The following is a 144179-nucleotide window of genomic DNA, read 5'->3' as shown; positions in this document are numbered from 1 at the left end:
CAATCATTTCCATATATCTTAGATTTTTCTTCTCTCTCCCCCTCTTTCCCCCTTCCTTTCCCTCTCTCTCTCCAAGACAGCATGTAGTCTTATATAGGTTCTATACATACATTCTTATTAAATACATTTTCGCCTTAGTCATGTTGCATAGAAGAATTAAAATGAATGGGAGAAACCATAAAACAAAACAAAACATAACACAAGAGAAAATGGTCTGCTTCATTCTGCGATCCAGTTCCACAGTTCTTTCTCTGGATGTGGAAAGCGTTTTGCCTCAAGAGTCCACTGGGAATTTTTTAGGTCCTTGCATTGCACACTGTGGTTGTTGCTATGTACAGAGTTTTCCTGGTTCTACTCCTTTCACTCGGCATCAGTTCATGTAAGTTCTTCCAGGCCTCTCTGAAGTCTTCCTTTTCATCATTTCTTATAGTACAATAGTATTCCATTACATTTATATCCCATAACTTGTTCAGCAAATGTTGCATATGGTATCAGAGGAAGTTTTTTATAATCAGTTTTATTTAACTACTTTTTTTTACAAGGATGAGTTCAGTTTTGCTAAGGTGAAAGTCTGGAGTGCTGTACAATGAAAGGCATTAATTAAATTTCAAAAGAAATAACATTGGCCGGTGAGCCAAGAGGTATGTATAATTCCTCCCAGGTCTGATCTAGCTTGCTGATTAGACCACTCTGGAGTCCTGTAATTGGTAGCTGGTAGTTTAGTGGATAAAGTGATAAATCTGAAAGATCTGAGTTCAAATCTGGACTCTGACACTTATTGGCTATGTAACCTTGGGCAAATTGCTTAACCTCTGTTTACTTCAATTTCCTCAACTATAAAATGGGGATAATAATAGCACCTACCCAACAGGGTTGTTATGAGGATCAGATGAGATCAAAAGTACATAGCACAGTGCCTGGCATAGAGTAGGTACTATATAAATGCTTGTTTGCCTTTTTTATGCATAGTCCTACTAATTTTTCTAAATATATAATTGTTCAACTTAATTAAATTAATCTAAAGCAACTTTTGTAAAAAAAAAAAAGTTTTAAAAAAGTGTTTCTTGCTTTGGGTCCCATGATGGTCTAGTTTGACTATTACAGATAGGACCCCAATCCATCAGATAATTCCCAACCTGCCATTTCATAAAATGACTCCTGGAGTGGAATTGGTGGAGCCAAAATGATTGGAGAAAAGGCAGGAACTTGCTTGAGCTCTCTCAAAATTCCCTTCCAAGCAACTTTAAAATAAACTTTGAAATGCTTTTCCATTTCAAGGTAACTTAGAAGATGAGCAGGAAAGGTCTGTCAAACCAGGGTGAATGGAGCACAGTATAGTACATGCAACACCCCAGCAAGCCAGAAGGAGGTTTTGGGGACAAATGAATTGGTAGCAGCATCTTCCAGAGTTCTCATGCCATAGATAGTAAGAGAATTGGACAGTTGGTCGAAAGGAGATAACAGGGGTTCCTTGAGTGACACTGGGTGCAGAATTCTGTTGTATCACCCCTACTCAGATCTAGATTGCAATTCTAGGTTATAGTCCCAGGGTGAGGAGAAGAACTAGCACATTAGAACTTGCTGCCAAAGGGGAGTGGGGATCCTGGTCAGAGTTCCAAGATGGAAAAGAGTGCTTATGGGGTGCTCATAGACCAGAGCACAGGCCAGGAGAGTAGAAAACACAACTCTCTTTAGATCACACTACCTTGGAAGAACTGAAAACTTACAGACATTCCCCCCTCCCCAACCATGAACTAACTCTAAAAACAGTTGTACAAAAAAATTGAAGCTTGGGACAGTGTCCCCTCCAAATGAGGAGTGGAGCCCAATTTTAACGTAAAGTTAAAAATGAAGAAATAGGTTGGAAAAATGACCAAACAATAACAACAAAGAATACAACCATAAAAGTTACTAAAGTGACAGGGAAGATCAAATCACAAACTCTGAAGAAGACAACAAAATCAAAACTGCTACATTCCAACTTCAAAGAAGGATATGAATTGATCTTGAGCTCCCAAAAAGAATTCCTGGAAGAGTTCAAAAAAGATTTTAAAACTCAAATAACAGAGGCAGAGGAAAATAAGGAAAAGAAATGAGAATGATGCAAAAAGAGTCAGCAGCTTTGTAAAGGAGGCACACATACACACACACACACATACACACACACAACCTGAAGAAAAATAACATCTTAAAAAACTGAATAGACCAAATAGCAAAAAGAGGCACAAAAATCAAATGGAGAAATGCTTAAAAACCAGAATTGGACGTATAGAAAAAGATATGTAAAAAATTGCTGATAAAAAAAAGAACTTCTTAAAAAGTAGAACTGGCCAAATGGAAAAGGAGGTACAAAAATTCACTGAAGAAAATAATTCATTAAAAATTGGAATTGAATAAGTAGAAGTTAATGGACATCAAGAAACAATAAAACAAAATCAAAAGAATGAAAAAAAAGAACATGCGAAATATCTCATTGGAGGAACAACTGACCTGGAAAATAGATTGAGGAGAAATCATTTAAGAATTACTGGACTATCTGAAAGCCACGATCAAGATACCATCTTTCAAGAAATTATCAAGGAAACCTGCCCTGATATCCTAGAACCAGAAGTAAAATAGGAATTGAAAGAATCCACCGATCATCTCCTGAAAGAAATCTCAAAATGAAAACTTCCAGAATATTACAGTCAAATTCCAGAGCTCACAGGTCAAGGAGAAAATATTGCAAGCAGTGAGAGGAAAAACAGTTCAAATATTGTGGAACTACAATAAGGATAACATAAGATTTAGCAGCTTTTACAATAAAGGATCAGAGGGTTTGGAATATGATATTCTAGAAGGCAAAGGAACTAGGATTACAATAAAGAAAAATTGCAATCAGCAAAACTGAGCATAATACTTCAGGGAGAAAATGGATATTTAATGGAATAGAGAACTTTCAAGTATTCCTGATAAAAAAGATCAGAACTGAATAGAAAATTTTGACTTTCAAATATAAGACTCAAGAGAAACATTAAAAAGGTAAGCAGGAAAGAGCAAAAATAGAGCAAAAATAAGGTTATTCTCTTTACATTCTTAAATGGGAAGACACATAACTCCTAAGAGCATTGTCATATTAGGGCAGTTAAAAGGAGTATATATAGACAAAGGGCACAGGTATGAGTTAAGTATGATGGAATGATATCTTTAAAAAAATAAAATTAAAGGAGGAGAAAGAGAAATGCCATGGTTGGTGGAGCTGTGAGCTGATCCAACCATTCTGGAGAGCAATTTGGAACTATGTCCAAAGGGCTATAAAAATGTGTATATCCTTTGACCCAGAAATATTGCTTCTAGGTCAGTATCCCAAAGAGATCATAAAAATGGTAAAAGGTCCTACATGTAAAAAAATATTTATAGTAGCTCTTTTAGTGGTGACCAAGAACTGGAAATCTAGGGAATACCTATCAATTGGGGAATGGCTGAACAAGTTGTGGCATATGAATGTAATGGAATACTATTGTGCTATAAGAAATGATGAACAGGTGGACTTCAGAAAAACCTGGAAAGGCTTATGTAAACTGATGTTGAGTGAAATGAGCAGAACCAGGAGTACATTATATACAATAATGGCCACAGTGTGTGAGGACTGTTTCTGATAGATTTAGCCCTTCACAGCAATGCAAGGACCTAAAACATTCCCAAAGGACTCTTGCTGTAAAATGCCATTCACATCCAGAGGAAGAACTATGGAATCGGAACACGGAATGAAGCAGTCTATTTTCTCTCATGTTATGTTTTATTTTTTCTCATGATTTCTCCCATTTGTTTTAATTCTTCTATGCAACATGACTAATGTGAAAATGTGTTTAATAAGAATGTATGTGTAGAACTCATATAAGATTGCAAGCTGTCTTAGAGAGGGAGGAGGAAGGAAGGGGGAGAAAATTTAAAACTTAGGGAAGTGATTATTGAAAACAGAAAACAAATAAATTGATTAAATTTTTTAAAAAAGAAAAAAGGAAAGGAATGCAAATAAAAGCTATTTAGTCATATAAAAATGCTCTAAATCACTACTGATTAGAGAAATAAAAATTAAAACAACTTGGAGGCACTACTCTACTTCTATCAGATTGGCTATTATGACAGAAAAAAATGACAAATGTTGGTGAGAATGTGGGAAAATTGAGACACTAATGAACTGTTGGTAGAAGTGTGAACTGATTCAACCACTCTGGAGAACAATTTGGACTTATGCCTACAGGGTTATGAAACCCTTTGACACAGCAATACCACTAGTTGGTCTGTATCTCAAAGAGATAAAAAACAAAAAGGAAAAGAATCTATAAGTACAAAAATATTTATAGCAAAGATTTTGAAAGTGAGGGGATGCTCATCAATTGGGGAATGACTGCACAAGTTGTGGTATGATGTCATGGAATGCTACTGTGCTATAAGAAATGAAGAGCAGGTTGTTCTCAGAAAAACTTGGAAAGACTTAAATGAACTATGGTACAGTGAAATGAGCAAAACCAGTTGAACACTGTACACAGTAAAAGTAGCATTGTACAACGATCAATTGTGAATGACTTACCTATTCTCAGCCATACAAACATCCAAGACAATTCCAAAGAACTTATAGTGAAAATTTTATCCATCTTGAGAGGAAGAACTGATAAAGTCTGAATACAGATCAAAGCATACTTTTCTAACTTTATGTTTCTTGTTTGTTTCTCTGTTTGTTTTGGTCAGTGTTTTGTTTCACAATTTGGAAATATGGTTTGTATGACTGTGAATATATGTAATTTATATCAAATTGCTTGTCTTCTCAATGAGGAAACAGGAGAAGGAGAGAGAGGATTTGAAACTCAAAATTGAAAAAAAAATTAATGTTAAAAATTGTTTTTTTCCATGTAATTGCGAAAAAATAAAATATCAAACAAAAAGTCATTAAAAATTAATAAAGTGGCTTCCAATGTACTATATGGTTGCTTTTCAAAGTTTGGTTGTAAACTAGCTCTTTGGAACTTAGAGAACATTGTTTCCCCATAGATTCACTGTTGTGGATCTAAGTTAAGTTCCTAGACTAGTGCATGAAAGCCTATTTAATCCACAAGGCAGTTGAACTCTAGTAGTGATTATAGTGTTGTATCTAAAGCTTCCTTGGGGCCTGAGTCCTAGGTCTACTGAATCTCTTTGAAGCCTGAAAATCTCAGCATGCTGATACACCTTGAGCTCAGTGGAAAGGAGTACAGTAGATGGGGATCCAATGAATGACTTCTTATGAAGACCTTTAGCGATAGCAGGCTGAGGCAATAGCTCAGTTCTATGGACTGGTGCTCTGAGGTTGACATGCTTAGATGGAGGACTGCCTCTAAATGATGGTTATTGTTGTGTATGGTAGATACTGTACATTCAATCTACAATTGTGGTTTAGAATCAAAGGCTAAGATGAGAACTCTACATTTCTACCCACAATTCTGACTTTTTCTTTAAGAGCTTGATAGATGGAGTCATCCCTCTCTGGTGCCCCAGTTTCTCTAGTTTGGAACCTTTTGTAGTACAATGGGAATGGAGTGAGGAAGAAGACTTGTCTTCCTGGGTTCAAATCTGGTCTCAGACACTTACTAACTGAGTGATTTTGGGCAAGTCATTTTATCCTGTTTGCCTCAGTTTTATCATTTGTAAAAAGAGCCAGGGAAGGAAAAGGCAAACCAATCCAGTATCTTTGCCAAGAAAACTCCAAATTGGATCATTAAGAGTCAGACACAACTGAAAAAAAAAAGATGACCCTCCGAAGAGAGAGGCAGGAGGATTAGCTAATTTCATGCTTATTGAGTATTTTTAACATTCCAGGAAGAAAAACACCTTACAAGGGCAAAATATTTGAGTGTTCCTCTGGTCTAGGGGATTGTTTTTAGAGACTCTTCAGTGGGCTCCCTGAAATCATTTTTAGTGTTGGCAAGATTGGTGAGAGGTATGAAGAATAGTTTTATGGTTTTGAACAGTTAACATTGTTCTTATGATATATGAGAAACAAGACCCATTTTTAGAGATATCTAGCACAATTTAAAGAAACTTTTACCAGGTCACCTGAAATTCAAAGACGTCACTGGAACACTATGTTCCCTTTCTGAATCTTTTGGAAGAAAATGCTTGACAAAGCCAAATACTGAAAATTCCTAAAGGGATCATTGGAAGCCATATTTAAATCCTCATAGTAACATGGTAGGACTATTTACCAGTTTAGTAAGGGGCCAGGGAGAAAAGAGACAGAGATAGAGACATGGAATGAGACAGAGAGATAGAGAGAAGGGAAGGAAGGAAGGAAAGAAGGAAGGAAAGAAAAAAGGAAGGAAGGAAAAAGGGAAGAAAGTTAGAAGGGAGAGGAGAGGAAGAAAGAAAGAAGGAAGGAAGGAAAGTTATTGTGTCCTCCTGTCAGTGAAGGCTTATTTCCAAGTTCTCCTTGTATTCACTGGTAGGGGTGGAGGATGTGACTCTCATTTCTTTTGAAAAAAGAAGTCTATGTGTCATCTTTGAGAAGTGAATGCCATATAGTACAACAATTGTCAATCTTTTTTCTTTTTTGCCAGGGATTGCAAAAGAATAGGAAATGTGCTATTGGAAGACAGTACTAAGGAATCAAAAATATTTTTTAAGTGTCCACTAAGTACCCTTGGATTGGTCTTCTGAAAGACAACAAACTTAATTGTCCCCTGAGTTTACAAAATCAAACTTTATCTGAGGTGTGTAAGAGTGAGGCTGATATTTTCTATTAGTAGAAAGTAAAGAGTCAAATTAGATAACCCCTATGGTCTTTTCTAGCTATAAATTTATGCTTTTATGACTCCCCCCTAATTTTCTAGTTGCCTTTTATGAAAAATACCTCAAATTCCAGAAATTTAAGTTTTATATCTTCTCTATAAGATAGACTCATTCTTTGTTTATGTCCACAAATCCATTCATTTTTCATTCACATATTACTTCTATTCTATTTTAAAGTTCAATTCAATTGGAGGGAGATGTTTGCTTCGTGTCATAGTGCCTGAAGTTGAAGTGGCAGATTTGCCAGCTATGAATAACAGTGTAGTTTGTCCTCAAAAATCTTCAGGGACAGATCATTGGAACAACCTGGATAAACAAGAATCAGAAACAATCAAACTCAATAACAGTATTTGATAAACAACAGAATATAAACTTCTTAGGGACAGACCAATTATTTGATGAGAACTGCTGAGATAACAGGGAAGCAGTTAAAAAATTAAAAAACTGCTTTGATCAGCAATTTACATCATATACTTCTGGCTGCCATTTAAAAAAAAAAATAGGGAACGCTTCACAAATTAGTGTGTTGTGTTTGTGCAAGGGCCATGTTAATCTTCTCTATATTGTTCTAATTTAGTATATGTACTACTAAAGCAAGTTCATGGCTGTCATTTCTAAACCATTCAGTTTGGCCATCATCCTTATCTTCCCCTCATCCCCCCCAGATTCTTAGACTCTGCCATTGGACCTAGCTTGGACTCTGATTTATTCCCTTTTGACTTATCTTGGCCAGGATCAATTGTTCCCATTGCCAAGCCATCTCACATGCAGCCCTCCTCTTTCTAGCTCTCCTTCTAATAGAATGTAATTTCCTTGAGAGACTATTTTGTTAACTCATATTTGTACCCCCCAGTGCTTAGCCCACCACTTGACACAGAGTAAAAGCTTAATATATTCTTTTTCTCTTCTCTTCTCTTCTCTTCTCTTCTCTTCTCTTCTCTTCTCTTCTCTTCTCTTTTCTTCTCTTCTCCTCTCCTTTCTCACTTTGCCTCCATCTTACCTTTTTCCTCTCTGTCTCTGTCTTTGCATCCCTCTTTCTCTGTCTTCCCCATAATAAATTCAGGGGATATTTGATGGATAGGGATAAAATTTTTCATCAAATGTCATGAATAAGGATTTGATATCCAAGGTAACAGAAATGTTTAAGATCAATAGCTATGTCCTAATGGATAAGCAAAGGATTTGAACAAGCATTTCTCATCAGAATTGAAAGCTGTTAAGAGAAAGTGAAAGATTTCTTTCAAATTACTGCTAATATAAGAGAAATTAAACTTCAAGGCCAACACAGAGCTAGGGAAGCTGAGCTCAGCTAAATTAATTCTGTGACCTTACTGAGTATCTTTCCCATGCTATGACAAAGTAAACTTTTGATTAACTGTTAGATGGTCTTTGAGTGTCTCATTTCATTCCAACATTAAATGTGAAGCACCAGAGACTAGCCTGTATCAAGCATGGCCTCATTCATTTAGGGTCAATAAATTAGAGATGGCAGAGATATACAGAGAGAGTGGGTGGAGATGATAAAACTGAGCCCTAGGTGGCTCTAAGACATCTTCTCAAGTATGAGTCATGGAGGACAAAAGAAATGATGACTCCTATCAACCATATCCCAGTGAAGAAAGTTGGAACAATACTCCTAGAGGACAGACTCACATGCAAAGACAATCCAGAGGTTGACTCATTAGGGGTTAGAGATTATAGGCAGAAATGGTACTTTAGGTCACTGGGGCTGACTATATCCACATGCTCACAGTAAGTACCAAGATATTGGTTACAGAAATACAGCAAGTCACAGCAGAAATACCAGGAATGAAAAATTATTTATCAAATGCTTACTATGAGCGTTATCCATCCAGGTACCAGGTGGACATATTATATTCCTAAGATAATGGAGAAAGAACTTACATATGTTACCAGATGATGTCCACTGATGGAGTGTAGTCCAACATGTGAGATTGCTTTTTCTATTTCCATGTGATCTTTATGCTTTGAATACTGTTTGCAGTTATTATGAAGCCTGATGAAGATTCCCTGGACTGAAATACCATAAGATGCGTACCTGAACAGAGGGGAATTTTGTCAAGATATGTGATCTCTGATGGTGGAGCAGGAAACTGATAGAAAGGAGAAAAGCCTTGCTAGTCAGTCGGTAAGCTTCTCACTTTGGAGCTCAGTAGTCTTAGTTTATTCTTGAGACCTCTGGGCAAGGAGATAAGTCATGAGCTCCTGGGTCAGGAAGCAGACACAGAGTAACCTATTGTCCTAGGACCCTATTTTCTATATGGGGATTCCCTGATCAGCTGTATGTGGAGAAAGAAAGCAATGCCTTTTGCTGGGCATCAGCTTTTGTTTTGACCATCAAATTGAACCAAGAGGCACTGCTGAAAGCCTGGATCTTACCTACACGAATAAAGTTTGATGACTTTAGAACTTCCCAGTTTATTTGGGCTTGAGGACTGAGCCAATAGATATGCTCTTATTTCCAAAATACCCCACACTGAACCCAGTAACCTATAGGAACTCCAGAGTAGATTATTTTCTGGTTGTTTTTCAGTCATTTCAGTCATGTCCAAATCTTCGTGACCTCACTTGGGATATTCTTGGCAAAAATACTGGAGTGGTTTGTCATTTTCTTCTCCGAGTCATTTTATGGATGAGGAAATTGAGGTAAACAGGATTAGGTGACTTGCCTAGGGTCACACAAGTAGTAAGAGTCTGAGGCCAGATTTGAATTCAAGAAGAGGAGTTTTCCTGATTCTAGGCCTGGCACCCTATTCACTGTGCCCATTTTCTACAGTTGTCCATTTTCTGATTAGATAGATTCAAGTTTTCTCAGTTGTTCTAGAGCTGTATCTACTAGTCAATTAGTATTTACTACCTACCAGTGCAGAAATCTTTGTGTGTATGTTCGTCCTTCATTGCCGAAGAAGACCATGCCATCAGAGAAATGATGACATGATGTGCACTTGACTTTGTTTTGAGCGAGGGAAGGCAGTGCAGGTTACCAGCAGGTCTCCTCCAGAGCCATCTGAATCCAGTGACCAGATATTCATCAGGATGACTGGAGATGACCCAGGATGAGTCAGTTTGGGTTAAGTGACTTGCCCAAGGTCACACAACTAGTGAGTGTCAAGTATCTGAGGTGAGATTTGAACTCAGGTCCTCCTGACTCCTGCATTGGTGCTCTATCCACTGCACCTCACTCACCTCAGACACTTCAGTGCAGAATACAATACTAGTGGGGATATGCAAAATAATTAGCAGTCACTGTCCTTGCCCTCAAGATGTTTATAATCTAGTTGGGAGGACACATGGAACAACTGAAGAAAACATTTATAGCCTGAGTTAATTAGCATAGTGCAATTTGAGGACATACAAGCTAACCAGTAGAAGAGTGACCAAGAAATAGTTGTTGCATTCTTATTTCAAAGGTAAACATGGTTGTACTGGGTTTAAATTGTTGCCCCATCCATTATATTCAGGAGACCTAGTTAGATCAGAGCACCATGCTACATTTTGGGATCCAAGATTTGGTGCCTAGGAACATGCACAGGGTCCAGAGGAGAGCCACAAAGATGATTAAGAACTAGAGCATAAAATCTGTAAGAGAAGGTTTAAAGGAATAAGATTTAGGGCACTATTTAATGTTAGTCTTATACTATGGAATGTGCATTCATATACACTCTTCTTTTTCTATTTCACTTTATACATGAAAGCACTTATTTTATTTTGTGTTTGTTAAGTTCAAAAATTTTTTTTAAAGGTATGAAACAGAATAGCGACTAGCAATTATCCATCTTAACTAAGAATTGTACTGACTTTGTACATACTTTGTATTTGCTTTTCTCTCTATTTGCTGGCCTCCCTTCTCCCCCACCTCAATTAGGATGTATACTCTTTGATAGCAACTGTTTTTATTTTTATATTTCATGGTCTCTCCCCCTCACTGTTCTCATTCCCCACCTAGTGCAATGCCTGGGACATAGTAGGTATCCAATACATGCCCATCGAACGATGGAGTGAATGAATGAATAGTATAAGAGATATAGGTGAATGTAGAGATATAGTTTTGATGAATATCAGCATGAGAAAAAAGAATTTCCTAATAGGACAGCAACATATTTGACTGGGAGACTGTGGAATCTCTTTCCCCGGAGACGTTAAACAGGAGAGACAACATCTGCCTGGTATGGTTTATATGTGGTACATCTGAAAACAAGATGGGGAGAGGATGAACTAGAGACCCTCTCTGGGTTCCAGGAACTGTGAGATCCTCTGATTTCCTTAGACTTCAAAGAATACCTCCTCTTAGTTCTTGACCCATGCTTACAGCTGTGAGCGTTGGTGAACTCATCCAAAGTTTTGTCCCTCTTTTGACCTCTGGTTGGAGCATTCAAACAAGTTTCCTCATTTCAGTTTAAAAAGCAGCAGTAAAACAGACCAAAGATCACAGTTTTTGCCTTCCTTATGCTGCATTATTAATAATAATGGTAATAGTGATGATGGTGATGATGTAATTTTTTTAAAGAGTAAAAGACAACTGTAACAAATAAAAACAAATGACTGTTGGAAGAGAAAGATGAAAGCTCCAGAGCCCTCCGGGGAAAAGAGAACGTGTGATGGGCAAACTACTAAAAGTCCCTAAGGAATGTCAGTGGGCATGAAATGTAAAACAATGCAAATGACTTCAGGCATCTGTTACTAGGTAACTCTGGCTTCCCATGAATGGGGAAGGAGCACCAGACCAGCCTGTAGCAGAACAGTCGCAACTATTGAGACGGGGAGTCATGTGACAGCATTTGGGCTTTAGGACCCAAATCTTTGATCAATATGTCCTTTTGTTCCTATGTACAATGATTACAATGGGAATGATTCTTCCTTCAGTCGTGCTCTGGATAGGACACTCCTATATTGAACATATCCAGTGCTTGAAATGGGGGGAGGAGGGAAGGGGAAGAGAAGTGAGGGGAAGAGAGAGAAATGCAGGATGCCTGGGCAAAACGCCACTGTTTGTGGCTAACAGTATAAAAATCTTCTTGTGGTGGGTCTCAGGAATAATGTTTTCTATGAATGTTTTGGAAGATACTGTTCCCTTGCCTCTAGCCTACTTTTCCTGTCCCCACTGTTGATATTTATTATCTCTGCACAGGAGAAAATAGATTCGTAACTTGGAAAAAGAAGAAGTTAGTTATCGGAATGACCTGGAGCTAGAAGATAGGGATTTGGGTCCCCTAACCACGGGACCTTAGGCAGGTCACTAGCTTCATTGAGTCTCAGTTTCGGGATAAGTTAATTGAGAATAATAATTCCTATTGGGCCAGACTCACTGGGCTGTGATGAAAAACAAAAGAGATAATGAGTGAGAGTGGTTTATATCCCTAAGGGGCTATACAAATCTCAGCTCATAGAACTGATGGCTAGTCTTGGCTCTAGCACTGACTACCTATGTGGCCATGATGGGTTACTTGAGCCTCAGTTTTTTGTCTTTAGAGCGAAGTAGCAGTACCTATACGGCCTTCCTTTCTGGGTTGTTGTGAGACAAATGAGATAATGTGGATCAAGCATTTTGCAAACTTGAAAGCATTAGATACATATCAAGATTTTTAAAAAAAATATTAAGAATTTAGGAAGGATAGGAGTTCTTCAGCTAGTATCTTAGAATTTGAAATTTGGCTCTATAAAAACTTGATTGTGAATTCACTGTATATTATTGTGAAATCCTTGTTATACTTTCTCCTATTTCATTGGGTTCTGTTTCCTGGCTCAGATGGGAATCAAATGATGACAGAACTTTATTCCCTTTACTCTTAGTTCCAATAGGTATTCTCCCTGTTAGACAAGTTCCTTTCTAGATGATTCTTCGCTTAGATGATTCTTTTCTCTTTCATGAAATCTCAGTAGCCCTTTCCCAGAAGACTGGTATTTTTGCCCATCATAGAAACTATATTTTCTTGGCATTCACATTTACTCAGCAGAGAGAGAGCAGATAATGGGGGATATGGAAAGATTATACTAGATTGTGTGTATGGAACTAATGTGTGTATGGAACACCTCTCAAAAGTGGGATAGGCATCGTTATTACTAATGATGCCTCTCATGCTTTTGAGGAGCGTTCCATACTTTCCTTTAATGGGCTCTTTAGTCCCATTGCTATGAACACACTTTTTCTCCATTTTCTATCACATACTCCTTTCATCTATGAAAAACATGGGATACAGGGGACATATTCTTCATGTGAAGAAGTAGTCTTCTCAGTCAGATTCAAGATGCAGGAAATGCCCTTGCAAGCAAAAAGCATCACACTCCTCAGACAAGTAATAGCTCTGTGACCTCCGGCAAGTCATTTAACCCTGCTTGCCTCAGTTTCCTTATCTGTAAAATGAACTGGAGAAGGAAAGAGCAAACCACTCCAGTGTTTTTGCCAAGAAAACTCCAAATAGGGTCATAGTCAGATAAAGCTAAAAAAGACTGAATGACAAAAAAAAAAGGTATGCAAAGAACTTTACGGATATTATCTAATTTTTCCTTGATGCAATTTTTATCTTCATTTTACAGATGAGGAAACTGAAGTAGACAGCGATCTGGAAGGTAGGTGCTATTATTAGTCTCACTTTGCAAATGACAAAACTGAAGCAGACAGAAGTCTGGGAGGGAGGTGTTGTTATATCCATTTTATAGATGAGGAAACTAAAGCAGACAGAGGTTAAGTGACTTGCCCAGGGTCACACAGCTAGCAAGTGTCCAAGGTCAACTGCGAACTCAGGTCTTCTTGAATCTAGGTCTAGCACTCTATACACTGCTCCAGAGGAACAATAACTACTTTTATATGGTACTCACAAGATTGTTGTGAAGGAAGTACTTGGAAAAGCTTAAAGAATGAGTTATTAAAACATTTGTAGAGCTAAAAGTAGAAAGCTGCAAATATGAATTGTAATTATTTCCTGAGGCAGCCAATTCTACTTCTTTTTTAGTTTATCCTCACATTTAGTCCAAATTATCCTCTCCTGTCACTCAGAGCCAGCCCCCAGACTACACGGAGGCAGAATGACTTTTGGGATTTGAGAGATACCATGAGATCCCACCTAACCCCTGAGATGTTCCCTGCCAGTTCAACACCATATCATAAACAACAACCATTAGGAACATTCTTTTGGAATAGACATATTACAGATGTTATTGTGGACAAAGAAACCTAACTGTACATCTATGTCAGTCAGTCGCAATGTATACTCCAATGGCCTGTTGGACACCTCTCCTCTTGCAAAACAGAAATCACTAACTTCCCATTAATGTGTCTTTCCATTCAACTTTCCTCTCACTTTGGATGGCACCATTATTCCCTCTGTCACCCAGGCTCAAAGTCTCTAAATAGTCTTGGTGACTTACTTTTTGCTTGCACCCTCTTAAACAGTTGTCAAATCCTATTACAGTATCTCTTGCGACTGACTATTCCCTTTTCTACTCCTACTATGACCCTAATTCAGGTCTTCGTCACTTCTTTGCTGGAATATTTTAAGAATGTCTCCTGTGATTCCCCACCCCCCAGGCTTTCTCTTCTTCAGCCTAACCTATACACAGCAGACCAATAGAAGCTTCTGACTCTGACCAATCATTTACATGCTCACAAACCTTTGCTGGTTCCATCTTTCCGCTCTAAGAACAAATAGGAACCACTCAGCCTGGCATTTAGGGCCTTGTACAATGTCCCTCCATCTATAGTCTTATTTCACAGTTGTTTTTTTTCCCACGTTTGATGCTTTGGCAAATTCTACCTGTACTTTCATGCCTCTGAAATCACAAAGGCTATTTCTTGGTCCTGGAGCACACTTCCTCCTCATCTCTGCCTGTTGAAATACTTCTCTTCCATCAAGGCTCAGTCTCAACTCTACCTCTTTGGAAATTCTTGTTTGATATATCTCCACCTCTGCCTCTGGTCCTCTCCTCCCACCCCAGCTCAAAGTCATATGTTTCCCCTTACTTTCCAAATATACTTTATCTACATCTCTCCATTGCTCTTATAATCCTATATCATGTTTATTTGTGTGCTTGTCATAGCCACCCAATTAGAATATCAGCCCCTTTAGAGCAGCAGGGGTTATGCACCAGCACCTAGCACAGGGTCTTGTATGTAGAAGGTACTTAATAATGTTGAATTGAAATGAGAACTATCAGGGATCACTTGAAACAGAGCTTGTGACTAGAAAGTTGGCTTTCATTGGCCAGAATCAGTCACTGATAATAAGCCTAACCATGTACAATCCACTGACTTTGTCTGCCTCAATGAAATGAATAAAAATATCTCCATATATTTTATTTTTAAACTGTTTTTAACCATGAATATTTTTGTGTGTGTGCCAATAATCATTATGGACAGTTGAGTAAAATGGTAAAGTCTGCCAGAAGGCAGTTGTATTAATAGTAGCCAAGGCTCTGAGCATGAACCAGGCATTCACAACCCTAATTCCAATATCAAATCCCAAATAGATAGGACCATAAAATGGCAGGATTTAGCGCTAAAAGGGATCTTAGAGATGAGCTAGTCCAATCTGCTCATTTTATAGATGAGAAAATGGAGGTACAAAGGAGAGATGACTTGCCATCTTCTAGTAATTCTGGCATTATAAGGTGTGTACTGTCCATCCATTAATAAACTAGTATTTACTATATATGTCTACTAATTGCCAACCACTGTGGGAGGCTGTTCCATTCATACAGTGAATGGAGCAATTTCTACTCAAAAGTAGATTGCATTCTAACGTGAGAGACAAGGATATATATGAAGTGTATACAGTATACATATGAAGCAAATAAATACAAATACATAAAATAATTAAATGCAAAATAGTTTGAGAAGGAAGGTACTAGCAGTTGAGGAAAAAGACCTAATTTAGGAGATGATGTTTGTGTTGCCTCTTGAAAGAAGAGTGGGATTCCATGAAATGGATGCACTCCAGGATCTACAGACAGCTAGTGCAAGGACCAGAGAGAGGAGATGGAGTGTTTTGTGTGAAGGACTGTTTGACTAGATCAAGAAATGTGGGAGGGGGTATAATGTCCAATGAGGCTGGATTTTAAAAGCCCAACAAAGGACTTTGTATTTGATTTTAGATGTAATAGGGGACCACTAAACTTTATTGAGTGGGGACAGACATAGTCTGGCCTGTTTGCTTAAGGAAAATTGTTTTGGCAGTGGTATGTAGGATGAACAATCATGGGAAGAGATTGGAGGTAGGGAGACCAATTAGGAGGCTAATGTAATAATCCAGGTGAGAGATGATGATGGCCTCCACTAAGATGGTAGCTATGTGAGTAGAGAGAATGGGTTAAATGTTATTTTGCTAAACCAGAAACAAAACAGGTTTCATGGTTCCAGCAAAATAAAGGCATTTACAAATAAAGCTGCAGCAAAGTTTTATTTATTTAATTTTATTATTTTCAATGAACAAAAATTTATTTTTGGAAGGAAATATGCATTTATTAAACACTGAGCTAAGTGCTTTACAAATATCTAATTTCATAATAGTTACTATAATAATAAGCACATAGTACTTGCCATGTGCCAGACACTATTCTAAGCACCTTACCATCATTATCTCATTTATTTATTTATTTTTTGCACTTAATATTTTTCCCCAATTACATGGAAGAATAGTTTTAAACATTCATTTTTGTAAGATTTTGAGTTCAAAATATTTCTCCTTCTTTTTCTTCCCTCCACCCTTCCCAAGACAGCAAGCAATCTGATATAGGTTATACATCCATTGAACAAACATTTATCTTCTCTCTTCATCTCCCTCCCATCATCCTTGCACAGAAAAAAAAGAGAAACAAAATTCTTATAAGAAATATAGTACATAGTGTAAGTACATAGAATAAATGTATAGTAAAGCAAAACAAATCCCCACACTGGCCATGTAAAAATCTGCATCTTGGGTCCATTACCTCTCAGGCAGGAGTTGGGTAACATTCTTCATTATTGTTCCTCAGTAATCATGGTGTGTCATTACATTCTTTCACAGTTGTTTGTTTTTGCCATGTAGCTATTTTTGTTCACCATCATTTCCTGGTTCTGCTTGCTTCACTTTGCATTCTGTTCATATTAGCTTTCCCAGGTTTCTCCAAAACCAACCTTTCATAATTTCTCATGATACCTTGATGCTCATTTACATTCATCTAACACAATTTGTTTAGGTTTCCCCAACTGATGAACATTCCCTCTTAGTTTTCAGTTCTTTGCCATTACAAAAACAGCTTCTATAAATATTGTTGTACATGTAGGTCCTTTTTCTCTTTGTTGGATCTCTTTGGGATATAGGTCTAGTAGTAAATGAAGCAAATTATAACCAAGGACTGTTTCTCACACTATACTGAGATAAAGAGAGGCCATTCTCTCAAACCTCTCTCCCTTTTCCTACATTATGTTTCAGTAATCCATGATATTGTCCCCTATTATTTCTTCTCATATTAAAGTCTCTGATGAAGTGGTCCTTCACCCCAAGGCTAGTCCTTTAATAAGATTGTTAATTCTTTTCTCTCTAGTTTCCTCTGTAAAGTCAAGCAAAGTAGAATCTTTTGCTGTTTTTGTTTTACTAAAAGTGCCTCTGATTGAGTAATGTGATTAAAGATCTTCCCCACAAATTAATGAGCCTACTCATTGAGGGAAGCCTGATTAGGGGAGTATTTCTATAGAAGGATCCCAAGTACCTTTTGTTCTTTTCTATTGAGTCACTGAGTCAGAGGGTCATGCCATCTGGCTCTGAAAAGTGTATAAATACTTTGAGGGTGATGGTTCACCTTGGTTCTTACTGACTGGAAGTTTTTGTTTGGACAGACAGGGACTCTGGGAAGCTGCTAAGGAACTGCCCCCACCCTCCCCTCCCCAGCTTTGAAAACCCAGATGGTGGTGCTTCCTTCTCTGGTAACTATGGTCAGACAGCTGGGCCTGTCTGTTGAATTGTGGTGTATGTATTGATTATGGTCAGACAGAAGAAGCCAGGTCTGGTGATCTTTGATTTCTCTGTATTTTCTCTGAAGTTCAGGGTACTGACTTTTCCTCTGAACTAACTGAATGATACATGTGCTTGATTAAAGTGATTGTCAATCCCTCAAAAATTACTTTTCCTTTTATGAATGCATATCTAAGAATCTGTGGTAGCAGTCCCACCTGTGTATGTTGGGGTGCTTACTGATACATTCTCTAACAAATTAATCCTACAATTGCCGTCCTCTAATCTTAAATCCCTCCCTTTCAATGAGTTCATTTCCTCTTCCCTGCAAAAATGTCCAGGTCTTCCCTATATCCATGACGTTTTAAAAAATTGTTCCTTGACTCTACCACCCTTTGAAGCTATGATTCTATAAGTTTCTTCCCTTTCACATTCCTAGAATTCCTGGAAAAAACTATTTATCCTCTGCCTTCCACTCCCTGTTCTCTCACTCCGCAACTCTCTACAATTTGTTCTGATTCCATCATTCAACATAAACTGCTTTCTCCAAAGTCATGAACAATTTCTTAACAGTCCGATTCAGTGGCCTTTTCTTAATCCTCAGTCTTTTTGATTTCTCTGCTACACATGGCACTATTGACTGCCTTCTTTTCCTACATATTCTCTCCTTTCTCATTTTTCATGACACTCATGCTAGTCTTTCCAGGTTTCTCTGAAACCATCTTTCATAATTTCTTATGGCATATTGATGTTCTTATGACTGGACTCTCTTAACTGTATGAATGATCTTTCTTTACCACCTTTTTTGACTCATCATCCATATCATGCCCCCTAACTGTGGGGGGCAGCCTGAGGCTCTATTCTGGTCTCTCTTCTCTCCTTTTTCTAAATTTTTTTGGTCACCTTATCAGCTTGCATGGATTTGATTACCATTATAATGCTAATGATGCCTAGATTGATACATTAAGCCTTGGTCTGTCTCTTGAGTTCCAGTGTGAACCAAAAACCTTGTATTAGATATTTTGAAATGGATACATAATGGCATCTCAAACTCAATATGTTCAAAACCAAATTCATCACCTCCCAGTAATCCCCTCTTCCAAAATTTCCTATTATTTTCAAAGTTATCACCAGCCTTGTAGATACGCAGAGTCATCCTTGACTCCTCACTGTCTCTCACCCCTATCTTATCAGTCATCAAGTCTTTCCATTTCTATATCCACATCATCTCTTGCATCTATCTCCTTTTCTCCACTCACAGAGCTTCAATCTAAACTCAACCCTTCCTTCTCTCTTGCCTGCATTATTGTGGTAGCCTTGTGGTAGGAGCACCATTTACCAAGGATCCCTGTCATGTAAGTTGGGTTACTTCATTGCTCCAGGGGACAAGAACTTGAGCTGCTGGTGTGCCATCCAGAGCTCCTAGGGCATAAAGAGGTCAGCTTATGAGAAGTCAGTGCTCCTCAGATTTGACAGATGTCTTATGCCAATCAACATCTTCTTCTGACCAGACATCGTGGCCATCACCTAGCTAGGTGGGAAGAGGGCACTCTGTTTTAAAAGGAGCTTTGGACATGGCTCCTGAAATATGACATTGATAAGGAAGTGTTTGATGGCTTATGGGGGGATGCTAATAAAACTGTATCATAACATTCATAGTAGGGCGGTAAAGGCCCTTAAGCCCTGTCCAAGCCTAACAATCCCTTGCCCCACTTGGTTATAAGAGGATGTTAGACACTGGCAGCCAGGTTCCTGATATGTTAGAGGACCTTTAATGGGTCCATTGGAACATCCCAGTTTCCATGGGGAAGTTTTGGGGAGCAGACAATCAAAGGAAGAAACATCATGAGGTCTTGGGAGTTGGTGCCTGTATGGGGGCTTATAGCAACATCTATGACAGTTATTGTGAGGATTGACAAATACTAATCCTTGGCCTTGCCCAAGTCATCCTATGTCATTAACACCAAAAAATACGGAATCTTGCAATGTGTGAAAGAGGTTTTCTTTCTAGTAAAGCTAGAGTACTTTGTTGTGACAGTTCATCTGACAACAACCCTTTGTGGCTAGTGAGGAGACAGATGATGCCTGGTAGTTTACAATAATTATGGAGAATTGAACAAAATTCTCATGTCAATCACTGAGATTGTTCATGACTTCTTCGATATGGTGGACTGGACATCCCAGGTGAGTGGGATGGGGTTGTTGATTTCCCTAGTGCCTTTTAAAAAAAGATTCCTATGGTTGAGATTAGTCAAGAACAGTTTGTTTTCCCCTAGAAAGGGTCTAAACTATATATCTTCGCTATCCTTCCTAAAGGCTACATGAACTAGACCAAGAGTCCTTGTTTCATGAGAATGTTGATGTTCACTGCCACAGTGATGATAAAATATTGATCATTGAAGAGGCAGCCATGCAGGTAGAGGATCATATGAGAGACAGGAGATAAGAGATCAACCTCAAGAAAATATAGTCCAGTATGCTTAGTCAAGTACTGGGGAATACAGTAAATGGTGAGAACCTAGATGATGCCCAGTGCTGTCTAGAACAAGCCAATACTGCTCACCAGTGCACTAGGTATCACCACCAGCAGCTACAGTTCAGGTTCCAGTAGGATAGGCGGTGTCATGATTACTGGTAGTTGGGTTGCTGCCAGAATTCATGAATTGATTGTGAATCTGCTGTAGTCTCAGGCTTTCAGTACCAACCACAATACCCTCCCTCTTCTGTTAATCCAATGGATCAGGTGGATAAGACACTTGTGTACACTAATTACTGGGCAGCGATCATGGGTCTAGCCAAATAGCTTGGGGTCTAGAGCAAACAAGTTTGAACAGTTACAGATCCTTGGGATTTTGACCTTGGAGGAATTTTATCATTGCTTCCTCCTCCATACAGATTTTTCTGTGGTGTATGTCAGCACTCATCAGAGATATTATGTGCCCTGTATTTGGCTGAACATCCAAGGTGAAGACCTCATAGGAGCAGTGTAGGTCAGGGAGTTGGTCCCTTGCCAATTTGGAAATGGGAACCTTGATGTCATGTTGTTGATATGGACATGGGATCATATTATCTTCCTAACAGGGAGGCACATAATTCTGCCCAGTGGGTTCCTTGTGCTATTTGGAGCATGGATTGCTGGAAGAACAGTATGGTATGATTTTGAAAGTTTATCATCATGCTCCTGAATACTGGGGCCAGGTTTCCAATATCCCATAAACTATGTCTCTGACAAATAATACCAACCTGGGAAGGGGCTTTGTCTGGCCTAGTGGGTCTTGTATTCTGCTTCCAAGAAAGACTTACCCAATAATGACAAAAGTGCTTTTGGACATAGTTCTGACTGACCATGTCTGTCCTGTTATTATTCTGTCCTCCTCTGAGTCATCTTGTCCCTAAGATCTCTATTTCTCCCATAATGCTCCATGAGCCCCTGAGAAATGATTCAGGTACCCCTTAACTGGAAGATCACCTTTCCTCTAATACAGTTCAAACAGCTTTTTTTAAAAAAAATTATTTATTTTTGGTTTTCAACATTTATTTTCACAAGATTTTGAGGTGCAAATTTTCTCCTTATCTCTCCCCTCCCCCACCCCAAGAACACTGGGCATTCTGATTACTCCTTCCCCCAATCTGCCCTCCCTTCTATCACACCTCTCCTTTCTCTTATCCCTATCTTCTCTCTTTTTTTGTAGGGCAAGATAGATCTCTATATCTCATTATCTTGCATTTCTTATTTCCCAGTTGCATGCAAAAACAATTCTCAACATTCGATCCTAAAACTTTGAGTTCAAACTTCTCTTTCTTCCTCCCTCCCCACCCATCCCCACTTTGAGAAGGCAAGCAACTCAATATAGGCTATATATGTGTATCTATGCAAAAGACTTCCATAATAGTCATATTGTGAAAGACTAACTACATTTCCCTCCATCCTATCCTGCCCCCCCATTTATTCTATTCTCTCTTTTGACCTTGTCCCTCCCCAAAAGTGTTTACTTCTAATTGCTCTCTCCTCCCATTTGCCCTCCCTTCTACCATCTCCCCCACACCTCACTTATCCCCTTCTCCCCTACTTTCCTGTATTGTAATACAGATTTTCATACCAAATTGAGTGTGCATGTTATTCCCTCCTTAAGTCAAATGTGATATGAGTAAGTTTCACTTTTTCCTTCTCACCTTCCCCCTTTTCCCCTCTATTGAAAAAGCTTTTTCTTGCCTCTTTTGTGAGAGATAATTTGCCCCATTCCATTTCTCCCTTTCTTCTCCCAATATATTCCTCTCTCTCCCCTTAATTTTATTTTTTTTAGATATCATCCCTTCCTATTCAACTCACCCTGTGCCCTCTGTCTATATGTATATAATCCCTCCAATTATCCAAATACTGAGAAAAGTCTCAAGAGTTACAAATATTATGTTTCCACGTAGGAATGTAAACAGTTCAACTTTAGCAAGTCCCTTATGATTTCTCTTTCCTGTTTACCTTTTCATGCTTCTCTTGCTTCTTGTGTTTGAAAGTCGAATTTTGTATTCAGCTCTGGTCTTTTCATCAAGAATCTTTGAAAGTCCTCTATTTCATTGAATGACAATTTTTTCCCCTGAAGTATTATACTCAGTTTTGCTGGGTAGGTGATTCTTGATTTTAATCCTAGTTCCTTGGACTTCTGGAATACCATATTCCAAGCCCTTCAATCCATTAATGTAGAAACTGCTAGATCTTGTGTTATCCTGATTGTATTTCCACAATACTCAAGTTGTTTCTTTCTAGCTGCTTGTAGTATTTTCTCCTTGACCTGGTAACTCTGGAATTTGGCTACAATGTTCCTAGGAGTTTCTCTTTTCAGATTTCTTTCAGGAGGTGATTAGTGGATTCTTTCAATGTTTATTTTAACCTCTGGCTCTAGAATATCAGGGCAGTTTTCCTCGATGATTTCATGAAAGATGATATCTAGGCTCTTTTTTTGATCATGGCTTCAGGTAGTCCCATAATTTTTCAGTTGTCTCTCCTTGATCTATTTTCCAGGTCAGTTGTTTTTCCAATGAGATATTTCACATTATCTTCCATTTTTTCATTCTTTTGGTTTTGTATTGTGATTTCTGGGTTTCTCATAAAGTCATTAGCTGCCGTCTGTTCCATTCTAATTTTTAAAGAACCATTTTCTTCAGTGAGCTTTTGAACCTCCTTTGCCATTTGACTAATTCTGCTTTTTAAAGCAGTTTTCTCCTTGTTGGCTTTTTGGACCTCTTTTGTCATTTGAGTTAGTTTATTTTTAAAGGTGTTATTTTCTTCGGCATTTTTTTGGGTCTCCTTTAGCAAGCTGTTGACCTGCTTTTCATGCTTTTCTTTCATCTCTCTCATTTCTCTTCCCAATTTTTCCTCCAGCTCTCTTATTTGATTTTCAAAATCTTTTTTGAGCTCTTCCATGGCCTGAGAACATTGTATATTTATTTTGGAGGTTTCGGATGCAGAAGCCTTGACTTTGGTGTCTTCCTCTAATGGTATCCTTTGTTCTTCCTTGTCCAAAAGGATGGAGGAAAATACCTGTTTACCAAGAAAGTAACCTTCTATAGTCTTATTTTTTTTTCCTTTTTTAGGCATTTTCCCAGCCTGTTACTTGATCTTTGAGTCTTTTATCAAATGAAGTATATACTCTAGGGATCTGTAAGTTTTCAGTTCCTCCAAGGTGGCACAATCAAGTTTACTCCTCTCCTGGCCTGCTCTCTGGTCTTGGAGCAACTTCAAGCTTTTCTGCCCAGGATCTGTGAGTAGGGTTCCCTCTCCACAACTGCCTTCAGCTTTACTATGCCAGTACTCCTCCTCACCCCAGGACTGCCACTCAAGACTGAGATCAAGGTCAGCTGCTTGATTCTCCCAGGGGCTTTAGGCCTAAAATGGATGCTGCTGCCCCAGTGACCACCACTCCTGCCCTGGCCCCAGGGCTAGACTACATTCCCTTCTCACCCAGGTGAAAGTGCTTTCTCACTGACCTTTGAAGCTGTCTCTGGCAAGTGTGTTGAGAAATTTGGGAATGGCAGCTGCTATCTGGGATTCTGTGCCCTGAAGCCTGCTCCAGTCCTGTCCCTGCCGCACCTGTGGCCAAGGCTGGGCTGTGTTCCACTCTGAGCTCAGTGTGATAGACCTTTCCTGTCAGCCTTCCAGGCTGCCTTGGGCTGGAAATCCCTTTCACTCTGTTGTTTTGTGGCTTCTGCTGCTCTAGAATTTGTTTAGAGTCATATTTTACAAGTATTTTATGGGCTTTGGGGGGAGAATTAGCATAGGTTCATCTTTCTACTCTGCCATCTTGGCTCTGCCCCCCTGAAACAGATTTTTTCCAGAAAAGATTTGATGTGTCACTAGGTGAACTATTAGAAAGTGAATTACTTTCTAATGGCAAAGAATAAGTGAAATTGTTTCTCTATAACTAAGACAAATGTATATTTCCCTGCTGAAAGGAAATCCTTAGCAGACTTTGGTGAGAATAATGGGTAAAAGAGGGGGGCAACATTAAATAACTCTGGGGAAGTGGCACAGATTGGGGACAGAAAGGCAGAGAGAAAGAGGATTAAATTCTACTTCATAAACTCTACTGTGTGTCTGGTACAAATGTAAGAGATTTGTGGAACTACCTGTCAGTAACAATTTCTTAAGCAAATACTATGTGGGGAGCACTATGGTAGGTGTGGAGGGAAGATAAAAGCTTATATAAGACCTAGTCTCAGCCCTGAAGGAGCTTAGATGATTCCTTTGAAAATAGCTGTAATATGTAAGAATAATATCTCCTTACTGCATTGTAAGATCTCTTAGGGCTGAAATTGGGTCTGGTGGAAACTTTATCTCCCCTCAACACCTTATAAGTAAACACTTTACAATGTGGTAGGGAGATATGATTCATTTGAAGATGCTTATAATAGATAACTCAGGATGACTCAGGTTATAATATATAACTGAGGTGGAGAAGTGGATGGCCTGCCCAACCTGAAGCCAGGAAGACTCCTCTTCCAGAGTTCAAATCTGGCCTCACACACTTACAAACTGTGTGATCCTGGGCAAGTTACTTAACCCTGTTTGCCTCAGTTTCCTCATCTGTAAAATAAGTTGGAGAAGGAATTGGCAAATTACTCCAGTATCTTTGCCGAGAAAACCCCAAATGGGGTCACAAAGAGTTGGGCATGACTGAAATGACTAAACATTCCTTCACATAATATATAACATCACTTTGGGGGAAGTAAGTCTCGTAGGAGCTGAAAGGTTCTAGTATTGATGCCAGTTTTCCATGGCTGAAATCTGAAATTTTATTTCTGTATTGAATGCTTTTATAAAGACAGAGAGCCTATAGACATAGTTGTGCTTGACCTGTTATGTTCTGCCCTTTTCTGTCCCCCTCAAAAGTCCCAGCTCCTCCCACAGTCTTCCATAATCCCTTGGGAAATGATTCAGTTCCACCTCAATTGGTAGGTGTCCTTTCCTCTAGAAAAGATTGATATTCCACCTTTTACATGGAGACTAGATTGGTTTCTCTCTAACCTAGGATGCTCATCTGACTCTCAGGCTATTTCCAGTTATCAAAGCCACTGACTTTCATTCTGTCAGTATTTCTGTGATCTCCCCTGCAATATTTCATAAATGGTTGGGATTTTGGAAAAAAAATAGGTTATCACTAAACATTTAACAGGATGAGATTTGAAGCAAAAGTCACAACAGGGTGACATGAATGCTCTTCTCTCCCACCCCACCACTTTCACAATTACCATTTACTTTAAAAAAATTATTTAAAACAATTTTAAACTGAGTAACTAATACTTTAGTCATGTAGATTCACATTTTCTAGAATTGACTGATGGAGTTCAGCTCCTAAAGAGTTATCCTTAAAGTTGCCCTCATTACAAGACAAATATTTTGTCCTTTTGCATTGAGCACTTAGATGGTTAATGATGCATGGCCCTTCATTTGGTTGGGGAGGGGGCTAGGGAAGGGAAAAGAGGGAGGGAGGCTAGAACAAGGGTGGGCCTGTGAGGGAAGTCTGCATATCCTTAACTCGGCCCACATTCCTGTTTTCTGAATAGAGGAAGTGGCCTGATTGCTATGGGGTGATTTTACTCAACAAGATGCAACCTTCCCACAGACCTGGTCCCGCCCCCTTCTCAGGGAACCCGCCATGTGCTTTGCAGTAACTTACATTCCACTCCATTCACAGGGACTTGGAGACTCACAAAGAGAGGCATTAGGAATTCTGTGGTCATCAAATCTACAGAAAGTGGGTTGGGCTTGGTAGAAGGGCTGCTTGGCTTTCACAGTCTCTTGGACTTAGTCTTGGGGGCTTACTCCTCAGAGCAAGGGCCTCGAGGGGAGCTCTTTCTGTTCTGAAAAATGCAGCGAAAAGCATTTTCCGGAGAGGAATGGGTGTTTCCACCTCTGTTTCAGAGGCCAAGTGGGGTCGGTCTTGCCCATTTGCTTTAAGACGTGTTTTTGCCTCCTTATACGTGAGCCAAATTGTAGGAAATAGACAATATTACTGCAACCCTAAATTTGAGGTCTACTAAACCCTAAATGAATACATGTCTTCACAGGCAAACTCTTCAGATCTTGGCATAGACTGAGAAATTGACAACTGTTGTGTGCAATGAAATCTGGCCAAAATCATATTTTAAAAACTACCCATAGGTCCTTCCTGCCCCCCAAATAATGCAGCAATTATAAAGATCAACCATACCAACTTGCATAGCTAACTGCTTTCTTGCTAAATGCAATTGAAATGTCCAAATCCAAAGTCACAGTTTGGCTTAGATCAATTGGATTTTTGAGTTCAGGGGAGGGAGAAGGAAACCCTTCTTTTCTTTTCAAAACATAGGCTATTTGGCTTTAGATTGTTGTGTCTTTTCTAATGACTAGCTGAAAACCATTCTGAAGGCAGATGGGAATATCCAATATTAAGGGTTAAAAATTTACTGTGGTATGGAGCCCAATAAGGAGATAGCATAAAGGAACTTAAAATGTCAGTTTGGAAAAAAAAAAAAAAGATGAAATAAGAAGTTTCCTCAAAGAAATAGGAAAGAACCCTAGATGAAGAATCTGGAGACTGATGTTTTAGTTCCAGCTCTGCTCTGGACAAATAACTTTTCTTTTTGGGCCTCAGTTTCCCTATCTGTAAAAACTTTAATTTTTTGGGGGGGAGGGTGGGAGGAGAGGAAGGTATTATAAGACCAGCTCATATTTATCCAGAGCTTTAAAGTTTGCAATTCAGTTTGCTTACAACAACCTTGTGAAGTAAGTAGCATTATCACCCCCCTTTTTATAGATGAGGAAACTGAGATTCAGAGGTGAAGTCAATTCACAGAGAACAATATAACTTTAAAAGTATGCCAGGATCAGGGTTCTAAAGGTTCCAAGTCTGGCATTTTTTTCATTATGAATCCTTGACTAGGTAAACCCTAAAGTTCTTTCCAATTCTCAAATTCAAAATTCACACTCATTTCCTTCTACAGAGTGCAGTAGTTATAATGAAATGGTGAAAGGAAAAATAGTTTTATCCACAGGCTCTTCTTTCTTGATCTTGTGGGCAAAGCCGCTGTTAAAATTATGGATGAGTTTATCACAAGTGGGCAGGGGGAGCATACCAAGAAGGGCACACAGGGGAATGTTCCTTCATATTGGGGGAGGGGTGGGGAAGGAGAGAGACAGGGCAGGGAAGGGAAAAGAGAGAAAGAGACACCCACAGAATCAGAGAGACAGACAGAGACACAAAGACAGACAGAGACACAGAGACAGACAGAGAGACTGACAGACAGACAGAGACAGAGAGAAGAGGAGCTGGGAGTATTGAGAACTAATCTTTTGCTTCCACCAAGGGACAAACAAAATATAAATTATATGCATGTTTCTCTCAGAAGCTCAAAGGCCTCTAACTAAGGGTTAATAGCTCTTTGAGATTCTTCTCTCTAATATGTACCTTGGCATGAAATGGTCTCTAGCGATTCATCTCCCTTTTTAAATAGTAGCTCTAAGACTACAAGCATTTCAAAGGGGGTGGTGGGGGTAGGGGTGGGAGAATCTTTTTTAACCTTGGATAAAGCAGACTGTGTTTCCATTGGACCAGAGACCACATAATGCGAACTGCCCTCCCCCCAACTAGGGCTATTCTCTGACAGCCCCCAGCGCCCATTTAGACACACAGCAGAGCTGCCTGAACAGAGGACATGATGTCATGCCACCCATGGAGGGGCCAGTGAGGACACTACTCCAGATCACGGGGAAAAGAAATGTACACGTTGTCTCCAGTTTAACAACTTCTAGGGACGTTCCAATCTCTCAGGAAGAAAGTGGAAAGCAAAGCTGAATGCTTTTGTTCTCCTGAGTCTAGCCTGTGCCTAGACTGGGACCCTCTGGTCTGTTGGACACCAAGGCACTGGGTCCACAGCGATTAACAGGGGACGACATGCTCCCTTTCAGACTCTTGTCTCTGAAGGCTCCCCTAAATCCTTGGACTTTCGGAGGAATGGGAAGTTGATTGGTTGAATTTTGTAGGAAGAGATCATCTAATTAGGCACGCGCGTGCACACACACACACAAAATCAAGGAAAAACTTGAATTGCTGAAACAAGGCAAAGTTGGTCAGTGTAACACCTTGGAAAGCAGAAATCAGCTCTAAGATGAGGGCATTGGAAAGAGGGTAAAGTGTATTTGAAAGGAAGACTACAATAGACCAACAGGGAGTCTCCTGTGTACACATTGTAAGAAACCTGGAGCTATTTTGTGTTGTGCCCTAAAAATATCTCTTGAGAATGATTTGATCAGTTTTCCATATGTTTCTTCTTTGGAATAGTTTGAGATACACACACACATACGCACACACACACACACACATAACCTACACCATACCACACACCACCTGTATACACACAGATTTCACAGTTACAAAAGTCCATTTAAAAAATACAATTCTTTTATTTTGAGCTTAAATAACCCCACTTACATAACTCTACTCTTGGGTTCAGGGGCCAGTCTTGACTATGGATGGAGGGGGTAGATGCCTGGCGAATATGAGTTTAGGGAATGCCACATACCAAGAAAGATCTACCTAATTAATCTTCACCCTAATGGTGAAAATCTCACCATTAGAACTATTTCTTTGGGAAAAAGCCAAAGTATACACACATACATATATACATACACATACATGTATGTATGTATACACATACATATATACATACACACATATACAATTCAAGAGGATCCATATCATGGTACAATGAAAATGAATGCTGGATATTTGAACTGGGATTAACTGCAAATGACCAATTATGGTTCCAGAGAAGAGATGATAAAGTACATTTCCTTTCTCTTGGTAAAGAGTGGGTATGGAATGTTTTATATGATGTTGGATGTAGTTGTGTTGCTTTGTTAAAAGGGAAGGTTCAATTGTGGTGTTATATTGGGGAAGACCATGTTATACAAAACAAAAGACAATATAACAATTTTTTCAAAAGAAAAAGGAAACTTCCTTTATACACACACACACACACACACATATAGTTTTCAACATCCACTTTTGCAAGATTTTGAGTTAAAAAAAAAGAAACTTTTGACTTGGGATCAGCACACCTAGGTTTCAAGGGTGACATTTATTAGCTATGTTACAATGGGCTTAATCTCCCTGGGCTTCATTTTCCTCATCTGTAGAATGGAGTCAGAGATAAAAAACTTGGTACACCATAGGGTTTTAGCCAGGATCAGAGGAAACAATGTATTGGGAAAGAAATTTGTAGACTCTGAAGCATGATACAAATGTAAGTTAACTATTCATACATACATTCAGTCTATAGGTCCAACTAGCCTTGATCATGCAGGTTATGAAATCACCCCCACCCAGGCCACAGAGGGACAGGTAGCTTGCTAGTGAAGCATATGGCCTGAAGAAGCAGTGGGGGATGGGTGCTGAGGCTCTTCTTTTTTTTTGCTCCCCTCCCCCAATTCCTTGTTTGAAATCCAAGGAAGGGAAAACACTAGAAACAAGTACCTAGGCAAGGGGATCCCCCAGAAGGAAAAAAAAAATAGAAGAAATTATTCCACAGCTCATTCTTTTAAAGACCAAAGAGAGATTGATTTCTTTTAGCAAGAGCCTCCTGAGTCAGTCAACCCTCTTCAGCATAACCCATGTTACCACAGTCTAATCAACAGTGCATTTCCTTAAGCAAGGGACCATGGTGGATCCCCAGTTCCATGAGGGCGCCCTTTTCTGACAAAGGTCCACACCGGCTGCACTCAGTCCTCAATTCAGCTGCCAAAATGCTTTTCTAAAAGTGCTAATCTAACCCCACCACTCAACAAACTCTGATGGCTTCCTGCTTCTTTCAGAATCAAATATGAGATCCTCAGCTGATTTTTAAAGCCTATCACAATCACCAACATGTCATTCCTACACTTGACTCCTGATTATATGGTCTTTGCTTAGCAACACTGGTCTTCTTTAGTTGTTCCTTGCACATGTCTACCAACTCATTACATTCTCACTGACTGATTTCCACTCCTGGAATGCTCTTTCTCATTCATCTCTATTTCCTTGAGAGCAGGGACTGTCTTTTGCCTTTTTTTTCTTTTGTTCTCCAGTGCTTAGCATTAGTGGCTGGCATATAGTAGGTGATTAATAAATGTTGGTTAACAGACTTCCATCAAGACTTGGTTCTGACCCTACCCTCTGCAAGAGGCCTTTCCCAGCTCCCCTTACCTACCATTTTAACAGTATATATCTTGCATGTACAGTTTATGTGCCTGTGTTCTCCATTAGGATGTTAGCTTCTTGAGGGCATGAACTGTTATTTTTGTTTTTCTTTGTAACCCTAGTGTTTAGCACAATATCCTGCACATAGTAAGTGCTTAATAAATGCTTGTTAACTATTGTTACTCCAAGGTCACACAGCTAGTTAATGGTGGGGCTGAAGCTACAGAATGTCACATAGTTTATTCGCAAGTCTGCCTACCTTACCTGATTAGGAGGTGGCCACTTTTCTGGTCAGACCCATAACTAGGGTAGTGGCAATCAGGATTTTGTACCAGGATGCTGAATTTAGAAGGCACTGACTGCACCTGTAGTCATTCAGCAATGTGGAAACAATAACACTTAACATCTAGTTAGGAAAAAAAATTAGTTACAACCAAAAGTTATCAGATGGTACACTGGGGTGAGTTCCTTTCCTGATGAGCTCCCCTTCTCTCGCTCTTTAGTGGCTTCTCCAGCAGCGACTTTGTGCTAGAGGCTTTGAGTGCCTCCTAATGGGGTGGTGTTCTGAATTTTCTTCCGTACTCCTACCCCTCAACACTCTGGTCTTGGAACAATTTGTGGTACTTTCTCTAGGTGCAGCAGTTGCTAGTTATGTCTCTGCTTCTGAAGTTTCATGGTCAGATACTTATCAGTTTCCCTTACAGCTGCTCCTCATCCTAAGCAGCAACATATACAAAAACTGCACCTTTTCATTTACATACAATATGTATTACTATATATAAGACATATATTCTCATTTGCATAGATATATTATTAATAAACACACAATTTTAAAGTTGGAGATCCCGATGACGGCCATTTGAAGTTCTGAACATTTTCTTGTTTGTAAGTAAAAAAAAAGGAGGTATGAGGGGGAAGCTCTGTGCAAGGATACTGGGAGCATTTGGAGATAAAATGGGAATGTAGTGCCCCTTGAGGCTCTGTTCATCTTCTTCTTTCCTCTCAACAGTCTTTCCTTAGGTGACCTTATTCACTCCCATGGACCCAAATGTCTGCATGCTATTCACAAATCTATATCTTCACCTTCAGTCTCTCTCCAGAACTCATTTCATATTGTTATCTATTGGACCTCTCCACTTGGATGTCCCTGTGACACCTAAAACTCAACATTTTGAAAAACCAAACTAATCATCTTTCCCCCATCCCACTCCTCTACCACAAATCTATCAGTTCTCTGATCTTCATTATTTCTTTGGATGGCACTTGTCACCTAGGACAGCCTGAAACTTCTAAGTCATTTTTGTTCTTCCTCCCAAATTTCCCACATACAATCAACTGAAAGAACTTATACTTCCCCTCCTCTCTACTGTCACTTAAACCACCCTGGTTCTTGTCAATCAGCAAGTATTTATGAAATGGCTACTATGAGCCAGGCACTGGGGATGGACATACAAAGAATTAAACAATCCATTCTTTGCAAGTAACTAACATTCTAAGGAGGGAGATAGATTCCACATGAAAATACACACAGTATAAATACAAAGTTAATAAAAGTATATGGTTATTAGATAGTTAATTAAAAGTAATTTTGTGGAGGAGTGTACTAGTAATTGGGGGGATCAGGAATGACTTGATGCTAAAGATTAAACTTCATCTTAAAGCAAGAGAGAGGAACTGTATGAAATAGAGGGAGTACAGAAGGTAGAACTTTCCAGGTATATGATAGGGTCAGCAAAAAGGAACAGAGATGTGAAGTGTTAATGTGTAAGGAACAAAAAAAGTCAATTTGGTTGGATTTGAGGGGGGCACAATAAGGCTGGGAAGATAGGTTCTGGTCAGGTTCTGTACATCTTTATTTTATTTTATTTGGAAGGGGGTTGAATTTATTTAGGAAGAAAATGAGTTCTTTTTTGGATACATTAAGTTAAGGATTCCTATAGTTCATCCTGTTTGAAATATTTAATAAGCAGGTGGAGAGTCACAATTGAAATTCAGGAGAAAGAATTGATCTTAATCTAATATATCCCTTTACAAATCATTTCATCAACTGTGAGACTTTTGAAATTCCCCCTTTTTGTAAATTCATTTGTTTTCAGTTTTCAACAATCACTTCTATAAATTTAACATTTTCTCTCCCTTCCTCTCTCCTCCCTCCTCAAGGTGGCATGCAATCTTATATGGGTTCTACAGATACATTCTTATTAGACACATTTTCACAGTAGTCATGTTGCATAGAAGAATTAAAACAAATGGAAGAAATCATGAGAAAAATGAAATTCCCCTTCTTGACATCTGAAAGTCTGACATTTGGTTGTATAATAGGTTTTTTTTGGCACATCTTTAAAATCTAAACAGAAGCTATTTTATCTTTGAGGCAATAGAAAACTATTGGAGTTGGCTAAAGAGAAGAATCTGTTTTAGGAAAATTACCGATAAAAGTTATATATAAAAAAAAATTACTTTGACATCAGTGATTAGGATAGATTTGAGTGGGGGTGTGTTAGAGGCAGGATTTGAATTCAGATCTTCCAGACTCTGAGGTCAGCTCTTTATTTACTACCCAATACTATCTATCTTTCATATGACATAATACCATAGCTATTAGAATATAATTTTCTGGAGGTCAGGACATGTTCTTTATTGTATTGATGTAATAATAGTGCTTTACATAAGGCCTTTGGTTTAGTAGGTACTTAGTAAGTAATTATGTGTGAATTATGTGTGTTAAATTGAATGGAATTACAATACATAATACACTGTATATGCTAGGTCCATAAGCAAATTGGCTTGAAAGAAACTTGATTAAATTCCAGTAGCTTTTATTAGAAAAATGAATGGTTGAAACAATACTCATGGTTATTAATGGTTTCTAAAATGAATGGTGGATTCAATTAATTTTCTCATTTGTAAAATAGGATTGACCCAAATGACCTCTACGGTCCTTTCTAGCTTAGATAATCTATGATTCTGTGAATTAATTTGGAAAAACAAAACAAAAAACCTCTCTTGAACTGGTTTGTAGATCTTCTATTCAAATTTATTTCATTTATGGAAGACACCCCAAATGCAGAAAGATTTCCCCTCTCCTCCAGTCACCTCATTCTTCACTGGGGTAGGGCTGTTTTCTGGACATTCAAGATGTGTTCAAGCTTGGCACATGGTGCAGCTTGAAGGTCATCCTAGTTTGGGTAGAGCAATTTACAGTAGTCACATCCCAAATAATGATAATCCAAAGAAGCAAGAGGTGGGTTGTTTGAGGCAATCAGGTCCATAATAAGAGCAGCTAACACGAGGGGTCACTAGAAATCAGGGACCAGAGGCAGAAATCCAAAATCTAAAAGTGTTGGTCAGCAATGTGGCAGACTCAATTATATCAAAAGGAAAAAACAGGAAAATACAGTCTAAATCCAGGTAAAAGTTCAAGAGACAGGGTGTCCAAACAGGTTTGAACTCATATAATAAGGTATTATTTCGATTTGACTGACCTTTTTGAGTTCCAGCATTTGGGGATAATCCTATCCAACTTCTTGCTCTGAATGCCTTTCAGAACAAAGCAACTGTCCCTGCATTTGATTTGACAAAAAAGTGCTCATAATAACGAAAGCAATAGTGGGTCTAAAGATAACCTTTAGGCATGGTAATATGAGATAGTTCTGCTGTCTCAAAGAACAAAGGTAAGGAAACCTGTCACCTTAGCAGTGGGAAAAGGACCTTTCAGACAATACAGATAATTCTCAGATGCCAAAGTAAACTTCTAAAATCTAAATCTCTAATATAAAATCATTAGCATTCTATAGTAAAATAAACTTCCATTTTCAAATAAACTTTAAAATTTGAAAATGAAAATGTCCAAATTGTTTTCCATTGAGGAAAGGAGTCTCTAAACTTTTAGAAGAGAGGTTCTTAAACTTTTTTTGTTACAGCCTTTTTTGGGCAGTCTGGTGATGCTTATAGATCAACTCCTCAGAATAAAATTTTTTAAATGCATAAAATACATAGGATTACAAGGAAAACAAACTACAATTAGTCTCTTCACATCACAGGCTTAGGGGTACTGCGCCCCCATCATCCCCAGATCTGCAAAATCTATGTAAAATCTTTTGACTAACTCTTTGTAACAGAGAAGTCTTGAGTTTTTATTTTCTTTTACGGGGTGTCTACAGTACCTTATCGTAAAATTTGGGTTAAGTATTTGGTCATAGGTTCTGTGTCCTCTGCTTGCCTTGGAGTGTTGGATGAAGTTTCTGAAAAACTCCCTAAAATTTCCAATTTAATTTCTTATGACCCTAAATATATCAAAACCTCAACAGGGAAAGTTGTGATGTGGAAGAGATAACTGTACATTGAAATAGCTATTATAGTTTTTTTTTTTTAAAGTTCATAGATCCCAGGCTAAGAACTCCTATAGGACAGCTAATTAGAATTTTAAAGGTAAGAACATTCTGATTTTCATTTCCAAAGTAAATAGTAGGACTTAATAGCAGTTTCTTCTAGACTAATACATACCTCAAAGCCTACTAAAGGGTAACAAATTATTTTCAGGTCTCAAGTATACAGAAATACTAAAATGAATCTCTGTGCTGTGTTGGACTCAGAAAAACACAAAGGAATTATTTTATATTTGCTGAAGCACTAATATTGGCAAGTGGACTCATAGGTTCATGGCTGGAAGAATAGGGTTTTGCCAAGACAGGGGATCTGAGGATTTGGCATTTTTGAATTTGGTTCCACTAAAGGCCTACTTTGCTGTCTCATCATGTCATCAAGGTGACCCCAGGAGCTCTTGAAGTCTATGTCTCACAGGTATCACCAAATTGGAAAGGCTTCAGTTTGGGCTTGGTGATATTCTACCCATTGGTTTTCCAGGGACCAGACATCACTGGGTCAGTCACATGATGAAGAAACTCAGAGAAATGATGGACCCTGATGAAGGTTATAAGGTAAAATAATGACAGATCTGGGACTGTAATAGCTAATGATAATATCTAGCATTTATACAGTGCTTGAAGTTTTAGAAGCACTTTACATGCATTATCCCATTTGAATCTCACAACAGACCTCCTCCCAGAGCTCATCTCAGAGACTCTGTTTAAAGTGGGTCCCCAAGACAGTCATTTCATTATTTCCTACCCAGCTAATTAAAAACATCTTTTGTGCTTAGAATTCAGGAGGGGGATAATGGTACTATTAGTTTATCAGGTGGTTTTTCATTCCACCAAGTTCTTTTTTCTTTTAGGGCAAGATGTAGCTGCACCTTTATCAATTTTGTACCTCTGGAGGTACTTCATTTAGTTCCCCATCCCAGAAAATCTTGGGAGATGAAGATTCCTTGTTTAAGGAGCTCACCCAGCCCAGAAACTTTTTTTTTATTCTCAGCTGGGGCTTTTATCTCCATATATATCTCCATATTTTTCATTAATGTGTCTCACAATTGAGGACTGTCAAAGTACAACAGTTCTTGTCTGCCCTGAAAACTGCTTCTCCAAAGTCTACTGTAGGATGCTTACTCCTGAAAGCTTATTTAAACTTCCTCTGCTGTCCTACTGCAGAGTTTTCATAAGAAACCATCAAGTAGAGGATAACATTATTGATGAGAGGACAGTGATACTTTTTAAACTACCACCAACATGGAAAAAACTAGTATGTCCCCCCACCCTTTACCCCCTCAGTTCCCAGGAAGCCAACAAGAGGAGCTGTGAAACCACAACACAAATGTGATGTGTCAGGGCAATATGCAAATGCGTGCATGGCTCCCAAGCCCTAATCCCATCAAGAATGCAGAAGATGTTAATTTGACCATCTTTCACAGCTCATAAATCTACCCGCTCCACAGCCAGGCTACGAGATGCCATGAAGTAGACCCTCTGTCAGGCTGGCAGCCCCAGTCTAGCAGCCTTGGCTTCTGCCTCAGCAAAGACTAATAAAGAGCTTTGTACTGTGGGGCTCCAGAGAGGCTTCTCACATTTGGATACAATGGAACAAAACAGTATGCAATGGGAACGTCTGATTATCTGAACTGGTGGTCTCCCCTGGGCTGCATTCTGTACACTGAGCGATGGATTTCACATTCATTTGCCAGTCTTCCCATGCTGATGGACCGATCTTGCTTTGGAACAATCACCCCAAAGACTCCTGAAGGATTAGTTTATTGAGTCCCTGCCTATAAATACAAATTGAGCAAAGTTCCTTTTGGATGACAAAGCTAGCCTTTTTGTATGAAAACTTCAGCTATATTTATTTCTAGCCACATGAACTCTGACTTTCTTCTGGGGTAAGAGCATAAACACTTTCTTCATTTGGAATCAAGGATTTTTTTCATTCACCCTGAATCACTTACATTGGTTTCCCTCATATGTACATGGGTTGAATGAGTAAATACTGACATAGCTTCAACTTCTGATTGCTGTCTAACGCAGAATTTGAGTCCCTAAAATCTCTTCAAAATGCATTCTGATTAGGAATTTTAAGTACAAGCATCATGCATGCACAGAATTCAGGAGGGGAAATCTGGAACAACTAGTTGATTAAGTGGCTTTTGAACCCTCCTCCCCTACTCCACGGTTCTTAGCAACTTCAGGGCAAGATGAAGACTGAGATTTGAGGAGGGAGCCTGCTGCGTGTGCTCGTGAAGGAACTTTTCCCAGTAGTTAATACCTTGGTAGAGGAAGAACTTCACCACAGGAATGCTCTTTACACAGATGAGATCATAAGTCCAATCAACAAATCACACTTTCTGCAAATTGAGTTCTAGAACATCAAAGCTGTAAAACACCTTAAAGACCCTCTGGTTCAACCTCCTTTCCTCATCCTTCTGCATTTACAAGAGGAAGGATCAGGACATAAGTGACATGCTCAATCAGTCTGTAGCAGAGTAGGGACAAGGACCTGGTTCCTTTGCTTTCCTAGCTATTTCTTTCCATTTGAACTTTTTTGCTTTTCAACTTTTTTTAGAAGCAGCCAATTTTACTTAAATTTTAGACTTACTTCATTCAGAGATTGATTTACATTTTCTAACTCATTTTCAGGTGTACATGGTACAAGCTGGGTGAAGCCTACAAGTTGGGATCTCAGTAACAGGGATTGTGCTGCATGATGTAGTTTCTAAGTATAGTTCCAAGTACTGATCAGAGAGTTAAAGGAAACACTCTTTGACACTTCATTGATTTATGGATCAAAGAATGCAAGTTCATTTGTATTTTCAAACAGCAGAACGGTGTGATGGGTGCAAAATCCAGAGAAGCTTTAGGCTCCATGTAAGGAAAAAAGTCTCTCGACAGTAGTCACAGCTGCCCAATGAGAACTGCTGGCATTCCTGGTAGCTAGATGCCTCAGGAAGTAGTGGACTGCCTATCACTAAGGCTCTTCAAAGCAACGGTTGAATGTCCACTTCCTACAAACATTAAAGGAAGGCTGCTTTAAAAGTATGGATTGGACTATGTGATATCTCTGTTGCTAATAACAATTCTTTAGCATTTTACTATTACAGTGTCTCTCTGGGGCTCAAGTAATCAATAAAGTAACAAAAATTTATTAAATACCCATTGCCCTAAGTGCGGGGATACAAATAAAAAATATGAAACGATTGTTACTTTGATTGGTTGTTGTCCTTTGTTCTTGAAGAGGACCAAACATGATCAAGGGACAGTGTGCCCGACTGTGGCTGATCAATTCAATGACTTTGGAAGACTCTATCACAGGTCGGGCACAAACAGTTCATATGAACATCTGGAGTGGAGCTGCCTCTAAATCTGTGCACCTCATGTTTCTTTTGAGCTTCTTCAATTCTGTTGGAGGGTCCTGTGCCAGTGTCTCCCATGTCTCCAAATTCCAAAGTGCTCCAGAGAGGTCTTGAGAGTATCCTTGTTTTGCTTCTCCTGACCTCTCTGTGAGCACTTCCCTTGTGTTGAGTTCTCTGTAATAAAACAGTCTTTCAAGCAAACATATTTCTGCCATTCCATCATTGGTGTTGCACTTTGTGCAGTAGAATTTGAATGCTTGGCAGTTCAGCTACCTAGTGCACACAGGGGATAAACAGGTGGGTGTCACATAAGGGCTTACTGAAAGAATGGGGTGGGTAATTGCAGATGACCATTTCTTGGATATGATAAAGGGATAGGTTGGGCCAGATTATTTCCAAAGTCCCTTTCAACTCTGAGATACTGGAATTGAACTTACAGCTTTACAGGAATTTCCTCTACAACCTGCTTGACAGATTCTGTTTGAAGACCTCCAGGAATTGGCAGTTTGTTACATTTCAGGGCAGTTCATTCCATTTTGAAAAAGTTCTAATTTCTACAAAGTTTGTTTCCAGAAAGCTTAAATTTGCCTCTAGAATTCTCTTATTCTGCCCTCTGGGGTAAGGCAGTACAAACTTCCCCATGATACCTTCACTTAGAAGACAGTGCTCATGTCTTGTGTTTCAACCAATTCATCTATCTGTTCATCTCCAATACCCTGACTCTCTTGTGTACCCTTCTTGGCCAAAGCCCTGAACTGAACACAACCAGATGTGGTCTAACGAGGTTAGAGCATGGTGAAGTTATCCTCTTCTTGTTCTGGAGAGCACATCTCTCAGAGCATATTAACTCATAATGAATTTCTAGTCATGAAGACTCCCAAATATTTTACCTCATGGTATTTAGCCATACCTTCTCCCATTTTATACTTGTGCAGGTAATACCTTAAACCCATTGTAGGTCTTTATATTTATTCCTTATCAAAAGTTTATCATATTAGATTAGGCCCTATGTTCTAGCCTGTTGAGTTTTGCATCCTGTCATCTGTTTTAGGCACAAAACTTCATGCTATTTATAATTTCAATAAGTATGTTATCCATGATAGAAATGTTGGATGTTATAAGGCAAAGCCTTTGTACAGTCCACTTGAGACCTAGATCCATAGATAATGACTGCTGGGGTCCAGTCCTCAGTTCTAAATTCTATCATATTACTGAAATGGAAAAAAAAAATAACACTGATTATAAGCTACATTCAGGTTTTATACCTAACAGGTTTGTCTATATTTAGAAAAATACAAGGTATTCTCTTGTTCTAATGATGCAGGGCACAGAGGTGGAGGGTGTGGTTAGTAGGTATAGGTCTCAATCAATATTATCTACAAACTTGATTAAATGTTTGAAATGCATAATCTTTGTGGAAGTAATTTTGAAAATAGTCATTTATAAACGTGTCCAAAAATTAGAAAGATTCTGACAAGTGCTGTCAAGGAAAGAAAAAATTGAAACACAGTGCTTGTTATAATTTTCATTTGGCAACTGGTTAAGTTATATATGTATACACACATATATTAAAAGTATAGGTATATGTATGTATAAGCAATTATTTGCACAAAGAATTAAGATTTTCTACAGTGATATGCAATACAACAACATAACTGTATAAAGGTTGCCTTTGATTTAGCTTCTATATAGATGAACTTTGAGATTTACTGTTTTTTGCTTCACATTCGTACAGCATTTTAAGTGTACGTATCTTTTCCCTAACTTTTGAAGTAGGGGGTAAAAAATTTTTTGCAGATGAAGAAACTGAGATGCAGAGTGGTTAAGTGTCCCAAGATGAACAGCTTGTACACAGAAGGTGAAGATTTGAGCCCAGGCCTCCTAGCTCTGTACTATACCATTGTGAACATTAGTTTTCTGAGAGTAACTAAATTGGCGTGATTAAAATATTCAAAATTCCATCACTTTAGCTTATAGAAAGAGCCCTGGATTTAGTGGTACGAAACAGATTCAAATATTGGCCCTACTAACTGCTGTATGTCTTTAGTTAATTAACTTCTTCTGGGTTCAATTTCTTCATCTGTAAAATGAGGTTAGACTAGAATTCAAACTTCACAGAACAAATCTCCTTGACAAAAAGATTTGTTCTATAAAACTTGGACTTAATCAAAAGGTTGAATCCAAGGACCTAGAAAGCCACACGTGACCTCAAGGCCACAGGTTCCCCCCATCCCTGGACTAGGTCCCTTTCATCTTTAAGTTCTAAAAGCCCTAAATAAGTTTTGGGATGCATCATTCCTCTCTGGCAGATTTAGAACCATGCTACATTACTCTGAAAGTGTAGTTGAATGTAATTTTCATCCATCTTCTCGAGGATGATTTGATATACCATTCTGACAATTACTCAAAAATACCAGTGAACAAAATTGTTTATTTCATGTTAAATGGGGTACGGAATGTGAGACAGTACATGTAAAACACCTTAGGGATGAGTTAGGTAGCACTAACTGCACAAGAGGTTTAAATTCACCTCGGAAAGAGTCACCAAACAATGATAAAATCCCACGTTCAGAACATAAGGCATGTCATGCATAAACCTAAAACAAAAACTATTTGAAAAAAATGTTTCCATGCTAAAATATTGAACAAGATACAATTATTCATGGGAAATGACACATCAGAATTAAGTAATATAACATTACTGTAAACCTGGCATGACAATCAATTCCAGAATCACTCAGGGTGAGTAATACGGGACAAATGTTGGCAGAAAAAGTACCTAAATATAAGCCTCTTTTAACTCATCTCAATATACCTAATCAGAAAATTGGGAAGAATTGGTAGACAGTTTTCTTTCTGACCCTGAAAGACTATACAAAATTGGCACACTTACTGGTATTCAAAAGAGTAATTTTAGGATTATATCTGCAATTATTAGAGTGCCATCTAAAAATATTTCAAAAATCACAACTTGCCTTCTTAAATAAAGCCAATAATATCAAGCAATTAAAAAACACCCCAGACATATCTGGACTCCATTTTTCTCAGGAGAGTATCCATGATTTTCTATAACTATTTACAGTAATTCACTGCAAACAATGAATTCAGAAATTAATACAGAATCAAGGTAAACTGGAACAGAGGGTACAAAATCAGAAATGCCCTCAAGTAGCAAACACCTTTAATGGGCAAACTTTCTTCCTTCATATCTGAGGGACAGAAAGATTTAAAAAAGTGATTGGAGATGGGCACACAATGTAATGCAACACTTCTGTACCAAGATTCTTAAGCACGCTTCAATGAACAGACAGCCCATCATTTTCTGCAATAGCTGCCAACATGAAGGAAGACCATGTTAACTCATGGTGTTCTACCTGGGCTTTACCCTGCTAAGTCTGGCTCCAGCCAGGCAGCTGTTCTTCCCCGTGGAGCTGTATGGGAAGCAGAAGTACCAGTTTCACTGCATTTAGGACAGAAATGACAGCAGAGAACTGGGACTACTGTAGGGCCTGTAAAGAATTTACTTGTTATGCATGTAGACCGCCACGATGATAATGGAGAGGCAGACAAAAAAAGGTAATTAAAAAACACAGAACAAACAAAATATCAAAACTAAAAATCTAATGGCCCACCTAAAATATACTTTGTGGTCGTTTGCTATACTACCACACTGTATGTTTACTGAACCCTGCCAGACTGACTGTAAGGTCCATGCATGCAGAGACAATATCTTACTTAGCTTTGTGTCTCTCCTGGTGCCTAACAAAGTATTTTGCACATAATAGGCACTTAACAGACTGTTGCTAAATGAAGGAGGGGTTTCCAATGGACTCAAGGTATATAGAAAAGTTTGGGATTCACCCAGTGGAAAAAATCCTCCAGAAATTCACTATTTACAATCAAAGAAGAAATTAACTATATAGACAGATTTTAGTTACTAAAAATTATGAGCAAGTTGCTCTAGATTTCCACATAATGATGTAAAAAAAATTTCTACCGTGAAACCAAGGTTGCCCCATTAGCAAACTGGTACCTATTGCAGCCACAGCTCTTTGGAATATGTGTTTGATATACACAAAGTAACCATTAAACAAAAACCTCTCTTGGATATTTAGTAATTCCTTTAATTGGAAAGATTTTCAAAGTGTGCTGGATACTTCCATAATTAAAAAACTGAATCTGGCAAATAAATCATCCCCAACTGACTGAAGTTACTGTTAATAAATTCAGCTATCTTGCCAACAAAGCCTCTGGAATTGAGTGAAAAGTCTCTCTATTGTACAAGATCAAATACAGATGAGCAATACATTTGAAAAACACTTTGTACAAGGTTGCAATTCTGAAACAGTAGATTTATATTACAAAGCAATGTAAATAAATACAAGGCTAGTACAAAAGCTCTTATTTACAGTTTTACAAATGACATTGTATTCAGTGTAAATGTTGTGTCTGAAAGAACACAGTATTAGTAAGACAAGTTCCTGTTGAGGACATTACACAGTTTCTGCTAAATTCAATGCATAATGTAAAAAGGTTCAAGTTACCTGTTTATAATTTAGTACAGACAAACCCAGTTTTACCTGGAATGGCATCTGTTAAAGTGCTGAAAAACAGGAAGTATTTAGAAAACACTGTACATTATTAAAGCTTTATCAAGTCAGAATGTTAAACTTCATTCACATTTTTTTATACCACATCTGTGGCCAACAGAATTTTTCAGCAAAGAGTAAAACTGAGAGGTCACCAGCTGCTTAGATGAGGTCATGCTGAGCATAGCTGTCTTCATAAAAACCAAACCAAAACAGCCCTTCACTTATCTATCCCTCAGCTATCGCTTCAGGCTTCACAATCTGGTAAGTAATCAAATACTCTGGATAAGCCTGAAAAAAAGAGAAAGAGAAATATTTAACAGTAAAACTTATTTTTTCTCTCTAAACATCCAGATCATATTTATTAAGATTTCTGATCCTACTGGAGACATCACTGTCACAGGGACTAAGCAGCATGACACTATACTTTGATGAGTTCACTAAATACAGACATAAGCTAAATTTTATTAAAGTTTAGAAAATATCATAATTTTAAAAAATACAGTTTGTCAATAAGACATCACAATGGACTTTAAAAAGTCTACTTCTCAAATACTTTTTGAAGATGTGATAAAGAATTGTTACCTGTTCTCCTCTATAAATAACATATTCTGCTAATGCCAGGCCATTAACACTAGGTCGACCTGTGACTGAATGGTGTCCAGGAGGAGAATGAGCCATCTTCATTGCACTGAACTGCAGGAAAGACTTCCCTAATGTTACCCGGCAAAACAGTAATTGCCTGTGTTGGAAAGGAAAGAAGAAAAAATTCAAAAGAGCAAGTCTTTTAGGAATAACTCATACCTTCTACTTTTATAACATTTTGTGCTTGTCAAAAGAATGGCTCTAATCTGTTATTTCATTTCAGTCTCAAGACAATTCTCATGAGGTAAGCACGGCATTAATGACAATCTTTCAAACACAAAAGGGAAATAGAATTTCTCCTCCCAAAATAATGTGTCACTTTTCCTAGCTATATCTGCAGCAGTCAAATAGTTTTTCAGAGATGAATCTTGTCACCTCCTTTTTATCCCTGCAAAAGCTTTATAGAACAGGGACTATTGGGGAGCTATTTTCCTTTTGTACAGGAGGGTTTGACAACTAATCTGTCTCTTCTATTACACTAGTGTAAACTTCAGACCCTCTGCTCATAGCCATAGGCTTAAAAGCTCTCTGCTTAAGCTTCCCACCTGGGATCCTGCTACTTACTACTCAATCCTTTATAAATTCTACTCCTTGAAAAATCATACCCATTTGGCTACTCCATGAATTCAAGTACCAACTTCTGCAAGCATTTATTAATCACTCAAGTAACACCAAACAGAATGAATGAAGGTATAGTAGAAAGAATAGTGGGTCTGGAGTCAGAGGTTCTGGCTATGATATGTATATGATCTTGGGTGAATTGCTTACTCTTAACTTTACAGTTTCTTCATTTATAAAATAAGAAGTTTAAAACTAAATGATCTCTATGATCTATGATCCTATAAAGGATGGCTCTTCCCCCTGCTGGGACTGTTTTGCCTATTTATTTTGCTAAGCAAAAGTTCTAGTATTTTTTGTAACCTATTGGATTGACTGCTAGAATTTTTTCTTTTAGCAAGGCACTTAATACATGACTATTTTTTTTAGGAGAAAAATAGATTTTAACTCATATAAGCAATGAGGGGAAAAGGCAGATGAGTTCTCAGGATGTCTTTCTTATGGTTATCTAAATCTACCCTCCTACTTAAATGGCTTTCTACTAAGCAAAACCCATACATGTTATTCAAGACACTCCTAATCTAGAAAACCCTCTCCATATACTAGAAACTATGCTAATGCTTTTTTTGGGAATATTTTTTCCAAAACAGAACCAAGCAGATGGGTGTAAATAAATGACTTACCTGTGGCAAACGTAACAAGATCTATCTTTGTGAACCGGACACCCGGTGCCACCTCCAATTCCATATACATACTGATTGCTTTTGGAAGAGTTCTCAGCAAAGTAAATTCCAGCTCCAAACATCCCACCTATATAGGCATGTCTTTCATCAAAACCTTTATGAATAATTGCATTCACAAATGGAGAACCTAAAATAAAGTTTTTGATATGGATGAGGCACAGTCACAAGTCTAATTCATCTCTCTGATATTACTGAATCCAATCAATCTTTTCTGTGACTCCATGGACTTATTGGCAGAACAGGCAATATACATAGCAATTTTTCTTATGCCCTGATCTTTTTTTATTCTGTTTCTCTTGGTTTGTTCTACCTTTCCATCCCAGATCCACACTATCAATGTGGTACATTTTCTTTAAACCCTGAATACCACCTTTTCCCTCCTGTGGCCTCTCACTTGCTTCACAGGGCCAACCAGTGTAGGCCCTAAGCCAAAAGGGAAGTAGGTAGTGGATCAGGGCCAGGGAGTGGGGTGATAGGGTGGGCAGAACAACTACAGCAGCTGCACAGCTAATTGATTCATCAACAAACTGTGTCTATCTTCATATGGAGAGGTAAAGAGAATGCTGTGGATTCCACTTTAGAGAATTACTGATGAACAGAACCAACTATTTATTTGAATTAGTAAGAGAAAACCAAGACCATCTGTGCATTTTTACATGTAAATATCACTCAATATGATCAGTAAATCAAGTCAATAAATATTCTGCTTGAGTTCTGTGTTAGGTACTAGGCCTAGTGATGATATAAAATAGGACTCTGAGTTTTGGCAACTGAATGCCATTTAGATTTCAGTTTCTTTGCTTATTTATATAACTCTCTGTAGCATTTTGAGCCCTAGATCTATGTTCCATCTCTGTTTAGGGTAGTACTATAATAAAAAGCCGTGTTTTGTATTGGTATTGAAAAATCTCACAACTTCCTGAAATTATTTCTGGCCAAATGAAACCAGTAGTTATACTATATCCTCCCTCTTTTTCTACCCAAGTTCTGGCCCCAACAGATTCTAAGGCAGACCTCTAAAGTTCCATAAAATGCTAAATTTATAGGTAATACTTAACATGATTGATGTAAAACTGAAAGGCCAAGTAAAACGTATGTGTTCCTAAAAGACTGAGGCTGCAAGAGTTAACTGAGCTTGTACCATTAACTCAAAGAAGGATTAACTGTAGAAAGCCTCCGTACATAAAACTTCCACTTCAGTTAAATCCTTACTTTGTTCAGAACTTTTGAAATTAAATTTGAAAAGAATGTAGGTATTTTCCTACTTCTTCTTTTAACTCAGTCGGTGAATTAACTGAATTATACTGTCACTTTCTAAAATATTCTAACAAACAAAGTCTGTTGAATTAGAAAAATAAAATAGAAATAGCCTAGAAGACTGTCATCAACCATATTTATTCTATTTTGGGATTCACCCTTGGTATAACCATTACAAAGCACACATTTGAATAAGCCACATGTTAATTATTAGATCAGGATAAAATTTATTCAAAGCTAATATTAGAAACCATTTGCATCCTTGGAAAACAAATTCTACAATCAAAGAGTATGAAAATTAATGCAATTTAAAAATTAATACTGCTAAAATTGAATTTACATCAAGAATAGAAAAGAAATTATCTTTTAAAACAGATGGCTTATCTAGCCATGCAATTTTCTCAGAATGAAGAACAGAGAATAAAGTTATTCAAATTGCTTGGGGATCTTACCATGAAACAGCATTCTTTCATTTGCATGGTTATGATTTTCTTCAGAAACCTCTTTCCTTCTGTGAGTGTATCTTTCCCAGAGTTTTTTGTTACAAACTTTCTGAATCTGCAAAAATAAAACCAGAATTCAAGCCTCTAGTTTGGTATTATAGCTATCTTGTTCATCTTAGCCAAACATTTCCATATTTTTTAATTGGAAGGGATGCAAAAGTGATTTTCTCCTAATAAAATGTTTCATTTGTTTGAGTCAAGTTAAAAATACTTCAAGTCACAAAAATTACACACACAACAAAAGTTTGGAATTTAAAGTCTGTAAAGGAAAATAAGGATTTTAAAAACTAAAGTTCGAACTTTAGTAAAGAAATAAAAATTATATTAATAATAATAGTTAACATTTGTCAATCACTTTTGGTTTGCAAAATAATTTAAATACATTTTTATTTAATCCTAACAAGGTATATGTATACTGCTCTATTGTACAAGAGGAAAATGGTTGACCATGACCACCAAGTTATTAGAAGTGGGATATAACTACAGATCTCCTGAATTCAAAATTCAGCACTTTCCCCACTAGAAATACACAGATTTTGAGACAGTTTGACTACCATACTCATAAGATAAACTGATTCTAATTTACAGCTTTTTTTCCTCACTGAGGTAACCAGTGTAACTAAAGTAATTTAAAGTCTAATGTTTATGTATATAATAAACACTGTTAAAAGTGCTTAGAATTTTACCTTTTTATGAAACTAAGAACATAGTTGAGACATCAAAAATATCTTAATTTCCTTTAAGAATTGTTTAAAGTCATCACTCAAAAAAGAAGAACCAGCCCTCCCACCAAGACACCTAAACATTCTTCTGTCTGGCTAAGTAGCTGAAAGGAACCAATGTGAATGTTGCCAGCTGTGTTCTCAAGATTTAGCAGTCCTAGAGCAAGACCATTTTTCCATGCTCCTTTTCTGAGTGTGCTAGAGCCCCCTGCTGGTCTTCAGGTACTGGGTGAAATTCAGAAGCTTGAGGGGATGACGTGGAATGAAGTACATGTCATGTGCTGGTGGTAAATAGGTTATTTTAATTAAACTACCCAAGATACCATTATGGACGTCAAAGAGCACAAATCACGGGCATGAAAATAAAGATAATTTAAAAATGATTTTTTGAAGGACTACCAAATGACTGAAAACATTAATTCAAATAAATGCTTTCATTTGTAGTGCACTATTACAACCTACCTCCAACAAACTTGCATGTATATAAAATTTTGTTCTGTAGTGAATTTTCACCACTTTGTGAAGTATTGCAAATTTTATTATGGCCAACTCATCTTAATTCTAGTGCCTTCCCTCTGTTATTTTCTATATATCTCATACATAATCCATTTGTACATATTTGCTTATTGTCTCCTCCGTTAGAGTGTGAGTTCCTTAAGGGCAGTATCTGTATTTTGCTTCTTCTTGTATTGCCAAAGCTTACTACAGTGCCTAATACATATCAGGGATTTAATAAATGTTTACTGACTGCCTGAAGAAACTGAGTCCCAGAGAGTTTAAGACTTGTATAGGGTTACAAGGCTGTGATCTAGCCAAACTAGCCACTTTAAGCACTAACCTACTATGCCTTTTATCCAATCATCTCCTTGTCTAGATGAACACACTCTGCCTTTACCCCCACCTTAAGATGCAGCTCAAGTATCATTTTCTGCATAATCCTTCTTGACTCCTCCAACTACCAAGTGTCTTCTTCCCTAAACTATTTTGTATTTAATTATTCTATACACATTTGTATTTACTAATTTTATAGTTGTTATATATTTATGTTTGTACTTATCTCCCTCATTAGAATATAAGCTTCTTCCCAGTACAGACTTTTATTCTTTAACTTTATATCCCTAATACCTAGCACAGTAGCTGGACATACTGACTGAGGTACAGACCAACTCAGTCCAGTCCTTAAGTCCAAGTCCATCGTTCTTTACACTAGATGACCCTGCTTCTCCACTGATGTTAAAGAAGGGTAATCAAAGTCTCTTGTTTATTTGTGGATAATCTAGGGTATCTTATCTCTACTGTATAGTAAAGAAAGGCCTATATTAGGACATATGTAATAAAGTATTGACTGGTAACAATGACTAATTTCCACAAGTGACCATGTTTAATAAAATTAGAGACCATCTGAACTAGAAGGAATATTAGAGCTCTATCTCACTTCTTTATAGTGACAGCATATGATACTTTAAATAGGAAGTAGTAAACAAATTGACTCATTATTTCAAGAGAAAATATAGGTTAAAAAAAAAGTTTAACACAGTTGCCCTCAAGCTTCTAGATAAATTAATGAGTTGTTAAGGAAAGGTAGGAATACTTATAGTCCATTCCTAAGCTTATGAGGTGATATCCCTATATAAAAATATTGAACTGAATGGGCCATTAGTCTGCTCCAAGTAAACAATTTGTATTCTTAAGTGAAAATTGATTACAGCCAAGAGGGCATTAAGAATATTAATTTTAACTGACAATTCTACACTGCTTTGAAATTTACAAAGTTCTATTTCACAATAGCTCTGTGAGGCAGGTTTCACAGGTGTTAATAACATCATTTAAAGAAGAATAAACAGCCTCAGAGATGCTAGGTGCCTTGTCTAGTCAACACAGCTAGTAAGTGTCATATGATATTTTAACTCAGGTTTGGTCAGCACTCATTTATGACACAAATCATCTCCCCAATTTTTTTTGATCCTGCATTCCATCAATAAAATTCTTTTGACTACTCCTCCCAATATGTATACATATTAATAATTATATAAATGCACAGATATACTAATAACTATGTACTTTCTAGAAATTAAACTGAAGACTGAAAAAGGATGAGCTAAATATGTTCACTGCTTTAAGAAAATCACTTACAGCTGTGTGGAGGATGGATTGGAGAAGGGAGAAGTAATTGTAACAGTCCAGGTAAGAAAGATATGATGAGGGTAAAGACCTGAACTGTGGTGGTGAGCATTAGGAGAATGAAAGAGGACAGAGGTGAGTGATGTCACGAAGGTTGAAGAGACAAGTTCTAGCAATTGACTAGACAAGCAAGGCTAGGAAAAGTGAGGAGGTAAGGATCTCATACAACTGGAAGGTAGTTTTTTGGCGAAAGATAATGCAATGAAATCTGTGATGCAGATCACCACCTTCCACACCTGCTTGTTCTGGGCCACTAAATATAAAAAGTGGGTTCTTGTGGTGAAGTCGGGACTCTCACTGGGTGCTACTCTGGAGTACAGGGCTGATCAAAGACATGAGTAAATTTGGGAATAGGATTTGGAGATGTGAAGGGAGAGGGCTGTAATTTTACCTGCAAAACTGCTGCAGGTGCCTGAGTCACTTCAGCCCCAGGCTTATTTTCAGCCACAAATGGAGGGAAGTGGGAGAGCAAGGGACGGATGAGTGAAGATGAGCAAACAGGGTAGTGTAGTTGTGTTGGAGTTAAGCCTGTGATTAAGTATTGTGGAGGGGTTAGTGTGTGACTCACCCACCCACCTTATGGACTTATGACACCACCACCCTGGAATTATACCAAAGTTCTCATTTTAGAGACCAGTGAAACATTTAACCATCATAGTTAATTAAAAAAATACCTTAAGAATATTATATCTATTAAAGATTCCACCAGCATGACCTCCATCTCTGTGTTCTCGCACTGTACTCTGCATCTGAAGAAACCACAACTTCAAGATTAATGTAAATTATTAAAAATTATTTATCTAATGCTTTACAATTTATAAAATAGTTCTCTCATAACCACGTTGTGAAATAAATAGTACAGATATTATTATTCTTCGTGTTTTACAAATCAGAGAAAAAAACCTCAGAGGTTTAATAGACTTCTTCATAGTTAAATCATTTAACAAGATTAAAAACAATCTCACTTCTGATTCTACAAATACAATGCATGAATCATTTTTATCCATCTTCAGAATATAAAACTTTATGAAAAACACTTTTAGCCATATTCTCCAAACAGTCGATTTTTTTAGGTGAGAATGAGGATGTAAAGGTAGATTAAATTTAATAACTGCATCATTTGTGACATAAATCAAACATGCAGCAAATGACTTCTTTGTTCCAGTTCCTTCTGCTTTAATAAGGAGGTAGGCCAAAGATTTCAGTCAGTTATGATCTAGATAGATATTTCTAGGACCACTGTTTAGCCCCAGACATTGGGAGGCACTGCTGATGAATACTTTTCTTGGATTGGAGGTTCTGCTGTTCCCTCTTCCCTCCATCCTGCCACCTCCTACCAGACAATCTATTCTTTAACAAAATTCTATACTGATTTTACTCAGTTCTAGGACTCTGTTAATAAAATGAAGGTATGAATTGTAAATATATCTGAAATGCTGATTTTTAAACCTATATAGTTAGTAAGGTGCTGGGAAATGTGACATACCTTTATTACAAGTTATGTCTAATAATCTAGAATCCTTCAGAAAGCGAATAGAATGTTAAATCTGTAGTAGTTGTAACTAGAAACTTTTAACTGAGTCAGCCTTGAATGATGCCGGTCTATCCTTTTCAAACACAAGTTATGTGAAATCATACCTCTTCTTCCACAGATTGAAATTCTTTATCTTCAGGAGATAGATCTATGAGAATTGTTCCACTACCAGAAGTATTCAGAGTCAAGTATGGGTTGAGACCTACAAAAAACATTTTAAAATTATTATAAAATGCTTTTCAAAAAACAATTTTATCATTTGTAACCAAAAATAATTGCTTGCATCCAGGAGCAACAAGTGTAAAAACAGATTTAATTGATCCTTGTTGGCAGAATGTGTTGGCCTTGTAAGTGGGTAAAGACAATAGATACATTCACAGAAGAAACGATCCAGAGGTTGCAGAACTGAATGAGACGATTTGTGATAAGAATCAATGACAAGCACTGGACAAAGAGTTGTATGATTTGGGTTTTAATCTAAGTTCTACCACCTATGTCTATGTGACTTTGGATAAGACTGCTAACTTTGCTGGGCCTCAATTTCCTCAATTCTAAAACAATGGGATTGTGAACTAGATGATCTCAACGTTTCCATTCAGCTCTAAAATGTCTATGACTCTAGGTAGCTACAAACTATCAATCATTATTTCATTGATTCTGCTTAAAAAAAAATCATTAGAAGTAATATGAGAATGTAGTAAAAGTGTGGCACATGAGGCTAAGTAAAAAATTACTTCCTTTTACATTTTGCTTCAATTGTATATTTACATTATGGCTAATTCTGTTTTTCATACTTTTAAAAAAGTTATAGAGAAACTAAAGAGAGACACATAGGAGAGGAATACAAAAAATAGTTCCTTTCAGGTAAGACACAGATTATACAGTCCAGAGATGACTGACAGATAACTTGGTATTTAATTTTGAATAAATTCTCAATAATTTTTCATGTCTACTGAATATGGCACAACAAAAAAATCTGCTTATCGTAGGAGATAGTTTAACTGAGCACAGAGCTTTCTGATATCAGGTTAATAAAATAATAGAAAAGACAATTGATTGAGACTAGGGTCACCATCCTGGAGCTTTCAAGATCTTAAGACACAGCTGAGGCACAGTAGAAAAAGTGTTAGGCCTGGAGTTAGGATGACCTGAGTTTAATCCTGCCTTAGTTATTTACTAGCTCTGTGACCCTCAAAGCCTATTTCTTCATCTGTAAAATGGTACTTCACAGGGTTGTTGTGAGGCTCAAATGAGAATATAATGCAAAGTGCTTTGTAAATTTTAGATGACCCAATAAACACTGTCTTACTGTTGTTATTATTGTTATTTAGGAGAAACAGAGACAATTATTTGCTCTTAGCTGGCTTAGACATTCACTTATTTAAAGGTAAATAATGAAGCTTTCCTGGCTTCCTTATTGACTTCATCATTCCTCACTTGATAACCTTCCTTTCTTGTGGGAAGAACAATCCAGCTGTCTCAGGTGGAGAACACCTGAGACGTGGACCTGCCTTTCATTATTTCTTTCCTCTCTGGCAATGTTCACATGTCAACTGCCCAGGGGTTTTTTGGTCTTTTGCTACTCAACGCTCCATTCTACCTCAGAAAACTATTTCTTATACACATACCCACCCTCTTTAGTTCTCTTCCTCCTTTCCTTTTTACCTCTAGTTTCTGTCCACTTACATCAAGAAAATCTTCCTTCTGAGACAGGATTAAAACCAAGAATCACCTACCCAGCAAAACGAAGTATAATATTTCAGGGGAAAAGATAGAATTTCAATGAAATAAAGGACTCCCAAGCATTCTTGTTGAAAAGACCAGAGCTGAATAGAAAATCTTACCTTCAAATACAAGAATCAAGAGAAATATGAAAAGGTAAACAGGAAAGAGAAGTCTTAAAGAACTCATTGAAATGGAACTGTTTACATTCCTACATGGAAAAATGTTATTTGTCATAAATTTGTCATAAACTCTTTTTCAGTATTAGGATAGTTAGAGGGAATATAGGTGTGTATAGGTAGGTATATATGTGTATATTATATATGTGTAGGTATGTATATGTACATGTGTGTATGTATGTATGTATACACACACATAGACAGAAGGCATAGGGTGAGTAGATTATGAAAGGAGAATACCTAAAAAAATAAAATTTATTGTGGAATGGCATGTACTAGGAGTAAGAGAAAGGGAGAGGTAGAATGTAACAAATCATCTCACATAAAAGAGGGAAGAAAGAGCTTTTACAATGGAGGGGAAGAAGGGGGAGATGAAAGGAAATAATTGAGCCTTACTCTCATGGGATTTGGCTTAAGGAGGGAGTAACACACCCTCAATTGGATATGGAAATCTATTTTACCCTGTAGGAAGGCAAGGGGGAAGGAGATAGGGGAGGGAAGATAACAGAAGGGATAGTTAACTGGGGAAAGGGATAATCAGAAGCAAACACTATTGTGGGAGGACAGGTCAAGGGAGAGAATGGAATAAATGAAGAGTAGAACAGGACAGAGGAAAATGTGGTTAGTGTTTTACAACATAACTATTATGGAAGTGTTTTGCATTGTTACACATGTACGATCCACATTGAATTGGGTGTTTTCTCAATGAAGGTGGGTAGGGAGGGAGGGAGAGAATATGGAACCCAAAGCTTAAAGAATGAATGTTAAAAACTGTTTTAGTATGTAACTGGAAATTAAGCTATACAGGCAATGAGGTATAGAAATCTATTTTGCCCTTCAGGAAAATACAGAGGAAGGGGGAGGGAAGAAGGGTGGGTAATAGAAGGGAGGATAGATTGGAGGAAGGGGTGGATGGGATGCATGCTGTCCTGAGGTGGGAGGTGGAGAGAGATAGGGAGAAAATTTTGAATTCAAATTCTTGTGGAAGTGAATGTTAATAACTGAAAAATAAAAAATTATATATTAAGAAAATCTTCCTTCCACTATCTTCCTTACATTTGTGAGACCAAAATAAAATATAGTAAAATAAAAGGAGATAACCATGACTGAGTGGTGCTACTGAGAAAAAGGAAAGTCAAAAGTTTTAAAGTGAAATTAAACCTAAAGGATCAGGGCCATCAATCCCTTCCTCAAATCTGAAAGTACCAAAAAATTCCATTTAGTACCTTCATAAAGCATTTAATTCCTTATGTTCCTCTAGTGAACCCTCCTTTTTCCTTTGAGCACCAGAATTCTAGGTAAATAAAATAATTCATGTATCATGTATTTTTTTTGGGTTTCATGACCAGAATACTGCAACAATACTATTTCCTATGTTATTTTATATTACAAATATACAGCACTTCAACTACAATATGAATTAAATATAGCCTTTTGTGGGCCAGTCTAAGAACCTAGTCACCATTTGTAGCATTAATTCTATGAGAAAATATGTTCAAAGTTCAAACATCTTAAAGTTACAGGATTTTTTTTAGCACTGGCAGGGATTTTGGGGAAATCATTTAGATCAATCTTATCATTTTAGAGGGAAGAAAAGTAAGAAGAGAGATCATATTGGCTAATAACAGCATTTCTATAGCACTTGAGATTGGCCAACCGCTTCATATATGTTATGTCATTTAGTTCTCACAACAAACTTGTGAAGTAGATGCTATTATCCTCACTTTACAGATGAGGAAACATGCAGAAACAGATTAAGTGACTTGCCTAGAATCACACTATTGCTAAGTGTCTAAGGCAGGATTTGAATTTGGGTTTTCCTGACTCCAAATTCACATACGTCACTTAGCTGCTTTCTCAACTTGTCGAAGATAACACAGTAGCACAACTGGGACTGGAATAGCACCTAACAGTTAGAAACTGCCTCAGAAGTAGCCAGAAAGATCTGAGTTCAAATCCAGTCTCAGAAGTTTTCTAGTTATATGTCATTATAGAAGAAACTAAAAACTTCTCAGCTGGCTTCCCCATCTGTAAAATGGAAGAATAGCAACTAATTCACAGGATTCTTCAATATTCAGTTAAAACTGCAGCTAAGAATTTACAATATTGGTGACCAATGGTTGTCCAGCTCTTTATTTAGAAAGTTTATTCTTATACTGAACCTAAATCTGTCTTTTGGTACCTTCTATGCATTGTTTCCAGTTTGACTTCTGGGACCAAGTGGAACCCCTTTTCCACAGAGAGGCCTTTCAAATTTCTGAAGACAGTCATTAGGTTCCTCCTTACAGTGTGTCTTCTCTAGGGCAAACATTCCCAGACCTCAAATTCTAGGAACTGAGCTTTAGCCATAATGACATGCTGCCTTTCCAGAAAACAAACTTTTGGAACACAAATATTTTTAAAACTTGGAAATGTCTATAACCAGATAATAAAGTAATGAGAACAATTATTTTAAAAGAAATGGTACCTTGTTGTCCAGAGATAAGTCTTTCAACTCCTTTAATGATTTTATGCCTATGCCCATAAGCATTGATCCCAATCTCCTTTAACTCCTTATGTCCCATTTCAACTAAAATATCCAATGTGATCTTGTTAAAAAAAAAAAAAAGCACAACATTTAGTTAAGAACGGAAATACATCTGATGGTATGTCATTATAAAGAATATTTAGACACATGTATACAATCATTCTGAAATATTTTCAATACTTCAAAAATGGAAGTGATCTAATATTCATACTTTAGTATTGACTGTGAAGTTAAGAGAAATTAAAGAACTGAGAAATAAAATACCTAAAATCTAAAATTAATTTAAGTACAAGAACTTACTTCAAAATCAAATAGCAAAACAAAAATGTGTTTTCAACTCATTGTGAGAAGTCAGAATTAAGCATACTATTTTATTAGGGACTAAAACCTGGAAGGCTAGAAATGACCAACTCCACTGTTTATATTCGATTTCTCTCAGATTTACTACTTTCTCCCCACTTCAGCCATACCTGATGCATCCCCTTAATATAGACCTTAAGCCCAACCCTGACTTGGTCTTCCTTATTCTGGTCTCTCCATTCTGATGGTGACAGTAATTTTCAAAAAGGGACATTGATCACAGGACCAGAGTTTTCAAGTTGGAAGAGACCTTATAAATCATCTAATCTGACCCTTTCAATTTTAAAGATAATAAAATAGAAACCCAAAGAGATGACATGATGCTGTTGAGATAATACAGACAGGAAACGCATGAGCTGAGATGTGAACTTAGATTGTCTGACTTCAAATCCAGTTTTGAGAAAGAACATCCCTCTATTTTACCCACCTCGTCATTACTGTCAGAAACTTCTTTAAGGCAATAAAGATCTGGGGAAAGGGATGGAAGTTGGGTGGAAGAAGGGAAAACGCCATAGAGAAAAGGAATCAGAAAGAAGAGGTTAGAGACATTATAGATCTGCTTTAGGCCTTTGTTTCTATTCTAGATTTGTTCCTGACTGATAACTGTGAAGTACTTCACATAGTGGTTGGAAGGACTAGAGTTCTTTCAAGGGAACTCCAGGTGGGATCCAAGTGGCTTCATCCCTAGTCTACTGCTTCTTTCATGTCACCATTACCAAATTTAGATATTTAAGTGGTTTTAAAACAATGCTGCATCACACCCCTTCACCTAGTAAAAAACCTGTCTTACTGCCTTTTACCTACCCCTAATGCAAGTAACCACATAAATATAAATTATGATGATTCCTTTACAAAGTCTGAGTTTCTCTGATTGGCTTTTAAGAGCCTCAGTAATCTGGTCCTATAATCTGACAAGTGTGGGACATTGGAAAGAGCACTGGATTTGAGGACCTGGGATTCAATTCCAGCTCTGTTGCTTACTCTATTGACAAGTAACATCATCTCTCTGGATTTCAGTCTATAAAACAGGAGGTTTGGATTAGGCTAGATAATTTGAGGTTCCTTCCAACTCCAAATTCACTAAGGAAATAATGTTTCCTCTAACCACTTCTCCACAAACTAATTCCCATCTCTTAGCTTTTGAGGATCTTTTCATCAGAAATATTTTTCCTCTGCTCAACAAATCCCCATCCTGTGAGGTTCAATTCAAGGCTTGCTTCTTCCAAAGAGCTTTTCCCTGAACACTACAGACTAAATTGACCTTTTCCTTCTCTGAATATCTGTAATATAACTTTACACTTACATATTCCTTTCTAATTGTTAGTCGTTAGTCCTATCTCCCTAAGGCAGAGACTTTGTTGTAATACTTCTTTCACAGCACCTAGCAGAGTTAAAGCACAGAACAGATGCTCAATAAATATCTGCTAATTGGTTACAACAAAAATGAACAAATGGTAAATCCAAGAATATCTTTAAAAACTAAAGACCCATAAGAGATGACTCATTCAATTTTAATACATGTATAACAGTATTAAGGAAATAATCCATACTCCAACAAAATGGTTGTAAACCCTAAAATCAGAGAAAGTAGAAACTATGAGAACTGCCTATGAAATTTAAAAAAGAAAACCTTGAGCACCAAATGTACTGTTTCCTTCTCAAAGTAGATTTAATATTGTTCTACAGATTGACTCAAGTGACAAACTCATTTAGGGGAAAAAAACCTAGGAACAAAAATGCAATACTACGCCAAACCTAGTTATAAAATACAGCTACTTACCTGTTCTCTATCAAATACATCGATTAAATGTTCAAGTCCAAGATTTCTTACAAACTGATTTATACTAAAATCTACTCCTGAAACTGGAAAAGAAGAAAAATACATTAAATCTCATGTAAAGCAGCATTTTGCAATCTGTGTATTTTTAAAAATTTCACAGCATTTAATTATTTTCACAAGATCAATACAGACATAAGAAAGAACATTAAGAAAAATGCTTAATAATCACTTAGATGAACAATACTGACTTGCATTGCTTCTTAATGACAAAAAAAGTGCTAAGATTTCAAAATCCTTAAAAATTAGTTGTGATGAAAGAAGCTTTGTGGTTAAAAAAAAAAAAAGACATCTTTTAGCTACACACTCTAAAAAAGCAGTTTTGCCTTATGGCATATTTATGTTTGCTGCACTGAGTTCTAAATATATTCTTAAGTATAGTTACATCATGTACAAACTATTCTTCTGAACATTGTTAGATATTTTTGAAAATATGTGAACTAAAAATATCACACTATAGTGCATGACATGATCTGACTAGTTAATTTCCAAATGACTTACAGAAGAAACTCATAATTGTACTGAATTCAGTTGTCCCCATAGACCTCCAATTTTACATGTAGATTGGGGTGTACTAGCATAGGTAGAAAACATTGTCTTTGCTCATCTAAAGAGTGCTAGGCTTGGTGTCAGCAAGATTTAATGTAGTTCTATCTCAGCAATGTGATCTTGGATAAGTTACTTAACCTCTCTTTAGTCCTCAGTTTCCTTACCTGTAAAGTGGGGATAATAATAGCACTTACTTTACAGGATCATCATAAGGATCATTTGGGTTAAACATTAAATGCTTTTCAAATTTTAAAGTACTATATAACTGCTAGCTATTATCATGATTAGCCATAGATACTCTAAACACAATGAGGGGGTGGGGAAGTGTTCTGTCTTACCAGGTGGAGGAGAGAGGAGTCCAGACATTTTTTTGTTTACATGCTTTGCTTTCTTTAGAGTCAAAATTACCTGGGGTGGGGGTAGAGGGTGTTTCAGGAGATAGTGCTATTGATATCCTATACTGGCCCCTATACTATGTTATCTTGAGTAGCTTATGTGTTTTCAAAAATATCTAATAATATTCAAAGTAAGGTTAAATAAGACTTCAGAATATATTTAGAACTTGGAGCTTAAAGCATAAAAATGAGTGTCCTATTTTTAAATGGAGACAACCATAATGTAAAACTTTTATGCTTCTGTAACAGTGCATGGAACATAACTATTTACTGGCAAAACTATCTGTCTAACAAGTGTTGCTAACCTTCAGAAAGAATATTTATACTTAGAAAACATTATTGAAATGGTAGTGTCTAGTTTATTAATTCTTGCTTGGAAGGAAGGATATATAATAAAATGATGACTATTAATTCATTCATCATAACGAAAAGAAAAGCAAAAGTTCAATGTTCTGATAGCTGAATTAGGTAGTGATTTCTGCACTTCTAATTTGAAACATTTTTTTCCAACACTCATGCAAAATACTGATGTGAAACAATAATCTTCATTTAAAGCTTTTCACTGGAAAATTGTCTCACCTTCCTTTTTTTCCAGACCAGAAGCACCCTCTGTTCCACTTGAATTAACAACTGAAGAGAGTTCAGAAAAACTACCAGATAAATTGTCAAGACTGCTGGCTGCAGAGAGGGTGGAAGGGCTGGAGGGAACTGACAGAGCATCTGATGTAGCGCCGGTGCCTCTCAGACCATTGATGACTTGTGGTTTGTAACAACATGGCAAGGCAGAAGGTGGCATGGCTGCTGTCAAAAGAGCGCTGACATCATCTGCCTAGGGGTCAGAACGGAAAATCACAGATGCGATGAACAGTCATCTCTATTATACATCTCTAAAATACACTAGAAACAGACATATTCTTTTTAAAAAAGGCTATTTTGTAATATTTAAAGATGAAGGCAAACAAGTCAACATTCAGGAAAACCAAATATGCTTTGGAAAAATCAAGATAAATTTGGCAAATGTAGCTCATCATGAGTAAAATCTTCACTTTGACTATGACTAAAGTGTATGGAGAATGGCATAAAAAAAGATGAAGAAAAGGCTGACTTAACTGTATTGGCATTGCATCAATGCAACCTCTTCAATCTATACTTTAACCAAAGTGAAGGACAATGTAACATTTTCAGGAAAAGGTTCAATGCAATGTTACCATGTTTGTCTCCAGAAGCAATGCAATTTTTAAAGTAAACAACATTCTTTTCTAGAGAAAATCTCTTTGGCTGGCCAAATGTCCTCAAATCTGGAAGCACAATAATTTCAATTTTTTAAAAAAACTGATATTTATTTCCTTTTCAAAATTCAATTAAAACATTAAGTTGCTTTAATATTTACCTCTTTATCTGCTGTAAACATTACCTCTTATAAGACAAAGAGATCTATTTGTTACTGATTATGCTACTATGGCTACTCATTTTTCTCCTCTGAGTTTCTAAAGTTCTACGTCACACAATTCATCATTTAGTTAATACAAATAGTAATTTCTGACCTACAAAAATAGTATGTTTTTCAAATATTGCTTCTAAGGAGACTGTCTGGAATTTGGAACTCATTTTCCTACAGAAGCATTCATAAATCTTCAATTGCTCACAGGAACCTACTTAATTCTTAATTTGGTAATTTATAGTATTTAAACTGCTACAGTTGTCATTATTTCCAGGGGGAGAAGTACTCCAAGCACCAGCTAGGTTTTCTAACCTTTACTCCAAATGAGGAAGGACCTTTATCAGGGGAGCTGGGAGTTGAGAAGAAGGGCAAAGAATATGCGCTTTGGTGGGAGTACTTGTTGGGGTAGATGACAGAAGCTCCATTGGTGGGAAAGGGGGTAAGAAGTTCCTGACAACTGGTGGCAGGGGAGGGATGGGAAAAGGAAGGAAAGATAGAAGGGAAATTCACCTGGAAAAGTAACAGCCAAGAAGGAAGAGAAATGAGTGGGACTCATTTTATACGTTTTGTTTTGTCTTCACAAATACAGTAAACTGTTGAGCTCCTTGAGAATAAGGACCTACTTTTTCTATATTTTAAAAAATGAATCTGGCATAGTGCCAGGCAGAGAGTAACTATTCAGTAAAAACTTACCTGACTGAATATATCTATTTTTTTTTAACATTAAAAAACCATTTTATTTTTCCCCAATTACATGTAAAAACAATTTTTGGCATTTGCTGGTTTTTTTTTTTTTTTAAGTTTTAAGTTCCATATTCTATCCCTTCCTTCCCTCTCTGAGGAAGTAATGAGATATCGGTTAGACATGTGTAATCATGAAAAACATTTCCATGTTTGTCATTTTGTGCAAGAAGACTCAAATAAAAAAAGTGGAAAATAGTATGCTTCAGTCATATGTATTAGTTTTTATCAATTAATTTTTAGTATCTGGAAAATAAAAACTTAACACTGAACTGACAGACTTAGCCCACGACACTTTAGGGCAGAATCCTAAACTCGGAGTAAGGTGATCTCCCCTAAACTCCTTGTCACAACAGTCACTAGCTGTGTGAAAGTTAGTTAATTTCTCCGAGTCTCAGTTTCAAAAGAGATACTACAATTGCACGACCTCCCTCAGGTTTGCTGCAGAGAAATGCTTTCTAACCCTCAAAGCGTTCTGCAAACATAAGTTATTCTTAGAAATCCAGCTGATGTCAGGAACAAATAATCCACGGCTTACAGTAACCAAGTCCAATGGGGTTTGTCCTTCCTGGTTTTTCAGAGTAGGGTCAGCTCCATGCGCCAACAACAAGGCACAAAGTTGGGTTCTTCCCTTCTGGGCTGCTTCATGCAGAGGGGTGAAAGCCCATTTATCAGTGGCGTTTACACAAGCATTATACTTGATCAGTAATGCTGCTACGTCAACATGCTGTGAATGAGAATATATGTGGCATTTAAGATACCGGTTTTTTCTATCACACTAGCTTCTCAAGAAAGAAACTACAGTTATATGCCATCTTTATTTCTTAAATGTACTCTGAAATTTTAAAAAAGGGTTGTACTCTTTTTTAACATTATAAATACTTAGTTATCATCATAATAAATTTTGGTAACTTGAGAAAACCAGTTAAAAGAATTATATTGCTTTAATCATTTTCTAATTTTGTACAAGGACAGCTACTGAATATAAGAGTTGCGCCTAATTATTCATACTATTCTACTGAAGGAGTTCAATATAATTTGAATTTAAGAAATCGGGAGTTGTACAAGTTAGTACTCTATTACAGGCAGGTCTCTATGACCTCTATAGATCTTCTAAGCTATTGCAGCAAGATAGTTTACAAATAAAAGGGGGGGGGGGGGGGGGGGGGTGAGGAGGGGGGAAAGAGAAGATGATGCCAAGGTAGACCTGGGAAAAAGTTTACCAGCAGGCTACTATATTAAAACTTACTTTGAAATTCCCATAGACTTATTTAGGTGTCAAAGGACAGCTTACCCCATATGATGCTGCATTATGTAATGGAATTAGACCACCTTTGTCCTGGGCATTCACATCAGCTCCATGTTGCAACAGATATTCTGCAACTTCTAAATTGTTGTAACCAGCTAATAGAGAAAAAGAAGGGGGAAAAGTTAAATAAAAAAGTCAAATACAGTTATACTTTCAGATACATAAATGAAAAATTATGTGTAAAGAGATTTCATAACGAAAATACCATTCTGTATAGTGCCAGAAATTACTGACAGCCAAAAATATTTGAGAAGAGAGAAAACACATTTCACTGGAAAAATATAGTGAGAGTATTAAAAACAAAACATTCCAAACTTCCTTATAATGCTCCATTAGCTGTATCTTACAGGCATTCTTCCAGGCCTCTTTAACATAGTTTAAATCATATATTTAGAGATGGAAAGGACCTCAAAAGTCATCTACTGCAAAACTCTCTTTTTTATAGATGAGAACACAGATTTGGAGATGTTAAGTGATTTATCCATAGTCACACAAGTTCTCTGACCCCAAATCTATTGTACTACTCTGTTGGTAAAGCTATAGTGAAAATATAATACTTTATACATGTACTAGTAGAGATAGGCAGTTAAAAAAAAAACAGACTTGGAATATGAAAGCTTTAAGTGGATTAATGTATTTCTTGTGAGCCTTAGGTCCCAATTTATTCCAAAAGATCTTTACCTGTCACTATAATGAATTTGGGAAATTTATTCATTTACCTGCTAAATGCAATGGGGTTGAATGTCGGCCCTGAGTATCCCGGCAATTTACATTATCAGGTGAGGATAACTTCTTTACTCTGGCTAAGCAGCCCTTCTTGGCTGCATCTAGCAAAGCTGCATCTCCCCTAAGAAGATCCTGGATGTCTGTATCTCCATCTTTAACCAGGTCCAAGGGAGTATTTCCATCTCGATTTTTCTTTGTAGGATCTGCTCCATGCTAAGCACATGAAAATCAGAAAGGTATGAAAACTGATTTTTGTCAGTAGAAAAATCAATTTAATTATGCCAAAGAAAAGTATCTTGCTTATTCTCTGAATATATGCTTTTAAGGCTAATTTTATTTTTACTATTTAATTTACATGAAAAAATAAGAATAAGAAACCAAATCAAATCTGCAGACTGTTTTAAAAGACAATGATTAATATTTGTAAACACACTCTGCAAACTTCCATTCATTTTTCATTAAGAATTACGTATGAACTTGATGCTTTATTTTGGATGCAGGTTTAATGCCAGTTATAGTCTACTTGAGACCTAAATCAGGGCAAGGGCTACTCCACACTAAGAAAATTGCAGAGCTGTGAAGTAATTAAGTATATAAATACGTTAATAGTACTTCTAGACAATTCTAAGGTTAAAAGCCTTAGGAAAAAAATTTAAACAGTTACAGTGAACCACTAACTCCGTAGGTGTGAATAAAGCTAAATTATAAAACTGACTCTAGGAAAAATGTCGATAGACTGTTTTAGGATGACAGACTGTATTAGCGTCTTAAAAATGATAACCAGAGAACCACCCCAAAAGGTACAGTAGAAAACACACTGAATTTGGAGTCAAAATGACTGAGCTTCAGATTTTAGCTGTTCTCCTTACTATCCATGGTGACCTCAGGCAAGTCCCTTAAACTCTGATCTTCAGTTTCATTTATAGGATGAGAAGATTGGAAGAAAGGACTTCTAATGCTCCTTTCTGGCTCTGAATCTTATGAGTACCTCAAAGGATGAACTATTCTGTGTGATTCCAAAATTAATGATTCAAAGGAAGTAAAAATTTCTTATAGAATTATACCATTTAGAGATGGAAGAGGTATTAGAGATCATTCGTCCAATGATTCCCAACATTTCTGACTATGAACATCATTTGATTAAAAAAAGTCACAGAAGATTTAGTAGTATCAGACCTTAAACTCTAAAGTAAGAGCATTGTTGAAGTGTAAAATAGATAACTTTGATTATTTTAAATTAAAATTTTCTTGTACAAATAAAGCCTATGCAGCCAAGAAGAGAAGGAATGCAGAAAATTACGAAAAAAAAACTTTCATAGACAGTCTCTCAGACAGAATTGGGTTGGGATACTGCTGTGGTGTAGGAAATGATTAGCTAGTTTGTTTAGAAAAACATGGAAAGACTGGGGACTTATGAAGGAAGATGCTATTCACCTTCGAAGAAACAGATAAGAAGCAGAAATAAGCATAGTGGTCTCATGCATGTGTGACCACATATGTGTATGTTTATAGACATCTATGTGTATATATATGTATGTGCATACACACATGTGTATATGGGGAGAGAGGGAAGCAGAGAAGGACAGAGAGGGGGCGGGGAGAGAGGAGAGGGGAGGAGGAGGGGGAGACAGGGGAGAGAGGGAGGGGGAGGGAGGGAGGGAAAGAAGGAGAGAGAGAGAGAGAGATCCACACTTAATTATAGCCTTCTTTGGGAGGTGTTGAGGGAGGGGAAGAAAATAAAGTAAAAAGTGCACAGCCAAGAACAAAAGAAAACCTACAAGGAAGAAAAGCTGAACAGCTTTGAAAACAATGTGAAGAATTTATCATATAGATTTTCTTGAAATGGAAATTTATCACTTTATACTGAATCCTCTTTTATGTTCTGCTGTATACACAACAATGTTTTTTTCTTTTCTTATTTTGTATTTAAGCTTAAAATAAACTTTAAAGCTTACAAAAAATGTTGTGTGATTTCACTGAGATATTAGTTATCTATTGATTTTTCAACAATTTCCTTTGAAAGATGAGGAAACTGGGGCCCGTGGTGGTGGTGGTAGCAATAATCATAGTAATAACTCATAATTTTATATTATTTCAAGGCTTGTGAAGCTTTTCTCCCATAAGAACTCTGTGAGAAAGGTAAAATGCCATTCTCATTTTACAGAAAAATCGATTGTCTGAGAGGTTAAAAGTCCGTCACACAGTTATCAAGGAATAGTACATAAATTTGAACCCAATACGGGAAATTTGAAATAGTATGCCTCCCTAGACAGAATTAGATAATGAAGCTGGTTCTTTTTCTTAGGCAGTTTAAGTTTATTATTGTTACTGGAAATATCATAGGCTTACAGGATCATGAAAGGGAAGAGAAGGGGAAAGGAAAAAGCATTCATATAGTACCTACTAAGTGGAAGGTACTGTGCTATAAACACTTTACAAGTATTAACTCATTTAATCCTCATGACAACCCTGAGAGGTAGGTGCTATAATTACTCCATTTTACATTGAGGAAAACTAAGGCAATCAATGGTTAAATGACTTGCCCAGAGTCACATAGTTACTAAGTGTATGAGGTCAAATTTGAACTCAGGTCTTCCCAATTCCAGGCCTAGTTCTCTATCCAATTTGCCACAGGAACTCTGGGATTAGTCTCATCTCCTTGTTTGACAGATGAGAAAAAAGAGGCCCAGAGTAGAAGTGCCTCATCCAAAGTCATATCATATCATTAAACATGGTTCATAAATTACATGCATTATATATAATTCAAATATCTGACTCTATACCTGTAGAAGAAGTTTACAAATCTCATATTTTCCTTTTGCTGCAGCTTCATGGAGAGGTGTGAATTTCCATAAATCAGCTACATTAACCACTGCTCCATGTTTAACAAGTAATTCTGCAACTTCATAATGCCCGTAAGAACATGCATTGTGCAAAGGCACCAGGCCACTAGAAAAAAATTAAACAGTCAGGGGAACAGATGGTTGCTTTTCAAGATTTTTTCCCAAGTAATTTGTTTACAAAGTTACTGACATACAACTAGGTATAAACAGCACTAAATTTCCCAACAACTTTAATTCTATGATTAGTACTAAAACAGAATATCAGATGTCTTTCCTTACAGAGAAAAAATGCTTCTAACAGAAAATAGAAATTGTTTTCCTCTACGATTCCAAAAAACTGTAATGCTCTGCACATAAACCTTTATAAATGCTAGGAAGCAGTTGAACTGAAATGTGAACTCTACATCCGTATCAAGAGACAAAATTCTTGGAAAGTAAAAGAGCCATACAATTCTCATGAATCAACTTCTACTAAATTTAGGGGATAAAAAAGAAAACAAGGTCATGCTTAATTACCCTTTATCTTTAGCATGCACATCAGCTCCATGTTGTAGCAGGTATTCAACCACAGACACTCTGTTGTATCCTGCTGCAAAATGAAGTGGCGTGGACTGTCGCCCTTCAATGTCTCGGCAGTTGACGCTCTGGGCAGTACACAGTTTCTGTAGAATGTACCAAGAATGTTAGCTGGCACATTATCTGAAGAAAATAAGCAGTGAATTTCTTTGTTGTTTTACTAATCTGTGAAATGTTCAACTAAGTTTCTGATGACTTTGCTTTGTTCTTACTTTTATAATCTCCCCTTCAGTACCATAAAGCTTTTATCAAAATCCTTACCTTCAAATGCTAGGATTTATTAAAGCTGATACATTACAGAATTACTACTATTTTATACAAATAATCTAATGAAGACATATGAAATTTCCCATGATATTTCAAAAATAATTTGTATTTTTTAAAAAAGATGTTATAAACATGTGGCATGCCAGTATTGGGGACAGAGAACTGATCTAGAAGTCAGAAGACCTCAGTTTAAGTCTTGCCCCAGAAACAGAGACTGTCTGACCCTGGGCAAGTTACTTAACCTCACTGTGCCCTCAGGCAGCTCTTTAAGACTAGGTTGCTGAGAAGGTGCTCACTTGTTCCAGGAGAGGAGGTTTTTTTGTCCACTAGCAGTTCCAATTAAATCACAGGTCCAGTCTCTAACCCTAACCCACATACATACATACATACATACATACTATAACCTAGCACTCCTCACTGTTCCTCTTATTTGAAAGTATACTCTTTGTGAGTAGGGATCATTTATCGTTATATCCCTAGTATCTAGCACATAGCAGACAAATTCTTATTGATTGATTGCTATATATCGACAACAGAACTGGTCCAGAATTAAAAAGGATAGGCTTGACTGCACTTGGTAACCTGGAAAAGTGCTACACAAATCCTCCAGACCTGAACTGGTATGGAAGATAACATGTAAGAAAAAGCATTATCAGAAAAGAAAGAGGGCTAGTTGTGTAGTGAAGCCTAATAGATGGATAACTGCATTAAGACCTAAAGGAAGTCCTCCAGAAAACTGGATAGCTGCATTGTGGGGAAACTGGCAGAAGAATATGGAATAGAATCCTTTAGGTGTAGAATGTGTGCACAGGCTAGAACTGGAACATTTGGAGGGAGCATGCTGTTCAATAACGGATCCTCTGAAGTACTGACAAACTGGAACTTGTTCAGGGAAGGGGAAGACTGTCTCCCACAAGGATCTGCAAGAACTGGGGGAAATTTAGTCTGAGGGGAAAACTATGGGGGGCTATGGTAGTTGACTTTATGTTTTCATGGAAGTTGTAAGAGATAGATTTAGGGTTAGTGGATGGAGAAAAACTCCTCAATAAAAAAAGTTCTCCCAAAGTGGGTGCCTTGAGAGGAAGTGGGTTTCCCATTAATGAAGGTGTTTCTAAGTGGAAATAATCTCAGTTAAGGGTGTTGTAGACAGGATACCTATTTAGCTTCAGGCTGGATAAGAAAATCTAGGATCCTTTCCAACACATTCTGTAAATATTCTCCTGAGGACTGACTCAATATACTCAAACCATGCCAAGTGAATCCCCAAAAACCTCTTTAGACAAAACATTTGGTTAAAAACCTCCAGAATTTATTATACATTTAATTAATAGTAGTAAAGTAGGAAAGGAGTAGAAAATATAGGATCTAGCTGGGCCTTGTTTAGGGGAAAATATTTATTACACCTTTAAAGATCTTCTTAGGTATACTGATACAAATGTCAAATTGAGGGTAAATCTTTTTCTTATATTACTCAAAAACTCTTACTTAATAGAAGAAAGAGATGATGAGACACACAGACACATACTAGCAAAGAACAGAAGGGAACTTAAAAATTTATTTAAGAATTTCGAAGTAATATGACACATCATATTCTCTAGAGGGAAAATCCAGATATTCTGAACCACAAATTTTAAAAATGTATGAAGAAAAACGAGTTTATATCTTACTTTTACAGTTTCTACATCTCCAGCCTTTGCAGCTTCCAGCAACTGTCTATCTGCATCTGAATTACTCAATGGAAGTCCCTCTAAAAAGAAGAAAACATACTTAATTCCTATGTGGAACATAAGAAGTATCGATCTGTTTCTCTGTTTGAGTTGTTTTTTCTTTTTTTGCCTTTTCCCTGACTTTCTTCTAGCATATAGTTAGAGGGGACCGTGCCAGATGAAAACTTGAACAGTTTTATTTTAAATCCTCTACACATCTAGATATAATATGGTTATGTGAGAATAAGTGATCACGTATAATTCAAATACCAACTAGCCACAAATTATATGGTAAATGGAGGCCTACTGTATAACTTTGTTGGGTTAATCTAATTTATCATTACAAATAATTTGAAATCTCAGTCAAAAGTGAGACTAGTACTTTCAGGTATGACTTCTTTCCTTCCTTCCCTATGAACAATACTGTGTTACCCCTACGTCACAAAACTTTGGCAGCTGAGTAAGTTTCATATATGATACATAGTTAAGTTAAACAGGTCATTCTAAGCCATCTCACAGTTTAAAAATCGGTCAGTCCACAATTAAATATTATACAATCTCCTTACATTTATTTAGATATTATGCAAGGGGAATTAGGTGGACAGACCACGGGTACTTTTCATACTGATGAAAGGGTCTGGCATCCAGGTACAAGCATCATAGGGCCCACAGTATATTAAGAGCAGGTATGACTGAGAAGAACCTGTTCATCATCTTTTATCAAGCTGTTTCAAATGAACAAAGGGGGTACAACTAAAATCCTGGCAAGGCTCCCTAGCAGTAATAGAGAGGCAGGAACAGTACAATGAGTTTCTAAAAGGGTAAAAGACTCTCTGTAAAGTGCATCCCATGTGAACTAAACCAAAGACAATGCATGTGCTTCTTGTACGCAGATCCTAAAAATGTGGAGGGTAGTATTTTTTTGCTTATCTTAAATCCCCTTAGGAAACCTTTAAAAATTCATGGCAGCGATAAGTAATCTCGCCCTAGCTGACTACTTTTCTGTCAGATATTCTAGGTGAATAGATACCTGATCTAACTATTTAATAGTTAATATAAATCTATTTGGTAGTCAAATATTTACTGAATGTTAACTAAATGGCAAGGCATTGTGCTAAGCACAACATGCCTCTTATATATAAGTATATACAACAGAAATAAAAGAGAATAAAAAAAGATGTGCCACTGTTTAGAGTATAATACTCATCAGAATTGTTGCTCCACTCAGAGATCCTAATAAACTTTTAAGATATGAATTAAAAACTGATTATTCACCTAAGCAACCAACTTTAAGAGAACAGACAATAACAATCCAAATTACGATTAGCACCTAAGAAGATATGGTCACTAAATAAACTGATCTGGCTAGAAAAGAAATGAAAAACAAATTCAGGAATTGTCTTCTTTGCCTATTTCTACATTTATCAGCTAAAAGACTAGATAGACTTTCTTTTTAAAGGTCCTAATGATAAAACTATTTCATACCCTGAAGAAGTTGCTGTACATTTTCATTTCCCATTTGTAAAGCTGTGAAGCCTTGAAGAGAAACGATTGAAGGATCACATCCATAGCTCAAGAGAAGTCGGCAAGTCTGCAAATGACCACAGTGTGCAGCTCTATGGAGTGAAGTCTGACCAAGATTATCTAAAGCATTAACCTTAAAAAAGCAGAAGAAATGTCACTGAGATTGCAGAGTATATTAAATGTCAAGAAAGAGAAGTTAGTTTATTTATTCATAATTAATTCTAAGCTGCTTCTTTAGGAAACAGTCTTATATAACCTTTAGTTACAGCAATTTTAAAAGTAATATACAGCAAGATTTCATCAATGTACAAACGTTAATTACAAATATAGAAATAGTTCTCTATTTAGCATTAAGATTTTTTTCTTTAACAACAATATTTTAAACTTTGTACTGGCTTATTTCAGTGGTACTATCTGATTATATAAAGTAATATCACTAATTATATGATTTGTACTTTTGGAGGGAGATGATGTAAAAGAAACAATTAAAGCTCTTGAGTGAGTTGAGGTCACTAGGACATTTTGAGAAGTCAGTCAACTAATTTATGTAATAGGGTGGTCAATTTGTTGCTGGTCACAACAAGCATGTCTCAATGATCTTTAAATGACGTTACAAAATAGGTTACTTTTTATTTCTACTGGAAACTGAAAAGGAAATGGATAAACTAAAATTTCTTTGAACAGTAAACATAATTCAGGGCAATTATTACAACTCTTTAAATAATATTCAAATACAAATTTCCATTAAATCATTCCCAAATGAAAACTTGAATTGGCTACCATTTCATTCTGTGTCTTCCATCAATTTTAAGCATCAAATATTTTGATACTTTAGTAAGTCAAATACATTAAAAGTGACCACAAAAAAAAATTGGACAAGATAAAATAAATATAACTTCATTTAGTCTGTTATAGCAAAAGAAATGTAGAGTGGACATTAGTAAGTACTTTCACAAAATAATTTGTGGGACTTTGGAAGGCATGGCAGAGGGGAATAAAACACTTATTTCTTTGAGAATATCTTAATATTAGAGTAGGCAGATTTCAAGGGAAGATTTTAATACATCATCCTTATTTGGGAACAGAGGGAAGTTCTAGATGGTGGTCTATTATCCCTTTTAATATGAAATGGTACACTGCAATTTATCTTTTACCAATTATTTTAAAAGGTTATTGGGATATAAATGATTATTTTAGGTCTTAAAAGGACAAGAATATAGCCATTTGTACACCACATGTCTATCATGTTTCCTCCAAATGGTTAGCTAATTTAAAGTTACTAATAACAATCCTACTGCAACCACCTTCATACCTTCTCATTTAATTTAGGCCTCCGTATCTTGCCTCTTATACTACTATAATAGACTTCTCGCCTTTGTCTCTATGACTTTGCCTGGATAACATTTCCTGAACAATTTTCTTAAGCACTGTGGGATAACGGGGGAAAAAACTTCTGGAATTGGAGTCAGGAGAGCTCAGATCAAAGTCCCATCTCTAGACTTTTAAAAGCTTCTTCCAAAGCTCGGCTCAGGTGTCCTCTCCTTAACGAGGCCTTGTTTGATGCTCCTTGTTGTCTGAACTCTGCTTCCACCCTTGAAATGACTGTGCTAATTTATCTGTGTGTATGCTGTATCCCTCAAGTACAAATGTAAGCTCCTAGGAGGTAGGGACTATGTATTTTCAGCACTGAGCATGGCACCTAGCATGTAGAAGGTCCCTTAATAAATGCTTTTTGAAATCAATTTGATTGAAAGAGATACCTTTGCTTCATGCTTCACCACTACTTCAACAACATCATTATGAGCTTTTTCAGATGCCACATGCAGAGGAGTCAAGAATCTTTAGAGAAAAAATAAAAAGTCAGTGAACGTACTTGCCAGAAAACACCACTTGACTTATTTCTGAAAACAGACTTACTCTTTTGTTTTTTCATTGATGTTTGCTCCTTTTCTTAGTAACAGTTCACAGACTTGTTTTCTCTTGGGATATGGAGATGCAGCAGCACAGTGCTAAGTAATTTAAATTGTGATATAATCAAGGATCATAATTAACTACATTATTACTTAAAAATGTGTTTTTAATCAATGTTAAAGGAGTTCTTTGACCTACTGTGTTCAGTATTTGACTTAATACTGGTCTCAAAATTTCACTCTCCATATTCTATTTAGTAGAACTGAATATGAATAACAGTTCTAAAAAAAACCTTAAAAATTAGACTAGGCTGGCATTAGCTACTTGATATTCTGGCCTGCTTTTCCTATTTCCTTCCTATCTGTGGAGAATTATGATAGAGATTGCTAACACATATGGGGATGAATAAATGAGGAATATGGCCAACAGTCCTTTTCAGATTGTTATAATATGGTAGATAAAAAAGGCAAAAGAAACTAAAAACTTTCTCCCAAGTTTGGGATGACCTCTATGCTAGGTATAATAATTGCTTTTACAGGAGATAAGCTTTGCAGAATTCCTGGCTCTCCCTAAAAGTGGCTACAGACTGGGAATCTCAGAACAGGTGCCTGGCTAGACACATCCTAGATGGTGCTAGAAATATCCTGTTCCTTGGGGTTGCGAGCCAAAAGAAAGAAAGGATTATAGGAGTACAGGTTTTCTGTCAGTTAAAGATTTTTGTAGCTATAAAACCCTAGGTTTTTATAAGAGGAAATTTAGAGTCAATTTATACACTAGGCATCATGACCTGTGCCCTGAAATAGGTGGTACTTATATTGGTCTAAATATTACAAACAACTGATTTCATGGAATTTTAATGCAAGCCAATGGCTAGAAATCCAATTAACAACAAAAAGGTATAAAAATAACTTTACAAGTCATTTACAGTATATGTTTATAAAACATGGCCAAGAGAAAATTTTTAACAAAATGACAATATGTTGAGCACAAATGAAAAACAACTGTTAAAAGTATAAAGCTTCAAAATGGCTTCAGAGCCAATAAAAGCCATACTGCATTAGATTTAGTTTAGTATTATAAGTCACTGTTCTTAAAAACAAAACCATAATATCTAAATTATTACCAATGCTGTTTCATGAGTTTGAGGATGCTTGAAATTCACTATCTCTAGTGAGAGATGTTTTTTGATTCGGGCAACATCAGCTTCTCTTGCAGCCTGCAGCAATGAATGTCCTTTGAACTCATCTAGAAGAAAACCACGTTAGTTTGAAAGAAAACCTATGAAACATTGTGTTTTTTTAAGTGAAAGCATATATTTATTATTTCCCTCAAAATTACTTTCTATGCCACAACACCTGGAAGAAGGCTCTAAGAAATATCCCAATCCAAGAAAATAGAAGAATGATAATTTTCTCATGAATACTCTCTTTTTTCAGGGGCCAGTTTAGACTGAATCCAGCTGTATGGAAAGTTTTCTGCTTTCAGCAGGCTTGGATAACTTTAAAACATGCACAGTCCAGAGAATCCTGACGAAACTCTTTAAAGTATTTTTGATTAAAGAGAATACATCAATAACGTTTGACCTCTTCATCAATAGGTGTAGAAAAATGGAAAAAATACCTTTGTACTTTTTAATCAGTGGGTGACTTTTATAGGAATCAGTCAACTTGTCCAGGCTCTTGTTCTGTGCTACCACAGGAATGAACAAAATTGATAATGTGTAAGTAGTACTCGACTTCTTTATTAACAGGTGAAGTATTCACTTTCTAGTATTCACCTATAGGTGAAAAGAGCAAGGCTTACTAGTAGCTGTCAGTTTTGTTAATTCCTATGGGAGAAAAGGATTTTGACAAGTTGAGTTTCTCCCAGAAGTTACCAGCTGATTAAAAAGTAGCATTTTCTCAAGGTTCACCACAATTCTACTTCAATATTGTAAAATTTCAGCTTGGTAAATTTTAACTTGTGAAATCACTATCTTCTATTATTTCCAGAGCCTTAGGGGATATGAGAACATTCCAAACATGCTATCTAATTTATCACCTACCTGTACTTAAAAGTGAACATATACTTCAGTGATGAGCAATGGAAAATGAGACTTCAGAACCATTTTTACTACCACAGAAATGTTAAAACAATATTATAAAAGTAGTTCAAAGAATGATAAAGATTTAGAGTTGGAAGAGACTTTAGAAATCTAGTCCAATTCTCTCATTTTACAGATGAGGAAACTGAGGCCCAGAAAGTTTAAATGGCTTGCCAAAGGTCACAAAGGTATTAAGAAGAGCCACAATTCAAACCTAGGTCCTCTAACTCCAATGTTACATTCAGAATAAAATAACTCAGAAGTCTTATTTAAAACAAATTGAGGAAATTATTTTAATCACAAAAATCCCATCATCTTTAACATAGATACATGATTCATAAAGCTCATTTGAAAAGAAAGTGAATATATTGAAATATTTTCATCAACTGAGTAGGAAAAGCATCTTCCCTTCAAAATATTTTAGCTTTTTTGTTTAAAGGAGATGTTCCCAAGTTTTAAGAGGAGCTATTCAGTAAAAAAAAAAATCTCTATGTTAAATATATTTTAGGAGTGAACAATTTTAGCAAAACCACAAGCATCCTAGTTTAACATTCATCAATATATACTCACAAGCTAATCTTTCTTTTAGCTGAGGTGTGGGAGCCAAATCAATGGCACTTTTATTGTGACAGTTTAGCAGGGTTGGATCTGCACCATAACTTAACAGGAGAGAACACACTTCAACTCTATTCTTAGACGCAGCTTCATGTAAAGGTGTGAACTGCCACAGATCCATTGCATTCACACAAGCACCATGCTAGAAATAAAGCACACATTTTAACATTTATTTTTAAACAGAAGTTGTGGTTATTAGTACTATAAAATATTTTTACGTACAAGTAGTTAAATGGGCAATTTCAAAGAACTTTTAAGTTGATTATTCGGAACTGGAAATACCTTTTCCATAAAAATGACATTATATAGATTTCCATTAACTCATAAATGCTGATTTAACTCAGAAAATAACTTACATATGTGTATATGTGATATTTAAAATCAGCAAATCTCAGAAGTCAGAGAAGACCTTAAGAGGCCACCCAATCCAACCTTCCACCTAATGCAGCACTGCCATCCACAGCACCTGACTTGATACTCTGCTTAAGTAGCTCCATCTAACAACAATCTGCCTTCTTTTCAATTTCCACTCATTGTTTCTTTTGCTCTCTGGAGTAAAAAGGATCAAGTCTACTTCCCCTTTGGTATGAGAAATCCCTGAGATGGATAATACACCTCCCCTAATTCCAGGCTATAAGCCTCATAATATCAGTACCTTCAACCACTCCTCCTGACATCATCTGAATGCCCTTCTTTTGACAGGTGTTAGTATATCACTTAAATAAATGTGGTATCTTTAATATGGCTGAGGAAGTGAGGGAAGGGACTAAAGTAATTAAGTGGGAGGAAGGGATATGTAAGAATCAGGGCAGGGAAGAGGTATGTGGAAACCATGAGGCAAGCCCTTTAACCTTCGAAAGGTGGGAACAATTACCTGAATGCCTGCAACAGATTCTAGTCTGGCAAATACAATCATAGGATTTAGAACTGGAAAAATTCTTAGTTATCATCTAATTCAACAACTCGATTTCACAGATGAGACTGACAGCCTGAGAAGTTATGTAAGTTTCCCAAGGCCACAAAGGCAGACAGCAGCAAAGCCATGATCTGAATCTAGATCCTGATTCTCAACCAGTGCTCTGGTCATTTTCCCACAGTTGCTCTACATACAGGATAGCTATAAGTCATGGATTTAGTTCATAACAGTCTGGATAATTAAGGTAATAAAAACAAAAGATACTGAAAATATCAAACAAATTTTTCAATGATTTTTAAAAAGTCACTGATTTTCTTAATGGTTATGGACTTCAATAAGGATTGCCTTTTAAATATTATGTTTTAGGAGTTCTGAAACTTGAACTACTATCACAAATTATACAACCCTTTAATTTGTTGATTACATGACGGCAATTTTGTCTTTGTATTAAATTGTAAAGTTTATATATCATATGTATGTGCACAAATGCGTATAACAAATTGTAAACTTGAAAACTCACAATATGGTCAGATGTGTATATACATATAGGAATGAATTTGGTTAGCTCTTCTCTGTTTCATATCAAGGTACCACTATCTTAAATGTAATTATAAAAAGTTTTACAACTTGTGACTATAGGACAAGTAGTGGGGCACAGTAGATAACCTCAGGGATAAGAAGATCTGGATTTAAGTCTTGTCTCTGACATACTGTCTGTGAATCACTTAACTTCTCAGTAATTCAGGCAAGAGACAGGTAAGACACAGGCCTGGGCACACAAAATACAAGAAATGAATTTTAGAGAGATACAAAGGAACTAACCTTCACCAGAAGTTCTGTTACTTCATAATGACCATAGGAACAGGCATTGTGTAGTGGCACCAGATCTCTAAGATTTAACAGAAATACCTGTTGTTACATATGCGCTTTTCCACACATTGATGTTAACCATATAAATTTCTACATTATGGCATATTCTAAGTACTATCTGTGGAAAACTGCAGAAGCAACACTATTTTTTAATAACTAGAGACAAAACTAATTCATTTTGAAAGAGGGTTTACATAAAATAAGCATCAAATCTACGTTAACTTAAGCTAAACAGCATAATCAAAAGAATAAACTTAAAAAAAATATTTAAAGCCATTCAGGCTTTTCCTTGGTGGTCTGAAAAAAATAAAACAATTTTCTCTCTTGATATGAGTTTCCTTATTCTGATTAGCTTAAACCATAACTAATTATTGAGCGACTCCAATTGATCCTTTCTGGTTGGGCAGGGTCTATCTGGCCTACTACAGGCATGCCCTCATCTGCTGCTTCCTGACCTGAATTAATAAAATTTCATGTCTATCATTAAAGAGTAAAGTTTCAGACACTGGACCCTTCCAACTTATGTGAATACTGTTAGGTGAAAAGAGACTTAACTGTTACAGGACAAGATAGATTAGGGTTGTTTTTATCTTTTATCAACAATGGGAATACATAAGACAACTAGCAGAAAATATACATACGTCTAGACAAATAGATTATGAAATTCTAGCCCATTTCTACCAAAATAAGTTAACATATGTAAAAGCACTTTATAAACCTTAAAGCATTATGTAAATGTTAACAATAACCGTTAGTACTCCTTCTACCATTGCCATCACCTCCTTGGCTGAGGAATAAAGTACAATAGGATTCTGTGGAATATATAAGAAAGAAAAATATCTACAAGTCAAGCATAAAAGGATAACATATACTAATCTAAAGGTATTTTCTTATCCCTCTGTCTCTGTTGGCTCTTTTTCCTCTTTCATTTCCTAATATGGGCAAACTCAAAGATTTGGTCCTATCACTGGCACTCAAAGCTTTGTATACCTGGCTTCAATTTATCTCAAGTTTTATTTTGCACCACTCACAGATCTCCTAACATTTCTGTCTTTGAACCTCTGCTTATGCTATCTTTTTCCCAAGAAATACTGTCACCTTCTCCTTGTTGCTGTTCTAAGACCTAAGACCCTCCCCAAGGTCAAATTCAAAATTCAACTGTTGGTTTTTAGTGACTACTGATTGAACTATAGCACATCTGCTTATACTATTTCATCTGGCACGAAGCGTACGCCACCTTACATTGATTATGTACCTTTTACCTTATATAGTCTAGCTCCTGAACTATATTATAAGCCCCTTAGGGGAAAATAATCTCATTGTAAATCTACTACAGTCAGCACAATGCCTCATGTACAGTAGACAACTTTTCATATTAAAAAAAAATCTTAATAAATATAAAACTTTTCATTCATGGAACAAGCTCAACAAATAAAATAAACTGCAACTAACTTTCAATTTCATTAATGTTGAAACTTAATAGCAAAATCACATACTGAAAAACTAAAAACAGTCCAGTGTAACAATGGGTAAATAGCACAAATTTATATAATATGATGGAATAGTATAACATAATCAAGAATAAAGACACAAAACATTATAGAGTGAAGAAAACTGAACCAGAAAATCAGAAGAGTAGATCAATATGCACATCCTTGTTCAAAGAAAAACAAATATAATATTACAGTGTGGAAGTATCTATAGGCAATGTAAGGCTCAGAAGGAGGGAATAACTAAAAAAGCATTATAAATATTAAGATATTGAAGCTTATTTTTAAAAGTACAAATTGCTGCAATTGGATTTATTTTTAAAAATAATGATTTAAAAAATATTCTCTATATAAAACATTTAAAAATGTCTTCATTCTTATAATGCATAAAATTAACATAATCTTACCCTTTGTCTTTAGCATGTACATCAGCTCCATGTTGTAATAACAACTGCACAATCTTAACTCTGTTGTATCCTGCTGCTAAATGTAGTGGAGTTGACTGAAATAGTAAATTAGATTAATTATTACTAATCTACCAAAATAATATCGGGTAAATCAGGTACATGTAAAGTGTAAGGAATTAAATATCAATAAAGACAAAGCAGAAGTTTCCAGAACTGCAGTTAAATTAAATAAGATATACTAAAGCCATAAGTTAAGATACAAGATTCAAAGGTATACAATACTTAAGAAGTCCAATAAAGTAAAGAATCTTATCAAGTCAGTTTTACAAATTAGGCTTTAAAAGTCCATTAGAAATACTGTAGGCACTAAGCAAGTTTGCTATTAACTTTTCTGTTCATGTAAAGTAGACAAGTAAATGCCAAATACTAATAGTATCACCAATTTTGTTAGAATTTTATACTTGGCCTTGGCATTTTATTTAAATAAAAATTTCTGTTCTGCTAAAACTGGTTAAAAATTTTAACCATAACAGGAACACATTTACCAAAAACAACCCATTTATTGCAAATGAATAAACAAGTGATTTGTATGTGGAGATACCTTTCTGCCATCACTTGCATGACAATTGACATTTAATGGTGTAAGCAGGGCCATCATTTTTTCCTCATTGCCACTCCTATAACAGAAAATACTTTAGTAATTTATATATTTTGTGAAATATTAACTTCATATATACACAAAAAAATCTATTTTTCGAAGTTGTACTTTTAAGAAATTCTAAAAATGCTTTATCACATACATTTAACTTTATCTTACCTAGCACTTTCCAAGAGTTCATCTTTCTTATATTCACCTGCAAAAAATGAAGAAGTTACTAATTATCTGGTAGATGGCTTTTTATTGAGATAAAGTCATTAAACAGTGAAAAAAGAATTATAATTGGCTACATTAATACCTCATTTATTGACAGGTCACTTATGTAGCAGTCTTAGCTCTTTAATGCTACCTCTAAGAAGTAGCAATTAAGAGAATGAGTTGTCTAAGGATATATCACAAAGGAAAAATTTTATTTAAAGGAGATCTTTTCTAGGTTTACTCTTAATTTAAATATAATTTTAATAAATTTGACTATCAAAAGGTGACAGAGGTGGGATAAAGGGTTACTATTAGAGGATGACACATTAACAAGGAGAGATAGCTGACAACTAAGGAAGGAATAAAAGTGATAAAAGCAGATCCCAAAAGCAGAGCAGTTTAGGACTACTCAGTAGAAGGATAAATAGCACTATACATCTCAATAGTCCCCAAGGACATCAATAAATTATAGCAAGCAGAAGAAGTAACTTCTATTCACTATAAAGGGTCCATAAGTCATCTCCCTGCTCACACCACCATCCCCAAACCCACACCATTAGATACTGTTCGACATGTAACATATTTTAGAAAGAAATTCATTAAAATGGCTTTTTAAAAAGGTCCTTAAAAGAGTAGGTTTCAGTTGTTGGAAAAAGTAACTTAACTGGACCAGCTTATTTCCTGGCTGTGCTACCAAAAATGAGATTTTTTTTTTGTAATTAAAAAAAACCTTGAGTAAGAGTAATACTTGGAGAATAATTTTTTGCATAAGGTGGCAATGATATAATATATGTAGTAACTATTTTTTTTTTAAAAAGATGTTTTTGCCCCTTTCAGAAAAGAATTACATATTTCAACTGCCAGTATAATACACTGTTATTTAAGATAGTACAGTTATTATACTATCTTAAAAGTGTAGATAAGCTCATTAACACCTGGTGGAGGGAGTGTGAGGACCAGCATTGTGGAAAAGCACTGACTGGGCTTGGAAGTCAGAAGATATGGCTTTTAGCTCTGGCCTCATAATAACTAGACTGGCCATCTTGGACAAGATGCTTAACTACATTAAACCTTAATTTATTCATTTAAACAATGTGGTTAATGATACTTGTTTTATAGATTTCCTAGGGCTGTTGTGAAATGAGACCATAGTACTTTATAATACATTCATGCATCAGGTATCATCATTAAGGGAGGAAAAAGCCTATTTACTCAAGACTTTGTTCTTTATGTTCATTCCAAAATATTGGAAGAGATCAATGCCTTACCAGTTAATACTGCTTTTGCAGATGGGTCTGCCAAATCCAATGCTGTCCTTCCATCTGTGTTACGGATGGTTGGTTCAGCTCCATGCTGCAAGAGGACTGCAAAATAGCACATATGTTTTTCTAATGAGAAGAACTTGATGATGGTGCATTCAGAAATTAGTATTTTCAAAAGGTCTGGACCAGACAAAGTCCTGAAGATGCTCAAAGACTCTTTGTCTTAACGACATTACTATAAATTCTATACTTGTTTATTATGCCTGACATATTAAATATGTATTCACAGACATTTAGTCCATTTATCTATTAAATATCCTAATAAAATGTATAATCATATAAGGCAAGAGCTCTAAAAATCAAATTATCATTTCTACTCAGGATTCAAATATTACCATATAAACCAGATGCAACAAGTAAAATTTGCTTATAAAATAAATTTCTCTAAGTGATCCTAATTCCATAATAAAACTGGAAATGTATTTTGCCAGAAAAAAACTGTTGGCCTTCTAGATAGACTCTTATTTTGTTATGCAGTACTTATATATTTTCATTAGCTGAAAATCTATATGTTGTCAAATATTCTTTAAGGTATTCAGGGTGGTATAGCTAATGAAGAAAAGGAGAGATCAGCTCTGTTAGCCAAAGTCTCCTTAATAGTCTTTATAAACAAACTAAAGGATTTCACTATACTTTCTAAATTAACTTATATAAACTAGTCTGAAGCCCTTAGGACATAATGTTCACAAAAGATAGAAATATGGGATGCTTTTCGGTATTATTTAACTGGGTGCCTGATCCCAACAAACTGGTTTTACCTTCTAGTCCCAAAGGTTTCAGTTATTTGCATTATTTGAACATTTTCTTCTAGATCCAACTTCCCTGGTATTTCTCTCTTGTCACCAGAGTCACTTAGTTTAAACAGGTTCAGTGAAACAAAACGCAAACTGAGAGAAGCTCTCAAGTAGAGAGCAAGAGCAACAGAGAGACCATTTACAAAAAGAAATTTCTATTACTTACCACAGACCATATGCACAGTCCTGTCAATTATTCTTTTGAAATATCTCATCTTTTTTACTTTTGGTCTCTGTATCTCCATAGAGCCAGGAATGCAGAAGGCATTTAATAAATGCTTGTAGACTGGTTATCTTTTCTTCATTTTTAAAATCTTTACCTAGGCTTTCAGCATCTCATATTACTTTTATTAAGATTCAGTCTAACAAAATTTGAACATGACAAATAAATCCTAAATGAGGCCTCTTTAAGGAAGTAAAGAATTACCTATGCAAACATCAATCTTTCCTTTAATGGCAGCTTCATGCAGGGGAGTATAATTCCAGTTATCCCGAGCATTTGGATCTGCACCATGTCGCAAAAGGAGATTGACAACTTCAGCGTGACCAAAGGAGCAGGCATTATGGAGAGGAATAAGACCCCCATCATCACGAGCTTGGACATTAGCGCCATTTTGTAACAAATATTCAACTACATCTTTTCGACCAAAACCTAGGAGAAAAGCACATGTTATATGTAAACCTTCAGATGCTGCATCCAAAAGCAAATTCTCAAAATGCTAATTCGAAAACTTATTTTTAACACTTATGTCAATATACTTTTAAAAATATTCACTTCTGACTTCTTGCCAAGCTACCTAGTTCCCATAGACTTACTTTAGCAACATCCTGAAATTCCTACCAAACAGAATAATAATCAAGAAATCCAATGAGAAAATACAGTAAGTAATTTCTCCCACCCCTGAAATGCCTAAGAGGTGAACAGGAAAGGGATAGTAGCCCTAACCATCTCTCCCCTTTCCCCCCTCCAAAAGCTAGCACCAGCCCAACCCAACCTCTCAGCATGTGACCAGAGACAGCCAGGGAAACTTATATGGAGCCTGCAAGGCTCTCTACAGGCAGCATGAAAAGAAAGCTGCTCTTAAATAGGCTCAAGATAATACTGTGATAGAAATGTTGAAAGGATCTTAGAGGAGAGCAGGTTCATATTAGGATATACCAGGCCAAAGGGTTATCAGATCTCTAACACTCTGTCCTGAGTCAGAGAAGGCCCTGAAGATCTAGCACTTTGAAACTAAAAGATGCAAGAAGTTCTAACTTCAGGAGGTGGAGGTCAGTTCAGGAACCCAGGGTAAGACCAAGCCTTGGCTAACTACTCCATCCAAAATCTCAGCAAGGAGTGGAGCCCGGCCTTATTGCAAAGCCTCAATTCAGGAATTAAAGCTGGATAGATGAATAAATAAAAAAAACAGTATAAAAATTATTGCAAATCTAGATAGCCCTCAAGAAGAAAGTAACTCCATGACAACATCAAGTAGAATAAAAAAAAGGAAGAAGTACATGAGAAGAGAAAGTCAATCAATAAATGTTAAGTATCTACTATGTACCAGGCAGAGTGCTAAACACTAAAGCTACAAAGGAAAAAAAAAAAAAGAAAAACATTCTCTGCCCCCAAGGAACTCAGTCTACTGGGGGAGAGACAACATGCAAATGACTATGCACAAACAAGATGTACACAGGATAAATTGGAGATAAATCAGAGGGAAGGTACTAATAGTATGGGGCATGAGGAAAGGTTTTGGTAGAAAGTGGGATTTTAGCTGGGAGGCAAAGATAAGAAAGAAGAGTATTCCAGAAATGGGGCCCAACCAATGAAAATGCCTTAAGTCAGAAGATGGAATGTCTTGTAGGAGGAACAAACAACAAAGTTCGTGTCACTATACTGCAAAGTCCATTGTGGGATGGGAACAGGAGGGAAAGTATGTGAACACTGGAAAGGTATGAAGTAAAAGACCAAACAGTAGATTTTATATTTCATCATGGAGGTGGACAAAGATTACCAGAAAGTGACTGAGTAAGAAGTAACAGTCAGACCTGTATTTTAGGAAGATCATTTTGACAACGAAATAAAGGATAGACCTGTGGCAGGGAGACCAATCAGTAGGCTACTGCAATAGTCCAGGTATAAGGTCATAAAGGATTGCATCAGGATTAGTGTCAGAGGACAGAAGGGGCATATGCTAGATGTTATGAAAGTAACAGTGACAGGTTTTGACAACAAACTGGATATGGGATGTGAGAGACAATGGTGAGTCAAGGATGATTCCTAGGTTTTGAGCCTGAGGGATGGAGAGGAAGGCAGTGCCTTCAATAATAACATGGAAGTTAGGAAGAGGTAATGGATTTGGGGAAAGATAATTAGTTTTGGACAATTCTGAATTTAAGATGTCCAATAGGCAGCTGAAGGCACTAGCTTGGAAAGTAACAGAGGTTAGGGCTTGATAAGCATATTTAAGGAGCATCAACACAGAGATGAACTGATTACATGGGAACTTATGAGATCAACAAGCTATATAGTATAATGGGAGAAGAGAAGAGAGTACCCACAGTTAACAGACTTGACCTGGATGAAAGTCTTGCTTGCAAGGAAGACAAAGAAGGAGCAGGTCAGGTAGAAAGAGATCCAGGAGAGAGTAGTGTCATGAAAATCTAGAAAGAAGAGTGTATCAAGAAGATCAACAGTGTCAAAGGTTAGAGAGAGGTCAAGAATAAAGAGAATTGAGAAAAGTTCACTAGAGGAGATCAGTAATTTTGGAGAGTGCAGTTTCAATTGAATGCTGTTAGGAAACCAGACTAGAGAGTGATAAGAGGAAAGGAAGAGGAGGCACTTATTGTAGATGGCATTCTCAGGCAGTTTAGTCAACAAAAAAGAAGAAGAGATATAGAACAATAGCTAATGGGAAATGGATGAATCAAGAGAGGTTTTTTGAGAACAGGAAAGATACAGGCATGTTTGTAGGCAGTAAGGAAACATCCAGTAGACAGGGAAAAAGTGATCATAGAGGAGGCAATGTGATAGAGAAAATGGGATAAAAAAGGTTCACTTGTGTATGTAGAGGGATTTGCCTTGGCTTATTACATGAGATGGGTGAAGAAAGTGGCAGAGGAAGTGGCAAGACTTACTGAAGTAATGGACTCCCTGAAAGCTAGAAAATTTAAAACAGAAATCAATGATTCCATATGACAGTTAGAAATATTAGAATAAAATCAAGGTGGAAAAAAATAAAATGTAAGATATCAGATACCAAAACAATTGACTTGGTCAATAGGAGACAGATTTTGAAAAAAGCATAGATACTATATTCCAAGAAATCATAAAGAAAATTGCTTAGATTTATCAGAAGCAGAGGGCAAAAGTGAAAATAGAAAGAATTTCACTAATCACTTCCTGGGGGGTGGGAGGAAGAGAAAAACTCTTAAAAGGAAAAATGCCAGAAATATCACAGTCAAAATCCAGAGCTCTGGGTAAAAGAAAGAAAAACAATAACCATACAACAAAATAAAACCCAAGTGTCTAGAAAAAAACAATTTAGGTACCAAGGGACCAGTCTGGATAATATATGTGAAAACCACTACTAAAAATGAGAGATATACATATTGGTATACAATATTACAAAAGGCAAAAGATAAAAAGTTTTAGAACGAAGAATAATTTATATGGAAGGATGTGCATTCCAATAGAGGAAAAAAAATCTATCTCTAGCATAATCCAAAACTTTTAAGCATTTCTAATTAAAACATTAAAGGTGTGTAGGAACTTTGAGATACAGACACAAGAGTCTGAAGATAAATTTATTTGAGCAAGTGGAAGGAATATGATATAGTGCTAACATTCTAATAAGAAGAGTGTCCTATTAGAACCTTAATGTTTTTGAAGGGTACTGAAGGAGTTAAATGAAAAACTAGTATTCCTGAAGGTGAGATGAACTTCACTTACCTGAAACGGGCAAATGAGAGTGGAACAGCACATACAAAGAGTTTGATATAGAAATATATCAAACTCAACAGGAAAATAACAAGGGAGGGAAAATAACCAGGAAGGAAAACACAGGCTTCCTGATCCTGAAGGGAAGAGAAAACAGGGAGGGGAGCAAAGAACTACAACCTAAGGTACTGCCACGGAATGTCTCTTAGACAACAGGGGAATGGCTGAACAAACTGTGGCATGTGAACATTACGGTATTATTGCACTGTAAGAAATGAGATAAGTGTAAAGAATCTTAGGCAATATGAACTGCCAGACTGAAGTAAGTAGAACTGGGAGAGCAATTTACACAGGGACAACAACATTGTAGAGACAAACACTAAAAGATTTAACAAGTCTGATCAATATAATGACCAACCACGTCTCTCTGGAGAACCTATGATGATGCAGAGTGGTGAAGGATATAAGATATAAAGTTATACATTTTGGAGAGGGCCGCTATTCTAATTGTTTTACTTGACCACACTAAATAGATTTCTTTCTCTCTTCTTTTGCAATGGGGATGCGGGGGAGGGGAGGAGATGACAATAAAGGAGGAAGAGTTAACAATAATGATGTTAAAGATGAGACCACCGAAAGTTTTAAAAAATTGAATGAAAGCAAACAGAAATTCTGAAAGAAGCATAGATAAGCCAGGCAACTTGAAAGTAATATGCACAATTTTACACATATAATAAATGGTATGAAATTTGAGATTCATGGTTTTATTAAGAATCCACTTTTTAAACTGTGAACATGGAAACTCTTTTTGGTGTTTAGAGTTCAGAATAAAAACATTTAAAAAACATTTACTTCTGCCTCTTTAACAAATCAGATTTTGTCCTTTGAAGTCCTTGTGGTTATCATGCTGCCAACTTTATGAGCAAACCACCCATAATACTGAATGTGTGTGTGGCTGACTAGTTTCAACTATCTCTAGCTCAAAGAACATCTGGACTCAGGGGGCAGTTGGTCACCTTGTTAAAAGTGCCTTTGTGAGGCTAATGGTTATCAGAAGTCTCAATCCTAATTAGGCTCAGGAGGAACACTGTATCGCCAAGTACATCTAGTCCAAGCCATACCTGAATAAATTTGCTTTATATCTGATAAATGATCCTCCTCCCTGAAGAAGCAGTCCATTTCATTTTTGGACTATTTTAATTCTTTGGGAGTTTTTCCTTACACTGAATTTAGGTTTTTTTTTTTTTTTTAAAATTCTACCTATTCCTCCTTCTTGTCTTTTGAGGTCAAGCATAACAGTCTACTCTCTCTTCTACATTTAAAATAAATTAATTTCTCCTCTTATTTATAGGATCATATGATTTTTGTTAATATACCTTCACTTAAAAACATCTACCACCTGTTATAAGATCCTATGTATCTTTTAATGTGTGAAGGTTGCATAACGGGTACATTGTACCAGGGAAAACTGTCAATATTTATTTAAAATTATCAATACTAATGTTGGATTACAGATACTGGAGGAAAATAGTTCACATTATAGTATTTTATGGATCTTTTTTTCTCTCTCCCTAGGTGAAAAGAGGAGCTAACATTTCATAGTGCTTCAAGGTTTGCAAACTATTTTACGTAGATTGCCTCTTAATTTTACCATTTTAAAGATGAGCAAACTGATGCTCCAAGAGACTGAGTGACGTGACCATGACACACAGCTTGAGTTAGAGGTAGCATTTGAATTCAGGTCTTGCAGACTCCAAATTCAGCACTTTAGTCACTAGAACATGCTGTACCTCTGATACTATCTAATCCAACTGATTAAATTCTCTCCATAAATAGGTGTCTCAAATACATTTATTAGTTTTCTCCTGAATTCCATTTCTGCACTGCCCATGGTGGTTATTTCCACCTGGAAGTCCCACTGTCATCTCAAACTCAACATGTCAAAATTAAACTTATTTTCTTTCCTGTATTTATTTTATCTGAAGACATGACTTGTTATACCAGTAAGCTTGTTAAAAATAAGGAGTATTTAACTTTCATCTTTGTCTCTGCAATGCCCAGCACAATGCCTGGTACAGAATTGGAACATAATACCTTCCAATCAACAAGCATTTATTAAGCAGCTAGGTGGAGCAGTGAGTGGAGGAGTGGAGTCAGAAAGACCTGAGTTCAAATTTAGCCTCAGACATTTACTACCTGAGTGACTCTAGGTAAGTCATTTAATCTGTCTGCTTGAGCATCCCATCTGTAAAATGGAGATAATAACAGTACCTATCTCCTAGGTTTCTTGTTAGGATAAATGTGACAAAATTTGCAAAGTACTCTTTAAACTTTAAAGTGCCAAGCTATCAGGATACAAAGATAGGCAAAAAATAGTTCCTACCCTCAAGGAATTCACATTCTAATGGTGGAGAAAAGATGTAAATAACTATGTATAATTCAGTCAGCCAAGAAGCATTTATTTATGCACCTATGTGCCAGGCACTGATAAGCACTGGGGATATAAGGAATGGCAAAAGACAATTCCTACTCTCACTGGGAGAGACCACATGCAAACAATTATGTACACAAAAGGTATTTATATCTGTGTGTACTTGTGTGTGTCTGTATATGTACACAGACACACACACATATATATTCATAAATAAATAAATGAGATGATCAACAGAAGTCACTAGCATTAAGACTATTCAAAGCCAAGTTCCCTGACTACATTTTTATATGTGATGCCTGAATTTCAGAAAGGCATATGAAAAAGAATTATGCTACCGTGGATAAGATGGAGAAATGTGGGCTAAATGATAGTAGTTTGATGAATCTGAAGCTGCTTAAATGAGAAGAGGTCAACCTGGAGGGAATTCTTTAATAGAATGACATAGGAATGCCATTTATCTGACTGTTTTGGTAGAGTAGATGGAAGTTAATCTTAGAGAGAAGGCCCTAATGGTTTGTGGGACTTGGACAAGACTTCTGTACAAGGTAGGATTTGGACTGAGTCTTGAAGGAATCAAGGAAAACTAAGAGGTAGAGATGAGGATGATGAACATTCCAGGTATAAGTGACAGCCAGCCACTGTAAAGATAAAGAGATGGGAATCTCAAATGGGGAACAGAGTGAGGAATAGTAAGTAGGCCAATGTAGATGGATCATAGAGTATATGGAAGGGAATAAAATATAAAATTTTCTTACTAGAAAAGTAAGAAAGGGTCAGGTTGTGAAAAGATTTAAAGGTCAAACAGAAGACTTTAAATCTGATCTTGGAGATGGACAATGAGCCACTGGAATTTACTAGGGGTATTTGTTTTTGAATTGGGTTTTTTTTTAGACATAGACTTATGCTTCAGGAAAATCATTGACAGATAAGTAGAAGACGGACTGGAGTAGAGAAAGACTTGGAACAGGGAGACTAATTAGAAGGCTATTGTAATAGTCCATATGAGTGGTGATGAGGCACTGTACAAGGTGGGTAGAGTGGATAGAAGGGGTCATATATGAAAGATAGAAATGTCAAGATCTGGTAAGGATAGGATATGTGGGGGTAGGAATGAAGAATCAAGGATGACATTGAGTAACTGGAATGATGGTGTTCTAGATCAGGCTGATATAACCTGCCAACTGCCAAAGGATTTTGGGTGACCCACAAAAAATGTAGAGGAAAACATCCTCTACATTTTTCACAGGCTGCCCAAAATTCTTTGGTGTGCCACAAGTGAGCCCAAGGGTCATAGGCCGGGCAGGCTGTCCTAGATAGTAATAAGGAGAGTTCAAAAGGGTTGGAGGGAGTTGGTAGAAGATTAAGAGTTCTATTTTGGATATGTAGAATTTGAGATGCCTATAAAACATCCAGTATGAAATATTCAAAAGACAGTTTGACAGTAACTCAGGAGAGACATTTATTTAATTTCCCTTTATAATGACCTTCCCCTTCCCCACTCCTGCTGATGGCACTACTATCTTCTCACTTGCTCATGCTGATTAACCTGTCATGCTTGACTAATTCTCTCGTTTTAATGATCTTAACAGTTTGCCAAATCTTGTTGATTTTATCTCCAAATATTTTGGTATCTGTTCATTTTTCTCTATTTCTTATGATATGAAAGTATATCAGGGCCTTTCTCAGGACTTGCCTGGATCCAACTTTACAAGCCCCACCATGTGTTAGGAATTGCAGATACAAAAACAAATATTATACAGTTTCTGATCTATTGGAAAGAAAGCAACATATACACAGGTTAAGTAAAATCATAATGACAGCAAAATAAACTACAGCATAATATGACCATGTTACTTCCATGTTTCATTCTTCAGTAGCTCCTTATGGCCTCTAGTATAAAATAAAATTTCAGCCTGGCACTTACAGTCCTACACAATTGTGTTCTGACCTGCCTTTTTGGTCTTATTTCAGTCTTTTTACCAAATTGGCCAAACTGAATTACCAGATAATTTTTTAAACTCAGCCTTTCATTTATATGAAACACATCCCTAAGTGTTCACCCAAGCAGCCAGTCCCCCGTGTCTTAAAAGTGCTCCTTCTTTAGCTCCCGGAATTCTTATTTTCCTTCAAGAGTTGTTTCAGTTGCCACCTACTTTTTGAAGCCTTCCCCTATCCCCCATCTGTAACATTCTTCTTCCTCCCCAAATTGCTATGTATGTGTGTATATGTAGACACACACATGTAAGGGATACATACATGAGTATATGTATCCTAGCACAGCACCTTTCATACTGCACGAATGAATAAAAGAAAGGCATTTATTAAGCACTTGCAAAGCACTGAACTTTAGAAATAGAAAACTGAAACAACTCTTTAAGGTGCCAGGTTAATTACTCTTCCTGTAACCTTGGGCAAATCATTTAGCTTCTTGGAAGCCTCATTTGTAAAACTGAGACAACATCTCCTTCACCTGCCCCCAAAGAATTGTTACACAATAAAGTAGGATATAAGTATCAGATATTTTTCTTATATCTGTAATCAACATTAATACTATCAGTAACTGATTATAGATATGGAGGGTTAACAAGAAAAATTAAGATTTTGTTCGGTTAAATTATTTCAATGACTTGCCATTTATTGATATAACATTACCTCGGGTAATTCTGAATATTCTAAATAACCTTCAGAATAGCAAAAATAAAAATCTCTTAAGAAAATATATCTAAAGCTTCACTTGGTCCAACAATTTTTAAAGAGGAAAATGATTACTTATTTTGGGAAAATATGATCACAAAAATTTTTCATTTACCTTTGAAAATCACAAGTATAAACAACCCAAACACACGGGGAAAAACACACCAGTTTTTGTTGTTACTAATGAACTTTATTAGAGATGCAAATTTGGAAACATTTAAATCTCACACATAATATGAGGCCCAATGGAGAGGTGCATGCCTACTAAATTTACTTGCTAGATATTATAAAAATACAATGTTGAGGGTTTCAATTCAACAAACATTTATGAAATATCTATGTGCAAAAAAAGAAACGGTTTTGACCCTCAAGAAACTTATGCTACATTAGGGCTGGGAGGTAGAAAGGGGATGAGACATGTCTTGTACATAAATAATTTCAAGCTGATACAAAATAATACAAAACAATTTTGATCTGTATGTAGCCTAGGTTTACCATTAGTTCGGAATTTCTGTCCCCTCAATTTATTTTTTTAGGCTTCCTAGTGCAGACATGAAATTGGTTAACTGAGAAAAATGTCAAAGGTTAGTACAGCATGGAAATAACTATTACTGATTCAGAAGGGTAAGTAGGAGAGAGATGATGGTGCTACTCTGAAAAGAAACATTTATTGAGAGCATATTATGTACCCGGCATCGTGCTAAGCACAAATGAAAGAGTTCCTGCCCTTGAGTACATTATAGTTTAGTAGTCCTTTTAGGAGGAAGACACTAGTAACTGGTGGAATCCAGAAAGGTTAAATGTAAAAGGTGGCTGCTAGACCTGAGTCTTGAAGGCAGCCAGGGATTCTATGACATGGACCTGGGTGAATTCCAAAAGCAGGAGACAGCCGGTGAAAATGCAAAGAAAAAAGACAATGTTTTATGTGAGCAAGGATAAGAAAGCTGGGTCTCAGAGTGAGGGAGAGGGAGTAATGTGTAATAAGGCTGGGAATGTGAGCTAGGGTCAATTTGTGAAGGCTTTCAAATGTCAAAAATAGAGGTTTATATTTGATCCTAGAAATAATGGAGAGGCAGTGGAGTTTGTTGAGCAAGGATGTCTGACCTATGCTTTAGTAAAATCATTTTCATAGCTATATGGAGGACAGATTGAAGTGGGGAGAGATTTGAATAATTAGTTAGAACAATTAAGAAGCTACTGTAATAGTCAAGACAAGAGGTGTTGTGGGTTTGAACATGAAGTGGCCACGTGAGTAGAGAAAAGGGGACAGATATGACAGCTATTATGTCAGTAGAAATGAGATCTGCAAAATGGCTGGATATGTGGAATGACAGTAAGGAGTCAAGGATTACACTGAAGCTGAGAACTTGAATTACTGGAAAGATGGTGGTGCCCTCAACAGAAATGTTAGTCTGGAAGAGGGTAGGTCTATGATAAAATATAATGCACTCTGTTTTGGACTCTGAGGGGGAGAGACCATTTTAAAAAAATTCTGCTTCCTCAGCACTTAGTGTATGAAAAGTCTTCTGTAAGTGCTTGTTGAGTTCAAGAAGACATTCCCAAGCACCTCTGAAACTTGTTTATGGGCAGTGAAAATTACGTTTTTCCAAAATGATTGCTGCTCCTTTTATCAAAGTTCCAACCTTGGGAGTAGAAACCTATATATTATGGGAGCCAAAGGATTAAAGAAAAAACTAGGAAGTGGCAGAAGCTAGGAGGTGGGAAGTGTACTAAGCAATAACCTGTTCAGGTGCAAGAATGGATCTCTACAGGACTTAGAAATTGACCCTGACAGCTCTAGTTTTGAGAAAGAGTATGGTGTAGTGAATAGGGGGCTGGCTTTGGAGTTAGAAGGGTCTGAGTTCAAGTCCTGTCTGATACATAATCGCTATGTGACTATGGTATATCACAAACCTTAGTGCCTTTAGTAACTCTCTCAGTTTCTAAGTTAGATGATTTGCACAATTCCATCAGTGAGGAAAGGCATTCCTCACACCACAGATCCTCCTCCAGCTCTAGCTTCTCTAGAATTTCACAGGCCCAGACACCCTATTCTACCTGCCTCAAAGTAAAGCAATAAAAATCTCAAGTTTAATCTTTAGAATTGTCTAGTCAGATTATTTTTATAAACACTATATGAATAACTATAGGTTCAAATACAGGAACAGTACTTGAGGCACAGATTCAAATCGGATTCCCTAGACACTGAAAGAAAGGGACTGCCATCCTCCATCAGGCTACAGAAACAATAAACTAGCAAGAACTAGGTTGTAGTAACCAGGTGAGTTTATTTCATGAAATTTGGACAAGATACGTGTGCAAGACTATGCCAATAATGTTATAATAAGGATAAAGAATAACAGAAGTGGAACAGCCTATCTGAATATATTTGGGTAGAAAAAAGGAAGGTTGTTAACACTTATCAGCAGAATAGGGAAGGCAAGATAAAAGAATATAAAGCTCTTCATTTCTGAGAGATGTGGAAATTTAATGTTTATTCTGCGCGCTGAAGATATGTGGATTAATAAAGTATTTTGACAAGTCTAAATTTCCTCTACCTTACACCTGAGCGTTGAGTCATGACAGGGGGATGCCTGGGGAGCAACAATGGTCAAGGCATATATATGCATGTTGACAAAATAATGACTGAGAATTCACCAGAAGGAGTGCATCAGGATATGATGTGTACACATTTTAAAAGACAGTAAAAAGCAAAACTAACAATAAGTGATGTAGTAGGAAGGGTGTTGAATTTGGGGTCAGACCACTAAGGTTCAGATTTGAGTCCCATCTCTCCCTCCCCATGTGACCTTCGGCAAATCCCTTCACTGTTCAGCTTCCTCACTTACAAAACAAGGAGGCCAGGTTGGAGGTCTTCTGAGGCCCCTCTCATCCTAAATAAGATCATAAAATAAATGACACCATCTAGGCTGGTATCCCGAAAGTACAGCAACTCAGATATGTGCTAGCTGCTGCACAAAATAATAAAGAATGCAGAGAAAGCAAAATCTATGGACTTTGCTGGAAAAGGGACAGGATTTAAATGCAGACCACCATACCACAACAGAAATAATTTCGACTTTTGGGAATACGCATTTTTCTGATGACTTACAAAGGGTAGCTAAAATCAGTTTAGAGATTACAAAGGGAAGGACTGATACCCCTTAGGGGGCATCAATATAGGAGGGCTTATAATATGCAATCTTGGAACATAGACTCTGTCCTGAGACTGTAGCTAAAGGTTCTCGGCAGTTCTGACAGTTTTTATCTTTTATCAATTTAGGAAATAAAAATCAGTGAACAGGGTCCAGTAGAAAGTGAAAGGATGTATTTTGGAAATTAGAATAATCAAGAATAAGATCCAAATCTCTAGATCCAATCCTCCCTCCCCCTCTGAAATATGAAGTAAAACCAAGGCAACTTGGTGTTTTCTTTGATGATTATGTTCATATATATCTTTGGAAGAGATTCAGCAGTATTTTATCTTAAGATCATTTATATAAGAAGGCTGAGTATTTGCTCAGATGGTATCTTTATTTGCCATGTGGACTAATAGTGAATAGAGGAAAACCCCTAGAGATTTTGAACCACTAACCAATAAGCAGTACTCCTAGTCAGATTCTAGAGAAATATAATGACAAAAGTGAAAAAGCCTCTGCCCTCTATGAGTTTATATACTATGGGAAAATCATGTACATACTTATATAGGAATAGATAAAAGGTGAGAGGTGGGATACGAAGAATTGGGAACTCAGGAAAGGCTTCATGTAGAAGCTGGCACTTGAACTAAGTCTTAAAGGAAACTAGGGGTTCTAAGAAATGAAGGTGAGGGGAAAGTGCATGGCAGATATGGGAGACAGCCAGCACCAAGAATGGAGATGGTAAATGGAGTGCTATGTACGTGGAAGGCCACGTTGGACCATTCAGTACATAAAGAGGAATAGTATGTTAATAAGGCTGGGGAGGTTAGATTGGAGCTTTCCTCCACCAAATTTCCTATGTCTGTGATTTGGGTACAGTAAAAACAGGCTACTGCCCTTAAGTTCAGAAAGCTGTTCCAGTGTTTATTTTCTTTTACAGGGCTCTATTGTTCATTTCATCTCCCCTTGTTGCCCCCCTTCCATTTGTAATTTTCACAACTCTAACACTGCTACCTCTTCTCTCTTGAGGGATTAGGTAGCATTTATCTAGGTAATGAATCATTCAAGTGGAAGATGGTACTCTGCAGGGCAACTGAGGCACCAGAGTTAGGTAAGTGAGAAAACCCTCTATTTTCTCCTTTATAAAGAGTGACAAAATCTTTCATGTCTGAGAACTTCCTCATCCAGGTCAACACCATACAACAGAATAGTATGTTGCAGTCCATGATTCACTGAATTTATAGAAAGAGCAGCAAGGTTTCTTGAGTGAGAAATGGGAACATCATGTGCTAGGTGAATCAAATCACTGCCACCATCTTCCCTGAGATCCAATGGAAAAGACTCTAACACTATATGCCAAGAGCTGGGAAAGTAACACCACACTCCTTCCCCCCAACCCCACACCACTGGCCCTCTGCCACCACGAAAAAGGAATAACCCTTGAAGGCATGACCCTTGGGTGCTATAGTACACGAAGACTTCTTCCACTCCTTCCCTTTAATCACAGCTACTGAAGACTCATCTAGGAAAGTTCTCATCACCAAAGTCCTTGACACTTTCAAACTGTTCAACTAACAAACAAATATTGTTTTAAAAATGGAAGTAATGCAAAAGAAGATGAATTCTAAGAACTAGTGGGCCTTTCCATCTGATATTCAGCCGAAGACTCCTATATGTGTTGTCTTCCCCTATTAGAAAGTGTACTGCTAGTGCTTTACACACAATAAAGGCTTAATAAATGCTCTTGCATTCAGTTTTCCTTTTCCTTCTGTCTGTACTTCTTTCTTGTCTCTTCTGTCTCTGTTCACTCTGGGGTTACTTGAAAAGACTGGCTCTTGAATTGGAGCTCTTCCCTTCCCTTTTGGTCAATCAATCAGAATACATTTATGTGCCTGTTGAGTCTCGGGCACTGTGCTAAGTGCTGGAGATACAGAAAAAGGCAAAAGAAAGTCCTTGCCCTCAAGAAGCTTTACAATCTAATGGAGCTAATGGTCAGAAAACTAAAGAGTCACAGCCTATCAGTTGTGTGAATCTTCTTCAGTTCTTTAGATAATTTCAAAAAGGTCCTGTATTTTTCTTTCTTAATTCCAGGTTTGGAACTATTCTGGATATTCAAATGTCCGAAGACTGGTTCCCTTAGTGTACTCCAAAAGAAAACCATGGCTTATTAATATTTATTATTATTATTGTTAGAATCAACTTTTTCTTTTTAAAGAAGAATTAAATGTATTTGGTCCTAATGTATACAATCATATTCCTCTAGTTCACATTATAGGTTACAAAAAGTCTGAACAGAAAAGATTTTGATTTCTAGATCAAGACTTAAGATGCAGGGATGCCAGACTCCTGATCAAGAACAGAGCACAACTAACAAATGCTAGTAAGAATGTATTTTCTCAGTGCCTTAAAAATTTAATAAAAAAAGTTTAAAACTAAAATGTGTTGGGGAGGAAGAAAACTGCCGAAGTACATATACCAAGCTAGATATAGGGAGTAGCTACAATTTATGAAAAAAAGAGACTAGCAAATGAGACATCCGAAAATTCTCAAAAAGCAAAATCCAAGAAGTCTCCAGTGGTAAAACCCAGCATTTCAAATGTCTATACATAAATGCCCCAAGTTTACATAAAAAGCAAGTCGAACTAGAGGTCTAAACATAAGGAAGCAAATTTGACTACACTGGTATTGTTGAGGCTCAGTGGGATAAAATCTGCCTGGAATATAGTTCTGAAAAAATATAAATTACTCAAAAGAAAAAGGTTAGGTAAAAGGAGGGGAGCATTAAGAAGGAATACTCAGGTTAAGAGTATTTAGGAAGCAGAGCATGGAAGACAGCATCTTAGCAAAGGTCAATGAAAAGAGTTAAGAGAAGTGTAGACTACATATGTTATCACTGGAACATACTAGAGAGTTTCTGGACAGAAAAGAAGAAACAGTTCAGGAAACATCACAAGCCTGGCATAGAGGCATAAAATAGTGATGTGGGATTTCAAACATTCAATCATTTGCTGGAGCAATACCTCCACCAAAAGCAATGCATTTGTCCTAAAGACAATTTCAGCTTTCAAAAGGTGAAGGAACCAACAAAGACACATTTTATACTGAATCTTATTCTAACAGAGAAAAGCTAGTTTCTGGAGGAGAACCTTGCTCCTTATTCCCCTCCCCCCCTTTTAAGTGACCTTGGTCTCCTTAATATTCCTTGAACTGGACACTATATGTCCCAAGTCTGGGCATCTTCACTTTCTTTCCCTTACGCTCAGAACCCTTTCCCCCTCCATCTTCCTCTCCTATTTCCCTCTGGCTTCCTTCACATGTCAGCTTAAATCCTACCATCTGCAAGAAACCTTTCCTGATTTCCCCTGAATGTCAGGGCCTTTCCTCAGTTGCTTATTTCCAATTTATTCTGTACATAGCTTCTTTCTACATAGTTGTCTGCATGTTTTCTTCTCTATTAGACCGTGTGTTCTTTACTTTTTCTTTTGATCCCTAGCACTTAGCACAGTGCCTAGCTTAATAAATGCTTGTTAATGAACCTTGAAGAGAAGTGAGCACTACCTCTTAGAGTTTGTGATGGAGAAAGAGAGGAATCACTGGGAATGACATTCTGGGAGTTACAGGTTCTGGGAGAACAGGATTCAAAGGGTTCAGTGGAAGGCTAGTTAGGAACCCATGAACCCATTCTACAAAGGAAGCTATAAACCCAAGAGCGAAGACTTTCAAGAATTCAAAGGGAAACAATTTTAGTAATGAATAAAAATGGTAGTTGCCTGAAGATATAAATGTAGAAGCAAAGAATAACTCAACCAACAACTTTTTTTTAAAAGGTATATTCAGAAATGGAAGGGCAGGTAACAGAGGGTATGGTTCTCTAAGAGTTGTCAACTAGCTGAACCATTCTGTGAATCAACGTGGAATTATTTGAAGAGAAGTACTGAAATGTCTGGACCTCGGACCTAAAAACTGTACCTCTAGGCATAATCCCCTAGAAAATCAGTAACAAAAAGAAAGGTCTCATATGTACCAAAGTATTTAAACAGAATTTTGGGGGGTTTGAGAATGAAGTGAACACCATATCATGTCAGAGTTTTTGGACATACTGGTTGTTTTTGCAGAACTCCCCCACCTATAATAATATATAGCATTTATTTAGTGCTTTTAGGTTTGCAAAGCACTCTGCAAACACCTCATTTTATCTAATTCTTGGGAGATTGTTAGAAGAGACAGAGTTCAAACTGAGCTGATGCTCATGCAAACTGAAGTATTCTAGGGAAAATGATCTGTAGGAATAAGCAAAATAATACATGCACAAAATGAGAATCTGATACCTAATCAGAAAATTCAATTCCATTGGTATGTTTTTCCCTTAAGAACTCAACCCTCGATAAAAGTATGGGATGTAATTCTATAGTGAAAAGTATCTAAGACTCTGAAGAGTTTCCTGTTTTTTAAAAAAGTCAACAAAGTAAATATTTAGACAAAAACTCTTGCAAAACTTAGTTGATATTTCTTCCCACTTTTTGGAACTAGAATTTTTCTAAAAATTTCTTGGCTGTACATACTACTTATTAAGGCTCCTTTTCTGCAGTATGTGGCCCTCATGCTACCACTACCACTTTGGGGGTGGGAAATCCATGACTTTTTAAAATGTAATTATTTGACTAGGAATCCAAGGAAAATGAAATTCTCTCACTCTCAATATTGTCTCTTTTAGTGATCATCAGTGTCCATGGGTTTAACTATTATCTCTATGTGATGAGTCTATGTATCAAGACCTACACATATCCAGCTATAGTCTCTCTTCTGAGTACCAAAACTACATCACCAACTGGATCTCATAGCTCCAAATGTCTTAAACAGGACTCATCTTTCTCTCCAATCCCATCTCTTCTCAGAAATTCCCTATTTCTGTTAAGGGGGATTACTATCCTTCTAGTTAACCAGATTTATAATCTTGAAGTCCTCAACCCTGAACTCTCTTATCCCACATATTAAGTCGGCATATCTCTCAAGTTTATTCCCTTATCTTTGTTCTCACAGACACTACTCTTATCACCTCTATATGAAGGACTACAAAGGCTTCTAATTGATATCTCCTACTCCAGGCTTTCCCCTTCTAATCCATCCTCCACATAGATGCTGAATAGATCTTATTCAAAAGACAGCTGGTTTAGCAGCAGGTCACTATCCCGCTAAAAAAAAAAGCTCCAGTAGCTCCCTATAGCCCTTAGGACAAAATATATACTCTGTTTAGCATTTAAAGATCTTCAGTCTGGCTCCAGCCCACTTCTAAAACTTAATATACACTCTTAAGTTTAGCCAAAATGGCTTATTTGCTGCTCCTCACAGAGGTCACCCTCAATCAAAACACATTTATTAAGCACTTACTGTATATTATGATAAGTGCTAGAGATACAAAGGTCAAAAATTGTACCTGTGCTTTCAACTTCCATACCTTTGCATAGGCTGTCCCCCATGCCTGTAATGGGCCCCACTCCTCACCTCCAACTCTTAGAATATCAATCTTCTAATGTCAATTCAAGTTCCTTCTTCTATAAGAAGTATTTCCTGACCCACCCCTCATTACTGCTTCTCTCACAAATTACCTTGTATTTACTTATAGTGTACTGTTGTCTCCTACAGAATGCAAGATACTTGAGGACAGAAACTGCTGCTTTTCTTAATCTCCCCAGTGCTACGTACAGTACTAGGCACATGGTGGACACTTAATAAATGTTGTCTGATACAGAAAAATGAAAAGTCAGCTTTTCCATGTAAAGTGGAACTACCTTACAGATGATAAGCAAGTTATTCAAAATCCTTATTACAAAATACAAGCAAAAACATTATAAGTGTATGTATGTATGTATGTGTGTGTGTATATCCATACACATATGCTTATTAGTCATAGAGAACCACCCAACATAGATATTTACAAAATATCACTGTATCAACATTACATAGTTTATAAAATGGAGGTTACAGAATTACTCTTCTGAATGGAAAGAAAAAAATGTACAAGTTCTATTCACTATTTTAAAACTAAGGAGTTCTCATTTAGATTGAATTTACAAAATTTAAATTAAAAAAAAACTTGCATTAACCTTTACTTTTACAGACTTTTCCCAGTTCTTGTCTCCCTCCCCTTTAAATTCTTATAATCAGTAATTGGAGGGCAAATTTAGGTGTAGGGGGTTGTTGAAAGGTAACATGAGGTCTCTGGATAAAGGTGGGGGAGGAGAAACCAACATAACTACAGACATCTAGATTATATTTTTTACCCATCTTCAAAGGCTTTTTCTACTAAATGCTTTCCTATCCCACAGACTGAGTGGACTCTAAATAATCTTATTTTCATATTATTAAATCAATTTGCTACATTCCCTCAAGTCAGGAAGCAGTTGTTTTACTGTAACCTACATTGCCTAACAGAAGTTCCGGAATGCTGGGCATGCCAAAAACAGAATCCATTAAAAAAAAGCCTTAGACACAATTGTATAAAATAGGAACATCAAGTCTTTGGTGATTTCCCATTTTGATTTTCCCATACTGCCCTTTCTCTCCCATGTTTTAGCAAGAGGATTTTTAAAAAAAGGGTGGGAGTGAGAGTCAAATTTGGTTTTTGTTCAAGAAAAAGGGAAACAAGGAAACAAAAAATTAGCACAAACTTTAAATGAAACAATACATGTGAACTTTGCAAACTGTAAAGTGATACACAAATGTCAGACTTTATTACTTCTTAGCAAAGATGGGATGGGACAGGACACCTTCCCCCCCCTCCAATGAAAAGTTTAGGTAGGGCTAGTCCCAAACAAATTCTCAAGTAGACGTACTAGGGGCCCACAATTTGTCCGGAATCCTTTTGTCCCACCCACTTATCAAGCTGGGCCCTTTTCTGACTACCCCCCTTCCCCCATTCCAAATCAAAATTTCCAAGTCCAGTGTAAAAGGAGACAAGTCCAAAGGTATGCCAGCCAATCTGCTGATCTTATTGTGTATTCCCTCTGTCACTCCCCCTCCCCCCTTAAAGTAATTTCACCCTCGATTTTCTAATAGCTCCAACTGGTCCTTTCCTTTCAGTTTGCAAAATTTTTTTATTATACCTATTTTTGTAATAAATACTCCTTGAATTGAATTATTCAAGTCTTACCCCCCGTAACTACTACATGAACGCTGCTGGTTATTACCCCCATTCTCCCCGTATTATAGCGTTTGCATTAGAACTAAGGCCTTTAGTGCCTTAACCCCACAATTTAATAGTAGAAATTTCTGGTAGGACACGAGTGAACATATAGGTCGGAGGGGGGGTGGGGGTGGCCAAGAGCCTCTCTAGCCTTCAAATCACCCCAAGAGTGAGTAGGGCAGCTCGTGGTCCCCGACCCAGTCGCTTTATCAGGACAGGAAATCCCGGTGACGAATTCGGGAGGTGAAAAACAAACAAACAAAACGCCACCTACATGGTGGGTGGTGTCAAGGGCCCGCAGCTTCCCCCATCCCCCTTCTCGGGGAACCTGGGCCCAGGGTTCTGCCGAGGAGTTCCGCCTGGGGCCCGGGCGCTGGGGGTGGGGTGTGGGGCTGCAACATCCCAGACCGCCCCAGGCCCGGGGCGTGGGGGGGAGCTGTGCGCTCCACTTCCGGCCGGCGGCGGTCCCCTAAGTTAGTTACCTGCGGCGAAGTGGAGGGGGGTGGACTTCCTGCCCGCCGTGTCGCGGCTGTTCACCTTCTCCGGGGTCACCAACTTTTTGACGCGCTCCACGTCCCCGTTCCGACAAGCCTCGAACAACTCCCGGGCCGCGGGCTCTACGGCCTCCCCCGCCGAGGCCGCGCCCGCGCCGGGTCCTCCCCCGCCGGCGCAACGGCGGCCGGACATAATCGCGGCCAGCGGCGGCGGCGACGGCAGGAGGAGGAGGGCGAGGCTCCCGGGGAGAGACGTACTCAGAGTCCCAGGCTGCTCCGTTCCGCTCCGCCCCGCCGTCACCGGCCCTGGCGCAGGACCATGGTCCCCCCCCTCCCCGCAGCGATCCCTGTGCCCAGGCCCCGGACGCCTCGAGCTCCCTCGGCTGCCCAGCCGCTCAGGCAGCGCGAGTCCCTCCCGCCCCGCCCCCCGCTCCCTGAGCGGCCGCGGCGACGGTGGCTGCAAAGGCCACTCCGGCTGGCTCTGGGGACTCCGGGAGGCTCACGGGACGGCCACGGATGCGCGTGCGCAGAAGCGACTGACGCGTCAGGCAGGTTTTGCTCAGAGGGGGGAGGGGCCTACAGGGAACTAGACTAGAGGAAGGAGGCCGTTGAGGCGCAGGCGGAGAAGGTCCAGGGCCTGGCTGCCATGTTGGCTGCTGGGGCCCCTTCCGCCCACAGTGCTCGGTTAACTACTTCTGCGCATGTTCTCTAAGGGGAGATTCATTTTTAAGCCTTTTGGCCTGCCGAGAGCGCTTGGGGACCTCGGCGCGGCGCGGAGGCCTGAAGCACCTTGGGGACCCTTCCTGAGGGAAATTTCCGGTTGTTTGCCTCCCCTCCTGTCGGCCCTGCCCCCTGCCTCCCCATTTTCTTTGCTTTTAGTAGCCGATTTCTAGAAAAAAGAGAGGCCCAGCCTGATTCCCGCCGTCGTGAAGGCCCGCCCCCCTTATTACTTTGTGTTCGCTTTCTACCTGGGAGAGGGATCCCCTAAGCAGCCCGCGCTCGGCAAGCCTTAGATCTCGATTCAAGGGCGGGCCTCGGGGATTCGCTCCTCTTTTTACACGCTTTGAGTGTAAACATCCCGAGGGCTAGGACTGTCTAGTTTTTGCTTCCCAGCCCGGGGCGGTGTAATTGTGTTTGTAGCCCCTTTGAGAGGAATACAAACACTTAGAAGGTGTGGTAAGAATGAGATGAATGAATGCTCGAATCCTCTCTGGACCCCTCGATTTTTAACTTCTCTGCTCGGACGCCGCGCGGTTCGGGGGCGCTGGGCAGTTACAACAGCCTGCCGTGGTCCGCCTGTCTCGAGTCTCTGCCCTAGCCAACCCAGGAATAGCCACGTCACCCCCAAGGAGAAAATCGTCCCAAGCCCTTCCTAACCCGGCCTCCTCCCGCCGTAACAGCCTTCTTACAACATACTGCTTCGCACCTACCCTCCTATCCGGTAACACTGGCTTGTTTCTTGAACGAGACACCGTCTCTAGACTGAGTTTTAACCGCCTGACATTCTCTCTTTTCTCCTCCCTATCTCTTGCTTTCCCTGGCTTCCTTCAGGTACCAGCTAAAAATCACATGTTCCACAGAGAGCTTTTCCTCAATGCTAGTGTTTTCTCCCTTATTATTTACATCCGAGCTTCTTGAAGACAGAGACAGTGTCTTTGTAGTCCTAGCTCTTAGAACCGTGGCTGGCCGAAGGTAAACGCTTAACAAGTATTTGTTGAATAATGATAAATTCTTTAGTCGATAGTAGAAATGTGGAGAGTACAGTGAGGGAATTGTATTTCAAATCTCACCCGAGAGGTACCTTGTCCTTGGACCTTAATCCTTTTTTTTTATAAAAATGAGAATAATAGCACCCAGCTCCCTGGGGTTGTGAAAATTTTGAGAGATAATAGGTTAATCACTAATAGGTAAAGTGCTTTGCAAACTTTAAAGCTTGGCTAAGTATAATATAATAAAAAAAGAAAAAAGGGTCTAGCTGCTAAAAACCATCCCCCAGCTTGTTTCTGAAAGGACTAGGCTTGAGGGTCTTTGTTACAAGATTTAGAGTTGTAAGAGCCTTTAGAAAGTCATCCAGTCTACCCTCTCCTTTTGGAAAAGTAATTCAGGCCTACTGAGGTCTCTAAGTGCTCTAGGCCACTCTAAGACTACAGGGATCCTATAGCATGTGTATATAATGAATGCATAATACTAAGGCCAGCTGCTTGAAGATAATGTCCCTTTCTTAAACCACCCCCTCAAACTACAGGCTGCTTTTTTGTGACTTTCTTGTCTTTTTCCTTCAAGGTTCATTGTTAGCATATTTCAATTATAAAAAAGGTTGAGTAGGTGGGGAAGGACACACAATGTTATTTGTCCTAGGAACTGCCTCCTCCTCCACTCTTTGTGTTCTTGAGGAGGAAAAACAGTATAAACTTTCAGCTCCAGCTTCTAGATCAAGATGCATTAGAGTCAAATACAAATTTATTTTTTTTTAAATAAAGCATATGATGACTATTGGCATTTTTGTTGTTGAATTCATTTTGGTGGTGAGTAGAAAATTGGTCTCAAGCCTCACATACTGGCTCTAAGTGCTTTAGGTCACTCTAAGACTACAGGAATCCTATATCGTCCCCAAGGAGTTTACAAGGTAATGGATGATAGCTATCAGATTCATACTGGGACTGCTTCATTTTTATTTTTGTATTTCTAGAGTCTGGAACATAGCAGGCACTTAATGTGTTTTGACTGATTGCTAATTGATACAGTTAGAGTACTAGCCAAGACAAATGTTTTAAAAAATGATTACATAGGAAGTATAGAAAGTTCAATTAGAGATCTTCAAGCCAAGGCTAGACATCACTAGTCCACTATGTTGTAGAGAGGATTTTTGTGCAGATTTAATTTGGACTTGATGGCCTTTAAGGTCTTTTCCATCTTTGACACTCTGAATACGTGTAGAGCAATGAGAAGTGTATAGAGGAGGAAGCTGCCTTACCGGAGACATCAGATGTTAAAGCAGTTTGAGGTTAGTGAAAAGAGCTTGCTAGAACTTTAGGGATTGTTACCTAGAGAATTTATATGAACTAACAAAAAATGAAGTAACCAAAGAAGAATAATTGTAACATCCATATTATAAAAATAAAAAATTTGAGGACTTTTAATAATGAACAGAACCAGAACAATTTATATAATAGCAACACTAAAACAGTACTTTGAAAGCTGTAAGAACTATGATCAATACCATAACCATTCATGATTTCAGAGGACTGATAATGAAACATGTTATCCATTACAGTCAGTAAACATTTTTTAAGTTCTAATACGTGCCAGGCACTATGCTAAGCGCTAGGGATATAAAAAGTGGCAAGACAGTCCCTGCACCCAAGCAATTCACAATCTAATGGGGGAAACAACAAGCAAAAATTTACAAAAATCTATATACATGATAGGGAAGGGACTAGAATGAAGAGACTGGAGAGGGCTTTCTGTAAAAGACAGGATTTCAGTTGGGACTTAAAGGCAGCCAGGGGAGTTAGTAGATAGGGAGCAGGAGGGAAGAGTAGTCCAGCATGTAGGACAGCTGGAGAAAATGCCTGGAGCCTTAAGATGGCCTATCTTGCTTAAGGAACAGCCAGGAGACCAGTGTCACTGGATCAAAGAATAAATGTTAGGGAGTAGTTGTAAGAAGACATGTAGGAGGGGGCTAGGTTATAAATGCACTTGAATGCCAAACAGAAGATTTCATATTTGATCCTGGAGGTGTTAAGTGCCACTAGAGTTTATTGAGTTGGGGGTGTGTGGTGAGGGGGATTGGGAAGGTAATATGGTTAGACCTGCACCTTAGAAAAATCACTTTGGTGACTGGAGGATGGATTGCCGTGGAGAAACTTGAGACAGGTAAACTCAGTAGTAGGCTATCATATAAAGGTGATGGATTTAGGATGTAGAATGAGACATATATTTTATATGCAGCCATTTAGGGAATTTGTTTAGCTTAAATGGGAGTAGGAGAGAAAATAGATTTCTGGTTTGTTTGTTTTTTTTAGACAAGTGGGAAGACCCACAAATGTGAAATGTTGTATAAACTTTCAGATAAGGTTACTATATTATTACTTTTGCTGTTTGTTTCATCATCAATAAAACTTTTTAAAAAGAAAATTTGTAAGCGTAAATAACATCACTACTTTTCTGGTATTGCAGTGACTTCTGTAAATTTTTGTTTTGTCTCTTTTTGTTTTGTGAATTTTTTCATAGAATGTCAAATTCAGGGAGAAGTCTCAAAATCCATCTAGTGCAATATGCACCCACACAAAAAACCCCTCTACAACATAACTGGCAAGTAGCTTCACCTCCAGCAATGGAGAACCCATTACCTCCTGAGACAGTCCATTCCACTCTTGGATAGGTCTAATGGTAAGAGTTTCCTTATGTGAAGTCTAAATATACCTCTTTGCAACTTCCACCTGTTGCTCCTAGTTCTTCCCTCTGGGGCCAAACAAAACAAATCTAATCCCTCTTCCATGAGACAACCTCTAAAAATACTTGAAGATAGCTATCATGTCACCATACTCATTACTGTAATTCAATCATACTCTTGCACTCAATAACTGGTCATTTTCTTCAACAGCAATAATGAGATTTCTCAAATATATATACATGTGCACACATAAATAAAATAGCAAGCATATAAGCTAGTTTACATAAATGCTTATGTTTATTTAAATATGCATATGTTTATATATTTGTTAAAGGGGAGAAAGAACCCCTGATAATCGGCAAAAACTTCATATCCTCCTTAGTTCCTTTTCTCAGACCTTTGTGTTCTGAGACAATTGCTCCCACCTAGTGGTTTAAAAAGCACACAGACTTTTAAGGATTAGTAGAATAGAAAAGAATATGAAAGACCAAGTCATTTTCAATTATGCATAATTTGGAATTTATCTGCTAATATTAAAAAAAAAATGACCAGTGGAAGTAGTGACCTGCTCCCTATCCATGCCTCTTCCACTTGGACTTTCAATTATCTTCGCATTATTCCCTAAACCACTTATTGGCCTGCTCTATGATATAGTGAAGTGCCCTTCCCTCCCCGTGCACCCCTCCCACCCAGGTCTCCTTTGTGTATTGTCTTCCCTCACCAGAATTCGAGCTTCTTCAGGGCAAGGTCTGTCTTGCCTGCTTGGATTTGTCTTCTCATTGCTTGGCACAGAATAAATGCTTAATACATGTTTCTTGTCTTCTCCTTAATATGTTAAATCATATTAAATGTAAGCACTATAGTACAAGAATGTTTGAAAATTCCTTGTTTGGAAACAGAAAATGGTCAACTAGAGCTATCAGTATAAAAGGAACCAGCTTAGATAGTATGATTGGCTATATCGATTGATTAGAGTATGATACCAATTGTGTGATTTGTTGTTATTGTGGCCATTTTGGGGTTTTCTTGGCAAAGATACTAGAGTGGTTTGACATTTCCTCCTTCAGCTCATTTTGCAGGTGAGGAACAGTCACCTAACTTGCCCAGGATCACAGAGTGAGAAAGTCTCTGAGGTCAAACTTGAACTCACGGAAGCTGAGTCTTACTCCAGGTGCCGAATTCTACTCATTATGCCACTTAAATGACTAATTACATTGTTGAAAGAAAAGTCAATTGACTTTGCTCTTTCATAGAGACAATCTCTCTTAACTTTGGGTCAACCATTCTACAAATAAATGTCATTGGTCACTGGGAGTCTGAGGGAATCTAGAAACAAAGACACATCACATATACATTGTCCCTAGTGGACAAAATTTAGCACATTTCTTGGCCTCAGTTTTCTCATGTGTAAAATGAATATTTAGGACTATATGATGTCTAAGGTTTTCTCTAGCTCTAAACCTATTAAGGAAAGGGTAGTGAGCCCCTCATGTGGAGAGGGGCCACATATGGGGACGGTTTATCCTTGTGTGGCTTGAAGGGAGACAGAATAGACATCTCTAGTCTCTTTTCTCCTTGGCTTTTTCCAAGGGAGGCTTTCATTCTTGCAAGTGGGTAAGCAAGAAATTGGGGGCTAAGGCCACTCTGATCTCCTCAGATAGAATACTGGGCTAGAAGTATATCTTATCTGCTTCCTTAAATATTGTTAATCTAAGGGGATATGATTGGGTTCCATGCAACTTTTGATAGCTTTGTCCTTTTGGGAATAAGGATCCTAAGCTCTGTATACAAGGCTTGACCCCTTCTCCACCTAATACCAGTTCTACAATGAACACACATATAGCAAAGAAACCTATTTATACAAATCAACAACAAAACAGAAATAAGGGAATGTATACAAGGGAGAATATATACCAGACAGTATGAGAGTGAAGAAGCCCACTGAGAGTGAAGTAACAGCTCAACCAACATCTCACTGGAGGGGCAATTACCTGAAATCTCTAGAGTAGCGAGTGGGGAATAGGACCATGATAGAGACTGCCAGCTCCTCACATGTTTTCTCAGTCTTTCCTTCAGCAACTTGAAATGGGGTTGGTTTCTTCCGTTTTTGTTCTCAAAGCAGGAAGTCAGAAGCACCCAAAGCAACTTGCAGTTTGAAGAGTCTTGAAGAAGACTGATGCTTCAAGAGTCCCAAAAGGAACTGACCAGGAAAAGGGGGACCAGATGAGAATTGAAGCTCCTCTTGTCAACTCCATCCTACCTCTCATTCAGGATAGGGCATTCATCTCCACTAATGAGGAGAGAGTTCCATAACAATGAGTCTTGACATAGGGGTTATATCTATGATTCTATGGTCCTACATGCCTTATATTGCCTTTATAAATTAAGGACTACACACTTTGTGTTGTGTGATTATATATTGATTGAATCCAGGAACTTGGAAGTTTGTATGTTAAAATAATTCAACATTTCCATAGCACTTACAGATGTTCAAAGTACTTTCTCACAACAAGTCTATGTGGTAGATGGTATACATGCTATTATCCCCATTTTATGGAAAAGGAGACTGAGGCTTAGAAAAATTAAGGGACAACTATTGTCATAAATCATTTAAATATCAGCTAGGCCTCAAAACCAAGTTTCCTGACTCTAAACCTAGGACATTTTACATTAATGCTATATTATGGGTTCTTCAGTGTTTACAATGTTTTATTTTTAAATAAAAAATTAACATTTTAAAATTTTGATTTCCATATTCTCTCCCTCTCTCCAGCCCCCCCCCCACCCATTGAGAAGGCAAGCAATATGATACCCATTATACATGTGAAGACCTTCAAAATATATTTCCATATTAGCCAGGTTGCAAAAAAAAAAGCAAGAAAAAAGTGAAAAAAAGTTTAAATCTTCACTTAGAGTTCATCAGTACTTTCTCTGGAGAATGGAATTATCATGGATCATTGCATTGATTGGAGTGGCTGAGTCTTTCACAGCTGATAACTGTTACAATATTGCTATTACTGTGTACAACATCCTGTTAGTTCTGCTTACTTCACTTTGCATCAGTTCATAGAAGTCTTCCCAGGTTTTCCTGACCCTATCTCCCTCATCATTTCTTATGGCTCAATAGTATTCTATCACAATCATTTACCACAGTTTGTTTAGCCATTTCCCAATGGATGGGTATCCCCTTAATTTCCAATTCTTTGCCACTACAAAAAGAGCTTCTATAAATATTTTTGTACATACACGTTCATTTATTTTTTCTTTGATCTCTTTGGAATACAGACCTCATAGTGGTATTAGACAGTTCCAAATTGTTCTCCAGAATGATTGAACCAGTTCACAACTCTGCCAATGTTGCACTGGTGTATCTATTTTTCTACATCTCCTCTAGCATTTGTCATTTTCCTTTTCTGTCATGTTAGCCAATCTGAAGGGTGGTATCTCAGAGTGGTTTTAATTTACATTTTTCTAATTATTAGTACTTTAGAGATTTTTTTTCCCCACCCGACTATTGGTAGCTTCAGCTTCTGAAACTTACTTGTTTTACCCTTTGACCATTTTTCAGTTAGGGAATGGCTCTTATGTTTACAAATTTGACTCAGTTCCCTATGTATAAACAAGGAATGAAGGATTTATCAGAGAAAGTTGCTATAAAATCCTCCCCACCCCAGTTTCCTGATTTACTTCTCATTTTGGCTGCATTGATTTTGTTTGTACAAATGTTTAAAATTTCATGTGATCAAAATTATCCACTTTGCATCTCTCACAACCCTCTCTATCTCTTGTGTAGGCATACAATTTTCCCTTATCTATAGATATAACAGATAATTTTTTTCCATGCTTCTCTACTTTGCTTATGATATCACCCTTTATGTGTAAATCATATACCTGTTTTGATCTTATGTTAGCATACAGACAGTTCTCACTTTATATAAGTAGACTGTTCCACAGATCTCTATTTAGAGCAATTTTTACATTGTGTGAATTTTCCCCTTCCCACCTACTTCATTTAGCATATATGACAAAAGCATAAACAAAATAATACCTTAATACAAGTCACAAAATATACCAAAGTGCAGATATATTAAATACTGTACCATAATAAGCAGAATTATGAGATGAAAGGTAAAGTTAATAATAAAGTATGCAGAGTACATACAGTAAAGTTAACATGTGTGCAGCATGTTGCCCCTTGAAATCACTCCTGATCCTTAGGTTATAATAATGAGGTAGTGTTAGTGGAAAGATACACCACTTTTATATTTTCATTAAAATCATCCATATGGGGAAGGTGACCTGGGGATTTATCCAAAATCAGTAAAATCTTGAAAGGAATACCATTATCATCACAAAACTTTACAACTTCCTGAATGAAATAGTGTATAAACTATTATTCAAAGATGATAAGGGTTATCCATGCCTTAGTGACATAATACTAAGGTAATGTTGCCTTTCTGATTCCTTTCAATGCTCTGGGATTTTCTGAGTGGCTCACAAGAACATATTTTAATTTGCAAGTCTTAGATGCATTACTTTCAAGCAGAAGAGTAACTCTACTTTTCAAAGCTTTATGCCCTAGCAGAGGTTTTTTTTCTCCACTGAGTGATATAAGTTTGAGATGGCATTTTTTGAAATAGGCCAGTTTCTTTCATATTAAAGAGTTGCTCCAGCAAGTTGGGACCTTCATCTGTAATATTTTTTTATGCAGGAACCCTGGGACATTCTTTGTTGCTTCCATATCTGCTCTAGCTTCCATATATGCTTTTTTGTTTGCTGCTTCCATATCTGCACTAGCAGCAGCCTCTCCACTTGCACGTAATGAAATCCTGCACGATTTTAAAATCCAAACTAACTACTTCTTGCTGTAGATAGATGCCTGTGTTCCTCCAGGGTACTCTAACTTTAAACCTACAAAGAGGCTTTGAACCTTCACTTAATTTGTCATCAAGTTTAAAGGAATATTCTTCTGAGTCTGGTCATATCCATATAGTTAATAGTTTCTCCATCTCTCAAATAACATCTTCTCTTTGTTTCAACAGATAACTCAACTTCATGCAAGCACAGCCTTTTTCATGTTCCTTTATTTGGGCAGCATCCTTCACTACTGTGTTCACAGTCAACACTGCAGACTTAAGTCACTGCTATAGATGACAATTTTTGTCCTCCATATTTTCTAATTCTTTTCATTTCCAAGTTTAGTGACTTATTATTAAGAAATGGTTCACTTTCTCCCTCAAGAACACATTTACACCAGCCATGATGAAAATATGAGGATGACTATTGAGTACTGGTGAGGGTGAGAACTTACTTAGAGATGCTTCTCACTGTTGTTTATGCTGCCTACGTGGTACAGCAACTTATTGTACAATGCCTACTTTCAATGTCTGTTTTGTATAAGGAATTTTTGCAATTTTTTTGTAATGTAGATTTCTTTCAGAATTCTTTACATAAAGTTTAATTTGTGTAATGCTCAAAGAGAGAAATGGCTATATGGTGTGAGATGTTAGTTTCTGCCTAGTTTCTGCCAGAACGCTTTCCAGTTTTCCCAGCAGTTTTTGTTGAATAGAGAGTTCTTGCCCCCAGAGCTTGGATCTTAGGGTTTATCAAATGCTAGATTACTTGGTCATGTATTCTGTACTTAATCTATTCCACTGATCCACCATTCTATTTCTTAGCCAGTACCAAACTGTTTGATAGATTTCAAACCATATTGCAAAGTGGTAATCATCAAACCACTTTGTAATATAGTTTGATATCTGCTACTGCCAGGCTACCTTCCTTTATATTTTTTAATTAATTCCCTTGATATTGTTGATCTTCCAGGTAAATTTTATTATTTTTTATAGCTACTTTAAACAGTAAACATTTCTGCAATTGTTTAGATCTGTCTTTATTTGCATGAAAACTGTTTTGTAATTGTGTTCGTATAATTCCTGGGTGTGTCTTGGCAAGTAATTAATACTGTTTATTTTAAATGAAATTTCTCTTTCTATCCCTTCCTGATGGTTTTTTTTTGCAATATACAGAAATTCTGATGATTTATGTGGATCTATTTTATATACTGCAACTTTGCTAAGGTTGTCAATTGTTTCAGTGACTTTTTTAGTTGATTCTCTAGGGTTCTCTAAGTATACCAAAGTATTATCTGTAAAGAGTGACAATTTGTTTCCTTGTTACATATTATTATTCTTTTAATTTCTTTTTTTCTTGTCTTATTGTGGTAACTATTCTATTACAATATCGAGTAATAATGGTGAAAATGGGCATCCTTGCTTCACCCCTTATCTTATTGGGAAGTTTTCTAGTTTATCCCCTTTCATTACACATAATACTTGCTCTTGATTTTATATAGATACTATTTATCAATTTAAGAAAAGCTCCATTTATTCCTAAGTTTTCTAGTGCTTTTTAACAAGAATGGATATTGTATTTTGTCAAAAGCTTTTTCTGCATCTATTGATATAATTAATTGATTTTTTGTTCTTTTTATTATTGACATGGTCAATTATATTTATAGTTTTCCTAATATTGAACTAGCCCAACATTCCTGGGATAAATCCCACATCCACCTCTGTGATGTAGATATGCTATGGACTCCTTGTTAGTGTTTTATTTAATATTTTTGCATTGATATTCATTAGAGAAATTGGTTTATAGGTTTCTTTCTCTGTTTTTGCTTTTTCTGATTTAGGTATTAAAACCATATTTGTGTCACAGAAGGAATTTGGTAGAACTTTATTTTTTTTCAAAATGGTTTGTGTAGTATTGGAATTAATTGTTCTTTAAATATTTGGTAGAATTCACTTGTAAATCCATCTGATTCTGGGGATTTTTTATAGGTATTTCATTTCTGATGAGTTCAATTTTTTCTCTCTTAAGAGAGGGTTATTTAGGTATTATACTTTTTTTTCTGTTAATCTGGTCAATTTATAGTTATTTATTTCACTTAAATTGTCAACTTAATTGACATATAATTGGATAAAATAACTCCCAATAATTGCTTTAATTTCATCTTTCATTGGTGGTGTATTCACCCTTTTCATTGTTGATACTGGTAATTTGTTTTTCGTCTTTCTTTTTTAAAATCAAATTTACCAGTGGTTTATTTATTTTATTGTTTTTTCCCCCATAAACCAGCTTTAAGTTTTATTTCAGTTTTTTGCCTTCAAAATTATTGATCTCTCCTTTGATTTTCAGGATTTCTATTTTTTTGCTTAATTGAGGATTTAAAATTTTTCCTTTTTCTAAGTTTTTTTAGTTGCATGTCCAACTCATTGATCTTCTTTCTCTCTTTCTCTCTCTATATCTTATCTGTCTATCTATCTGTCTGTCTCTCTTCATTGATATAAGCCTTTAGAGATATACATTTTACCCATGTACTGTTTTGGCTATATCCCAAAATTTTTAGCATGTTGTCTTATTGTTATCATTTTCTTTAGTTTATCAATTTAAAAATTAAACAATCAGAATTATTTAATTTATCAATAATTTCTATGATTTGTTATTTGACCCATTCATTCTTTAGGATTAGATTATTTATTCTCCAATTGAACTTTTAATCTATGCTTCCAAGGTCCTTTATTGAATGTATTTAGAATATTTTAAAAGGACCAGAGTACTTTCTACCACCTGATAGTGATTATCTTTTACTTTGTTTTTATTTTATTGTTTTAAATTTATTTATTTAACTTTTAACATTCATTTTCACAAAATTTTGGGTTCCAAATTTTCTCCCCACTTGTCTCCTTCCCCCACCCCAAAACACCGAGCATTCTGATTGCCCCTATCACCAATCTGCCCTCTCTTCTATCATCTCTCCCTTCCCTTGTCCCCATCTTCTCTTTTGTCCTGTAGGGCCAGATAACTTTCTGTACCCCATTACCTGTATTTCTTATTTCCTAGTAGCAACAACAGTACCCCACAGTTGTTCCTATAACTTTGAGTTCCAACTTCTCTTCATCCCTCCCTCCCCACCCATTCTCTTTGGGAAGGCAAGCAATTCAATATAGGCCATATCTGTGTAGTTTTGCAAATGACTTCCATAATAGTTGTGTTGTGTAAGACTAACTATATTTCCCTCCATCCTATCCTGCCCCCCCATTGCTTCTATTCTCCCATTTTGGGGAGGGATCCTGTCCCTCCCCAAGAGTGCTGACTTCAAATTGCTCCCTCCCCCCATTGCCCTCCCTTCCATCATCTCCCCCACCCTGCTTAATCCCTTCTCCCCCACTTTCCTGTATTGTAAGATAGGTTTTCATACCAAAATAAGAGTGTATTTTGTTCCTTCCTTGAATCAAGAGTGATGAGAGTAAACTTCATGTTTTTCTCTCACCTCCCCTCTTTTTCCCTCCACTAAAAAGTCTTTTGCATGCCTCTTTTATGAGAGATAATTTTTTCTCCCCTTCTCCTCCCAATATATTTCTCTCTCACCGCTTAATTTCATTTTTTTAAAGATATGATCCCATCCTATTCCATTCACTCTGTGCTCTCTGTCTTTGTGTGTGCATGCGCACGCACGTGTGTGTGTGTGTGTATGTAATCCCACCAACTACCCAGATACTGAAAAGTTTCAAGAGTTACAAATATTGTCTTTCCATGTAGGAATGTAAACAGTTCAACTTTAGTAAAGTCCCTTATGACTTCTCTTTGCTGTTTACCTTTTCATGCTTCTCTTCATTCTTGTGTTTGAAAGTCAAATTTTCTTTTCAGCTCTGGTCTTTTCATCAAGAATGCTTGAAAGTCCTTGATTTCATTGAAAGACCATTTTTTCCCCTGAAGTATTATACTCAGTTTTGCTGGGTAGGTGGTTCTTGGTTTTAGTCCTAGTTCCTTTGACTTCTGGAATATCCTATTCCATGCCCTTTGATCCCTTAATGTAGAAGCTGCTAGATCTTGTGTTATCCTGATTGTATTTCCACAATACTTGAATTGTTTCTTTCTAGCTGCTTGCAATATTTTCTCCTTGACCTGGGAACTCTGGAATTTGGCCACAATGTTCCTAGGAGTTTCTCTTTTTGGATCTCTTTCAGGCGGTGATTGATGGATGCCTTGGATACTTATTTTGCCCTCTAGTTCTAGAATCTCAGGGCAGTTTTCCTTGATAATTTCATGAAAGATGATGTCTAGGCTCTTTTTTTGATCATGGCTTTCAGGTAGTCCCATAATTTTTAAATTGTCTCTCCTGGATCTATTTTCCAGGTCAGTTGTTTTTCCAATGAGATATTTCACATTATCTTCCATTTTTTTCATTCTTTTGGTTTTGTTTTGTGATTTCTTGGTTTCTCATAAAGTCATTAGCCTCCATCTGTTCCATTCTAATTTTGAAAGAACTATTTTCTTCAGTGAGCTTTTGAACCTCCTTTTCCATTTGGCTAATTCTGCTTTTGAAAGCATTCTTCTCCTCATTGGCTTTTTGAACCTCTTTTGCTAGTTGAGTCAGCCTATTTTTCAAGGTGTTATTTTCTTCAGCATTTTTTTGGGTCTCCTTTAGCAAGGTGTTGACCTGCTTTTCATGCTTTTCTTGCATTTCTCTGATTTCTCTTCCCAGTTTTTCCTCCAGCTCTCTAACTTGATTTTCAAAATCCTTTTTGAGTTCTTCCATGGCCTGAGCCCATGGAATATTTATTCTGGATGTTTAGGATACAGAAGCCTTGACTTCTATGTCTTTCCCTGATGGTAAGCCTTGTTCTTCCTCATCAAAAAGGAAGGGAGGAGATACCTGTTCACCAAGAAAGTAGCCTTCTATGGTCTTATTTTTTTCCCCTTTTCTGGGCATTTTCCTAGCAAGTGACTTGACTTCTGAGTGTTCTCTCCACCCCCACCTTGCCTCTAGATCCGCCCAGCCAGGGCTTGGGGTCTGAGATTCAAATGCTGCTTCCCAGCCTCAGGGCTTTCAGCGGGGACAGGGCTGCTATTCAGTGTGAGATTAAGTTCAGGTGCTCAGGTAGGGGCAGGGCCACCACTCAGGGCTCAGTTCCCTCAGGGGGTTTATGTGGAGGCCTTCAACAATGGATCCAAGCTCCTGCCTGTTTTGGGAGCCCCTGTCCCCCACTGTCCCCACTGCTGCCTCCTGAGGGGGCCTGAGTTATGGAGACACCCTGTTCCAATCTCAACCAGACAAAGAGACCCTCTCACTGACCCTTGTCACCTGTGGGTGGAGGGACCTGTGGGGCCGCTGGAGATTCTGTCCCTGAAGCCTGCTCGGATCTTCTCCTCTCAGTGCCGCGTAGCCAAGGCAGGGCTGGGCTCTCCTCTGGGTCCAGTGCGTGACGGACCTTTCGCATCAGGTTTTCAGGTCTCTCTGGAACAGAAATCTCATCTGATCCATTGTTCTGTGGCTTCTGCTGCTCCAGAATTTGTTGGGAGTTCTTCTTTACAGGTATTTTATGGGCTGTGGGTTTCGGAGCTAGCATATGTGTGTCTTTCTACTCCACCATCTTGGCTCCTCCCCTGATTATCTTTTACTTACTAGTAGGTTACTCTGATTCCAAGAAGAGGGAATAAAAAATGGGATGTTGTGGGTCATACAGCAAGAAACATGGGAGAGAATGAAATTATCTTTGATAAGCTAATATAGAATAAAAGGATAAGTGTATTTTATATGTACATGTATATATGTGTGTGATATATATACAGAGAGAGAGAGAGACAGAGAGAGAGAGAGAGAGAGAGAGAGAGAGAGAGAGAGAGAGAGAGAGAGAGAGAGAGAGAAATAAGGCCTAGTAAAAGAATGGCTTTGGTGGTGAGGTAAATCTTGACAACAGTTGTCATCAGAAGTCTCAGTCTGGATCTAGACTCAACCTCAAAAGAGCTTTGCTCCTTCAAAGTTCAAAAGGGGCTTATGATGTTTATTTCAGTGAAGGTTTGCCATTTCAAGACATGCTCCCTGATTATTTCCTTTGAAGATTCCATATATTCAGTTTTAGTAGCTACTATTATTTGGACATATGTGGCCATTAGGATTATCTCCCCATGTTTCTTTGCCCAGATGTTGTCAATTGTGATGCAAGCTATTTAATACATACCTCCACAGTTGCATAGATTTTTTTCTTCTACAGAAATATAACTCTACTAAAATAATATTTATTGGTTAACTTTGACCATTCCTTATCTAAAGCCAGTGCCAGTTTCTTAGCAAGGTCAATTTTTTAATGCCTTCTAAGAATCCTGAGGCTCCTCATTAGTCAACTATGTTATGTAAAAGGTAAATACAGAAATAGAAAATTGATTAAATGAATTAGATTCACCCATGTACAATATGATATCTTTTGTTCAACCTTTGATTTAGTACTTTATTTCTTTTTGTTGTTCCTTGTCTTCTCTCTGTTATTGCCAGGGTTGGAAATAATGTAGAAAAAACTTGAATTTATTTTAGTACTTTGTTGGCCCAAACAGTTCCAATAAAAGCTATGGGAAACAGACTTGTGTTTATAATATAGTTAAAATTCCAACTTCTAACTCCAAATGGAGGATTAAATAGTGATTAAGGCATATTATTCCCTCTTCCCATCCCTATCACCCAAGTGTTACTATTCTTTCACCTTCTCCAAATGTTACCCAGTGATCCAAGGTGTCTTAACTTTGCTGTTATTTATCTTTGTCATAATATCATTGACATAGTACTGCTCATGTCTAGTTCAAACTTTTGAGAGCAGTCCCATTTGTCATCTGGATAATTTCCTTACTGTACTTGTATATCAAGCACCTCAATTCACTTTAAGATTATGCTGACCAAACTTCCTTTGGTTTCAAATTCCACTGGACTCCCGGGGGATAGTCTACTTCCTGCCAGTGAATCTGGTTTGTGTCTTAGCTCTAAGAATTATGTCTTACCAGCACCTCCATTTCTTGAAATAATTGTTTGAATAAAATAAAGCTAGATTATTGAAAGATAATCCACAGCTATCACATTTATTTTAAAACCATAGAGATGTGTCCTGAATCATTTGTTGCTGAAGCTCTTTCCTCTCCTTTTCTCCTACTTCTATACTTTACTGCTTTTTCTTCAAGTTAACCCCTTGGACTATAACATTCCCTCATTTTTTAATAAAATACAAGTAAGAAAGTAAACATAAACAAATGAGAAATGTATTAGGAGGTCCAGAAGTTCACAAATGGTTCTTAACTATTATGCTCATGCCATTATCTCCATATGTGGTATCTCATCATTAATCTGCTCTCACTGTGATGGCTTATGTTGGCCATTCTATATAATCTTCAGAAGAGTAATGAAAATCTAATCAAGTTCATTCCTCAGAACAGCCCTCTGAGTCAAACATTAGTGAAATCCCAGTCCGTGGTGGGATGATACCCCAGTAATCAGGTTCAACTTGAACATGTTCTTACATGGAACCAAGGAATCTTCTCCCTTTTATGCTTATCTATAACCTCTAGATGGTGCCAGAGGCCTCTAGTTTGGTCCCATGAGGAATTAATAGTTCAGTCACTCTCTACACATTGAAGAAACTACCCAGTGATTTAAAGGGAGATTGTTCAAAAAAATTTCACTGTGTCACATAAGTCAGATTATAAAGGGTTTTATACTGTTCAGGAGAGACCCAAAGAGCTCCCTCCACTGGGGATAGAAAGTCTGTATCATGATTATAGACATAGACTAATGATTGGTAGTACTTACACACCCTAAAATTCATTCTGAGAGAATTCCGACTCTCCAAAGGATATTAAAGCTGTGTGTAATTTCTCATGTGCAATATGTGGATGCCATTCTTATCTTGGAAGCTATGGGTAAGAGATAGGAAAAATAACACCTGGGCCTGAGGTGACCCAATCAGTATCTGGACTCATTTATCTACTGATAGAGGCAATTGGAGAATTGATTCCTCCTGAATGACACTCAAATCATCCTTCATCCCCATTCATTAAAAAAACTACAGTGACTACAGGGGTTTCTTGTCTTTATTTGGTTCTTCCAGTAATTTGAACAATCCACCATTCTGACATGCCTAAAAGAAAGCCAACCATGAGGAGCCTCAGGTTTCTTAGAAGGCATTGAAGAATTGGTCTCTGTAAGAAACTGGCACTGCCTTTAGATAAGGAGAGATGTGAACATCATTTATACAATCTGTCAGAGGCAGGCTCTGTCTATAGTAACATGCCAGAAATCAACTCATGTCTTTTGCTTATGCTTCATTAGCTCCAACAATTCTGGAAATGAGATTAGGTAATTGAATTGAGGCTTTTGGTTATATTCCGAGACTTATAAAAACATAAAATTCCTTTTTGCCAAATGGTTTATCATTATACATATTCACTACAGTTCACTGTCCATGATCTGGAGCAGAACCTTACTGGAGTTGTAAGTCACCATGTCACTTCTCAGCCAATAGTCAGTAAGTTACACACTGCAAAAAATATTCTGAGTGATTTCATATTGTTGAATGACAAATGTTAGAACTACTAGTAATAGGAGAAGTGTATTCACTCAGACCAGTGGCATTGACCCAAACTGATTGAAGCTATTTTCTCAGGGTTCTTAAGCCAGACCACCCCCTTACGTTTCTGTGATTTAGCAAAACCAATTCAAACCAAACCAAACCAAAAACACACCCACCCACACAAGGCAGGGGTTAGGACTGTGAGGCCCAGAATACAAGCCAATTACTGGGGTCCCTGGAAATTTGCACAGGAGGCTGATGTAGTTGCCTTATTTTAGACCATTCCAATCCTTCAAATCACCAACCTGCAACAGTTGTCACAGGCTATGAGTATGTATTTCAAGTAGCCACGTATTAACTAGACTGGTGGGACATCCGTGCCTGGGTAGATACCAAGGAATGGCTGCTAGTCCTCTCTGGATGTAAGATGATCAGGGTAAAAGAGTACCATAACATGGGGGTGGGGAGGCAAAGATTGAAACCTGGCAGACTTTGTTACCAAAGAAGAGAAGGACATTGCATCCCTAGGCCCTCTGGAGAAAATATAAGAAATTACTGTGGTAACCTTAGGAGAGTGGATAAGAAAGAAGTGTTGCCAGCTTTATGTAAATGGGAAAAATGAGGCATGTATGTACCTTAGTGAATATAAATTCCTGTATTTCAGAGAGAAGCTAAAAATTTTAGCTATGTTAGGCCCAACAGGCTTGTTGTTCCTCTTCTCTCCCTTCCCCTCCCCCCAGAAAATAGCTGATAATTGGAACCATGTAGATCAATTAAAGCATTTAGGTAAGCCAATGTTTCTGTTAAATTTTAACTAAACCCAGCTATGATAGAGGAAGGTGTGGGAGTAACACTTTTCTCTAAGGAGTGCAAAGAGAAATTTGTTTTTGTTTTTTCTTTCTTTCTGTGTTTAGAACTGAAAAAACTCCCAAACAACATGGAGCTCACAAAAGATAATTTTCTACTTAGAAAATTTTAGTTTTTTTAATGCCATCACCATATACTATAAGTAAGATTATTAATTTTTTTTGGACAAGATCACTAGATCAGTGAATGCAGTAGAAAATTTATTTGTTTTGCTGCTCTGTCATTTCACTTGGACTCTTTGTGACCCCATTTGGGGTTTTCTTGGCAAAAATACTGGAGTGCTTTGTCATTTCCTTCTTTAGCTCATTTTACAGTTGAAGAAACTGAGGTAAACAGGATTAAGTGACTTGTCCAGGTTCATACAGCTAGTAAAGTCAGGAAAATGATGAGTCTTCTTGACTCGAGCCTGTCACTCTATCCACTGCACACCTAGCTGCCCACAGTAGAAATAGTAAACCTCAATTTGATTAAGGTTTTTGACAAAATTTCTCATTCTGTCCTTCAGTATTAGGTTCAGAGATTAATATAGATTAATATAGCAGATTTAGAACTGGCTGCATGACCAGACCCAGAGAGTGGTGATTAATAGATGATATTAACCTGAATGGATATTGCTGATGGAAGGCCATAGGGCTCTGTCTGTTGCCCAGTTTTATTGAACATTTTTCAGTGGCTTGGATGAATATAGGTTGATCAGATTTGAGGATGACACATAACTGGGAGATATTGGAAATCATAGTCACAGTTCAATTTATATAGTATTCATGTAATGGGTGTATTGGTAAATGTTCAGTAATGAGCTCTCCAAAAAATGTATCCATGACACCCTTTTAAGTTTAATCTATGTTATTAATGTTTTCTCCATCATTTTCTTAAGTCTAGGCAATGAAGAAAGCAAGAAATAAAGTCTTGTTTCTAATGTTTATCAATATTTGAGGATCAATATGAAAATTTAAAAATTTTCTCCAACTGGTTTTAGCACACCTTTGTTTTTTTCTTTACAAAGTGCTTAATACATATTAACATATGTCATAAGTTAAGATATCATCTCCATGTGTATCATCTGGACTTCATAATCCTATGATGTAGGAAAATCAGGTATTATCATCATGTTACAGATGGAGAAAATGAAGTTCAGAGACTGGCGACACCTTAGATCACCTTGCTTAGCCCCAGGTGGCAGACCTAGGACCACTGGGTTGATTTTTTCTTCATGTAAGGAAAAAATTCCTAATGACTTAAGCTGTCTAAAAGTTAGTCAAAAAGGGTTAATTAAGTATTTACTATATGTCAGGCACTGTGCTAAGTCCTAGGGATATAAAGGACAGCAAAAACAGACCCTTGACTCAAGGAATTCACATTCTAATGGGGGAGACAACATGTAAGTAGGTAGGTACAGTCTGTCTATATATCTATTTATATATCTATGTATCTATCTGTGTACTAGAGGAAAAGTAATCTCAGAGGAGAAACTACAATATTAGTACCTTGGGGAATCAGGAAAGGTCTCCTGAACAAGGTGGAATTTGAATTGAATCTTGAAGCAATCCAGGGAAACTAAGTGGTAAAAGAAAAGAGGGATACCTTTCCAGGCATAGGAGACAGTCAGTGAAAAGGTATAGAGCCGATAGAGTGTACTGTGAGAGGAAAGAGAAGTAGGCTATTGAATTATAGCATGCACAAAGGGGAGTAAAGTGTAAGAAGGCTGGAAAGATCGGAAGGGCCAGGTTGTGAAGGACTTTAAATGTCATTCTTCATGAGACCTTTATATTTGATCCTGAAGGCAAAAGGAAGTGGTTGAAGTTTATTGTGTAGGAGGATGACCTGGGCTTTAGGAAAATCACTTTGGTAGCCGGATAGATGATGAACTGGAATGGGGAGAAGCTTGGGGAGAAGAGTTAGACCAATTAGAAGCTACTACAATAGTCTAGGTGAAAAATGACGAGGGCCTGAAGTAGTGAGGTGAGTGTATGAATGGAAAGGAGAAAATGAGAGCTGTCGTGAAGATTACTTGTAGTGAACAACAACAAACTCAAACACCTAAGGTTTCTACATGCCTCAGGAAATAGTGAATTCTCCAGATCTAGAAGTCTTTGAGGACATTCTGGATAATCACTCTTCAGTGATATTGTATGAGGGACTCTTTCTTCATAGTTCATTGTCAGATAACCCCTAAAAGTTCTTTTCAGCTCTGAAATTCTATGACATTTACTCAGACAAATATGATGCTGGAGTATTGGGAATGAGACTGCCACTGCAAAAGTACTTGGGATAAACTTATGCGTTATTCAATTTGCTGACTTACCTGGAATTGGCTGGATTCCTTTGGATTGTTTAACTTTTAGTTAATCAATCATCCAGCATTTATTAAGGGCCTAAATGAATGCCAGACATTTGGGATATAAATGAAAAGTGAGACATAAGTTTACAATCTACTTTTTGGACACCTTTAAGAATAGAAGCTAACTGTGGTTCAGTTGTTTTGTCGTGTCTGACCCTTCTTAACCTCTTGAACCATAGCACACTATTCTGATGTCATATCTTTTAGCTTTGAGGGTTTTCTTTGCAAAGATATCTGAGTGGTTTGCCATTTCCTTCTTCAATGGATCACCTTTTGTCAGAACTCTCCACTACAGCCTGTCTGTCTTGGGTACCCCTGCACAGCAGAGATCGTATTTCATAAAGCTACAGGACCCTCTCCCCTTTCCCCCTTCCCACCATGACAAGGCAGTGATTAGAAGAGCAGAAGCGAAGAGTGATGATTTCTTTGCACTTTTCAATTTCCATGTCAGTTTCACCTATGTCCCTTGTACATCAGAGAATAATTAGTATAAATTTCTTTCTAGTACAAGCCGGCCAGATCTACTCCTGTGGTTCAGGTTCTCCTACCTAAGGAAGGAGTGCAATATCTCAGCTGCCCACCAGGTGGAAACCTGATTGAGTCACCACCTCAGTGACCTCTTCAGTTTCTACAAGCTTACATGCATGTGAGAGCCTTCCTCAAAGGTTGCAACATCTGAACTGTCCACTAGAGGAGGATGTTCAACCTGTAGATGCCTAGATCATGCTATTAACACAGAACAGTTTGGCTCAGCTAACATTTGCCAACTCTGGAATTTGAAGTGGAATATTACTTAAAATATTCAAATATCAAATCTTTGGTCTGTATTTAGCTCATTAAAAAACACCCTCAGTTCATGACCACCACATTTGAGGATTCAAAGATTTAGCGTAATATGATCACTCATTGTACTTAAAAAAAAGTGAAAGGAAATAGATCAAGTGCTCCAATACAAAGCTGTATGCCTGCAGTCATCGGCTACAATTTCTTCTATTTACCCTTCCGGGTCTTCGTGTGTGTGTATGTGTGTGTGTGTATATGTGTGTGTGTGTGCACATGGGAGAGAGAGAGAGAGAGAGAGAGAGAGAGAGAGAGAGAGAGAGAGAGAGAGAGAGAGAGAGAGAGAGAGAGAGAGAGAGAGAGATTCCATACTACATTGGCACATGGCTTGTGGGAAAAAAAAGAAAAGAATAGTGGAAGGTAGAGGGTATCCATACCCCATTTTAGGATCAAGAATTATATCCAAGAGAAAATGGGAGATGACAGTGATGGAAATCAGCCTCGTTTTCTGGACTCAGCCCAGAAATTCACAGTAGTTTGCAGTTTTGGCAATTTAGTATCATCTCTCCTTGTAACTCTTCCCATCTGTTCCAGGGTGTGGAATGTTTCCCCCAGATACTTGTGTCTCTGGCTGCAACAGTAGTAGCAGCAATAAGAGAAGCAATGGCAATGGCTATTTCCAATTACCTCAGAGGAGGCTGTAAGTCTGAGTCCAAGGTCAGTGAAACACAGAGGCAGCCAATCCTGGATGATGAAGCTATGTCCTTTTCTTTGTATCCTGTCCCAAAGTGCTGTCAGTTTAGGGTTTGTGACTCAGGGCAGTCTGGTGGTTCAGGTTTTAGATTGGAATGAAATGATACTTTCATTTCCATGTAACATTTAATAAAAGAAGTTTACTCAGTAATAGCATAGGAAGGGCTGGTTTAGTCGAATGCTGCTTACTCTCTCCTACTCCCAAATTCCCATGGAAGCATGCCTGGTCAGAAGCATCTGTCAACTTGCACAGAAAGTTTACTAAGTTCAGGATTCCAGATGCATTTACTAGAGTTTTATGCTTTAAGGTGACCAGGGAGTTACATCAGTGTGTTCAAGCCTTAGTCTTCTGGATCAACCAAAGCTTGGGAACAATTTTATTACCTTTTAAGAAAGTTTGGGGAATGTGTAGTGAATTTTCAGTTGCACAGTGGGGCTGATAGTCATGTTTTCTGACTAGATTAGTAACAGAAGTTGCTCTTCTCACACCAACAAAGTTTCTGTTGTGTCACCTCTCTCCCAGAGAAGTCTTGGACATTCTCACTTTTGGTGAGGTACTTCACAAATTCTCTTGTTTTCTGAGCCTTTAGGTTCCAATAGATATGAAAAAACAATGCAGAAACACTGACTTCCCTTACAATGTTCTTGTGGAATTGGATGAGGAAATGTGTTCTTATTTAACCTTACTATGATTCTGTTTTTTGAGTTTCTCTCTTGATGATAGGTTTAGTGATTTTGAAGAATATTTCAAATTAAAAAAAAATCCGGCCAGTTAGTATTTCTTATATTTCCTGAACTCCACTAGATAGACACTCTATGGTAAGAACAAAAGAAGTAAAAACACATTTCTACCTTTGAGAAACCTGTAACTTAGGGAGATAGTATTTATAAGCAAATATTTCCTAATACTATAGATTCAAAGCAAGTTATAAATGCTCTAGTAATTCAGGAAAAGGAGAAAGTGAATTGGGTGGACTTCATGGATGATGGGTATAAATTAAGCTAGGCCTTGAAGGAAATATAAAATTTGATTTGGTGGAGAAGAAAGGAGAGGGCATTAAAAGTTGAGAAACAACATGAGCAAAGATGTAGGGAATGAATATTGTCTTGATGGAGTACAGAAAGGGCTGATTAGATTATAACCAAATTATAAGGAGTTCTTATTGAGAAGTAGAAAATAAAGTTAAGGTGGTATCACTCCAGGAGATAAGTGGCAGCAAGTCAGGGTTGGATAGAAATGACCAGGACTGAGAATATGGCAAGACAGGAGAGGTCTTACATGTACTGTAAAACAGAGTTTATATTCAGAAGAGCTAGCAAAGATACTTGAATAGGTATCTATCTTGGGACTAGAAAAGTAAAGGTTAAGAGTCCAAGAGGCCAGGAACTCAGACCAGGGAACTAGAGGACAAAAGGGTAGAGTTTCTGTCAAATGATCTGGGTAACAAGAGGTCAGAATCTAGGAAGGGAATATGAATGTAACTCTAGTGCCTTTGAGATATAAAGAAATGTATGATGGTGTTGACGTTCTATGCATCAGAAAACAAAAAAAAAACCCCAAAAAACCTCTTGGCTTGTGTTGGTCACAATGAGCTCTGACTCCAAGATTTGGAGAAGGCAGAACAAACACTTAGAGTCAGGAGATGTAAGGAGGAAGTGGAGCCAGTGAGGGAAACAGAAAGAGAACAACTAGAGAGGTAGGAGGAGAAGTAACAGTACAATGTCACAGAAGCCAAAGGAACAAGGGAAGGGAGGGAGGAGAGCAACAGTGTTCAAATGGAACAGCTTGAGGAGAGTAAATACTGGGAAAATACTATTGAATTTGACTAAAAAGATATAATTGGTAACCTTAGAGAAAGCTGTTACAGTGGAGTCATGGGGAGTAGAAGTGAGATTGGTTTAGGAGAAAGTGGGTGGTAAAGAAATTGAAGCAACGGTTATGGTATAGACCATTCATTCTGACAGTTTGTCTACAGAGGAATAAGAATAGGATAATAGTTATAAGGAATTGCAGTGGGAAAGGATAGAAGCTCATTAATTTTAAAGATAAAGGGACATTGTGTAGAAGGGCAAAAACTTAAAGGCACTAGATATTGGAACAGGTTTTACCTTACCTCCCACCTTAAAAATTGTCTGTTTTAGTCCACTATATTTTCTTGGCTGTCATTTCTAGGCTTAGCTTCCATTCCTTGGCCACAGTACTAGCCTACTCAGGTAGCATAATGTGAGCTCCTGTCTCAGGGAAACTTAGGGCAAGATCAAGTCATCTATCTATGTGCTAGTGTTTCTCCATTTGCTGCCTAGATATCTTGTGCCTCAGTCTTGGTCCTAGGAATTTGTCATTTTGCTCCATGTTTCTGATTATGTACCCATCGCTGAGTATCTGGGTTTCTCATATGTGCAGGTTAGGCCTTCTATGTGTACTCCTTCATCAGCAAGGGGGTTGATGAAGGATAGGTTTTCTAAGCTGGAAAGTAGGACTAAAGGACCATAGGAGATGGAAGCTGGGGAAGCCCTAGAACTGTTGAACCCTATGGAGAACCAAGAGGGGCCCTGGTTGTGAACTTGAACTCATGCTAGCAACCAATCAATTGAAAAGGAAGGACACTGTGACGTTGAACTGAATATAGTGCTATTGGAATTTCATCAGGCTCACTGACATGCTTATGGAATGACATGCCCAGATAGGATTTGCTGCTGTACTAGGATGTGTAAATTTATCCATTTTCCGCTTACTCCTGTCTTGTACCCCATCACTGCCCATTGGATTGGCCTTGCTTACCGTCACATCTTTCTTCTTCTTCTTCTTCTTCTTCTTCTTCTTCTTCTTCTTCTTCTTCTTCTCCTCCTCCTCCTCTTTCTCCTCCTCCTCCTCCTCCTCTTCCTCTTCTTTGCTTGTACTTTTACCAGGGAGTTTGTCTCCAGTTGATTTTTATTTCATTTTGAGTTAGTGTTTCTGTAAATGAATGAATCAGAGGCTAAGAAAGAACCAACAGAACTGCTATAAAAATCATTCTAGACTTAAGCATGAAGTTTTCTCTCTCTGGAGACACAAAGGGGAAATAGCTTGGGAAAAAGAAACATTTGGCCTTCATCTACTTGGGAGTATAGACATTTTTGTGATTTTTCTTGTTAACTTGGCAGTTGGTTTTCAAAATTCTATCTCTGTGATAACTTCAACTGTGTTGACCTACCCTACTTGGTCATTGCTCCTAGCAATATTTATATTTTATGGCTGAACTGGCCAAATTGTTTTGTCAGATTTTGAACCTATTTTTGGTCATTGGTTATATATTGGCATAATGAGTCAATATAATGAATCTTTGAGAGTGATGCTTAGAATTTAATATCTCCTTACACATGGGAAAACACATAAGGGATTACTGATATTGAGACTAGACCTTGAGTGTGAGAATGATGAAATAATAAACATGTTAAACAGCACAGGAGAGCCATTGTAAGGATATTAACAGCATTGCATACTAAGGAGAAGGAAATGGCAAACCATTCCAGTATCTTTGCCAAAAAAATCCTGAACAGGATCATGATTGAAATGACTGAACAGCAAAAATACTAAGGATATGCTAGATATACTACCAGACCCAATTAAATGCTGTAATATTTCAACTAAGGTGCAGATAGGAGACAACACCCAGATATTGGATCATAGGGTCCTCCATCAGAAGTAGAGGAATGATATTATTAAATGAATATGATGACATAGCACAGAATATGAAGTACAGATTTAGAACTATATCTGGGTTGTTACCTATGCAAAAAACACAGATGAAATTCTTATCAGCAGAACCAGACTGTTCCTATGCAAGCGATATGTTCTTACCCTTGGTGTCTTCTGTGAAAGCTCTACCTATGCAATCACATCTCTGAGGGAATAACTTCCCTAGGTCAGATGGCACAGTAGTGGTGGGGAAACTATGCAAACTTGGTTCACTAGATTGGTGGGAGGCAGATTACCAGAGCCTCAGAGAGATGATGAAGAAAGTAGGATCAGTCCCCCTAACATGTATGGAAGAATTTTACCTGAACATGAAAAAAAGGAAAGGAGAAGTTCTTTGGACTGGGCATAGGATTAATATGCCATGGCCAAAATTAGGAACTTTCTCAGGAGCTATGGACTACTGAATAACGAATATGTGAAACATAGAATACACAGCCTGATCAGTTGCTTTATAGTATTTGGCACAGCAAAGAGGGAAAGGCTAATAGAGATCCTCAGTGGAAAAACTGTTCAATAATGCAGATATGACATGGAAAGCTTTTATAAAAAATACTTGAAAAAAATTTTTTTGGATGGTAAAACTCAAAGCAAATTTCCTCAAAGCAGGCATATTGTATACTTGTGGCTTCTACGTTTCAGCCCAGAAAGAGGTCTGTTTATAGTCTATGTGTATATCAAGTTATAGAATATGGTAAAAATGAGGGCAGTGAAGCCCCCAGATGAGTATGAGATCGAGTTGGAATGAGTATTTGAGGGTTTGAAATCCAGTAATTAGTCAAAGTACAGTTAAAAAGTTGAGACTTTAATTGGAATCCACCAAGTTTTAGAATTGGAACTCACCAAATTTTTAGAGTTGTTAGAATACAAAAATAACATAGAGGACAGACTTCTTCTTCTGACAAGGTTTATTTGTGAATGGTGACCTTAGAGCACATCTTAAGAACCTGTTGGTGAACAGTATAATCAGAGTCCTATAATCCACATGCATTGCCCATAGTGTTGGTAGAAGAATAAAAGATGCATGTCTATGTAGATGATCAGACCTTAAACAAAAGAATCAAAGTGAACCAACGTACCATATCAAGAGTTCGAGATCCTCTGGATTATCTGTTAGGCAGTTGGTGGTTTTCTGTGCTGGATTGGTGCGGTGACTATTACTAGATACCCATGGCAGAGGAAGATAATGAAAACTCTGCTTTCATCTGTCCCTCTGGATGAATTAGCTTCAAAATATGCCTAAATACATCTTGGGGGTACCTGATAGCGTTCAAAAATTAATGGAGAAAGTGAGTTAGAGAAATGAACTACCTGTAAGTGTTGGTGTACCTTGATGACATCATTGTCTTTGGAAAGACTCTGGAAGAACATAAGGAAAATCATTCACTCTAAATAAATATTTGTTGGATTTACTTTAATTATATTTAATTGATTCCTCTCCCTAATTGCACCAACTTGATATCTTCCTTCCTTCCCATATCCTGCCAGAATCTTCCTTTCTCACATTCTTTCAATTAGTAGGAAGTTACTAATTACAATTGTTTTGGTAAGATGAAGCCTACTAGGCTTTACAGTCTTCCCTGAACCAGGTCTCTGGACTCTCAAGTATTTCCATAAACCTGATTGCTGTAGCCTAAGGACCTACTGGACTTTGTATTTCCCTTATAGGTGAACTTTCCAATGTGTGTTTTCTCTTTCAATTAGAATTTTAACTCTTTGAGAGCAGGGACAATCATTATTTTTAAAGTCTGTGTTTCTAGTGCTTAGCACAGTGCTTTGCACAAAGAACTACTTAATAAATGCTTTTCTATTTCATTTCATTCCGATTCAACAGGGCCAGTGGGTATAATCTACTCTGGTAAATAAAACTATGAGGAAAAAAAATTTCCTTAATTTTTTGGCATCAGTACTCAGATTTCTTAAGGTTGCCCCTATTTTTGGAATTGAAGTAGACTTTTTTAAAAGTAATGATTAATCATACATGAAGAAAAGACGAAAGGGACTTTGAACTGGTTGTGACTCCCCCAATATTATTGAAGGGCTCCCTCTTGAGGAAAGTGAGGAAATTGTGCCTATCATTACAGCAGGGACTGACCATAGGTCTAAAGATGCTAGTCTCAAGGGAGGAGGTCTACTCTGTTGCCTTATAATCAATTAAAATAATATTTATTAAGTTTGTAAAGGCAAATCAGATTACTGCATGTATTTTGTATACATAACATATTGTTTTTTTCTCTCAGTAGAATGTAAGGTTCTTGAGGGCAGGGGATTTTTTTTTTTTGTATCTCTATCTCGTAGTATGATGCCCAGCAAATAGTATATATTCAATAAATGTTTGTTGAATTGGAACATATGGGATACATCTTTACAAAAAGAAGTAAAACGTGATCTCTTGCCCATAAGGAGCTTAAAAGGAGCTCTTAAGAGGAATGAAATGCTTACAAGTAAGTATAATACAAATTATAATGTTCTAAATGCTATAAGAATGATATAAACAAACTCTTAAGAGAATGTAGAGGGAGTAATCACTTCTAACTGCAAAGGCTTCCTGGAGAAGGTAGCATTTTAATTAATCCACAAATCAGCCTGCATTTATTAAGTTTATGTGCCAGGCACGGTGCTGAGTGCTGGGCCTTGGAGGATAGATAGGAGTTAAAAATTAGAAGGATAGCTTTCTGAACAAAAGGAATAGAGTGAACAAAAGTTTGGAGTCAGGAAAACCTGGATTATGTTGAACAAATATCGAATAGTTTAGGTTGACAGGAGTTTAAGAAATATGAAAGGGAACAGCCAGAAATAAGGCTAGAAAGGCATGGTGAAATCAGAGTGTAGAGGGCATTTAATACCAGGTGAGGAAGTTTGTTATTTTATATTGCAGGTAGAAGGGAACCATTGATAGTTTTGAGTAGGAGGTGTGTGTGTTTGTTCTTCCTTGCCGAAGAAGATCATGCCATCAGAGAAAAGATGACATGACCTGCGTTTGACTTTGTTTTGAGTGAGGAAGGGCTGCGTAAGTCACCAGCCTCAATTTCCCTCCAGAGCCATCTGAATCCAGTGACCAGATATTCATCAGGATGACTGGAGATGACCCAAGATGAGGCAATTGGGGTTAAGTGACTTGCCCAAGGTCACACAGCTAGTGAGTGTCAAGTGTCTGAGGTGAGATTTGAACTTAGGTCCTCCTGACTCCTGCACTGGGACTCTATCCACTGCACCACCTAGCTGCCCCTTCGAGTAGGAGAGTGACATGGTGAAAACTGTTCATGAGAAAGATTAATCTGGTATAGCAGGATTTGTAACCAAAGGACAAGGATTTGAATCCTGACCCTGTTAATACCTGTGCAACTTAAGAAAACTCACTTCACCTCACTACACCTCAGTTTTTTCATCTGTAAAATGAGATATTTGGATTAGATGACTGCTAAGGTTCCTTCCGGCTCTAAATCAGTGACCTTATTTGGGAATGGCTCTTGATCTCTTTGTAGAAAAGACTAAAGAGTGAAGAAAGTTGATCTAGGAAGAACTGTTAGGAGGCTATTATAAATTTAGGTAAAAAGTAATGAAAAAATGGGCAGTGAGGTAGCTTAATGGATAGAATGCCAGAACTGGAGTCAGCAAGACTTATTTCCTGAGTTCAAATCTGGTCTCAGACACTTACTAGATGTGTGACCCTGGGCAAATCACCTAACTGCCTCAGTTTCCTCATCTGTCAAATGAGCTGGAGAAGGAAATGACAAACCACTCCAGTATCTTTGCTAAGAAAACCCCAAATGGAGTCAGAAAGAGTTGGACATGACTGAAAATGACTAAACAACAACAACAAATGAGGGTATGAATTAGCATGGTGGAAGTGGGAATGGAAAATAGAGGATAAATTTGAGAAACATAGTGGAGGCAAACTGATAGGGTTTAGTAGCTGAATGGATGTGAGGGGAAAGGAAGGAATCCAAATGTGTGTTTCAAGCCCAAGTGAGTAGAATGATGATATGATTAATATAAACAGGAGGAGGAGCACTGTTTTGGAGGTAGATGAGTTTGTTTTGGACATCTTGAATTGAGATGATGGCAGAACATACAATTAGAGATTCTAACAGGTGTTTAGAAATGTAGATGTGGATTTAGGAGGGAGATTGGGGCAGAGATAAAAATTTTGCAGTAAGGTGATAGTTGAATGAGAATGCATGAGTTTGCAAAGGGAGGAAATATATATATATGTATGTGTGCGCGTATATGTGTCTACATACATATGTGTGTATATGTGTATCTATGTCTACATACATACATGTGTGTATATATACAGAGAGAGGGGAGAGGGGAAGAGAGAGATGGAGGAAGGGAGGGAGGGAGGAAGAGAGAAAAAGAGAGAGAGAGAGAGAGAGAGAGAGAGAGAGAGAGAGAGAGAGAAGAGGGGTAAGACAAACATAAAGCCATGTGGGATGACCACATTTTGGGAAAGGAAAGAAGAGGAGCTAGTGGAGGACAAAGAAAAGGCAGATTCAGAAAGGTAGAACCATGCAAGTACAACAGCAGAGACACTAAAGGATTGGATAACATGAGGAAGGTCAGGGTTGTTAGTCATGTAAAATAGTATAAAGAGGACACAGAAAATGAAGACTGAGAAAAGACCAGTACATTAAATGAATGTGACGTTACTAGTGATCTCAAAAGAGAGGTTTTAGAAGAGAGAGTGGAATACAGAATGAAAGTGGTTGAGGAGTGAGTGACTGGTGAGGGAGTGGAGAAACAGTGTAGACTAATCTTTTCATTCCGTTTGATGGTGAAGGGAAGGGAAGAGAAGAAAAGAATAGGACAAATAATCTCCCTTATCCTAAACATTCATAAATAAAGCAGAAAGAATCAGTGAAGAAAGAGAGAATGCGTATGCAATAGAGATATTTGATGGTGCATAGTTTTGGGGAGGGAAGAAGGAATAGGATCAATCAAAAGAATTTGTCATATCTGATGAAAACTGTGAAAGTTTTCTGCATTGGAATGCAATTCTCTGAGCTCTTATCAACAGTGGTTACAGATGAGCAAACTTGTTAAAGATTGTGCCATTTATATCCCTGAATGAAACGTATCTTCATTACTCCTTATAGCTGAGGAAGTTGAAGTTGCATGTTATCTTGGGCTACTTTAAGAGAAGCATGACTTCCAGGAAGAGGGCGTTGAAAGACAGTATATTCTGCCCTTATCAGTGCCCATCTGAAATGTTGTGTCTAGTTCTGGGCTCCATGATTGAAGAAGGATATTTAATAAGCATCTTTGGATGAAAGATGCAGTACAAATGCATAACAATAGTGGTTTATAATTGCCATCCTCAAATATTGTAGGATATTTCATTTTGAATAACAATATATATTTTTTCCTTCTGGCACTTTACTTACAGACATATGACTATGCCAAAAAAAAAAAAAGATATTTTGCTCAATTTGATACAAAGGTTACAACGTGTTTTCCAGATCCCTGTGAAAGAAGGTCTTATTCTCTTTCTTCCTTCCAGAAACTTAGTTTCCTGAAGAAATGTTTATCTTTCAGTAAAGAAAATATCTTTTTTCTTATTATTATTTTCAACAGGGGAACAAAAAAGCTACAGAGAATAAAATTGTAGCACTCTTTCTGGGTCCACTCCTTAATTGAGCAACAGTAATCAGTTGAGTCCCCAGAGGATGGCTACCCCCACTTACCTAACCCGGAGGGGCTGGGGCTGTCGTTCAAGAGCTCCTTTTTTAGTATGCTTCCCATTATAACCAGTGAGACAAATATTATTATTATTTTTTAGCAAAGGGCTTTTATTAAGGTGGAATAGTAAGAACTGTTGATATAAAAACATTCCCCCACAACAGGGAATGCATGCTCCCCCTTGAATACATAAGGTCCATTAGGAGAGTAGTCTTAAACGTAACCTAGAAAAGTTGTGAGGCACATGTGTAGGAAACACATTGTACTTGCAAAAGAGGACCTAGTAAGTCCTGACACTAGGAATCCTTTTCTCTATTTGTGAAAACCTCATAAGTACTCCTTAGGTGAGGTGCTTCACCAGCTACCAACAACCAATTAGTTTCTTTCTAGGGTCCATAATCATCATGCTCTTTGCCATGAGGGGTAACACTCCCTGAAGTAATTTCCTCCCTCAAGTGGCTATCTTTCTATACACTTTTTTTCCTTTGTGTTCTTCTGAAGTCTCTTTGTTAGTTGGATTAGTTCTCTCTACTTGGTGCAGTCTCTCCCATAAGGTGGTCAATGGGGGTGGAGGTGGAGGAAGTCTAATAATCCCTCTGGGCTCCCTCTCCTCTATGTTGTAGGTATAAGGGTCTGTCTACTCAAGGCACTCCTGAGCCTTGAGTCCTTTACCGCTTGACTGGCCCATTGAATAACTGAGATCATCACTGGACTAATCACTCTTTTTTTATGTAGTATAAAAAATAGGACTTTTTCAACTAATTGCAAGATATTTCTTCAGTGGTGTCATCTATGTCTTTCATCTAATAACCAAAAGTCTTAAGATTCTTTCAAATTGATTAATAAATTTCCCACACATGGTATTGAGACCACATGAAAATTCCTCAATACCTATTTTATCCTGCTGATTAACTAGAGTAGGAATGGAACCCCTACCTCTTCTGCCTGCAAAATCCCTAGACTTCTACATGCCCTTATCACCAGCTATCTGACACTTGCTGACTAGCTAGCTCTTCACAGTTCCTCATAAAGACAGCCATCTAATGGAAACAGAAATGATAATTTTTAGAATGGAAAATGAATGAACTTAGACCATAGACTCAAATATAACTAAAAATTATTTTGAGATTTTAAAAGAATCAATTTAATTTTATATATCCAAACATTTTTCATTATGGTTAAGACTAGAAGTGGAAAGGGCATTGAAATATTTCAGAAGAAGTTATGCCAGTCAGTTCCAAGAAGTACTCTTGATCTTCTTGGGTTGTCCCAGCAATGATTCCAGAAAACAAACAAATATTATTATTGTTATTAAATAATTCAAAGATTTGGACTTATAAGTATATTCCTATGTAAGTATATTTAACAAATTATAAATGTATACACAATGAACAATGTTAACTTGTAACTTTTAACTGTCCACTACTCATTAACATGTTTCACAATAAGTAAACATTTTTTTTCACAAAAGGTAAACTGAAATAAGGTTTCTTCTTTGAGAACTATGAAAATGTCATTCATTACTCCTTTTCTTGAGCAAAAAGATCTAATGTAGCTAACAGCAAGCCGCTTCTTCTCTTAGTCAATGTCATCCTTATTCCAAGCACAACTTATTTCTTATGCCCACTATCACTGTCTAGATGTACTTGAATATGTCATATTAACAAAATGTCAGAGAAATAGCAAATCATTTTGGGGAAGGAAAGTTAGACAATTGCCCAGGATGTTGGGGATTTTAGTAAAATAAAGGGCTTCTCAACTGATCAAAGGGAACAGTTGCTGAGCACCTATTCTAACAAATTCCCTTTGCTCTCCTTAGGTACATTCTTCCCTAATGAGGAACAAAATATCAAATGAATTGTTGAAAATAATTGTAGTTCAAAAATTGTTAAGTAATTTCTTTCTGTGTTCATTGTATTTGCAAACAGATAAGGGGTCTTGTAAAAGCTGCCCATGAGTACTTGACAGTTTCTTTAGAAATGATCTAAGTGAAATTTAACCACTTGGTGGTGCTATTGTCCCTAGCCTGTTTCTATTCATGACTAGAACCAGGAACTGGAGTCATATTTTTAGGAGTATGTTGGAGCTAGCTGGAACAGGCATGAGAGCTGATTTTCAAATTTTCAGCGTCAGCATTTACACCTCATAAATTGGCAAATGCTACAAATCAGGTTTTGATTTATTGTTTTGTTGATTGTCTAAACTTAAGAAAGTGGTAGAGAAAATGTTAATAATGCAGTTCAAACTCAAGAGTGTACTGTGCATACATTTTCCTCCCTGGAGATCTATTTGTTAAGGCTTTATTAGCATTCTGCCACTTATATTCATGCTCCTAGTTATGTGCTCCACCCAACACCTGTGGGACTTTCAAGGAAGTGCTATTCTCTATCATTTCTGGATGATTTTCTTCTCTTCCCAGCTCTTTCTGCAAAGCAGAGTTTATGCTGTTGTTCTAAAGAGTGTGGCCAAGGTGGGTTTTGAGGATCCTCACAGGTTATAATATTGAGCTAGCTGTAATGAGATGGAATTCAATAGTGATCCATGTACATCTTATACTTGGGCACAAAAAAAAATCAGTTTTACAAGTACAAGATGGGGGAGGCATGAACATGGTATTCTAAAAAAGCTTTGGGCATTTTAGTGGACTTTAAAAATTTAACAAGAGGCATCAGTGTGATGTTGTAACCCAAAAAACTAATTCATTCAATCTTGGGCTGCTTTTTAAGAAACCATGCCGTCCAAGAATAAGAGAATGAAAGTCTCACTATAATCTGCCCTCATCAGAGTGAATCTGATATATTGTGTTCAGTTCTGGTTACCATGCTCTAAGGATAGTGATAAACTAGAGAGTGTACAGAGGAAGACACATAAGGGGATCTTGAAGTCATGTCATATGAGCATTGGTTGAAAGTACTAGGGATCTTTAGCCTGGAGAAGAGAAGACTCAGAGGAAATGTGATTAACTGTTTTCATGTCAAGTTGAGTCAAATTAAGTCAAGTCAAGCCAACAAGTATTTATGTACTATGTGCCAGACACTATGCTAAGAGCTGGGAATACAAATGTGAACAAAAAGGCAATTCTTGCCCTCAAGGAGCTTACCCTCTAATGAGGGAAGACAACACACAAATTGAACCTGAGAAGTGTGTGTGTGGGGGGGCAGTCAAGGAGAAGATACCTGCGTGGTGAAGAAAGAAATCTGGAGAGTCAGGATCTGAGCATAGAGAGGAATGATGGAATGAACATAACTGACCTGGACACGTTCCTTGAAATGGAGGTTCTGGGAGGAACTGACCAATTAGAAGAAGGGGCAGCAGGGTGATATGATGTTCTAGGGTGAGAAGGCCACTGGTTATGAAGAAGAAAGAAGTCTGGAGATTCAGGAGAAGACCTCAGAGAGGAATGAAGGCATGAACTAGCTATTTTTATGTATTTGAAAGACTAGGAAGGTGAATTAAACTTTTTTTTCCTCCAAGGTCAGAATTAGGAGCAATGGGTAGAACTGCAAAGGGTTAATCTTAGACTTGATGTCAGGAGAAGCTTTCTAAGACTTAGAAGTGTCCAAAAATGAAAATGGGCTCCCTTGAGAGGTGATCAGTTCTCCTTCCTTGGAGGTCTTCAAGTCTATGCTGAATAACCTCTTCTTGGGTTTGTTAAATGGGGATTCCTTTGGTGTATGGGTTGCTCTAGATGACTGATGAGGTCCTTTCCAACATGTAGATTTTGTGATTCTGTGATTTAGCCAGTCAGAATAACTCTCAAATGCCATTCATTCTGCCAGTTAAAAGTTCTCCCCTTTCTCTGTATCTGCTATATTTAATTAAGCTATAGGAGCATGAGAAAATACAATGTCACAATGTGTTTATTGTTTATTGACTACTAAAAAAACTATTTGACTAAGTAGAACAAAATACGCCCTTCACAACTCTTTGCCAATAATATGCCTCCCATGCATGTGTTAAAATCGTCCAAGATTTTACCAATATAACAAATGTTTTTACAACACTTTGAGTATTAATGTAAAGCAATTCACAAAAATTAAGATAGATGTGTTCATTAAGGGCATTTATCATTATCATGAAGGATGTCCATTGTAGAGTACCAATAGAAAAGGTATTTTTTATAGATGGTGGAGTCCTTCAGATGTCCCTGTTTTGTGATGATATTGGGCTGATTGCATCATGGAATCAATATTCTATGGTCTCTTATATTTGTTGTGGACTGGCTAGTGGCTATGTGAGTAGAGAGAAGGGTGTGAAAAAGAAAGATATTATGGAGATATAAATGACAAAATTTGGCAACTGTTGAAGGTGGAAGAGGGATTGGTTTTAGGGAAAGACAATGAGTTCTGTTTTGGACATGGAGTTTGAGATGTCTATGGGACATCTAGTTTGAAATGTCTAATAGGCTATTGGTGATATGCAACTGGAACTCAGGAGAGAGACTAGATTTCTATAGAGAGAGTAGGATTCATGTGGATTGAGGTAAAAAATTGAACCCATGGTAGCTCTTCATAAAGTGAGAGTACTGAGAAAAGGTAAGAGGACCCCACACAGGATGTTGGAGTATAATCTCAGTTAGAATAGCCTGCATTCTTCACTGGAATCCAGGTAAAGTTCAGAGATCTAGAGGAAGACTCCTAATATATTGGGTGAATCCCCTGTAGAGGCCTTCTGTGTGCACATCAATGAGAGTCCCACAGGAATGGAAGTTGAGGGTGGATTTTGATCTGCCCCTCTGGAAGCAGTATAAATACTGAGAGAATTATAGCTCTGTGGGAGAAGAGAGCATATCTTGTTCATCTTTCCATCTCTTAGAGTAGTTTTTACATTTTAGGAAATCAATAAATATTCATTGAATCAGTGAAGATAAGGTTACTATAAAAATACTTCTAAGCGGTGTTTCAAAGAACCTCACTGTCTTGTAAATATTTGATACAATATGGGTGGTTCTTGTTCCAACATGGGTTGGCTTGGTTTTCCATTCTTAAGAGTTTGGGATTCTTTCTTCCTATGGCCTCTGCTCTCTGCATGGAGAGAGCCAGAGTCCTGTCAGTGTGGAGATAGTTTTGACTTTACCTTGCTAAGGTTCGCTAGACTTTGATGGCATTTCAGGTTTCTTACACAAGAAATCTTTTGCAGCTCCCACCACCCCAGTGTGTTTCTAGGCACATAGCAGGCATTCAGAAAGTACTTGTTGATTGATATGCCTGACATTGGGATCATGCCCAAATCTTTTCACTTCTCTGACTCAGTTCTCTTATCAGTCAAATAAGAATGTTGTACTAGAGACAAGACTATCTATACAGTCACTTTCTGTTCTAACATTTTATGATTCTATTATCTGGAGATAGAAAGAGGAGTCATTAAATGAGAGTTAAAATGAGCAGACAGGTCTAGATCAAGGGTATAAAGTGATATTTTATAGTTGAAATAGATTTTTTTTTTGCAAAAATTTGGTTTGTCACATGCCTCCCCCATATATGTCTACTCCTCTGTTTACCAGTATGAATAGTAACTTGTATTTTCTATATAAAACTTATAGAAATAACACATTTTCTTCATTCTTTCCCTTATATCTCTTTTCCCTTCTTCTACCAAGTATAATCCCTCTTCATAATGATGTATAATAGATTCTAACAATGCTTACACATTGGGAACAGGGGAAGACCAAATGTAGTGACACTTAATTGAAGTATTATGAAAAGTATATATGAAACTCCATGCTTGAATTCATGATTTTCTGAGGCTAAGGAGAGCAACAGGGAAAGCATTAATGGGTACCAAGATGACTTTCTAAAGATAATTTTGTTTTCATTTTTCTCTAGAAATGAAAAATATTAAAATAAGCAATCATTTTTCAATTAAGATGCTTCAAACTACATAAACTTTCCATGTACTTTTAAATTCTTACAAAGCTCTCCACAGGTTATTTAAAATAACTACAGTACTTTGGCACTGTTCAGCATTGACTCATAGATAACTTATTTTACTTTAAATACTTTTGAAACAATTTATTTTCATATGGAATTCTGAAGAATTTACACTATATGTATGTTGCTTCACACTATTAATTCAACTTTATCTCCTACTATTTCCTGATGCAAATCCTTTACATTAGTTGGACCAATCTCCTTATAGTTTCCATCCTCTTTCCCCACAGTTCAATCACATTTCTTTGTGCAGGCTGGTCTTCTATCTGGACTGCTTCTCTCCTTGCTTTTCAAATATTCATAACATTTCCAGGATTCTAGCCTCTAAAATCTTCTGGGAGTAACTGTAGCCTATAATGATACCTTCCATTTTTAGCTCTGTTTACTTTTTGTATAAAATAAACTTTTTTAATATTGTCATTATCCAACTCTCAACATATAATTTAATACTTTATTATATGCTAGGATATAACATGTGGCACTTAACTCTAGTTTTACTTCTATTATTGGGTTCAACATGGTGAATGCTGGATGATAAGTGTAATCTATTTGATTTGAGTCTCCATCCTAGATTAACTGGGAATATCTAGGTATGGTGATCTAAATTTGGTTTAAACAGTGCTAACACACTGGGACAAGAAACATATATTGTAATACTAACACTTTTAAATGGAACTAAAACAGTTAGCAAAGAAATAAGGTAGTACTAACAATAGGTGGCATTTATGTAGCATTCTAGGGTTGGCAAAATGCTTTGCCTATGTTATCTATTTTATCCTTACAACAGCCCTGATGCTATTATCATGCCCATTTTACAGATGAAGAAAGTGTGGCTGAAAGAGTTTAAGCAACTTGCCAAAAGTCACATAGATAATGTGTCAGTGGAACGATTATAATTCAAGTCTTTCTTCCTGATTCCAAATCTAGCACTCTATCTACTATATCATCTGGCTGCCTCATTCTTGGAAAACACATAGTACCAGGAATTAGAGCCTTTCCCCTAAGTGAACAGGAAATCTAAGACTGACTTTCTAGTGTGGGAAGGGGATGGCGAATATTTCCTACATGACTGAAATAAAGGGTGGGAAAATTGCACTCAGACATCAACTGAATCTCTGCTCAGATCATTTAACGCTTTTCACTACATCACCTTCAAGCCCCTCCCTGTCTTTTGGCTCTTCTCTCCTTGCTCAAGCAGAATGAGCTGCCTGCTGTGTTCCTCTTTCTGCATCAGGCATGTTTAAAACTAACTTTTCCAAGAGGCTCTTCCTTCTCCTTCCTAAGGTCTTTATTGCCCTCTTGATTCAATTATTCTTCCCTGTATGTGCATGTTATCACAGGGACTGAAGTCACAGAAAACCTCAAGTAAGCCTGTCCTTGAGATCTGGAACCTCCTGGGAAAGGTGGTTTTCCCCCTTGTATGTACTCCCATATCATGGACATGGTCACTAATTATTTCACACACTTATGTTTTATCTTCTCAATTAGATTTAAAAACTCATATGCAAGGAATATCCATGAAGATTTAAAATTTTTTTTGCAAGCTAAAACCTAGTATTACGTAAGGACACCATACATATTCAGAAAATGCTTGTTGACTGAATAGGTTTGTAGCATTTTTTACTCAGTGTTTTTGGATTCCCAGAAGGCAGTTGATTATCCTCTTTCCTTAAGGTTTTAGAAGTAACTCTGAAGGACTGGGTTTCTAGTATCATCTAGTATCATCACTCATAAACCCCACTGATGTACTTCCCCTTGATTATCAGCAAGCGCTATCAATTAGCTTTTAGCAAAGGTTATTAAGGGAAAGTGTACTCAAACTCAGAGTAAGTGGTAGTGAGGTATAGATAACTTATGTGGCAAAGGTATCTCTCAGAGATCTTGTTTACTTGAAGTTCTCTTAATCCCCTTTATAGAGTCGTCATGAGGTTTGCTTTAGATGGATCTCTGTCCTGGGTTCTGAGAATTAATGAGTCTTCTGAGTCCACAGCCAGCACTTCTCTCTACCATACGGTATTTACCGGCCCCCCCCACCCCCGCCCCTGAGGCTGTTGCTGCCCTTAGATGATTATTTTCCAACATCACTCTGTAAATGCTTCATCTGTTGTCTGCTGCTACTGCCCTAGCAGTTACGGTTGTCCTGCTATTAGGATTTTTCTATTACTCTTGTCATTTTTCAACTTAGGTTTTCAGTTTCATTATTCAGTAGATTGTTCATTTACCCTTGAATACATTTCCCTGAAATTAAGGTTCTCTACCGTAAGGAGAGTATGGTCTTGGTTTTGTCTTCATGGTCTGAATACCAAAGATCTGATGTAAACATGATTAATTAAGGGGGTGGTTAGTATGTTCTGCTTGATGTTTGTTTTTATTTTTAAATTAAAACACCCCCAATAACATTCCTAAATAATACATATATATTTATTTATATGATTATAAGAACTTAGAACAAGACATGGCTCTGGGGAAAGTGTGCTGGGTTTGGAGTCAGTGAACTTGGGTTTAAATCTTTGTTTAGATACTTACAATCCATGTGACATTACATAAGTCACTTAAGTTCTCTAGGTATCAGCTGGAAAATGAGGAGGTTGGATTAGATGCCCCTACAGTCATTTCCAGCTCTAAGTTTATGATCCTATGAAATAAACATTTAGGAACAATTTGGTGTTTTTCTCACTAATTCTTAACTTTCTTTTCCCTTTATGACTTCAGAGATAAAAACCATTAGGCCCTTTCTCTTATGTCTTTGATTTAATCACCATTTTCCCCTCTCTTTAGGCATTTTTATGGCCTACTTCCTTGGTTTCTTTTAGTATTATAAGTATCAATTCTTGTAGTTTCTTTTTTAAACAAGAAGTCTTATTGTTACTTTTTTTAGCGCTACCATCACTTTTCAATAATCACTATTTCCACCTTCCACAGAATCCCCCCTTATGAACAAAGAATACCTTCTTTTATAGCCTTTAGGAATGTGTTCTATCTTAACATCTTTATCACAGTGCTGTAGGGATCTGTGGAGGTGGTGTCTCCTTTCTGGCCTCAGCTACTCCTAACTTTCCTCTCTGCTGCAAAAAGTGAGAAAGAGTCACAGTGTGATTCTCTATTAATCTCTGAGACTCTTTTCTCTAATTGGAAAAAAGTTTTAAGTCTTTTTAAAAAGTCTTTCCTCTGTTTATTCATTTTATGTCTTATACAATAATTGTCTTCTTTGGCTAAAGTTTTGCAATATATTCTGTCTTTAGAAGACTGAGCCTCAGAATTTGTGCTATAAAAGCTCATAGCCCTATTATTATGCATTTAAAACAACATTTATACAGATAACTTAACAGATGAGAAACATAGAATTACCCTAGTTTCATGACAGGAAAGGTGAAGGTTAATACTGGAAACTCCTTGGATCCTGGATTCAGGGTCCTGGTTAGGAGGTTGGAGGTAAGTTACAAACCTACCCTTCAACCCCTCAACACGCATTGCACCAGGGTTTTAGGTTGGTGGTTAAGGGCAGGGAGCACTAGATGCCTAGATAAAGCTGCATGGTGGATCCCTTCCTCCTCTTTCTTTCTCATCATCTAGTTCCTTTTCCCTTCTCTTCTCTTCTCTCCTTGATCACTTTCTCTTTCTTTTACTAGCTCTGTAATTCTCTCCTCTTCTTTTCCTTCAACCCTCCTTTTAAAAAAAGTTTTACTGAAGCACTTTTTTTATTCCAAGTTCATTGAAAAATAAACTCTCCCATTCCTTTCCCTAGTGAGTCTTTTAAAAAAAAGATTAGCACCCTTAACAGTTTAGCAAAATCACCCCTCACATCTGACACTATCTGACATCATCTATAATATTCCACACCCATTGTCCCTCCAATGAAAAGAGGGATATGTATTTCTTTATCTTTTCTTCTGGGACAAGTTTCAACCCATCTCTTTCTTAATAACACCCCTGTCCCTTGCCTTTCCTTCAACAAGCATTAGAACATTTATAAAATATTTAACTAGGAATTTTTGAAAGCTCCTTGTAGGATCCTGACAACAAACTCTTCAACTTAAAGTGATTACAGTCCATTGGGATCTTTATGGCATTGATGCTGACATATATATATGTATACACACATATGTACTATATATACACATATACACACATGTATACATACACACACATATATACACATGTATATTATACACGCACATACATGTATGTATTTACACACACATGCAGGGCAGGCTGGTGCAGAGTATGCTGCTGGAGTATCATATTTAATCTAGTACTGATTATCTGTATTTGCATAAACAAATTATGATGTACCTGCACTAGAAAAAGGGGTTGAGAGTAGACCTGTGATATTATTGACATAGGGAATTCCTGGGTGAGAAAGCTTCCTCATCATTAGTTTGCCACCTTCTCTGTCATAGACCTAGAGAGCTGTCTACAACTTGACCAAGGTCAGAATCACTGTGTCAGGGATCAGATTTGAACAGAATTTTTTCTGGCTCTGAGGCCACTTGTCTTACCCCTATGCCACATTGCCTCTTTACTGGAAATAAAGATTTCACTGGGATTTCACTGATATAGGGCGTTTCTTTGATATTCCTTACTTCCCAGGTGAGGAAACTCCCTCTAATATAAGTTGTCTCCTCTGAGGGACAACTCTGAGGTTGTTGCTGTTGAGGGGTTGCTTAGAGTACTCAGAGACCATGTAAATTACCCAGGGTAAAAGTTAATATTTGTTCGAGGCAGCACTTGAATGGAGGCCTTCCTGGAAAGAAGTGCTATATCACTGTGTCTCTTATGCCCTAGAAGTCCTAGAAATGCTGTGTGCTGTTCTGGTTGTTGAATAATGGAAAAAAATGTCTGAAGAAAGGCAATTCTTGATGGAATGGGTGGGGGGCAGCTTCCGTAAGAGGACAGCCTAAGAGAACTGGGACCCTTCATTATAAAAAGGTATAGATTGACAAGGATGATTGGTGCTAATTAACACTTTCTGAATTAAACAGAATTATTACAATTTTTAAAAATTGAACTGAATTCTCTAAAGTCATGGAGGCTATAATTGGGGTGACCTGGGATTTATTAGATTCTGGTTTAGAATTAGGAGAACTCTTTAAATCATTGCCTCTTTGAAGTGAGTAGAACCTTAAAGGACATTTAGTCTAATTTTCTATCAGCAGCTGAGATAGTCATCTATCCAAGCTCATTAATTTGTGCATTCCATTGTTGAACAACTCTGTGTATCAGAAATCTCTTCTTCAGTTTGAACTGAAATCGACTTCCTTTTAGCTTCTACTTACTACCTTACCCATGTAGTAAGAGTTATGGTCCCAGGTATTTAAAAAAAAATAATTTCTTAATTCCCAAGATTCAATAGATTTAGCACTATGGACAGAAATAGCTGTCTAGTGTTCACATGTGCCATTAAAAACACAAAAAATTTAACACTTATAGTTGAGTAGAAGTAGAAATTTAAAATTTCATTAAATAGTCTTTGAAATCTAAAGAATGAACTTATCCAGTTTGTATTTTAAACATTTTGTTTCATTTCATAG

General features: G+C 37.3%; 1 protein-coding gene, 1 long non-coding RNA gene and 1 other non-coding gene across 4 annotated transcripts; 1 reads left to right on the top strand and 2 right to left on the bottom strand.

Moving 5' to 3' along the window:
* Positions 1-7299: 7299 nt before the first annotated feature.
* Positions 7300-7405, bottom strand: LOC140521773 (U6 spliceosomal RNA). The gene has a single exon (XR_011973073.1). It is a non-coding gene; the product is annotated as a U6 spliceosomal RNA (small nuclear RNA).
* A 34901-nt stretch (positions 7406-42306) lies between these two features.
* Positions 42307-101115, bottom strand: TNKS2 (tankyrase 2). Of its 2 annotated transcripts, XM_072625144.1 has the most exons (28): positions 100755-101115; positions 81324-81548; positions 80049-80144; positions 78742-78778; positions 78526-78601; positions 77925-78019; positions 75980-76046; positions 74197-74383; positions 73164-73232; positions 72667-72788; positions 71550-71641; positions 71393-71471; positions 69594-69765; positions 68070-68149; positions 66076-66221; positions 65500-65665; positions 62710-62929; positions 61976-62085; positions 61220-61408; positions 59079-59328; positions 57499-57581; positions 55299-55419; positions 51035-51132; positions 50071-50145; positions 46443-46548; positions 44674-44860; positions 43373-43529; positions 42833-43078 (listed from the first exon to the last, which is right to left on the bottom strand). In XM_072625144.1, exons 1-28 carry the CDS (start codon positions 100957-100959, stop codon positions 43016-43018), a joined length of 3573 nt encoding a protein of 1190 aa, XP_072481245.1. In that variant the 5' UTR covers positions 100960-101115; the 3' UTR covers positions 42833-43015. The 2 variants fall into 2 exon arrangements, with proteins under 2 accessions (XP_072481242.1, XP_072481245.1); XM_072625141.1 differs by lacking the exon at positions 73164-73232 and having other exon boundaries at positions 42307-43078; positions 100755-101102.
* On the top strand, positions 83109-94207 carry LOC140514681 (uncharacterized). Its single transcript, XR_011970736.1, has 3 exons — positions 83109-83144; positions 86397-86432; positions 94126-94207. It is a non-coding gene; the product is annotated as an uncharacterized lncRNA (long non-coding RNA).
* Positions 101116-144179: the final 43064 nt, after the last annotated feature.

The sequence above is a fragment of the Notamacropus eugenii genome, chromosome 1, assembly GCF_028372415.1.
Source record: "Notamacropus eugenii isolate mMacEug1 chromosome 1, mMacEug1.pri_v2, whole genome shotgun sequence".
NCBI lineage: Eukaryota > Metazoa > Chordata > Mammalia > Diprotodontia > Macropodidae > Notamacropus > Notamacropus eugenii.
Note: the sequence above shows the minus strand (reverse complement) of the source record. Positions and strands in the feature narration are given on the sequence as shown.

Bases quoted from the DNA above. Each gene is read 5' to 3' on its own strand.
- TNKS2 (XM_072625144.1), bottom strand. From the start codon at position 100,959: ATGTCCGGCCGCCGTTGCGCCGGCGGGGGAGGACCCGGCGCGGGCGCG. The intron at 78,779-80,048 runs GTAAGGCATTGA...CATTTTTTGCAG, and splicing joins TGCAAAAGCAGTATTAACTG to GTGAATATAAGAAAGATGAA. The intron at 62,930-65,499 runs GTATAGAGTCAG...TCATGTGCTTAG, and splicing joins TTTGTAAACTTCTTCTACAG to CATGGAGCAGATCCTACAAA.